This window comes from Antechinus flavipes, chromosome 3 (genome assembly GCF_016432865.1).
Source record: "Antechinus flavipes isolate AdamAnt ecotype Samford, QLD, Australia chromosome 3, AdamAnt_v2, whole genome shotgun sequence".
Classification (NCBI taxonomy): Eukaryota; Metazoa; Chordata; class Mammalia; order Dasyuromorphia; family Dasyuridae; genus Antechinus; species Antechinus flavipes.
In genome coordinates this window covers 127,047,360-127,191,538 of record NC_067400.1, presented here as the reverse complement: position 1 = coordinate 127,191,538, position 144,179 = coordinate 127,047,360, and positions in this window count along the sequence as shown.

Genomic DNA, 144,179 nt, shown 5'->3' with positions numbered 1-144,179 from the left:
ATTATTGTGGACAGTTTGAATTGGCTTAAATGTGGATCCTATTAAATATTTCTTGCAAAACAAATGGATACATCTCAAGTATGGCTTAATTATTTAGCTAATTTTATTCAAAACTGCATCCCCAGGGTATTTAAATGAAAAAGAAATGTTCACAGAGTTATAGAAAAAAAAGTTGATGAAAAAGTGGTTTAAAATTAAATGCAATTACTGGAAGGTGCTTTTACTTCTCCTCTGCCCATCCCATTATTTGAATCAATATAAGTGAGAAAGCATTCTTAGTGCTTTGCCTGATAATCTAGGTATATAACATACTTTAAGTACATGACCTTAAAATCACCACATCAAACTTTAAATTACTTAATATGAGGTAAGCCATAGTTATAAAAAGAATGAAAAACATCATTAGCTCAACACTTTAATTACAGATTTTTCACTTCCAAAGAGATATATTTGGTGCTGCACAGATATCAGAATTCCATTATGTCAGAATTGGAAGAGATCTCAGTATATCAATTCTAAATAGATTTCAAATAATAAATGTTTATTAGGGAATAGTCAATAATCATACAAAAAAATTAAGTGCTTACTATGTACCAATAATAGTGTTAAGTATTAGATTTATAAATACAAATGAAAAAGAAACTTTTCCTGTTCTTGGAGAGATTGCATTCTAATAAGGAAGAAAACCTTAAAAGGGAAATTAAAAAGGAGAGAAGGAAGGTAGGATTGAAAAATCCAGAGCAGCATGATGAGAAAAGAGATTTCTGTGGCATGATGAATAAATTGGAATAGTACAGGTTTAGAGTGTAGAATAAGCAGAGTTGGAATGTTGCTTTGCATAAACTAGCTACTTTGGGGGGAAAAAATGCTTTCTTTTGAGTGTGTCAATTCTTATACATCATTGAAAGCCCAATGTGAACATCACATCCTTCCTAAAGTCCACCTTCATTACCCAGTGAATAATGGCTTTTAAAATTTTCCTTAGATTTCTTATAGCACTTTGAATTATTAATATGCACAATCAAGTATTATAGTATTTGTATATTATAGTATTTGTATTTATGCTAAGGTTATATATTATGCTATTTATGCTCTTTTATATAATAAACTCCATGAAAGTAAGATTTAGCTAACTTTATATCTCTCTAAGAATCAAGCTTTTTCAATCAAAATTTGTGGAATAAAGCACAATAACTTTAACTGCTCATTTTTTGCCCCATGTGTTATTCTATGAATTGTCTAAATAAACTTGTGAATAACTATTACCTGAAGTTTTAAGGAGGTCAAAAGAAAACCCAAATCAAAAACAAACAAAACAAACAACAACCACCAATAAAGAAAAAATTGGCAAAATTAAATTAAGCCTATATTTAAAAAAAAAATTATTGGTTTTTATGTCATTGTTTGTTTTGTTTTCTTTTCTTTAAGACACTGATCCTTCAATTAACATAGTCAAATTGAAAGTTATTTATAACATAGACATTTGAAGATGGTGGAGAATAGAAGAGGTCTGTGACCTCCTCTGACCTCTCAATCAATAGCAGATTAAGCCTTTAAAAGGGTTTTGGAGTCAAAGAATGCACAAATATGTGGAGTACAGCATATTCCCAGAAGAAGATACATTGGAAAAACTTCATAACAGGTCTATTGAAATGAGTAGGGGGACAGTCTGCCATGTGGAGAGACCAGGGGAAGAAGCTGGGGACTGGAGTCAGAGTGTTGCAGCTTCCATGCCCCTGGGAATCTTCCATGAGCCTGTTAGGCTATTCTGTCCTGGTTGCTAGCAGGTGTTAGGAGATTTGCTATAGAAGGCAAATTGTAAACCCCTGAGCTCCTCTCCCCAAGATCACCAGATCTAGCTTCCATTATCCAGCACTGGAAATCAATTAGCAGAATTGTCCCAGGGCAAATTAAAGCAGTTGTTGCTCCTTGCATTGAACAGACTTTAAGCCTTAAAAAAATAAACAATAAAAAACCAAAAGGAATCCACACCATAGTCAACTTTTATGGAGAGAAAGAACAGACCTCAAATCCTGAGGTTTCTAAAGGCAAAGCAACTCCAGATGAAACTCCAAAGGGATGCATGAGTCTCCATTATACAAGGCTTACTTGGAAGATCGCATAAAGAATCTTAAAAGAGAATTAGAAGAAAAATGGGGAAATGAAATGAGATCATTGCAAGAAAGAATGGAAAAAGCATATAATGCCCCACAAGAGATATGAAAAAGACATCAATTATTTGAAAAACAAAATTTGTGAAATGTAAAAAGAATACAATCAACCAAAAAATTCTATTGGCCAATTAAAAAATAAGCTTCAAAAGGTAACTGAAAAAGAATAATACACTAGAATTGGCCAAAATGGAACTGAATGACTCAATAAAACTTCAAGAATCAACCACACACAAAAAAGAAAAAAATAGAAGAAAATATGAAATATCTCCTAGGAAAAGCAACTGACCTGGAAAATAGATCTAGGAGAGACAATCTAAAGGATTATTTGACTTCCTGAAAGCCAAACTAAGCAAAGGAATTTGGATTACAGCCAATAATAAGTTATACAGCTAAAATGAGCATTGTGTTTCAGGGAAGAAGATGCATATTCAATGATATAGGTGAATTTCATCTATTTCTAACAAAAAGACCAGAACTGAACAAAAAATTTGATATCCAAAAACAGAATTCAAGAGAAGCATAAAAAAGAGAAAAGGATATTTCTGTTGTGGGTATACTTAGAGAATGAGGATATGATTTGATTTTAATATAATAATATGAAAAAGAAACTAGAGGTGGAAAGGGGATCATACTGGAAAAAGCAGGTAAAATATGAGAAATTACATCTCATAAAGAGGCAAAAAAAAAACTATTATAATTGAGGGAAAGAACAGAGGGGGAATGAACTTAATGTGAATCTTACTTCATCAGATTTGGCTATAAGAAAGAATATCAGATAAATTTGGTTTCACAGAGAAATTTGTCCCATCTTATAGGGAAGTGAGAGGGAAAGGGGGAAAATAAAGGGAAAGACTAATAGAAGAGAAAACAGAAGTATTAGGGATAATGTGTTAAGAAAAAAAAAAAGAGAGAGAGGGCCTCTAAAGGGGGAGGACTGTTTGAGGGAGGTGGTCATCAAAAACAATATATTGGGGAGAAGGGAAGGGGGAAAGGATAGAGAAAAGCATAACTTGGGGTAAATAAAATGGCAGGTAATAAAGAATTAGTTATTTTAAATGTGAATATGAATAGGATGAACTCTCCCATAAAATGAAGTGATAGCAGGCTGGCTTAAAACCTATAATTTAGGTTATAATTATCCTATATATGTTGTTGACAAGAAGTACATTTAAGCATAGTGATACAGAGTGAAGGTAAAAGGCTGGAGCAGAATCTATTATGCTTCAGGTGAAATTAAAAAAAGCAGGAATAGCAATCCTGATCACAGATCAAGTAAAAACAAAGATAGAGCTAATTAAAAGAGATAAGGAAGGAAAGCATATTTTACTAAAAGGTACCATAAATAATGAAGCAATATCAATACTAAACATATATGCACCAAGTGGTATAGCATCCAAATATCTAGAGGAGAAGTTAAGAGAGATGCAAGAAGAAATAGACTGAGGGATCTCAACCTTGTTCTCTCAGAACTAGATAAATCAAACCACAAAATAAGAAAGAAGTTAAGGAGGTAAACAAAATGTTAGAAAAGTTAGGTATGATAGATCTTTGGAGAAAGTTAAATGGAGACAAAAAGGAGTTCACTTTTTCTCAGTGGTTCATGGAATTTATACAAAAATTGACCATGTGTTAGGGCATAAAAACCTCAAAATCAAATGCTGAAAGGAAAAAAAAAATCATGATGCAATAAAAAATCACACGCAATATGAGGCCAGGATAAAATAGACCAAAAGTTAATTGGAAATTAAATAATCTAATCCTAAAGAATACATGGATAAAATAGCAAATCATAGACACAATCAATAATTTCATCCAAGAAAATGACAGTAATGAGACAACATACCAAAATTTGTGGGATACAGCCAAAGCAGTTATAAGGGGAAATTTTATATCTCTAGATGCTTACTTGCATAAAATAGAAAAAGAGACGATCAATGAATTGGGCTTACAACTAAAAAAGCTAGAAAAAAAAAAAAACAATAAAAAGCCTCAATTAAATACCAAATTTGAAATTCTGAAAATAAAACGAGAGATTAATAAAATTGAAAACAAGAAAACTATTGAATTAATAAATAAAACTAAAAGTTGGTTTTATTAAAAAACCAACAAAGTAGATAAACATTTAGTTAATTTGATTAGAAAAAAGAAAATCAAATTGTTAGTCTCAAAAATGAAAAAGGAGAATTTCCCACCAATGTAAAGGGGATTAGAGCAATATTTAGGAGTTATTTTGCCCAACTAGATGCCAATAAATTTGATAATCTAAATGAAATGGAGGAATATCTACAAAAATATAGATTGCCCAGGTTAACAGAAGAGGAAATAAATTATTTAAATAGTCCCATTTTAGAAAAAGAAATAGAACAAGCTATTACTCAACTCCCAAAGGAAAAAAATCTGCAGGTTCAGATGGATTTACATGTGAATCCTACGAAATACTCAAAGGACAATTAATTTCAACACTATATAAACTATTTGAAAAAATAGATAAAGAAGGAGTCCTATCAATTTTCTTTTATGACACAGATATGGTGCTGATAGCTAAACCAGGTAGCGTGAAAACAGAGAAAGAAAATTATAGAGCAATTTTCCTAATGAATATCGATGCAAAAATCTTTTTAAAAAATTAGCAACAAGATTACAGAAATTCATCCCCAGGATAATCCACTATACCAAGTAGGATTTCTACCAGAAGTGCAGGGCTGGTTCAATATTAGGAAAACTATTAGCATAATTGACTATATCAATAAACAAACTAAACAAAAATCATGTGATTATCTCAATAGATGAAGAAAAAGCATTTGATAAAATCTAACACCCATTCCTATTAAAAAGAGTAAAGAGTACAGGAATAAATGGACATGTTCTTAAAGCAATTAGTAGCATCAATTTAAAACCATCAACAAGCATCATATGTAATGGGATCTAACTAGAACTATTCCCAATAAAATCAGGAGTGAAACAAGGCTGCCCACTATCACCATTACTATTCAATACTGTATTAGAAATGTTAGCTTTCACAATAAGAGAAGAAAAAGAGATTAAAGGAATTAGAGTAGATCATGAGGAAACCAAATTATCACTCTTTGCATATGATATGATGGCATACTTAGAGAACCCTAGAAAATCAACTAAAAAACTACTTGAAACAATTCACAACTTTAGCAAAGTTGCAGGATACAAAATAAATCCACATAAATCATCAGCATTTTTATATATTACCAATAAAGTCCAGCAGCAAGAGATACAAAAAAAAATTCCATGGCAATAACTATAATAATCTAGTGTTTGGCAATCTCAAAAAATCCAGCTTTTAGGATAAGAACTCAATATTGGATAGAAACTGCTGGGAAATTTGGAAACTACTATGGAAGAAATTAGGACTTGAACCATATCTACCACCTACATACAAATATAAGATCTAAATGGGCTCATGATTTAGACATAAAAAGCGATATCATAAGCAAATTAGAACATAGGATAGTTTATCTCTCAGATCAGGAGAAAGAAGGAATTTGTGTCCACCGAAGAACTGGAACTCATAATTGAACACCACATAGATAATTTGAGTTATATTAAGTTAAAAAATTTTTGTACAAACAAAACTAATGCAGACAAGATCAAAAGGGAAGCAATAAATTGGTAAATCATTTTTACACTTAAGAGTTCTGATAAAGGCATCATTTCTAAAATATATACAGGATTGACTCAAATTTATAAGCATCCAAGCTATTTTCCAATTAATAAATGGTCAAAAGATATGAACAATTTTCAGATGAAGAAATTAAAACTATTTCTAATCATATGAGAAGGAGCTCTAGATCACTATCAATCAAATAAATGCAAATTAAGACAACTCTCAGATACTACTACACAGCTGTCAGATTGGCTAAGATGACAGGAAGAGACAAGGATGAATGTTCAAGGGGATATGGGAAAACTGTGACACTGATACATTGTTGGTGGAGTTGTGAATGGATCCAGCCGTTCTAGAGAGCAATTTGGAACTATATTCAAAAAGCTATCAAACTGTGCATACCCTTTGACCCAGCAGTGTTTCTATTGGCCCTATATCCCAAAGAGATTTTAAAGGAGGGAAAGAAAGCCACATGTGCAAAAATGTTTGTGGCAGCTTTTTTCATAGAGGCAAGAAACTGGAAACTCAGTGGATTCCCATCAGCTGGAGAATGGCTGAATAAGTTATGGTGTATGAATGTTATGGAATATTATTGTTCTACAAGAAATGATCAGAAGTATAATTTTAGAGAAACTTGAGGAAACTTACATAAACTGATGCTAGATGAAATGAGCAGAACCAGGAGATCATTGTATACGACATCAATATTATAGACAATCAATTCTAATGAACATGACTTTTTCCAGCAATGAGATGATTGATTCCAGTTCCATTGATCATGTGATAAAGAGAGTCATCTGCACCCAGAGAGAGAGGACTACAGAAACTAAATGTGAATCACAACATAACTTTCTCACTCTTTTTGTTTTTGTTTAGTTGCATTTTGTTTTCTTACTCATTTACTTTCTTTTTTTGATCTGATTTTTTCTTGTGCAGCAAGAGAGTTGTATAAATATGTTGGATTTAATTTATATTTTAACATTTTTACATATATTGTATTGCTTGACATCTCGGGGAGGGGGTAGAGGCAAGAAGGAAATACAAGGCTATGGAAGGGTCAATGTTGTCAAATTATCCATGCATATGTTTTGAAAATAAAAAGCTTTATAAAAATGATAAAAATAAAATAAAATATAATATATAATATAGATATTTGTGTATATGGATCTTTTTTCTGACTGTTAGTTTTATTCAACATTTAATAGAAATGTATTGTGTTCCTACTATGTCCCATACATGTTGGTTGTTTTGATAATCTTCATATATTATACTCTATAAGTTAACCTCAAATTTATAAAAAAAAAAAAAAGAGAGATTTCATTAAAGAAGTTAATCTTTGCTGAAATCACATAGCTACTACAAATTTGTCTATTTTTTGCATTTGTAACAGTAAAGGTAAATATCTAAAATCATAATGCTCTTTTCCTCAGAGCATTTTTCCCTGAGCAGAATAGTACAATACTGCCTATAGTGACTGTTTTTTTTTTTTTCTAAAAAAACTAGGGGATAGGAACTGTAATGCTGATTTTTTTAATAAAAAAAATTAAGGTAACATATTAATCTTTCTTGGTTTCAGTCTCTCATCTATAAAATAAGGTTATATAACATTTACCAAATATGAAATTTTATGATTGAACTATGCTACTATATTTTTGTAGTATATTTTGAATTGTCAGAGAAGCATAATTTCAAATGTTTTTTAAAGTCAAGAACTGTAATATAATAGTAATAAAATGTACTTATTTTTCTATATAACATAAAACATCATACGAATTATGTTCAAATCTGAAAAAAAAATATATTATTGGGCTTGTAGTTACTGGGATGACATGAGAGTTGTGGTTTCTTGTGTAATAAATAAGAAATTAGGTAAGTTTCTCTGGAAGAGAGACTGTAGCCCTGTCTCCCTTAAATACAATTTACTTACAAATCAAGACATTATCCTCCTGATGACATTAGCCCTTGTTGAAAATGAAGGATGAACATCAACAAGTCTAAAATAGAGTTAAGTTAGAAAAGGCAATTTATATATGTGTGCGTGTGTGTGTGTGTGTGTGTGTGTGTATGTGTGTGTGAGACAGAATGAGATGGACCTCTTTAGAGTCTGATGAAGTCTCCGACATCCTTAGAATCCTAGTTTTAATTGCTTAAAATAAAATATATAGGATTACAAATGAAACCAATTGCATTGAAATATGGTTATTAAAGTATTAAAAAAACAAAAAAAGAAAGGAGTTTACATATCTAATTTAAGCAACACAACTACAATATGTGAATTATCATAAATTCCATATCCTGTTATTTACCTCCTGCACAAGTGAAATAAATTTCAGTACTACAAGTAGATGTCAGGAGATTGGAAAATGGACGCAGAGGGTAAGAAGATTCCCCATGGCTCTCATTTTTGTAAAGGTGACTTGAGATAGAAGGAATTGATTTCAATTCCACTAGATATATTTAGGGGCATAAAAAAAAAGGCCATTTCTTTTGTAATGTAAAAAAAAGTGCTGGCTACAATTACTATACGTCAATGAAATAATGAGTGATGTTACTAGCTAAATGGTAAGAAAGTGATAGATATAATAATAAATCAATTGAGCAACAATGACTCATTAAGCAACTATTATATGCCAGACTCACCAAAAACTTATCTTCTCAGAATCTGAGAACAAATATAAAATAACTCCTTGATTTTGTGAATGTATAATATATTGCCTAAATAACTGTAGTACTACACTTGCTTTAAATCTGTCCCTATATTATCACCCTTATTTGTATGGAGATATTTAGAAATCATAGGATCATGGACATTGTTTTGAAAAAGCCATAAAAGTACTTAAGTCCTACTCTACCCCCATAGCAAACTTTTTTTTTTTTTTTTTTTTTTTTTAGCAGAGGAGAGAAATGGAAATTGTAGAGAAGTAATTTTGTCCAAGGGTCACAGTAAGTGATAGAGTCTATATCTGAATGTCCATAACTCCAAGTCCAGCAGTTTTTTCCATTGCAACATGCTGCCTTGCATGTTTGTCTTAGTTGGTGCTTGTGGACTGATTGATAGCTGTTATTATACTGTTTCAGACTGTCAAGTTTGTAAGTTATGGCACTGCTGATCTTGCTTTTATTCTTTCATCCAGAGGAGAATTTCTATGTGGCTACCAGAAAAATTAACATTAATAAACCAGCCATTTTTTTAAAAATGTATTGTCTTTATCAATCATATTTCAAATATGTTTCTCATGAGAAAAAATCATATAAAGATAGATGCATTCTGCTTTTTAATTCATTCTCATTTTTTTTTTCTTTTTATGTGTGAGTTCATTTCATTAACATTTAAGGAAGAAGGAAAGAAGAAATGAGGTAAGAAAGGGAAGAAGGAAGAAAAAGGGAAGAAAAAAGAAAGAAGAAAAGGAAGGAAGGAAGGAAGGAAGGAAGGAAGGAAGGAAGGAAGGAAGGAAGGAAGGAAGAAAGAAGGAAAGAAGGAAGGAAGGAAAGAAAAGAAAGAAAGAGAGAGAGAGAGAGAAAGGGAGGGAGGAAGAAAGGAAGGAAGGAAAAAGGAAGAAAGAAAGAAAGAAAGAAAGAAAGAAAGAAAGAAAGAAAGAAAGAAAGAAAGAAAGGAAGGAAGGAAGAAGGAAGGAAGGAAGAAGGAAGGAAGGAAGGAAGGAAGGAAGGAAGGAAAAAGGAAGGAAGGAAAAAAGAAGGAAGGAAGAAAGGAAGGGAGAGAGGGAATAATTCAAATGCCTATTTTCCATTATGTACTTTGCTACATTCTTTATAAATAGCACCTCATTTGATCCAAAAACAAAAAACAAAAACAAAAACAAAAAGAAACGTTGGTGGTAAGTGTTTTATTATCCTCATTTAATTTGCCCAAAATCAAGTAGCCTATAATTGTCCAAGGCAGGATTTGAATTCAGACCTTCCTGAATGGGATCCAGCACTGTATCCCATGTACCTCATAGTTGCCTCTACATTTAGTAAACCAATTGATAAGTCAATCAATATTCAATGAACATTTATAAAGCCTCTATGATATGTCAAGTGACATAAATATGAAAAAAGGAAGGTTTTGCCTTCAAGTCAAAGAAGTCCTAAAAGAGTAGACCCAGATGAGAAATGAGATTTTATGAACTGAGGTCCCTCTTTAAATGGAGATTTTGGAGTTCATGACTCCAAGTATTTCTTCCATCCCATGCACTTTTATTTTTCTTTGTTTGTTTTTCTCTTTATTTCTCTGTGTGCTCAACACAAGTTACCTAGGTCTGATTCAAACTGATTTTCTTCCTAGGCTCCTCTTGTCTATCTTCTTCTCAGAGCTTGATTACAGGTATAGATATAGGTTCTTTCTTTCTTTTTCTTCCTTTTTTTTCTTCCTTCTTTTTTTCTTCCCTCCTTCCCTCCTTCTCTCCTTTCTTCCCTCCTTCCTTCTTTCTTTCCTTCCTTCCTTCCTTCCTTCCTTCCTTTCTTTCTCTCTCTCTTTCTTTCTTTCAAGTCCCAACTAACATTCTTTCTTTTATAGAAGCCTTCCCTATCTAGTCTTAAATCTAGGGCCTTTCTTCAGCTAATTATTTCCTATTTACACTACAAAAAGTTTGTTTTGTGTATAAGGTTGTTTGTTTGTTATCTTCCTCATTAAATGGTAAGCTCTTTGAGACCAGAGATGGCCTTTTTACTTCTTTTTGTACCCTCAGCATTTATCACAGGTACTTAATAAATGTTTATTTATTGATAATTTGATTAAATTTCTATCTCATTTCCCTCAACTGTAAAAAGAATGTAGCAAGAGCACCTACACTGCAAAATTGGTAGGATCAAATAACATAATATTTATAAAGTGCTTAGCATAATACTGAGCACATAGTAAGTAGTATATAAATTCTCATCTCACTCTTCTTTCCCTACCAGTCTTCCCTACTACTTGTTCCCCCTTAAGTCCTCACTATATTCATTCTTGTTTCATTAAATGAAATTTATTTCTGAATCCAATTGTATGTTCAGATTAAAAAGAAGTTCAAATATGTTCTACCAATTCCCTTCCTCCATTTTATTATGTATTCTTCTACTTCAGCACTTGGATCATAAGACAATATTTTCCAATATTCTTTTCTCTGTCTTATGATTATCAAAGGATAACAAATTTATTCTAGCCTTTTTGTCCTATTTATCTCCACTTATGATCCCTGTTAATATCTGAGTAGACATTTGTTTCATTTCTCCCTACTAGAATAAAAATATCTCATCTTTGTTTAATCCATTATGTTTGCTCTCTGATATTAACTTTTTATTTGTTTTTCTTTTGACTTTTGTGTTTGTATAAGTTTCTACAATGTTGGTCTTTTAATTAGACCATATATGTCTAAGCTCCTGATCTCTTTAAACATTCATATTTCTATCTGTATTGTTATGCTTGATCTTGCTAGTTAAAGTTTTCTAGTTTGTCATTGATAATATCATATTTCAAGCTTCCCAGCTCTTTATGATGGTGATTGCTAAGTCCTATTATTATTATTTAATAATAATATTTTGTTGGTTCTTGAATTCTTTTTTTCAAGATGCTTGTGTTTTTTTTCTTTGATCTTGGCTATAACTTTTTGGGAGATTTCTATTTTGTGATTTCCCTCAGGTTTCTTGCTATTTTATGTTGCTATCTGATTCAAAGATATATGATGTACTTTATAATTTATTTAGGCTCCTTTTTTAGTAATGACTTTAAGTAAGTCTAATGATTTTTAAATTATCTTTGCTCTTTTCTCCAGAATACTTGTATTTTCTATGAAAAGTCTTTCATTTTCTTCCTGTTATTTTATTTTACTATTTCTAACTGTATCATGGAGTCATTACTTTTTCTATGGTCCATTTTAATTTTTATAAAGTCCTTTATTAGGTACAGTTTTTATCTCTTGAGGCAAGTTATCAGTTCTCTTAAAAAAAATATTTCATCCATTGCTCTTCTTTTCATTTTTTTTCACTTATACTCATTTTTATTTACAAAATCATTCTAAACTATGTTACTTCAAATTGTTTTTTCATTTCTTCCAGGTTTTTTACTTTAATTTGCACTTAAACTATGCTTTACATTGAGAGTTTGCTTATAGACAATTTGAAATCATTCCTTTTTTCTTGTATACATTGAGGATAGCTGTCACCATTGTCTCAGTGGCATTCTTTTGTTATTGTTTACTCATTATTCCCACATTACTTTTTGACTTAGGGACTTTACAGTAGGTTCATGTGTTCTATATTTCTGGTTGAAATGCCTGGACCATGCTTGGTCATATGTATGTATGTGTGTGTGTTTGTGCACGCGTACACATACACACATACATAGAAGTCTACATGTATGTATGTGTACATGTACATGCACATACAACCTACATTATGCACATGTGTATATTCCTATATGTATATATACCGTGTATGTGTGCATTAGGAAGTGACATAGCCTTCTCTGGATATTAAATGTTGCATTATTCTAAAATCTTAAGTACAACTCAATCTGAGAACCTACAAATGGCAGTGTTTTCATAGTCTAAACTAGGATAAATTTAATTATGTGCCAAATTGTCTGACATGATCAAGCTCTAGAACTGGGTTCATATTTGTACAACAAAATCATGTTCTTGCTCCTCAAATTCTTGTCAACTATAGTTGGACTCAGTTATCATCAGCATTCTGATATTTCTTTAGTTTCAATGTATCAGAATGGAAAATTGTTGTTTCCTCTGAATTTCCTGGTATGGTTATTCTTTTGTTGTCATCACAAGGGACTTGCACCAGGATTTAGGATACTGCTTTGTCCCTAGATCAGAGCCACAAAGTAGCTACTTAATTCTTTTACTTTTCCTTGCTTGCTCAGTACTATCTCATTACCAACACTCTTTATTTTGGACCACCAACACTAAGGATAAATCACAGATCTATATTTCAACTTTGGTTAAAACAGATTTAGTGGTTGGCACTTATATTTGCTCCCTATGCAGAAACAAACTTTCTATGTTTGTTCCATGCTTCTTATTGTATTGCTCTTAAAGGTACTGGCTAATACTGTCTCCATTAAATAGTTCTTTGTTTACTGTATTCCACCTGGGATATAAAAATGCCTTAATGATTTTTTCCTCCTAATTTTCTTATCAGGGCTTGATTGATTTTTTTTTTTTAAATACATCTTTGTAGGCCAGCCAAGATACTGGCCAGGTAACAAGGCAATATTTCTTTCTCCTACCTCATCATCTTGTCTGGACCATCTCAGAAAGATAGTACAAATACAATTAAAAGTGAGAAAGAGTATTATATATAATATACTGGCAGAAGGCCAATTTGGCAGGATCACTGAGGATAGAAGAGGGAATAATTAAAAAATATAGTTTGGAACCAAATTGTGTAAAGATTTAAAAGCTAAACAGGATTTCTTATTTAATTTCTAGAGTAGAACGTCATTGAAATTTCAAGTTTTGGTCCTTTTATATTTTGTATAACATTAGTAGCAAGAAACATATAATAAATGAGGGGTTCTTCAACTCAGATATATGAATTTTTTTCATTACCTCTATTTCCATTTGATTGACTACTGTGATACTATACATTTTATTCTATGCATATTATTTTTGAAATTTATTTTATTTTTTTTATTTATGGAATAACACAATCATTTCTATAACAGAGTACTATAAGAAGATGATTTCACATGAAACAATAAATGTACTGAGCACAACTACTATTCCTTTCAAATATATAGCAAAATTATCATAAAAATTTCTTTTTTTTTTCTTTTTTCCCTGCTCCTGCTATAGAGATAGCTATTATATATCTGTGTTTATGCATATACATGTATGTGTATGTATATATATGTGTGTGTGTATGTATATACAAAAATGTACACATGTATTATATATTATAGAATTTGATTTATATATATATAAATTCTCTGGATGTAGATAAAATCTTTCTTAAAATATTATCCTAAATGGTAGCTTAGCAATGTCAAACCTAAAATTATATTATAAAGCAGCTAAGATTTGATACTGGCTAAGAAATAGAGTGGTGTTTCAGTGGAATAGATTAGATATACACAATACAATAATCAAGATCCATAGTAAGCTAATATTTGATAAACCCCAAACTCCAGCTTCTGGGCTAAGAACTCACTATTTAATAAAATTGAAAACTGGAAAATAACATGCCAGAAACTCAGCATAAATCTATATTTCACACTCTATACCAAAATAAGGTCAAAATGGGTACATAATTTGGGCAAAAAGGGTGATACCATAAACAAATTAGGAGGGGAAGGAATAATTTACCTATCAGATCTTTGAAGAAGGGAGAAATTTATGATGAAAGAAGAATTAGAGAACATTATAAAAGGCAAAATGACAACTTTAATTACATTAAGTCAAAAAAGTTTTGCACACACCCATTCCAATTAAAAACAATAGCAACATAAGGATAAAGGGAGCTTTCCTTGAAAAAATAAACAGTATCTATCTAAAACCTACAGCAAGCATTATTTGTAATGGAGAGAAACTGGATGCATTCTCAATAAGATCATTACTATTATTCAACATTGTACTAGAAATGTTGACTTTAGTAATAAGTAAAAGAAATTAAAGAAATAGAATAGTTTATGAGGAAGGATAATTATCACTCTTGCCAGATGATATGATGATTTACTTAGAAAATCCTAGAAAATCATCCAAAATGTTATGGGAAACAATTCACAGCATTAGAAAGTTACAGGATAAAAAATAAATTCACACTAATAATAAGCATTTCTACTGACAAAGTCCATCAGCAAGAGATTAAAAAAAAAAAAAAGAAATTCCCTTTAAAATTACTGGAGACAAGATAAAATACTTGGAGGTGTATTTGCCAAGACAAACCCAAGAACTATATGAACACAATTACAAAACATTTCTCAAATAAAGTCAAATCTAAACAATTGAAAAAATATCAATTGTTCGTGACTAGGCCAAGCTAATATAATAAAAATGACAATTCTGCCTAAATCAGTCTACTAGTTCAGTGCTATAGTAATCAAACTGCCAAAACATTATTTTATAGAATTAGAAAAAATAATGACAAAAAAGAAATTCAAAGATACGGTGGCTTAGCAATACCAATCCTAAAACTATATTATAAAGTATCAGTCATCAAAACCACTGTCTAATAAATAGAATGGTATATCAGTAGAATAGATTAGATATACATGTCAAGGCCTATAGCAATCTAGTATTTGATAAACCCCCAAACTATCTTCTGGAAAAAGAACTTACTATTTGAAAAAATTGCTGGGAAAACTGGAAAATAATAGAACAGAAACTCAGCATAGAATTATAGCTCACACCTCATAGCAAAATAAGGTTAAAATGGGTACATGATTTGGGCATAAAGAATGATATCATAAGCAAAGTAGAAGAGTAAGGGACAATTTACCTATAAGATTTTTGCAGAAGGGAGGAATTTATGACCAAAGAAGAGCCAGAGAACATTATGAAAGGCAAAACTGACAACTTTGATTACATTAAATTAAAAAAAAGTTTGCACAAACAAAAGCAACAGAAATAAGATTAAAAGGGAAATACAAACCTGGAAAAAATTCTTTACAAGCATTTCTGATAAAGGTTTCATTTCTAAAATGTATAAAGAATTGAGTCAAATTTATAAGAATATAAGTCATTGCTTTACTGATAAATGGTCAAAGGATATGAACAGATGATTTTCAGATGATAAATTAAAGCCATCTATAGTCATATGAAAAATTTTCTAAATCATATTGATTAGGTAAATGCAAATTAAAACAACTGTGAGGTGCCACCTCATACCTCTCAGATTGGCTAAGATGACAGGAAAATATGATAAATGTCAAAGGGATGTGGGACACTAATGCATTGTTGGTGAAGTTGTGAAATGATCCAACCATTCTGGAGAGCAATCTGGAATTATGCTCAAAGGGCTATAAAACTGTGCATGCCCTTTGACCCAACAGGATCAGTATTAGGTCTATATCCCAAGGAAATCCTAAAGGAAGAAAGAGGAGCCATACATGCAAAAATGTTTGCAGCAGCTATTTTTGTGGTATTAAAGAATTGGAAAAGGAATAGCCCCATCGATTGTGGAGGCTAAATAAGTTGTGCTTCATGAAAGTTATGGGATATTATTGTTTAATAAAAAATATTGGACAACCTGATTATAGAAAGGCCTGGAAAGATTTACATAAATTGATCCTGAAAGAAACAAGTATAACCATCAATATATGTACACAATAACAATAAGAATATGTGATGATCAACTATAAAAGGTTTGATTTTTTTCAGTAATTCAGTGATCCAAAGTAATCTCAATAGACTATGAACCAACAATGCCATCTGCATTCAGAAAGGGGACTTCCGGTTAAGATGGCTGAGAGGAGGCACACAGCTGCATAAGCTCCATGCTTTCTCTCACTATCCACTTCATTACAAGCCTCTGAATTAATGCTTGACTGAAAAAAAAAAAACCCACAAATAATTACCAAGAGAAGCCATCCTTGAGATTCGCCAAGAAAGGTCTGTCTTTACTGGAGGGCTGGGACGATTTTAGATCCGGCGCAGACGGCGGGCAGCGGCAGTGAGAGCACGGGAGCAGACTGGAGAGGGGGTGGGGAGTGATCACAGCCATCTCTGTGGGGATTTGGATACTTTGCTCCGGCAGCAAGTCAGCAGCCCAGCAGAGAAGCTAAAAACACCGGGGCTGAAGAATACAACCCCAAACAGCTGGAGTCTCTTGGGACCTGGCCGCCCCCCCCTCCCCCCCACAGTGACTCAGCACACTCTGGGATCTCAGAGCGCAGGCGCAACACAGTCCTGCTAGTGCCTCACTGCTGCCCCCCGCAGTCTGGAGAGGAAGCTCGATAACACACCCAGCCCCTCCCCCAAAGAAAGACTCCAGTTTTTTCTGTTTTTCTTTGGTAGTTTGTCTCTGATTATTAGACAGAATGAGCAAGAAACTGAAGAGGACTTTAACCCTTGACAGCTTCTATACAGATAGAGAGCAGACTCTAAATCCTGAGGAGACTAAAAACAGGCAGTCCCCAGGTGAATCCCCAAAGGAGGAGATCGTCTGTTCCTCAGCACAGATGAACCTCATAGAAGTGATTAAAAAGGCTCTCACAAGGGAGCTAGAAGAAAAATGGGGAAAGCAGAGTGAGGCTTGGGAAAAGGAGAGGGAAGCTTGGGAAAAGGAGAGGGAAGCTTGGGAAAAGGAGAGGGAGGCTTGGCAAAAGGAGAGGGAAGCTTGGGAAAAGGAGAGAGAGGCTTGGGAAAAGGAGAGGGAGGCTTGGCAAAAGAGCCTGGAGAAAGTTAAAGAGAGAGTGGATAAAGAAGTAAAATCCTTGAAAAATAGGATTGGTGAACTGGAAACAGAAAACAGCTCTCTAAAAAACAAAATTGGCGAAATGGAAAAAAATTCCACAGAACAAAAGAACTCAATTGGACAATTAGAAAAAGATTTTAAAAAAGTGAGTGAAGAAAATACTTCACTGAAAATCAGAATTAAACAAGTGGAATTGAATGACTTGAGGAGACAAGAAGAATCAGTCAAGCAAATCCAAAAAAATCAAACAATGGAGAAAAATGTGAAATACCTTCTGGGGAAGACAACAGACCTGGAAAACAGATCCAGGAGAGACAATCTGAGAATCATTGGACTTCCAGAAAAACATGATGAAAAAAAGAGCCTGGACACTATTTTCCAGGAAATTATCAAAGAGAACTGCCCAGAAGTCATAGGAACAGAGGCAAAAATAAACATCGAAAGGATTCATCGATCACCCACTGAAAGGGATCCTAAAATCAAAACACCAAGGAATATAGTGGCCAAATGCCAGAACCCTCAGATGAAGGAAAAAATATTGCAAACGGCCAGAAAAACCCAATTCAAGTATCAAGGAGCCACAATAAGGATCACCCAGGATCTGGCAGCATCCACATTAAAAGATCGAAGGGCCTGGAATATGATATTCCAAAAGGCTAAGGAACTTGGTATGCAACCAAAAATAACTTACCCAGCGAGAATGAGCATCTTTTTCCAGGGAAGAAGATGGACATTCAATGAAGTAAGCGAATTTCATCTATTTCTGATGAAAAAACCAGAACTTAACAAAAAGTTTGATCTACAAATATAGAACTCAAGAGAAATCTAAAAAGGTAAAGATTAATCTTGGGAACTATATTTTGACTATATAGATGTATAAAGAATACATGTATACCTTGTTCTAGAAATTGATGTGGAAAGGACATTGTATCAGAAAAAGTGTAAAGTGGGGGTAGTACATCTCATGAAGAGGCATAGGAAACCTATTATTATATCTGAGAGAAAGAATGGAGGGGGATGAATATAGTGGGTATCTTACTGCCTTCAGAATTGGCTTTAAGTGAAAAATCTTAAGACATATTCAATCTATGGTGAAACTTCTCCCACCTCATTGAAAAGTGAGAAGGGAAAAGTGAAAAGGGAAGGAATAAGCTATGCATTCAGAAAAAGAGCTGAGGAGACAGAATGTAAACCAACACATGCTTTGTTCACTTCTTTTTTCTATTTCTTAAAATCTCTTCCATGGTTTTCCCCCATTTTTTTCCTGATTTTTTTCTCACCATAATTCATAAAGCAATGTATGTTAAAAAAATAAATAAAAAATTAAAATAAAAAATATATGTTATCCTGAGAATAGAGGCTTTACTAGACTGCCAAAGGAGTTCAGAATATGAAAATATTTGAGAGTCTCTCTTATATGATTAATAAAAACTTATTTTAGATCATCAACTGGACTCTTTAAAAAAAAAAAAAAGGCTTTGAGAGGAAAGTATTGTTTGTTTCTGGAAAACAAATCTTAAAAAATACTTCTTCCTAGCTGTGGCACAGAAGCCGAGACAATGCTTTGTTCCTTGAAAACTGCATCTTCTTGCCCCATGATTCATATCCTCTATCTCCTGCCTCTCCTTCAGCTTCTGTTTGTGTGTTGTCATCCTTTTCCCCCCTTTTTTATATCCCAATAACTTAGCACAATGCCTGATATATAGCAATAATTTAATAATTGCTTATTGCATTATATTACATTGCATTGCATTGTTTTGCACTTCATTGCATTGTTTTGCATTGTATTATATTGCTTTCCATTGCCCCTAAGACTTGAAAAATATATGTATAATGAGATAGCAGGATACCTTAGTGATTGAATATAGCTGATGTACATCCTATAAAATATTAAGATTAGGGAATTTTTAAAAATCACTACATAAAGTATGCCCTCACAACATAAAAGAGAACTAAAGTCATCTTCAACATTGCTAAAGTCCTTGTGTTGAGATATCAGATATGCGTCATAGAGTCACCGTTGAGAGAATTCAGGCTCTGTCCCCAGAGCAAGAAAAGGCATTTTGATAAGAAAGCAAGACAAGGATTTGTATATAGTAAATGGTGGTAATTACATTACAATATATGTAAGTTTTAAGGTTATAGGAGGAGTTTGCTAACATGGGAAAGTCCTAAAGTTTTGGTGGCACTGCACATATGGTTACCCAGAATCCATAGAGAAAAGTCCATTTAGGGAGGTTATTAATGTAAGGTAATGATCATTTTTAACTAGCACCAGTTCACCTAAGGACAACAAAGAAGAAAAACTGCCCAAGTGCCATATAGGAGGAAAGATTTATTGAGGGTTTTGGTCCAATGCCCTGTTCTGCATCCTATTAATTCTACTTTCTTATTGGCTGATTTCTGTCTTATGGTAACTGTCACAAAGTAATGTTTCAGTGGTGATATAGTTACAGCCTATGCTGTCCTGCTCATTGTTGTAGGGAGACACATGATTAATGATTTCTGTGGGCTTGACCTGAGGGCAAGTTTGGGCTGGTGTGGTCTGGAGTCAACAATCAAAATTCCATCACTTGACATTTGAATTCTGACTATGGCCTTCTGGTTAGCTTTGCCGTCTTAAAGACAATGTTTTAAATGGAATGCCTGTGATCTCCATCACAAGAGGCACTTCTCTATTTTTACAATGATGACCAAAAAAGAAAAGAGGTTACAATAATTATTTCAACAAGTCATGAGCAAACTGAAATCTCTCATTCCTACCTTTTCCTGTGTTCTCTCCAGTCTTTCAGGGAAATTTCTATTTAACTTGGAAAATAAGCAAAAGGAGGAGAAACAAATATAGCTGCCTCATGCACAAATAGAGCTGATCTCTTTTATGGTAACTTTGATCAAATGAAATCTATGTATGAAGACCAAAAAAAAAGCTTTAATTTCTTCCTCAGGAGTTTCTGGTTGCATTAAAATGTAAGATCTATATGAGGCATAAGCTGTTCAAAAGCCCATTATCAAAACTGAAAAAAAGCATCAAAATCGGCACAGGGAAAGAAAAAAACTTTTCTCTCTCTGACTCACATCTGTATTAATTTCACACACAGACACATGCAGATACACACACACACACACACACACACACACACACATTCCTAAATACTTGTGTGCTCAAAATTTCCTGAAAAAAGAACTTTAATATAATCATTATTGCATTTTGTTTTTAGTAATATATTCCTTATTTACCTACCATAGCCTCTGAGCAAAAAAAACAAAAACAAAATAAAGCAAAATACTTTTACATTTATACCTATTTATAAGCAGAACATTAGGTTTCAGTAGATGAACTCATGCTTTGTTGTTTTTCATATGTTTTTATTATGTCTGATGATCCTTTATGACCTTGCATATGCAAGAAACTAATCTTGATTTTAAAGAACATTTTCCAAAATATGAAAAATTATTAAGTGGTATACATGTAATTTTATCTCAAAATCTATCTAAAGACTGAAGTGTCAGGATATTTTATCAGTTAACCAGATCATTAATTGACAAGTATATATTACCTACTTAAAAAATGCTGTGCATTGTACTAGGATCCCAGGATTATAAATTATCAGAAGAGAAAAGCACCATAGAATCCATCTAGGCCAAACCATACCTGAATGAAATTATTGTTTCTATATTATCTCCCAAAATCAGTAATTTAGTTTGTTTTCATTTTTTCACTGAGGGGAAATCTTCTACTTCCAGAGGGAACTAATTCTACTTTGACAATATATTCAAATATTAAATATTTATTTTGCAGACAATTAAAATTTCTCTTTTAATTGAAGTTTCCATCCATATTGTACCTAGACACGCCTGATTGTGCAAAATAACATATTTTCACTTTTCCCATGGCAAATTAATCATACTCAGAAACAACTCTGCCAAAATATGGTATCAAAAACTCAGCATAGTATTTCAATACATGTTGGGTTAATCCTTCTATATGATGCAGAGAATTAACTCAAATTTATAAGAATACAAGACATCTTCCAATCAATAATTGATCAAAGGATATGAACAATCACTTTTCAGATGAAGAAATTAAAATGATTTCTACTCAAATTAAAAAAAATACTCTTAATCACTATTGATCAGAGAAATTCAAATTGAGATATCTCTAAGGTACAAAAACACACCTCTCAGATTGGCTAAAATGACAAGAAAAGATAATGATAAATGTTGGCAAGGATGTGGGAAAACTTGGAAACTAATACATTGTTGGTGGAGTTGTGAACTGATCAACCATTCTGGAGAATAATTAGGAAATATGCTCATCCTTTGATTCAGCAGTATCTCTACTGGACCTCTACTGTGTCTGAAAAAGATCATAAAAAAGGGGGAAAGGATTTACATTTTTGTAGCAAAAATTGTAGCAGCCCCTTTTGTAGTAGCAAGAAACTGGAAACTGAGTGGATGTGCACCAGTTGGAGAATGGCTAAATATGTTATGGTATATGAATGTTATGGAATATTATTGTTCTATAAGAAATGACCAGCAGGATGATTTCAGAAAGGCCTGGAGAGAATTACATAAACTGATGCTAAATGAATTGAGTAGAATCAAGAGAGCATTGTACATGGCAAAAACAAGGTTAGGTGATGATTAGTTCTGATGAATGTGGCTCTTCAACAATGAGGTGATTCAGGACAATTTTCATAGATTTGCAATAGATAGTGCTTGATTTTTATTATCTTTCTCATTTTTTGCTTTATGACATGATTTTTCTTGTGCAACATGATAAATGTGGAAATATGTATAGAAGAATTGAATATTTAATATATATTGGATTACTTGCTGTCTAGTGTCAGGGTGGGGAAAAAAGGGAGAAAAATTTGGAACACAAGATTCTGCAAGGTTGAATGTTGGAAACTATTTTTGCATGTATATTGAAAATAAAAAGCTATTATTAAAAAAAAAATCCTTTTATATTAACAGCTTCATTGTTAGATTTCGTGGATCAATGGGGAAAATAGAGAAATTCCCAACTAAAATTCCACTTTCATGGAATCAGAAGGGACACACCTGGGAGCAATAAGTAGCAGCCATTAATATGTTCTTTGTTTGGTTGTGTTGGGGTTTTTTGTTTGTTTTCCCAGAAACAGCCATGTGAGACAACCAGGGAACAATAGTGAGCAGAGATTATATATCATATCTAAAATCTGCTAGAGGTTATAGATCTAGCTAAAAATTTATATCATTTTCAATGACAATTCCAACAGACTTTAGAGAGAAAATGCAATCCACATTCAGAGACAGAACTATAGATATTGAATGTGGGTTAAATTATATTATTTTCACCATTTTATTGTTATTCTTTGTTTTTTCTTTATCATTTTTTCCACTTTTGGTCTGATTTTTCTTAAACAAATTGATAAATATGGAAATGTGTTTAAAAGTGTTGTACATGTATAACATATATAAGACTATTTTCTGTATTGGGTAGAAAAGATATAAAGGAGGAAAGGGAAAAAATTGGAACACAAAATCTTACAAAAATTGATTGCAAACTATCATTATATGTATTTTTAAAAGATAATATACTATTGAGAAAAAAGATTTAATATCACTATAGACCATAAGAAAATAGGATCATTGCAATATCACCAAACCCCATTGCTATTGTGTTAGAAATGCTGTTTCTCATAATGTTGTCTGTATTCACATGAGATATTTTTAAAGTATGATTACAATTCTTAGGACATAATAGATACTTAATACATGTGTATTCCCTTCCCTTTGTTCTTTCCTCACCTGTTCCAAGTGCTACTCCAATCCAGATGCATCTTGTGACTTCAACTACTAGAAGAGTGTTAAATGCTATCTGACTGTCTCCTGATTTATCTCAGGTTGCTAAACATTTTCATTTTATTTTCACAGTAAACCTTGGGAGTATTCTTGGAAGAAAAAAGACGAAGAAAATAAGATTTGATTAATACAACCATTTGATCATTTTCCATTTTTTTCATGTACTTCAACTCAAATTTCTTCCTTCTTACTTTTGTGTTAATCATACAGTTGTTATTGTTTAATGTTTTTTCTTGTTGTCCTATATCAACATTTGCCAATCATGAATTTTAGTGCTTATGAGACTATTTTTGCAAAATCATTAGGTACTTTATGTTAATTCTCAATTTATTATCTTGCTTCCAGATTTTGTCCCTGTAAATCTGTGTTGGCAAATTAGTTTCCAGGCAACCACAACAGTGTCTTTGAGCAGATAATTTCATCCCGCTCTGAAACAATTTTATTTGTGAATCTGTGTATGTGTGTGTTTATGAGTGTGGATGCTGAAATGTTTCAGAATTTCATTCTTCAGAACTTCTTTCCCTCATTACCTGTCTTCCCCTGTAAAATACTATGACAAAGAATGATTCTCTGATAAGAAGATTTTATCTTAACTCATTGAAATATGCTTTTCTTATCATCTAAATACTTATAAAACTAGACATAGAACTTTTAGTTATCATACAGTCTCTAGTGGAATTTTCACTTGATACCAAGATGACTATTTTTCTTCTCCTGTAACTATTTCTACTCTTTTAAATTAGAATTAAATTCCTACATGACCAGCAGGATGAATACAGAGAGGCTTGGAGAGACCTACACGGACTGATGCTAAGTGAGATGAGCAGAACCAGGAGATCATTATACACTTCGACAACGATATTGTATGAGGATGTATTCTGATGGAAGTGGATTTCTCTGACAAAGAGACTTAACTGAGTTTCATTGGATAAATGATGGACAGAAACAGCTACACCCAAAGAAGGAACACTGGGAAATGAATGTGAACTATTTGATTTTTGATTTTCTTCCTGAGTTATTTTTACCTTCTGAATCCAATTCTCCCTGTGCAGTGGGAGAACTGTTCGGTTCTGCAAATATGTACTGTATCTAGGATATACTGCAACATATTTAACATATATAGGACTGCTTGCCATCTTGGGGGGGGGGAGGGAGGGGAAAAAACGAAACATAAGTGATTGCAAGGGATAATGCTGTGTAAAAATTATCCCGGCATGGATTCTGTCAATACAAAGTTATTATTAAATAAAATTAAATTTAAAAAAAAAAAGATTTTTAAAAAATCACTTTGCTAACTTACAGTGTTTCCCCACTGGTATAACCTATATTAAGGTGCCATTTATAAACAGTTGATTATTATTTATTAATGTATGAAGCGCTTTATTGCATACTGGATAACAACTTAAATTCATGTATTAAAGATGCACATACATGGTTTAATACGAAAAAAAAAAGAATTAAATTCCTACTATTTTTTAAATTTTCAATTAACACTGAGGTTACATTAACATAATTCAGTGAGAAAACACATGTAAAATACTTTGGAAACAAAGTGTTACATAAAGTTATATAAATATTAAACTGCAAAATCAATAACTTTGAAAGAAAAACTCTAGAAAATACTCATAGATAAAATCCCTCATTACTACAATAACATATTTTGATGCCGTTTGTAATTGATTTCCTTAATTCCTCATGTAATTACTTTTTTTAGTCCAAATTATCTATATTTCTACCATATAATTATTTATATGTAATATATATCTACCATATAATTATTTCTTTCTCTTTTCAAATTGGTCTTCATACAAGTATTGTTGCATGTTCCCACTATTTTAAAGATATACATACATGTGTGTATGTGTATGTATGTATACACACATATTCTATATATGTATATATGAACTGCGTGTAAATAGATATACATATGTATCTGTGTGTTTTGTTCCTAGTAAGAATCAGAGAAAACTACTGGTTCCAATTCACAAAGGACAATTGTCTTTTTGGGAAATATAGAATGGACTTTTAAAAAAATGTTAAAAAGAGAATAGTTTGGAAATATATTTATTAAGAAAATTTTCAAGCAAGAAAAATCCAAGAAGCAGTGTGGAAATGTGATAAAGTATGTGTGTGAGGAAAAAAAAGTATACACACAAATGTATACATATAAACACATGCAAGTGCTCATATATTTCATGTGACATGCATTCACATATGTATTCATGGCTTTGTGTTTTCATATTTCTGTCTACATACATATATAAAATCTTGGACTTTAAAGATGTGTATCTTCTTGAGTATTTGTTTATTTTTAATTGTATCTGCTTCACTCTTTGGTACTAGAGAAGCAGTATACTTAGGCAGTGAAATATTAAATTGTGAGTCATAATGACCTGGATTCAAATCTACAGTTCAATAATTATTGTTATATTAAAATGGACAAACAAATGACCTGAAAAATATATTCAGGAGAGATAATTCAAGAATCACCGGACCACCTGGAAATTATTAAAAATAACCTAGATATTATATTTCAAAATTATAAAGGGAAATTTTCCCAAAATCTTATATCTAAAAGATAAAAGAGACATTTAAAGAATCCAAGGATCATTTCCTGAAAGAAAAACCCCAAAATAAAAATATCCAGAAAAAATATAGCCAAATTCCACCTATGAAGTCAAAAACAAACAATTCAAATATCATTAAAGAAGCAGAGGTCTTCCAATGGTATTTCAGAAGGCAAAGCAGATGGGATTTGAATCAAGAATAATCTACTAAGCATAACTGAACAAAATTCTTCAGGGATAAACAAATGGATATTTAATGAAATGAAGGACTTCAAGCATTCTTGCTGAAAAAACCAGAGCACAAGAGAAAATCTGGCATCCTAACATAGAACTTAAGGGAAGCATAAAAGGGTAAACCTAAAAGAAAAATCATAAAGTGATTCACTAAAGTTAAACAATCTTCATTGCAAAATATGAATTGATCCAACCATTCTTAACAACAATTTGGAACTATGCCCAAATCCTCTGAGTATATATACTCTTTGACTGCGCATATCCTTTGACCCTGCATTGCCACTACTGGGTTTATATTCCAAGGAAATTATAAAGGAGGGGAAAGGACCCATATATGCAAAAAATGTTTGTAGCAGCTCTTTGGGGTATTCAAATAATTGGAAAATGAGCCAATGCTCATTTGGGGAATGGCTGAATAAGTTGAGATATATAAAGGTAATGGGATATTTTTGTTCTATAAAAAATGATGAACAATCTGATTTTAGAAAGGACTGGAAAGTTTTAGGTGAACTGATGCTGAGTGAAACAGGCAGAAGCAGGAATATATTGTGCACAATAACAAAAAATGTGCAACTTTGAATGATTTTTCTTAGTGGTTCAGGAATCTAAAGCAATTCCAATAGACTTTGAATAGAAATGTCATCTGCATCCAGAAAAAGAATCACGGAGACTGACTGTAAATCAATACATGCTATATTTATTTCCCTTTTCTTTTTTTCCCCCCTTCTCCAATGGTTTTTCTCTTTTGTCCTAATTTTTCTCTCCCAACATAATTCATAAAACAATATGTATTAAAATAAATATCTTGATTAATTAATTAAAAATGAATTGCCATCTGCATCAATGGAGCAAAAAAGAAATCCATCCATAAATGCCTCTTTTCTAACCATTATTCTAAGTCTTCATCAAGAAATCAAAATTTCGCATTACTTCACCAGTTTTGTAGTATATTTTCTCTGCCAAAAATATATATGATTTACCCATCTCCCTACAACACACACACACACACACACACACACACACACACACATACACACATATCCTAGGGTACAGCACAGCCCAATATTCTAAAATAACAAGGCAATTTAAAAAATGGTAGGGAAATGAGGCAAGAGCTATATATAGAAGTCATTGGTTAGAAATAGTGGAGGGTGAAACAAGAATTTGAAAGTAAGATTTTATTTTTCTATGGAATTGGATCTCTCTCCATTCAGGCATATTGGCAAATCATCTAATTTATAATCTTAGGGATTTCTCTGAAATAATAGAATTTAATTGATTTTTTTTCACAGTCACAATTAGTGTGTGTGTATGAACATGTGCATGTATGTTTTTATATGTAAACATACACACATTATGATTATATATGCATTTATTAAAGATATACAAATTAAATGTTTATATATATGTGTATTTATCTGTTCAAGCTAGATTGTCTTTCAGTATGACATGAAAGAATGTTATACTATATATTGCCATTCAGTCTTTTCAATCATGTCTGACTCCTTATAATCTCAATAGCAAAGAAATTGGAGTATTTTGCTATTTCTTTCTTCAGCTCATTTTACAGATAAGAAAACTGAGGCTAATAGTATTAAGTTATTTGTCATAGGCCCAAAAGCTCATAAATGCCTGTCAAATTTGAATTCTGGTATTTGTGACTTATTTTATTTTATTTACCACATCACCTAGTTGTCCACACTGTACTTTAGATTTCCTGAAATTATTTGGTGAAAGGAAGGGGAAACTGAACAAGGAGAAAATTCTTTGGTGCAAAATCTGATGAATACAGAAATTTCATATCATTTTCATAGAATTTTTTGATGTTTCTCTTCCCCTTTCTATCTTTGTACTACAAATTAAAAGAAATCTAATGATTTCTAGAAACTCAGTGAGGGGATAAGGTGTGAGTCTTGGGTAGATTTTGCTTTTCCAGATTTGTTCTTGTGGCTAGGTAATCTTGAAGTGATTTAATATTTGTGTTATAATCAGTATTTCCCTAAATCTAATTAGCTATAACAGTTATCTTCCTTTTACTCCATTGTTTTTCAGAATTACTTTTCCTTATTCTTCTAAACAAATTTATGCATTTCTTTGGTACTACTGAAAAATTCTATTTTTACCTTCCTGAATTTTTTCTCATGTGCATTTTCCTCTTCATTTTTATTTAAAGTCCTCAGACAACTTCATGTCCCCACTTTCAAAGTCTCTTGATAGTATGATTATTGGGCTAATTACTATATTCATGGAAATTTTTAAAAAGGGTATAAGAAATATAGAATCCTTTGCTTTGTGATTGCTACATATAATATATTGATTCCTACACACACACATACTTCTCTTATTCTCTTATATATTGGAATTCACGATCATTGAGGAAAACTTTTTTTTAAAAAGAGTATACCTTTGGGACATGGACTGGTAAACTCATCCTTGAAAACTTTTGGTTACAAAATATTTAAAGTATACTGACATTCTATGCACTGAGACAAATTTTCTTTTAAAAGCCTTGAGGTACTCAGACAGGAGAATGGAGTAAATCAGAAAAATGGCTAACTGATCTTCATAAGGAAAGACAAAATCCCCTGAAATTTCAATAAAGGAGCTGAAGTGTAGCACTTTTCTCTAGATCTGTTAAAAAAAAAAAAAGGCATAGGAACCATTTATATTACAAATATGTCCAGTACAAAAGGCTTTGTTACAGCTACTCCAGAAATCAAAGGAGTCAGGTTAGGTTTTTTATAGTCCCTGCATATTTGATCACAAATGAAGCACTCAACTTTATATTAATAAGTTCTGAAAGAATCCTCATCTAGTATATATTTCTTCCCTTTTGCTCTCACTGTAAACTCACCAAGATATTCTTTACCCTATCCAATGTTTTTTTTTGTAGTGTAATTAATTCATAATTTGTTATCCTACTATAATGTCAATTTCATTTTCATTTTTCAAAAAAATTCATATGCTTCATTGTTATCTGGTGTAATATCCTCTTTAAAATGTGATATTCTCTGGGAGCAAGTTTCTTGGGGGGGCTTCTGGAGGCAGACTTTGTTTAAGTTCAGAGTAATCACCACAAGTGCAGCTAGGAATTAAAGTCCAAATCCTTTATTGTCTCTTTCCAAATCTTGTCTCCTTTCCTGGGGCTCAGTTAGCTTTCTTAGAGATCTCTCTCCTTGATTCCGAGAGCTTAAGTTCCTGCTGCCAGTCCTTTGTCTTGTCTGCTTCTGCCAGCTTCTTGAGGTCCTCCTGAATGAGTCTTGGTTTCTAGGGGAGGCAGGAGGACCACAACCACTTCTCTGTCTTCCCTAGTTCTGATTCTGGCTGAATTTGTTCGAACTTATATACTCTCTTATCAAAAGTGTGAATCTTGTAGAACTGTAGTAAGTGCTAAGTACATGTACTGAGCTAGAAAATTGTTAAGCACCATGCTAAATTAGATAACTACCCTCTCTATCAATTCCATTGACTTAAGAAGTTAAATGACTTGCAATGGTAACATAGTTTAATAAGATTTTATGGTCATATTTAAATTCAAGACTCTTGATTCCAAAACTAGCTCTTTTTCTTCGGTCATGTGCTGTCACATTTGACTTCTAAAAAATGATAGAATAAATGGGTGCTATCTTTCCATATCTTATATTTGTATCCATAAAAAAGTATAGTATTAGCACTTCCCATGAGCATCTTAGTTGGTAGATACATAGATTGAACTTTACTATGTATTAAAGAATCTATTTAGGTTTTTTTTAAATTGGTTTAAAAATATAATTTAAAGAAATGCCTAATGTTACGGCTGATTGCACAGAAGCACATCACTAATCTAAACTAGTAGTACCCCCTTAATGGGAAACATGTAAACATAGGTAAAGAATAACAGCTAAGCATCTAAATGTACTATTTGTTTAAAGAGAAAACTCAAGCTATTTTTTCTAGAGAGATTTTAATTCCACAGTACCAATCCATCACATAGTATAACATTCAAACACTGCCAAAGAAAGTACATTTGTTTTGAGTTATTAGATATGCAAAACATTGTTTTTATTGCTGTAGTTAATAGGGCTGATAAGCTCTTGGAGAAATGGATATAGAACTGTGTGAATTCATCAGTATCAAGAAATCCCTACATGGAAAATGCCTTTACTAGTGAAGACAGGCAATTAATCTATAATTTATAATCATAGACAATTACTGGAAAATTGAATCACTGATTTTCTCCTAATCACAAGACCAATATGTGCAGAGGAAACCCTGACTGTGTACATTGCATTAATATACTTCTGAAATAATTTTACATATGCATATGATGTGTTAGATTGTGTGTGTGTGTGTGTGTGTGCAGAGATGAGAAAGAGTGAGACAGAGGGAAGGAAACAGATAGAAAAAGAGAGAGAGAAAGAGAAAGAGAGAAAGAAAGAGAAAGAGTTAGAGATGGATCACTGTGGCTTTATATACATATATGAAAAAATTAAGAAACAATTAGGTGTTCCTTATTCCCTTTTCAAATAATAATTCCCATGATCTCTATGAATAAGACAGAATGATACATAATTGTATCTTGTTAAAATTGACTTTTGAAGTAATTAACCTTTCTCTAACATTGATGGCTTTATGAATTTAATATTTTTATATTATCAAAATGATCTTTTCATTTTAGAAATGTTAAAGATGTATTACTACTTTTCTGCCTTAGAAAATTTCTTGGTAAGAACATATGATTGAACTGATGAAAATGCTAATACAAATGTTCATCAAGATACAGTATTAACCACAGGAACTAACTCTACTGGTGTAGCAGATGCTAAACCAACAGGGGTGGGCAGCCTGTGGTTTCAACTTTCAGGAACATAATGAAGCCCATTAAGTGAAGGACTTTACGTTTATCATCTGAATGCAAAAACAGAAATTTGAGAATTATAAAGGCAAAGTTCAGAAGAAAAAATTAACTGTTATGTTAAAGGCTCCCTAGATCATATCCAATAAGATGTATATATACTGGATCCTCAAATCAATTTAACTTTTCTTTACCTTTGTATCCTGAGCAAAGAGTTTAAAGTCTTCACTTTAGTTTGTTTTTGTTTTGTATTCTTTTCTATCCACAGGTAGGTCATTTAAAAAAAATATTAACAAATTAATAATTCTGTAAAGGCAGTACTATTATTGCATTTGGAAAGTTGTTTCCTATTATTAATGTTACATTTTGGTGAGTGTTATATGTTTATCATCAACTCTTTAAAATATTCCTAGCATTAGATTGCTTTATTCTCAAAAGGAATTTACATACAATAGATAGAGATATAAAAGTAGAGATAGATATCTATATATCTACATATCTACATATAGATATACACACATACATGTATATGGATACATATATATAGTATATATAGTATACATATACTATGTACACATATGTATGTATACATGTGCATACACATGCATATATAGAAATATATATAATATATGTACACATATATATATAGTTTTTCTCTGACCACATATATGATTGAATTAATGGACAAATTAAATGTAAACATTAATTTAGAGAAAACTGCTTAGTGGTTAGAGATCTGCAAAACAGAATAATACCTAATATAGTTCTTTTCATTTGAAAGTCATCAAATAAAGATTGAGGTACTAATATTTTGCAGAGATTTACATTCAGTTATGAGTGATCAACAATGTCTCTTCCAACTTTCACATTCTATGTTTTAAAATGTTACTAGAGATAGTCTTAGATTTATAAGGACTCAGTTCTATGTGTTCATCTACATCATTCATATTTCTGTAAAATGTTTCATAATAAAATTAGATGTTGCAATTGCATAGAAATGTTTGCTTCGATAGGTTAACTACTCAACTAGATGAAGGAAACAACTGTGCAATGCATGTGGTAGATGTGTGGTAGATGGTAGAGATGTGGTAGGCACTTAATAAATGTTTGCCGAATTGAATTTGTTGAAAACAAATTCCAGCATTTTAGAAATGGATCTTTAATAACTAGTTAGGAATTAGTTTTCACATTATTTCATGATAAATCAAGTCCCAGAGGTAATTAGTTTGCTTAACGTTTTAAAACTAAATAATAACAAATATGGCACCCCATATTTTGGAAAAAGCAGATAACCCTTAGAAAATAGATGTGAAAAAGAAACCAATTCATTGAAAAGCAGAATTTGTGATATGGAAAAAAAAAATGCAATGTCAAAACAACTCATTTAAAAATTCAATTGACCAAATACAAAAGGAGTTAAAAAAAGGTAACTGAAAAAAATAATTCACTACGAATTGGAATTGAACAAATGGAAATGAATGACTCAACGAGACATCAAAAATCAGTCAAACAAAAACAAAAAATAATGAAATAATAAAAGAAAATGTAAAATATCTCATTGGAAAAGAGCCTTATCCATCAGAATTGATCATCATATAATCTTGCTATTATCCTGTAAGACAATCTCCTGGCTCTGCTCACTTCACTTGGCATCAACTCATATAAGTCTCTCCAGGCCTCTCTGAAATCATCCTGTTTATCATTTCTTATAGAACAATAATATTTCATAACATTCATATACCACAATTTATTCAGCCACTGTTCAACTGATGGGCATCTGCCCAGTTTCCAGTTTCTTCCCTCTACAAAAAGGGTTGCCACAAAAATTTTTGCACATGTGGGTCCCTTTCCCTCCTTTGATCTCTTTGGGATATAAGTCCAGTAAAGACACTACTGGATCAAAGAGTATGCATAGTTTGATAGCCTTTTGCGCATAGTTCCAAATTGCTCTCCAGAATCACTTCACAATTTCACCAAAAATGTGTTAGAGTCTCAGTTTTCCCACATCCCCTCTAATATTCATCATTATCTTTTTGTGTCATTTTAGCCAATCTGAGAAGTGAAGAGTGGTACTTCAGAATTGTCTTAACTTACATTTCTCTAATCAATAGTGATTAAGAGCATCTTTTCATATGACTAGAAATGTTTTCAATTTCTTCATCTGAAAATTGTTCATATCCTTTGATCACTTATCAATTGGAGAATGGCTTGAATTTTTATAAATTTAAGGCCTTGAATGTAAATTTTTCTCCCATTTTATTACTTCTTTTTTAATCCTATCTGCATTGGTTTTGTTTGTACAAAACCTTTTTAACTTAATATAATAAAATTATCCATTTTATATTCAATAATGTACTCCAGTTCTTCTTTAGCTGCAAATTCCTTTCTTCTCCCCAGATCTGAGAGGTAAATTATCTTTTGTTTTGTCCTTCTAATTTGCTTATAATATCATTTTTATGTCTAAATCATGAACCAATTTTGACCTTCTCTTGGTATAAAATATTAGGTGGGTCAAAACCTAATTTCTGCCATACTAATTTCCAAATTTCCCAGCAATTTTTGTCAAATAGTGAATTCTTATTCCAAAAGCTATTGTTTGGGGGTTTGTCAAACACAAGATTACTATATTCATTGACTATTGTGTCTTGTGAAGCTAACCTATTCTATCATCAGTGGATATTTTTTGCATTTTGCCAATTGTTATTTTTAAAGCAATTGTCTTCCTTTTTCTAGATATGGCTTCTCTCTTGCATACCTCTCATTTCTTTTCTCATTTTTTCTTCTAACTCTCTTACGTGCCTTTCAAAGTCTTTTATGAGCACTTCTAAGAAGCCTTTTTGGCCTTGAGTCCAATTTATATCACTCTTTGAGATTTCCTCTGTGGACATTTTGTTTCTTCTGACTTGATTTTTGGTCTGCCCTGTCAACACAATAGCTTTCTATGGTCAAGGATCTTTTTTCTTTTAGTATTTTTTAGTATTTCTTTAGTATCTTTTTTTTTTTTTTTTTTTTTTTTGGTTAAGCTCTTCTCCTGGAGTAAAGTGGGAGCTGTGCTAAGCATCCTGTATAGCTCTGAACCTTGACTTTGAACACAACAGCCACTTATATTTTCAGGGGATAGCTTTTACTGCTCTTTTCAGAAACAGTCTGTTTTCCCAGAGTTTGCCATCTGAGCTGGGACTAGAGGCTACCCCACTGGTTTGCTCCTCTGCTGAGCCAGGATCAATAGTCTCAGTTGCTGATCTGCTGTGTGTAACAAATAACCTCTCATTGGCTTTATCTCAGATTCCTTTCACAGGGAAACTAACTTTTCTTGAAGTCCTTCCAATCAATCTTGAGTTGTTGAGTGGTTTCATTCCATCAGACTCTATTCAGAGGTTTGGTTCCATGTGGTTTATAAGGGAAACTGAAAGAGAACTTAGTAGCTTTCTGGCTTCATTATGACAATCATGGCCCACCCATGGAAGTCTTTTAATTCTAATTTTCAAATAATTATTTTCTTCTTTAATACTGCATCTTTTTTTTTCTAGTTAGCTAACTGTTTGTTTTCCATAATCTCTTGCTTTACTTTGATTTTTAAAAATTTCCCTCAGTCTTTCTCATCTATTTTTAAAGTCTTTTTTGAGTTCTTCTATAAATTCTCTCTGGGCAGGTGGGAGAAAGTGAAGCCTCTTGTTTCACTTCAGCTCTCCCCTCTGTCCTGAAATCCCAAGCCAAATGCTCCCCCTCCTGCAAGTGCCCATAGCCAGCAGTGTCCTTGCCCCACTGCTTCTGTACTCACAATGTGTGCAGGTTATCTTCTCACCCGGGACTGTATCTCTGCAGCACAGCCAGGTCCAGCATACCTAATGAATTCAGACCCTCAACTTCTGCTGTCCAAAAGGTGAAAGTCTTTGTGGTTCCTGCTGAGTCTCCAGATCAACCCAACTGATGTTAGGGTCCCACTTGGTGTTTTTGCAGAGGTTTTTGCACTTCACACGGGTCCAGTTACCAACCTGAGGTCTTTTTGAGGTCATCTGGGGTTGTTCCAGGAAGATCACTGTTTTGCCCCAAGTCTTCTTGATTTTTCACTTGTCTGTGTTCACCCAGAGGCACAAATTTATTGTGTTTGTGGAAGAAATCTAGAGAGCTTGAAATTTACTGACCTACTTTATCATTTTCCCAGAATCCTCCTTCTATAATATTAATATAAAGTAATTCTACTTTAATAAAGGAGAAGACCAATAACCAGAGGGTTTAAGAAACATAACACATATGAATATGTTGTTATTTGCTCTTTGTTTCTAAGAAGTCAAAGGACATCACTGAGTGATTTCTTGATTTGTGTGAATTGGATTTAAGTGACATGAAGATGCAAACCATTATCAGCTTTACACTATCTTCTGTAGTCAAAGAATTCCAGTGGCAAGATAAAAGTGAGGGGGACAGACTAGGGCCTGGAATGCAGTCTTTGCTGCCTGACAAAGATCTAAGTGTTCCACAAGGTCTGCTTCATCTGCTTTCATATCTATTAGAATATGTTCTTATCCACCAATTCTGCAGAGAGAAGTCTTCATACACTTGAGGAAGACATTTCTTCAACTCACTGCCTGATTTGAGGCCTATCAGTTAGTTTTATTCAACCTGGTATTCCCCATCTTTCAAAATGGTTTTCTAGATTGTAGCCATTACACAAGCTGTAGTATCTTTTTTTTTTAATTTTTAATTTTTATTTTAATCTGTAGTTTCTTGGACCCAAAGGTAATATTTGGGTTAAGCTAAACATCAAAGGTGGAGAAGTATAAAGGGCTGGAACTCTGGAGAAGTATACTTGAAAAAAGGTGTTAACTCAGTGGAATTGATGATATAATGGTCTCTAGCTCACATATATACTTAGTACTTAGTATGGTGATGCGATGATTCTCTAGTTCACACATAATCAGTATGCTGTAATGATGTAATTATTTATAATAAAGTATATAAGGACTAAGGACTAGCAGATAGACATTCTATCTTTGACCATCTTCATGGTGGCTCTCTTGCCTCCTGCACTAAGATCAAAACTGGGGACAAAGTCAGACTAAGGGGGAGACTGGTTGAAACTGGCAGACTGGCAGACTTCTGGAAGAGACTGGCTCAGATTGAGACTGAGTCAGACTATGACAGAAAGCTAGCCTGAACATTACAGAGAAGCATCCATGAAAAGGTCTCCCCAGGCCCTCATACCAGAGGTGTTAATTCTCCTTGAACATGCCTACAGAGATAGATATTCATTTAATTATGCCATTTGCTGCAAAAAATAAAATAATATCATAAAATAATAAAATTCTATTTAATAATATGATCATAGAACCCAGAAGGTCTTATGCACCCCCAACAGTGATAGTATCAAAAAAAATTGGAAAGATATCAATGTATACTGAATACTAGTGCATTGAATAAACTATACCCATACTGTGCCATAAGTTTAAAGAATACTGGTTTGTTCTTAAAGGAAACATTGATTCTCATTTTTAGATTAATATGCTGAATCTAAGTCTGAGAAAAACAAAGGGGGAAAAAAACTATTTTTAACTGTATAGCTCTATTGATAGGTTCGAACATATGCCACAAGATATGAGAATGATCTCTACTTTCCAAATTCTGATGGAGAAATAGTTAAAAGTTTGAATGATATAGAAATCTTGTTTTCTATTGGATATCACTATAATTGGAATAATGAGGAGAGACTGTTAAAGTGTTTGACTATATAGAAGAACATGTTCTAACACCGTTAATTAATAAGGTACAGTTTTGTAAAATTTCTGTTAAGTATCTAGGTAATATTTTATCTCAGTGATCTAAAAACATTTTTAAAGAGGTCATGTTCAGAAATTTTAGGGAATTTGAGATATTTATTGGGATTTATTGATTTTTATTGCAATTATATTGAGAAGTAAAATGTTACTGCTAAATCATTGAATTCCCTTACTCCTGTACAAAGTGAAAAAGGAAGAACCAGTAAGGCAAGAAATGCAAAAATTGCCTGAAAACCTACAAGACCTTTTGAAGACAATTCTCCACAGATGTTAAAAAGGTTTCATAGATTTAATCAATTGCCTTACCCTGGAAGTAAATTATGGAAATCCAAACAAATATTTTGTTCTTTATACAGATGCCACCCTGGAATTTTTCTGAGTTGACCAGAAAGAAGTGAGCTATCATCACGAGAGACCAATTTGGACCAATAGAGATCTGAATTATATTGAGACTTGTTACTCTCTCCTAACACTTGAGTTAATGGCTTTGAAGCATGCTATCACTGAAGTGTTCAAAGACAATTTATATGGAATAAAACTACTTAGAAATGCTGAAAGCATTCCATTGATATATTGTAAAAAATGTTAAGTTGAATGTTGGTTGCCAAATATATATAGCAGAAATAATGATTTGTAGATGCACTAAAGGCCTGTGGATACTAATGTGGTTGTAGATACTTAAGTCATTTGATTCTGGTACAGTAGTTATCTCAAATTTAATGTCACCAAACCCTCTAATGGATCTCTAGCAGGCAAAACTTGTTGCAAATTTTCTTAAAATTGTAGTTACATTGGCTAGTCTCTCTTATGAAGAAAAGCAGGCTCTACACAAGGGAGATTGGATTTTATTTTTAAATTATAGACTTTATTGATAGAACATATGCATGTGTAATTTTTACAACACTGTCCCTTGCACTGATTTCTGTTCCAACTTTTCCCTTCCCTCCCTCCACTTCCTCCCCAGATGGCAGGCAGTCTTATACATGTCAAACATGTTAAAGTATATCTTACATACAATATATGTGTGCGGACCCATACAGTTCTCTTGTTTCACAAGAAAAATTAGATTTTTAAGGTAAAAATGACCTGGGAAGAAAAACAAAAATGCAAGAAGTCTACATTCATTTCCCAGTGTTTCTTCACTGGGTGTAACTGATTCTATCCATCATTGATCATTTGAAACTGAATTAAATCTTCTCTTTATCAAAGAAATCCACTTCCATCAAAATACATCCTCATACAGTGTCAATGTTGAAGTGGATAATGATCTCCTGGCTCTGCTCATTTCACTTAGCTTCAGTTCATGTAAGTCTCTCCAAGTCTCTCTGTATTCTTCCTGCAGGCATTTCTTACAGAACAATAATATTCCATAACATTCATATGCCACAATATATTCAGCCATTCTCTAATTGATTGACATCCATTCATTTTCCAGTGTCTAGCCACTACAAAAAGGGCCACCACAAACATTCTTGCACATACAGGTCCCTTTCCGTTCTTTAATATCTCTTTGGGATATAAGCCCAGTAGTAACACTGCTGGAAGAGTATGCACAGTATGATAACTTTTTGAGCATAATTCCAAATTGAAATCCAGAATGGTTGGATTCATTCACAACTCCACCAACAATGCATCAGTGTCCCACATCCTCTCCAACATTCATCATTATCTTTTCTTGTCATCTTAGCCAATCTGACAGGTGTATAGTGGTATCTCAGAGTTGTCTTAATTTGCATTTCTCTGATGAATAGTGATGTGGAACATCCTTTCATATGAGTAGAAATAGTTTCAATTTCATCATCTGAGAATTATCTATTCATATCCTTTACCCATTTATCAATTGGAGAATGACTTGATTTCTTAAAAATTAGAGTTAACTCTCTATATGTTTTGGAAATGAGGTCTTTATCAGAACTTTTAACTGTAAAAATGTTTCCCAAGTTTATTGCTTCCCTTCTAATCTTGTTTGCATTAATTTTGTTTGTACAAAAGTTTTTCAATTTGATATAATCAAAATTATCTATTTTGTGATCAATAATGAGCTCTAGTTCTTTGGTCACAAATTCCTTCCTCCTCCATAAGTCTGAGAGGTAAACTATTCTATGTTCCTCTAATTTATTTATAATCTCATTCTTTATACTTAAATTATGAACCCATTTTGATCTTATCTTGGTGTACGGTGTTAAGTGTAGATCCATGCCTAGTTTCTGCCATACTAATTTCCAGTTTTCCAAGCAGTTTTTGTCAAATAGTTAAATCTTATCCCAAAATTTGGGATCTTTGCATTTGTCAAACACTAGATTGCTATAGTTATTGAATGTTTTGTCCTGTGAACCTAATCTCTTCCACTGATGAACTAGTGTATTTCTTAGCCAATACCAAATAGTTCTGGTGATCTCTGCTTAATAATATAGTTTTAGATCAGGTACAGCTAGGCTGCTTTCATTTGATATTTTTTTCATTAGTTCCCTTGAAACTCTTGACCTTTTGTCCTTCCATATGAATTTTGTTGTTATTTTTTCTAGCTAATTAAAATATTTTCTTTGGAGTCTGATTTGTACAGCACTAAATAAATAGATTAGTTTAGGGAGTATTGTCAACTTTATTATATTCACTAGGCCTATCCAAGTGCACTTAATATTTTTCCAACTGTTTAAATCTGACATTATTTGTGAGAAAAGTGTTTTGTAATTTTGCTCATATAATTCCTGACTTTCCTTTGAGATAGATTCCCAAATATTTTATGCTTTTGATAGTTATTTTGAATGTAATTTCTCTTTGTATCTCTTGCTGTTGGGTTTTGTTGATGATGTATAAAAAAGCTGAGGATTTTTGTGGATTTATTTCATATCCTGCAACTTTGCTAAAGTTGTGAATTATTTCTAATAGTTTTTTTTTTTTTTTTTTTAGTAGAATCTCTGGGGTTCTTTAAGTATACCATCATATCATCTACAAAGAGTGATAGTTTGGTTTCCTCATTACCTATTCTAATTCCTTTGATCACTTTCTCAACTTTAATACAATATTGAATGGTGATAGTGGGCAACCTTGTTTCACTCCTGATTTTACTGGGAATGATTCCAGTTTATCCCCAATACATATGATGCTTACTGATGGTTTTAAATAGATGCTCCCAACTATTTTAAGGAAAAGTCCATTTATTCCTATACTCTCAAATGTTTTTATTAGGAATGGATGTTGGATTTTATCAAATGCTTTTTCTGCATCTATTGAGATGATCATATGATTTTTGTTAATTTGGCTATTGATATAGTCAATTATGCTAACAGTTTTCCTAATATTGAACCAGCTATGCATTCCTGGTATAAATCCTACTTGGTTGTAGCACACTATAGTGGGGATAATTTTCTGTAATCTTTTTGCTAATATTTTATTTAAGATTTTAGCATCAATATTCATTAGGGAGATTGGTCTATAATTTTCTTTCTCTGTTTTCAGCCTACCTAATTTAGGTATCAGTACCATGTCTGTGTCAAGAAAGGAATTTGGTAGGACTCCTTTAATCCCTATTTTTTCAAATAGTTTATATAGCATTGGGGTTAATTGTTCTTTAAGTGTTTGGTAGAATTCACATGTAAATCCATCTTTTCCTGGGGATTTTTTTATGGGGAGTTGATTAATAGCTTGTTCTATATCTTTTTCTAAAATGAGACTGTTTAATCATTTTACTTCTTTCTCTGTTAATCTGGGCAAGCTAAATTTTTGAAGGTATTCTTCCATTTCATTTAAGTTATTGAATTTATTGGCATAAAGTTGGGCAAAGTAACTCCTACTTATTGCTCTAGTTCCTCTTCATTAGTGGAAAGTTCTCCCTTCTCATTTTTAAGACTTACAATTTGATTTTCCTCTTTCCTTTTTTTTAATCAGATTAATAAGGGTTTATCTATTTTGTTGGTTTTTTCATAAAACCAACTCAGTTTTATTAATTCAATAGTTTGTTTGTTTTTTTTTTTTTTTACTTTCAATTTTATTAATTGTTCCTTTTATATTTAGAATTTCAAATTTAGTGTTTGGGGGTTTTTAATTTGTTCTTTTTCCAGCTTTTTTAGTTGCAAGCCCAATTCATTGACCTTCCTTTCTCTGTTTTATGCAAGTAGGCCTCTAGCAATATAAAATTTGCCCTTATTACCACTTTGGCTGCGTCCCACACATTTTTGTTTCACCCAATCATTCTTTAGGATGAGATTATTTAGTTTCCAATTATTTTTTGTTTATTTTCCCCTGGCTTTTTATTGAATGTAATTTTCATTGCATCATGATCTGAAAAGGATGCATTTGCTATTTCTGTCTTTCTGCATTTTAAGTTGAGGTTTTTATGTCCTAATATATGGTCAATTTGTATATAGGTTCCATCAGCTGCTGAGAAGAAAGTGTAATCCTTTCTGCATCCATTTAGTTTTGTCCAGAGCTTTATCATATCTAACTTTTCTAGTATTCGATTTACCTCTTTGACTTCTTTCTTATTTATTTTGTGGTTTTTTTATCTAATTCTGAGATCTCCCACTATTGTAGTTTTGCTGTCCATTTCTTCTTGCAGCTCTCTTAATTTCTCTTTTAAGAATTTAGATGCTACACCACTTGGTGCATATATGTTTAATATTGAAATTGCTTTATTATCCATGCTACCCTTTAGCAAGATATAGTGCCCTTCCTTATCTCTTTTAATTAGATCAATTTTTGCTTTTGCTTAAATTGAGATCAGGATGGCTATCCCTGCTTTTTTTGACTTCACCTGAAGCATAGTAGATTCTGCTCCAGCCTTTTACCTTTACTCTTTATGTATCACCCTGCTTCAAGTGTATTTCCTTTAAACAACATATTGTAAGAATCTGGCTTTTAATCCACTCTGCTATTCACTTCTGCTTTATGGGGGAGTTTATCCATTCACATTTATGGTTAAAATGAATAATTCTGTATTTCTTGCCATGTTGTTAACCCCTGCTTATGCTTTTCTCCTTTCCTTCCCTCTTTTTTCCCCTTCTTTAGTATTAAATTTGTTAGCACCACTTGCCTCTCACAGCCCTCCCTTTTTAGGATGCTTCCCCCCACCTTAAAGTTCCTCCCCTTTTCTTACCCCTTTTCCTCACAATTTCTGTATTCCTTTCCACTTAGCTTACTCCCCTTTTCACTTTTCCCCTCCTGCTTTTCAATGAAGTGGGAGAAGTTTCTCTGTAGATGGAATATGTCTAATATTTTTCTCTTTAAGCCAATTCTGATGAGAGTAAGATATATAGAAATATAGTTCCCAAGATTTATTTTTACCTTTTTAGGTTTCTCTTGAGTCCTATATTTGGAGATCAAATTTTTTGTTTAGTACTGGTTTTTTTTCATCAGAAATAGATGAAATTCACCTATTTCATTGAATGTCCATCTTTCTCCCTGGGGAAAAAAATGCTCAGTTTGGCTGGGTAAGTTATTTTTGGCTACATACCAAGTTCCTTAGGCTTTTGGAATATCAGATTCCGGGCCCTTTGATACTTTAATGTCGAAGTTGCTAGATCTGAGTAATCCTTATTGTGACTTATCTACATTTTAATTGTTTTTTGTTTGTTTGTTTGTTTGTTTGTTTCCTAGCTGCTTGTAGTATTTTTTCCTTGGTCTGATAGTTCTGGAATTTAGCCACAATATTTCTTGGAATTTTGATTTTAGTATCTCTTTCAGTAGGTGATCAATGAATTCTTTCAATGTTTATTTTACCCTCTGTTTCTATAACATCTGGGCAGTTCTCTTTGATAATTTCCTAGAAAATAGTGTCCAGGCTCTTTTTTTCATCATATTTTTCAGAAAGTCCAATAATTCTCAGAATATCTCTCCTAGATCTATTTTCCAGGTCTGTTGTTTTCCCAAGAAGGTATTTGACATATTTTTTTTTTGCATTGTTTCATTTTTTTGGTTTTGCTTGACTAATTCTTGGTGTTTCCTAGAGTCATTCATTTCCATTTGTTCAATTCTGATTTTTAATGAAATATTTTCTTTATTTACTTTTTTTGTTTCTTTTTGTAATTGTCCAATTGAGCTTTTAGGTGAGTTGTTTTGTTCTCTGGATTTTTTTTTCCCATTTCACCAATTTTATTTTTTAGAGAGCTATTTTCTTTTTCCAATTCATTAATTCTGTTTTCCTTGAAATTCTTTACTTTTTTTCAATTCAATAATTCTGTTTTTCAGGGATTTGATTTCTTTGTTTACTCTATCTTTAAATGAGTGGAATAATTTATTTAGACCCTCTTGCCAAGTTTCCCTGTCCTTTCCCCATTTTTCTTCAACTCTCTTGTTAGAGCCTTTTAAATTTCTTTTATGAGAGTCTTGTGTGTAGGAAACCAGATCATATCCCCCTTTGGGGATTCATCTGGACACAATCTGTTTTTAGTTTCCTCAGGGTTTGAAGTCTGCTCTCTATTCATATAGAAGCTATCTATTGTTAGAGTTCATTTTAATATTTTATTCATTTTGTCAAAGAAGAATCAAAGAAAACAAACCAATAAACAAAACAAAACAAAACAAAAATCAAATGCATTCTGCTTTTTGGGGGGTGGGAGGTGGGGCTGGATTACCAAGTTTCCTCTACAAACTGCAGGGGTCAGCAGAACCTTTACTTGGAGTACAGCTGAGCAGAAAAGAAAGGAAGGAAGGAAGGAAAGAAAGAAGGAAGGAAGGAAGGAAGGAAGGAAGGATAAATAAAATGTTATATATTTATAATCAAATGTTATTTTTCCATGATAAATGACAAAAGAGAAAGTTTGAGATGTAAGTGGTAAGCTTTAAATGAATTAATGAAGAGTAAAATAAGCAGAATTAAGAGGAGCATTCATTCATTTTTAACATGCATTTTTTAAAATTTTTACTTCCAGATTCTCTTTCTCCTGCCTGCCTTTTTATGAGCACTTCGAAAAGACAAGCAATATGTCAAGTATACATATTAAGAGAAACAAAATATAATCCCATAATAGCCATGTTGAAAAAAAAAAAAAGAAAGAAAGAAAAAGAAAGTTAAATATTCTTTGATCTGCATTTAGTTCATTACTTTTTTTCTGTGGAGTTGGAAAACATTTGTTATAAGTCCTTTAGAGTTTTCTTGGATCATTGTATTAATCAGAGCAACTAAATCCTTCACATTTGGTCATTGCTGCAATATTGCTGTTACTATGTACAATGTTCTAGAAGAAAGCATTTTTAAAATTAAAACAGCATTATGGAAAAAAAAATAAGTTTGAATCTTGGAATTCTAATCAATGCAGTGATAAAATGTGAAGCCAGAAGAATGAAAAAGGGATATGAAACTTACCTCCTATTAGAGAGTTGATGGATTTCACCTGCAGAATCAAACATAAATTTTGGACATGGAGATTGAAGACAACTATTTTCTTGGACTATGCATACTTGTTAAAAAAGTTTTGGTTTTGAGTCACAAATTTTTCCGTGGGGGGCAGTGAGAAATAATTAATGCTTATAAAATAGATGAATAAATTTAAAAATAAAATAGCTAAAAAAAGAAACTTCTTTTTACTTTTCATATAGATGATTTATATTTCAACTACACAATAATGAGTGATCTCATTATTATTACATTATTACAATATCATTATATTACATTTAATGTAATATAATGATTTTCCTTGTGGGTGAGTAACCTCAGTTATATGTAATATTTCCACTGTTAACTCCAATTGGATAGTATTAGGAACTTTTCCTAAGAATGCTACATGATTAAAATGTTCATATTAATAGAATTAATGCAGAGAAAGCAATTAAAATCATAATATATTAATCATAGAAAATAAAAATCTCAAACATTTCAAAGAAACATGAAATTACTTTGTTAGCAATATAGAGGGATATAATTACAAAAGAATGTTCATGGGGTGTTTAGGAATAATATTTTGAAGAACACAGCTTTAAGAGCCAGATGTGTTTGTTTTCCAACAGACAAAATTGAACAAGTTGACAACTTCATGAATAAAAAGGACTTCTATGTAACTATGTTCCATTTACTCAACCATAATAATCTAATGTATGGAATTTAGAATCTCGATGAAGTAGAATATATTTGAGTTCTAATTATACATTTTTAAATGGTGCTCAGCTGTACTCCAAGTAAAAGTTTTCATTTGGAACCCTTCATCAGGATTACTATAAGCCTATTGAAAAGAAAATGTGTCAAAACCAGAGATGTTTATAAAATTTCTGTGAAGTGCTGACTTATGAAACATTAGAAATGAGGTTTGCAGCAGCAATCAGTATGTTACAACTTTTAAGTAAAATGCTTTTGACTGGAACCACTTCTGGAGAGTTATACGTTTGGGACCAAATACCATTTTTAGTCTCACATTATCTATTGTCTAATCACATTTTCATTTTACTCAAATGAAGAACTTATTTGGATTCCATGAAGTCTTTTTCTCAGGTTTCAAAAAAATAGAATTTGCTTCCATGAGTCACATATTTGATGAATTTCTTTTATAAAATCACAGGGGAATTTGAGTGGAGAAGTAGATAGAGTTATTGCAATTCTTACCCAACTGTTCCTTTTTCTTCCAAGGACTGAAACAAAATGAACACATTTTAAACTTACAAAAAAAGCCAAAAATATCAGAATTGGGCATAAACAACTAATCACATTTAATTAACTGAATGAATTTATGCTCTTTGCCCTAGGTTTCCTCATTTTCTCAAGAGGGATTTATGCACAATAAAATATGGGAGTGGGGGTGGGAGGACAAATACTTCAGCAATACTGTTGATAAAAAACATGATTCTTTTCTTTTTTACATTAATTTAAATACATCTGTATGAGAAATAAAATACCCTCACATTTGGGAGTATAATTTCATGCATAAAAATTAAGTCATACGAGATAAAGCCAAGATGGCAGAAGAGTAGGATGCAGTATAATGATCTCTTCCACTTATTCTAAATAAACTCTTTCAAATAGATCTAGAATCTATTCAAATTGAATTTTTAATGGAAAAATTCAGAAAAATTACAATGAATAATATTTTCTGGGTCAGGTTAGCATAAAAACTGCATTTAAAGGATCAGGCTTGGAGCATGCTGTATTTAAAGTACTCCATTGCCCAGTGAGAAACAGATCTTAGAAAACTAATGCATCCAAGAAGTGGCTATGAACTAATACAAGGAAAGATTTTATAATATCCACATCCATACCAGGGCATCATCAGACCCATAATGGATTTTCTTGAAGTGAAAAGTTACAGTTTTGTTATATATATTCTGTAGTCCCTTTCATATATTAAGATATATTAATATATATCTTATATCATATATTTAAGACATTATATATATATATATATATATATATATATATATATTATATATATATATATATATATATGATATATTAAGAAGGGGATCTATACTCTAAGGTAGATTTCACAGATGGGGAAGTCCTGGGCAGTGTACTGAGAAAAGAGAAAGTTCAGGAACAGACAGCAGCAACTACAAGCAGCAATGAAATTCAGACCCAGAAGGGAAGTGGGTTTCAATTTCAGCATCTAACCTAGTGGAATAACAAGGGAAGGAAACTCTGACCACATAGGAACCTATAATTCTGGCACTAACAAAGTGAGCTCTTCAGTTGACTATTAGGGGATAAGTTCCACCAAATTCTATTGTTACTTGGATGCAAATCTAGGTCTGAAACTTGCAGAGTGGGGGCCCTGCCTTACATCAAAGAAACTTGTCTTATATCAGATATCTTTGGAAGCACTGAAAACTTATAGGTCCTTAACACATTCCTAAGATCAGAGAACAATACTATACTCAAAAATCATAAGATAGTACCAATAAGACCTACTGATACCTTTGCTCCAGACCTGGAGATATCAAATCAGAAGTTAGGAAGGAGACCTTTAAAATGCCCAAACAAACAGAGTACCAACATAAAAAGCAATTATAATAGTAGGGAAGCTTAAAATACCAATACAGAAGATTATAACTCCAAATATCTAAAAGCAAAACCAGAGAAAAAACACAAGTTGACCACAAACTCAACTATAATTTCTGAAAGAAATGAAGCAAGATTTTTAAAAAATGAACTTTGGGGTTCCATGATCAACTAGATGCTGGACTAGACATTTTCTCTGACTTACAGGATCTCTCAAACCTCACTAAAGCATAAATTATGCATCAAAGATTAAGCAACTTCAACTGTCTCTGGAGTTTAGGACAGGTCTTCTTAAACTTTTTCCAATTTCAACCTCTTTTTGTTTGAGAAATTTTTATATAACTAAGTATGTAGATATATAAATTAGGTATACAAAACAAACATTACTAATAATAAGTCATAAAGAAATTTATTTTTTAAAAATTTATTTAAAAACAAGTCTTTGGAATACATATAATTTTACCTTTTATTAAAGAGAAAAGAAAACTTGCATATTTTTGAAATGGATATGTTTGCCTATTTTTTCATAAAGAATTAAACCATGGTGGATCATTCCATAGCTTTTATCATTGCCAAATATTTTCCAATCCCCATATTCAGTTATGTGACCTCATATCAGGTAGCAACCTGCAACTTAACAAGCTTTGGTCTAGGACACCCAGAATTTAAAAAAAAAGGTATAAAACAAAACTCAGGAACTGACCCTTATTGACCCTAAACTCAGCATTCTTCTCCATCTCCCAAGCTACCAGTAGCCTCACCTATAGATGCAAAAACATAAATGCATAGTAAAATCTACCTCCATTCTCAGGTCCCTCCTTTTTTGCCAGTGCCTTGGAGATCTCACATCTAGGCCAAGAAATTTACTTTTGCTGTGATAGACTGGAAAAATGATAACAGCCACTTTAGGAGCAAAAGGTTGTTGGGATCAAAACCCCATTTATTTAAAAACTGGAGCTGCTGGTGTTGGGGCATACAACTCTGTAGTAGCACTAGTGCAAAACTGAGTTTCTGGTGCTGTGCCAAAGACCAAGACCTAAGGGGAGAATGAGGGTAAAGTTGCTATATGAAACCAAACCTGAGGGAAAGAGCCCAGTATTTGTGTAGGGCTGGTTCTGAACACCCAACTTGGGAAGAGACTGATTTGTTCTTCGATCACCAAGTATTTATGATTTAATTTTAAATTCTCAATTTAGTTGTCTCTTTTGTTTTCATTCCTCAGAGATATATATGTTTATTGATGATATTTGGGAGTTCAAGAGTATAAACATATTTATCATTTTTGTCCATAATTTCACTGGTATAAAATTGTTTTGTTTTGTTTTAATGAATTATGTTTTTCTTTTGGGATACAAAGTTAAATCTCTGTCAACTCTCAAAAGCAAAATGTGATGTGGAAATTAAGGCTGTTCATAGGATTCAGATTTAGAGATTTAGAGATGTAAATTTAAAGATCAATTCTCAATTTATAAAGGAAGGAGTAGTTCATTTCCCATGGTCACAAAATGAGTAATTTAGAGAGCCAGGATTCAGACACAGTTCCTCTAACTTTTAAAAAATTTATTTTTCCCATTCATCACTCCAAAAGTAAGTTACACAGAACCTGAGAATCAATATGATTTTGTGAAAGTATTGCCATATTAATGTGTGCTTTGACCTAAAAGGAGCTAGTTATTGCAATGCTACTTTTGAACTTCTTCTAGAAACAATTTTAATTTCATTCATTACTCATCAATTTTATATAGAGATCTTATGCAGTAATCTTTTGGAGATTGGCATAAAAAATTAGATGGGAATTTGTTAGATATTTTGTAGAAGATGCAGACAACACAGTAAGGGCAGAAGATGACACAGAAAATATGAACAAATACTTAACCCAAATTTTAAAATGATGTATTATAGGTGCTTCACTAAAGATAAAGAAAAAAAAAAATCATACTTCTTCATTAGTACAAAGAGAGGGCCAAAAAAAAAAAATGTGTATTTTCCAGATCTGAGGGCTGTGATACTCCTCATTCCCATAATGTGGAAGGGAAAACTGTAATGCTTTCTATGGAGGTTTTTTCCCATAAAATGGATATGGATATAGATGCAGATATAGATAAGGACAGACATACTTATTTTGGCTGGATCCTAGAGAATATCCTAAAATAATCACATTTTCCACTATGTTTAAAACACGTTTTTAATGAGACCAGCTCAAAGGCCTCAACAAGGAGAAATTATGATGTGGGATATGTAGATACTTAGGAAAGTGAAGCCCATTTATTGATATGAGGCCCAAACAGCTCATCATTCTATTAACAGAACATAAGTGTAGTTATTTTTTCACATCTCCAATATGTGTCATTTTCCTTTTCTGCCATGTTAATTAATCTCATATGTATATGGTATCTCTGAGTTGTTTTAATTTTTATTTCTCTAATTATTTGTGATTTTGAGCATTTTTAATATGACAATAGCTTTGTTATCCTCTGAAACCTGAGTGCTCCTGTCTTTTGATCATTTCTCAATTGGAGAATGACTCTTATTTTTTATAAACATGGAACAGTTCCTTATATATTTGAAAAATGAGACCTTTATCAAACATTTATTATAAAAATCTTCCCCCTCCTTTTCCAGTTTCCATTCTAATATTGGCTGAATTAGTTTTGTTGGTGGAAAACCGTTTACATTTTATATAATCAAAATTATCCAATTTATCTTTCTTGATCTATCCATCTTTAGTTTATTTTAAATTCTACAGATCTTACAGGTAGATTTTTTTCAGTTCCTCTTAATTTGTTTATATCACCCTTTGTATCTAAAACATGTTATCTATTTTGACATTATTGTGCTACAAAACCTGAGTTGTTTATTTATGCCTAGTTCCTCTCAAACTGCCTTCCCAGTTTTTATCAAATAGTGAGTATTCCATAAACAAGGGCAGGTCAGGACTATCTCTAAAACTTAAAATTTTGAAGAATTTCCTAGAACACAAGAAATCAATGACTTGCCAGGGTCATATCACGACTATAAATCAGAGACAAGAATTAATATTAGGTCTTGTTTTCTGTGAGGCTACATCATGCCATGTAAACTTTAACCTAAAAAGTATGCAAAGTAATTGAAAAAATTATTAATTTGGGAAGCTAACTAATATGCAATAACTGCATTTTCTTTTAAAATTGCAATATTTCATTTATTTGAACAAGAGGATTGTACTATTCAAATGTGTTAATGAGCTAATTTAAGAGTTTTCCAACTTTTTTATTTTTATGTCCTATGAAATTAAAGCCAAAATTATTGGATATTTTAAAAGAACAACACCTGTATAAATATACCCAATTTTTTTTCAAAGAAAACTAAACTGAAATCAAAGTCAAATTATGCAAGATTCCATGGAAAATTCCTTTAAATTGACAGTACATGGAGCCCAATGAGTATTTAATGTGCTTAAATTTGAGTTAATAGATGTAAATTCACTTAACTGGCATATTCTCTCACTTTACTAAAAATTGGTATTTAAGTATATGACAGATGTGAGTATCCTTGAACTACAGGATAATACAATATTAAGTATTTTGATCAATTTAGTGGATAACAACAATTTTCAAATGTTGTAAGTAATTAGTTAAATATAATTATTTATTTTAAATAATTTTATCAAACAATAAATGTATACCTTTTGTGCTTTATTGTTGGTTTATGATTTATTTTTATTGTGTAATTGTAACTAATTCTTATTTAACATTAATTAAATATAAGCTAAGAAAATTAGATTAGATTAAATAAATTATAAGCTAAAATATTGAATAAAAAATAGGAATATGACATTATTTCTTTATAAAAATTGGGGATTTTATTACTTAAATTTGAACAATACTGAATCAATTAAATAATGTTTATTTTAGAAGTTTCCTGATGTGAGTGAAGTTTTTGAACTGAAAAGATAGTTGTTGCTTTATACAAAAAGAAAAAGACATCAGAAGTGGAAGGAAAGAGTCAGGTAAAAATAACACATACATTATTTATTTATTTGTTTGTTTATTTTACCAAGTAGTGTCATAGTAAACAAAACTTCTAATGTAATGCCAGAGAAACTGAGTCAGGAGAGAGATTGGAGAATTTTTAATATTTTATTAACTGGAGAGCATAATTGACCTGACAGGACTCTCATCTCAAAGTATCCAGCAATGAATGGGAGAATCCCAAATGCTTAAATATCTTTTACAAACAAAGAAGGGGACAGAAGCGGGAAACTTCTTCATAGACCCATTTAGTTCTGCCAGGATGGGGGGAGGCCATAAATTCGTACTAAAAGCCAGAGTCAGGATGTCTGAATAAAAAGAAGTAAAGATGTCAATGAGGTATCCGGGATAGTCTTATCTTTTGGAATATTTTAGAGGGATAGTGTCACAAATTTCTGAGAGCAGAAGAAGCCAGGAAGTCTGATCTCCCCCCTTATCTTGAGTCTTACATTGACAATTTATAACCTTAGAGCAAATGTGCCTCAGCTTTAATGGACCAAAGCGGGGTTTTACAACTAAGGGAATGAGGCAGAACAGTTAAGGAAATTGAGATAGAACAATTCAGGGAAATTCAATCAGGACTAATGCAGGGAAACTAGTATAGGGAAACTGAGTCAGTTCTCTTTAACTGTGGCACAACACTAAGATTGTAGAAGAAACTTTTAAAATCATTGCATTCATCCCCTTCCTTGGATTGATGAAGGAATTTAGTCTGGAGAAATTGAGCAGAGAACCCAAAATGATAAATTAGCAGAGACTAATTTCAAACCCTGGGACTTGCAGTCTAAAATTTGCTCCTATTCCCCCATCTAGCATTTGAGTTACTATGATTACTGAAATTAAATTTACCTTATTGCTTTAATTTTTGTTTGCTTCTGGCTGTATTGCAATGTGAATATTATCATTATGAAAGCCAGGGAGACATTCATACTCAGAATTCCACAGGCAAGTTATAGTGGAGTTGAATTAGCTTCCACAAAGGAGAGCATAGAAAGAGATTAAAGCAAAACAGAAGCTGTAGCAGCCATCTGATGAAGAAGGGGTCAGATACTTTACTAAGCAATTTAAGTTCACTTAAGCTTAAAAACTTGATCTTCTGACCAACTGCCTTGTGGCTTGATCTTCTAGGAATCAGCATGAACTCATGGGATATCATCTCCTACTTAGAAAAACATCAAAATTGCAAGAAGTACTTCCCGCTACAAGTATCAGCTCCAAGAATTGATTTGCTACCAATAGGTCCAGACCAAGCCTCATTTGTTCATTGTTTGGATCCTGATTAACTCAGATGGAATATAAATCGCTATCATTTGTGCTTTGTCCAGAAATTCTGAGGGTCTTCCCCTCTCAAATTGATGTATATTTATTTATTTATTTGTTTGTTTTTGGGGGGACTAGGTAAAAGAGGAGCTTCTTTGCCTCAATTGCTCCCTAGCCTTAATCACAGAATGGGTGCAGCCTCAGCCAAACTGAGACCCACTGAAAACTTTAGATTAAAAAGTCCTTAAAAAGGGCAAGGTCCCCCATTTCATCCAGGGCCATCTCCAATCATCTTGATATATCTCTGCCTACAGGATCCAGGTGGCTCACCTTGCACAGCGCTCCCTCACTTAAATCCAACTCACTTACATGTCACATCACCTCCCTGATGTCAGCATCCTCTTCAAGAACAAAGGAAAAACAACAATTCCTCATTTCTCAAATTCATGAAATAACCACTTAATACCAACAACATTTATCTCTCAGAATTACTGCCCAGTTTCTGCAGAGGAAAAGGAATACCAAAGACTATAAATCAGCTTTTATCTTCTTATTGTCTCTTGTATGATTACTACAGCTACTGTTAAAAAGGAATGCCCCCAAAATCCAAAGGAGTTTTGGAATTGGAAATACCACCAAAAATGGTACCTCAGACTAAGCCACAAACTAATTCATGGCCCAAAGAATTGTTGGCTTACCTATGCCTTGTCATCAATGATATTTGATACAGTCTCTGTCATCTGAGCCAAGCAACAACCAGAATCTCTGGTCATGCACATCCTTTAGCAAGAGATATTAACCTTCCTATGGATCTAAAGCATCCCTAGACAAAGACATAATTCTCCAATTCATTCTCCTCTAAATATAGATACTATAGTACTAAGAAAAAGCATGCTACATTATGACTATAAATGCAATGTTATATTCAAAATTAATGAAATCATGAAATGAAGCACATGGCATTTTATTCTAGTGGGAATGTTAAATCAGCCATTGCTTGAATAGATGGAAAAAGACTTTTGTCTCACTTTAAATCCATTTCCCATAAGAGTTTAATATATTGTCATAAAGCATCATTTTACTCCTCTGACTCAATTTATTATGCTTAAGTAAAGTTGGAATTAAGTAAGGGAATCTGAGATTCAAAAAGGATCAATGGAAAATAATAAATCTTGGGTAACAATTAGATCCCTAATAATGACATATCAAAACAAACAAACCTATCCATTAAATGAAAGTGATACTTAAATTATAGCACCTATAAACCAAACAGAAAGTTGTATAATTCATAAAATAACAGTATTAGACATTTATAAATGCTTTTCAACTATTTTTTCATTATTGCTCTTCATACCTCTACAGGAATCACTTTTGTTAAGGAAACTGGGGAAAAAAGTAGAATTTTCCTAAGGCTACTTAGCAATTCAATAGTAGGTTCAGGATTAAAGTTCTGATTTGGTGCTTAATTAATTCAGTGAGTCATACTGCCTTCTAAAGCTACATAATTAGTTTACTGGAGGCCAAAGGAACATTGACATTTAATTCTTCTGTCAATTACACTAAAGCAGGATGCTTTTTCATTCAAATATGTATAGGATTATGTAAGACAAAGACTCCTAATTCTATTTAATAAGTCCAGGTGTAGTTACTCCCTGGGAGTAGATAAGGCAAAGGGAAAACCCAGGTGAACCTAGAGTATGATTTCAATGATGAGTGAAAATTATAATCTATTTCCTTCATTCTTTCTTTTCTTCCTTCCTTCCCCCTTTGCAGAGGTCCACAAATAGTGGAAAATTCTGAGTGAGTATAAGACCCTTCCACCCAGAGGGAATTTGCTAACAATTCCTGGTTCAGCTCTCATCTTCCCTAAGGGCTCTCAGCCTTTATGAGAAGTCTGGAGCAGGTGACAATCTGTGTTGTAATTGAAGCAGAGTGATATCAGGTGGCAAAGAATCATCTACATACAACAGCAAGTTTTTTATGTGGTCTTGCAGGCACAGTATATAGTCAGCAAATGTGCATTCTTTAGATATATAAGAGTATTAGGATATATAGGGCTGAGAGAATTTGGAATAAATGGACTCCATGCTTGACCATTCACATGAGTCTGTCCTCTTCACTTCTCTTATAAGACCAAAGACTGGGGCTGATACTGAGATCCTCCAGAGAGCTAGTCCCAACACAACACCCTCTTTCCTTCCTTTTTCCTCCCTTTCTTCCTTTTTCCTCCCTTCCTTCCTTTCTTCCTTCTCTCTTTCCTACCTTCCCTCCCACTCTCCTTCCTTCCCTCCTTCTTTCCTTCCTTCTTTCTTTCCCTCTTTCCATCCTTCTTTCCTTTCTTCCTTCCCTTTTTCTCCTTCCTTCTTTCCTATCTTTCTTCTTCCTTCTTTTCTTCCTTCCTTCATTCCCTCCTTCCTTCCTTCTCTCCTTCTCTCCCTCCCTCTTTCCTTCTCACTTTTCTTCCTTTCTTTTCTCCTTCACTCTTTCCTTCTTTTCTTCCTTCCTTCTTCCTTCCCACCTTCCTTCCTTCCTTTCTTCCTGCCTTCCATGCTTCCCTATTTCCTTCTTTTCCTTTTTTACTTCTCTCCTTGCTTCCTTCCCTTTCCCTCCTTCCATCTTTTCTCTCTTCCCTCCTTCCTATCCCCTTTTCCTTTTTTTCCCTTTCCTTCAGTTCCTTTTTCCTTTCTTTTCTCTTTCCTTTCTTCTTCCTTTCTATCCTTCCTCCTTCCAATGTTCCTCCTGATATAATATAGCTTTTAGGGCAGACAGCAATGATTTTAAGATCCCCTGACCTTAGAGAGTTTCTGTTCTAACAATCTGTCAGTGATTCTAAATCTTTTGACTTTGGAATATGATCCTGAGGCCCTCTGATCTAAGAAAGCTATTGTTCTGTCAATGATTGTAAAAGGTTTCTGGCCTAGGAATATAGTAATATTTCTTCCTTTAGATTTCAGGGAAGATATTTTAATGATCCTGAGATTTCAATCCTTCTGGCCTTTGAATAATCCTATAAACATTATTGACAGATGATCAATGATAACCAAATTCTTGAGACTACTCCTTGGTTCTACCTCTAGTTCTACAAAACTGGCATATCAATAACATGATGAACTGGATAAATTTGTCTCCTTGCTTCTGCTTCTTTCCTAAATCTTCTGGACTTTAGCCCACTTCAATTGGCATTACAATTCCAATAAATTTTCCCCTTGACTTAGATATGATTCAAGCCTGCTAATTCTTTTGAGACACCTCAAGACAACAGTCTGTGACCACAACCTTTTGGGATCCTTTCCCAACCTCAACACTCCTTCCATTCTGACTTTCCTCTCTGGCTTCCAACCTTCTGTTCTGCACTCCCCTAACTTCAACAATAGCACCTATCTCTCAGTTTTGATGGGAGGATTAAATGACATATTTGTAAAAGAATCAAGTTTAAATTGTTAAATGCTAATCATTTATAGCATTCCATTTTCTCTTCCTTTCTTCTTTAGTGTCATCCTGAAACACAAAACACTTGAATCTCTACTTTAGAAATTATATTAGGTTGGAGTTTTTGATTGTATTATTCTGCCCTGTCCTTAGACCCTCTTTCTTTGCAATACTTTAGGTAGGCATCAAAGGAAATGCCATTCTCATAAAATCAAGTAGTGACCTACACAAATAAAGTCAGTGAGAAAGAAGCCTTTTTTTAATTCCACAGATCAGAGTTCCAGATGCAGCACTCCATGTGCTGTTACACCTTCTGAAAGATAAAAAACCAAAGCTATTCACATCTTATTTAGATAAACATGCAAAGCACTCCAATCTATTTCTCCAGAGAATTATCCTTGCCTTCCAACTAATGATCCTTAATTTTTACTCTAACATTATTTATAAATCCTACCTGCCTATTTCATTAGGAAACTGTGAACTTTTTTCCATAGTTTGTTTTTAAAAGATATATGTGTATGAACTTTGAGTCTATATCTTGTGGAAGTATGTAGATATATGTACTTATACATAAATATGTACACATAAAGTTTTGTTGAAAAGTTCAAAAATTTTAAATATATATTTTAAAAGTATAATTTGACAAACTTGTTAAAAGTAAATTCTTTAACACCCTCTTTCCTTCCTTTTTCCTCCCTTCCTTCCTTTTTCCTCCCTTCCTTCTTTTCTTCCTTCTCTCCTTTCTACCTTCCCTCCCACTCTCCTTCCTTATAAAGCTAGAAAAATAATAACAAAATTTATTTGGAAGAACAAAGGATCAAGAATATCAAGGAAATTAATTTATTAAAGTTATTAAATGCTTAATAATTGATTGGCATTTTAAATTTCTGAGAAATATATCAAATTTTCCCTATGTCTCCTTTTATACTTTTCCTTTTCTTTTGTGAATTTTAAAAAGTGATTTTTAAAATTTATTTAGATAAACGTGGAAATTTTAAAAAGTGATTTTTATGTTAGCTTTGAATTCAATTGCCTGGTTATACCATTTCTTTGAGATCTTCTAATTGAGAAGGAATTGACAAATAATTAGCTAGAGGTAGATATAAAAATAAAAAAGAACATCAACACAACATGATCGGCATCAAATGTTGGGATTTGATACCAAATGATGAAGTTCAATTATGAGGCACAAGGCTCAAGGCAGATATGAAGAATTCACAATGACTTTTTTTTTTGCCAAAAGGTTGCTTTATTTATGAGAAGAGGCTATGAGCAAAATGAAGAGGTAAAATAGATATTAAATATATTTGGAAATGCATATAGGTGAGTAAAGAAAGGATTATTATTATTATTATTATTATAGCTTTTCATTTATAAAACATATGCACGGGTAATTTTTCAACATTAACCTTTGCAAAATCTTCTGTTCCAAATTTTCCCCTCTTTCCCCCCACCCCCTTCCCTAGATGGCAGGTAGTCCAATACATGTTAAATCTAATATATGTACACATATTTATACAGTTATCTTGCTGCACAAGAAAAATCAGACCTAGAAAGAAAGAAAAAAACCTGAGAAGGAAAACAAAAATGCAAGTACACAATAACAGAAAGAATGAAAATGCTATATTGTGGTCCACAGTCATTTCCCATAGTTCTCTCTCTGGGTGTAGATGACTCTCTTCATTACTGGACAATTGGAAATGGTTTGAATTATCTCATTGTTGAAGAGAGCCACGTCCATCAGAATTGATCTTTGTATAGTCTTGTTGCCATGTACAATGATCTCCTGGTTCTGCTCACTTCACTTAGCATTAGTTCATATTAGTCTCTCCAAGCTGCTCTGAAATCATGAACAATAATATTCCATAACATTCATATATGACAATGTATTCAGCCATTGTCCAATTGATGGGCATCCATTCAGTTTCCATTTTCTAGCCACTACAAAAAGGGCTATCACAAACATTTTTGCACATGTGGGTCCCTTTCTCTTCATAGAAAGGATTTTTAACAATTAATATTCGAATTAATAACAACAATTAACAATAATAATCACAAGTTCTCCAATAGAAATCACAAATATAACCAGGAGAAAGAGAATACTCCATAATGTAGATGTACATCTTGACTGTAAGGATAAACCCACAGAGGACTTTAGCACCCTAAAAGAGTTAGCTATAACAAGGAGAAAGAATGGGGGAAAGGTGAAAAGAAAGACATCATGAGGCATGGGGGAGGAGTGAGAAGATATTAATAGGCAGTAAACAGTAGCAGGCTAACCCAAAATGGACATAGTAAAAATGGCATAGGCTATGGGGAAGATTTATAGGGGAAATTTAACCTCAGGGATTTCTGATTGGATACAGTAAGGTGGAATTTCCCAAGACCTTCACAGAGGTGGGACTATTAGGCTGAGCTGATTCCAATCAATTCCTTTCCCTGCTTGCCCTCATGAAATATATAATCTCATCAGTATTTCAGGCTTTCTCTTCCAACCCCACCTAGCTATCTAAGACCTCATCAAACATATTTGTCATGGAAATAAAAATAAGAAATTTTTTTAAAATAACATTCATATTTCTGATATAGAAAAGTTTTTCAGGTTTCTGTCTTTTCTGTCTCGTTTTCTGTCTTCTGAAAGAAGGCAATCAAGAGAATATTATTTTAAGATGAACATTCTTTAGAAAGGTTAGAAGCTTTTTTCAGTATTCAAATACATCATGGAAGTAAAATATACACACACACATACACACACACACACACACTCTCTCAAATATCCTGATTTTTTTTTTTTATAATCATTGATTTTAAAAGAATAGTAGGAGAATTTGAATCAAAATATTTTATAACATGTTATGCCAATCTAATTTATAACCAACTATTTTAAAAAAAGTAAAAATGTATAAATAAAAGCTATGGCCTTGGACTGAACTGAATGAATGAATGCAAGAATCATGTATCACAGGGATTTGGAAGATTTTCATGTTAAGTCTTAGTCTTTGCTATTTCTTAGTATTGTTCTGAATAATGATTGAAATAAGTGAAAGTCATTCATTCCCTAGACCCTCATCCGCCTTGCTCCCCCGCCCCCAATTCTCCTCTTTCACACAATGCTTTGTATAAGATAGGCTCTGCCTAACTGAATTAAATTGATTAAAAAACAACAATACAACTTTGAATTCTTTAAATCTCTTTACAAATATAAGGTGATAGCCATAGCAGATGAACTGCTAAGGATGGAACTTGAACTGCCAGGTGACTTGCAAACTTCTATGCTAACTTGAAGACAGCTCAAATCAATATTTAGGCCTTAAAAGCTCGGTTGAATAGTTTTTAAGGTGATTTCTACAGGGAATTGTCAAAATTCCCTCAACAGTGGGAAGTGGATGGTAAATGCTCTTAATAGCTGCCTAAGGGAACTCATTCAGCATCTTATTAGTTTAAAACATACTTTTTTTCTTTTCTTTTTTCTTTTTTTTTTTTTTTTTGCTTTGAGCTTTAAACTAATAAGGTTCTTAATGTTCCCTTTAGTTTTGCTAATAGGGGAATGTAGGACACATTTTGCTACAGATGAGGGATTTCTGACAATTCCCACAGTCAGTTACCTTTAAAGGTTACCTAGAAGTCCCATTATAGACTCAAGGTTTTGAAGGGTTTTGCCATTAGCCATTATTTATCTTATCAAAAGGGTCATTAGTTTAAAGAAAGGGAATCACAAAATAATTTGGACTTCTAGATTAGGATATTTTGAAACTTTTTTTTTTTAAAGAACAGCTGGGACATTGTACTGTAGGAAAACTTGCACCCTCCAGATTTCTTTAAACATATTTTCAGGATTGTCAGGACATTACAATATCATTAGCAGATTCCTAAATTAAGATTTTGTAAGACTTTTGATAATAAATCTCCATTAAATTCTAGCTATTTCCAATAACCACTAGCAGCAATTAACCACAATATGTCACTAAGATTAAAATTTGTTTGGGAAAATGCTACAAACCCTTCACTTCAGTAGGAGCTCAAGTGTGTCAAAAATGAGGCTTTTGTGAACATAAACAAAAATAATAAATCAAGAAGCATTATTATATCTCCAAAACCAATATACATGTTAAAGACACTATAATAGTTGGGGGAAGGGGAAAACAAAGCAAAAGATAAAAACAGAAATGGAGACAGAAAAAATAGATTAAAAAACAAAACAGACTGACAGAGGCAAAGGTAAATGGACATAGATAAGAGAGATGAAAACAGAGAGAGTAAGAGAATAATAGAGTTTAGTAGACATGGATAGAGGCTGAGATGAAGAAAGAGATAGAAAAAGAGCATGAGACAGAAAGACAGAGACACAGACACAGACACACATGACACAAATTTTTTTCTGGGAAGAGACTGGGGAAGAAGACAAAGACTTGGAGGTGAATCAGGCAGTGTTGATAGGTGAAGAAGAGCATAGAGAGTCCTTGCCAGTATGCCCAGGGTCAAAGGATGGAAAAGAAGGATAACATGGCATGGGAGATACAATGTTGTGTCAAAACATAAGTATGAAGATAAATGCAGAATTCTGTCCTTATCTCACCTTCAAGTCAAACTTCTACTTGTCCAGATTAGAGATGATGCAGAAGGGAAATAAAATCTAATAATGCAAATTAGGCAAAGACAACTCTTGAGCTTTAACAAGGAACCTTTGATCTGCCGAGGGATAGGGACCTTTAAAGTGGCATAGGGACAATATAATCAATTCAATCAAATGAAAACATTTTCCAATCCACTCCCCTAGAGATTCAGTCATATGCCCTACAATTTTTCAAAGTCTTTTTCTCTGGACACTATTACACTTTATTATACTTTATCTGTTGTTTGCCTAATTAGAATAGAATGTAAGGTCTTTGAGATCATGACACAATGCCCCACTCAGAGCAAAGTAAGCACTTACTATTGTTTCCCCTTTGATTCATGCACATATCCTTTCATTTATGTTATAGATAGAATATTACCAAATCAGAGCACATCCAGAAGAAGATGATTAGAATCATAATAGTCTAAAAACTATTTAATTTTAGAAAAAGAAAAATGAGTTGAAGATGTTTAAACTGGGAAGGAGAAGAAAAGGGTTGAATCTGATGTAGAAGCAAATAGGACCTATTCACTCTATTCAAATATTAATGGCTCTTAAGTTTAAGAGCAATTATATTACAACAAAAGACTAAATGGAGACTGTAATATTATGTCTGACCAAAGTTTCCATTTCTAGAATGAATTCATATGGGTTTTACATGCTCAAAATGAATTAATTTTCTAGCAACCATTACATCTGTCAAAAAAAAATGGAATATGTTACCTTGGAAAATTATGAAATTATCTTACTGTATATATTTTAGTGGTGATATCAAAAATCTTATAGAAAAAATCTTCATTGATAAGATGGAAGTATAAAACACTTTGATAATAGAAAAATTCTTATTAATTTATTAAAATAGAATTTAAAAAAAAAATCCTGCTACTACCTTTCCTTTAAGCTGCTGAGGATAAAAAGGGCATGATAAACTAATAAACCTTAAATATGAAAGAAAAAAGTTTTTTTTTTCAGTTTTGTTGTTGTTTTATGATTCATCATGACCTCATTTGGAGTTTTCCTGGTTAAATTTTTAGAGTGTTTTACCATTTCCTTCTTTAACTCATCTTATAGATGAGGAAACTGAGAGATAGAGTTAAGTGACTTGCTCAGGATCACACAACTCTTAATAAAAATCTGAATCTGGATTTGAACTCAACTCTTCTTAACCCTAGATCTGGTACTCTATACAACCTAGCCATTATTCAAGAAAAATTATTCAATTCTGCTTAGTCCCACATTTTTGGGCATGTACTTGAGTCTGGGTTCTCAGAGTTCATGCCAGCAGAAAGTTTTTATAAACTGACAATTACCATTAAACTGGAGAAGAATTTCTAAACTTGGCCCCATAAAAGATTTTCTTCTTTCTCCGGAGATGTGAGGGACCATGCATGACAAGAAAGAAGAGAGGCATATTTTCTTAAGAAAGAAAATCTTTTAGGGGCCAAGTTTAGAAATTGTTATTCCATAGCATTCATGTTTTGTTTTGCTATTTTGCCTGCTTATGGCATTATAGTCATTGTACATGTCATTTTAAAATTCTTATTTCACTGCTTTTTCTAGTGTATATTTTAATTTACATAATTTTCTTTTGATTTCTTGAGACCTTCATTTTTTTCCTCTATGGAATACAATACTATTCCACTATTTGTGTTCTATCCCATTATATTGGCCACTTGTTGAGCTAGATTCTTCTCCAGTTTAGTTTGATTTTTTATTATTATTATTTATTGTTTATTTATTTTTAAGTTTAAAGTTCTGTATATTTATCTAGTAATTTTTGTTATATATATGTTATATATAGCTACATTCCATTTATAGCTATATAGCATATATTTTTAAAATCATATTTTATATGATATACAATATATTATGTGATATATCGTAAACATGACATGTGATAAATATGATTTGTAATATAGATAAGTATCTAAAATTAATGTGAATTTTTAAAGACTGATAAAACAAAACAAGGTAAAAATAAATGCGAAAATTAACAACTTACTATTGTGCCAATTATTTAACTTACTAATTATGAATGCACTAAACATTCTTACTTTTCTCAATTTTACGGTATTCTCGATCTTGTAGTAAAATAAAGAATTAATTTTAAAAAGGAAACAAAAAGAAAAATTCCATTGCTTAGAATTTGGGTTTCCTGCTATAATTATGCTTACAACTTGAATAAAAGAGGCTCAGGTTATTTATGACATTTAAGGTTTCTTTACTGGCCTTATGAGTGGTTGATAAAAATGTTTCAGTCATAAAATCTTACAAATAGAGAACAAGGAATACATTTTCACATCTAAAAGTTTTTTTAGAAATTTTATTTAGATTTTTGAGGCCAGATACTTGTCTAGGTTGTGCTGTTTGTGCACAGAGAGAATCTTTTGAGAATACATCAAAAATCTCTCTATCAATCCTGATACCCTATCAAATTCTCATAACTGTTGTTTAAAGTTTAAACCTAAAAACCATAGATACACTAATGTTTTTCTACTGATAGAGAGCCAAGAATACTATGATTTTTATTCAAGGATTTATCAGGTTTTTTTTTTTTTTAATCTAATTACCATCATCATAGTTCCTCCCCCCCCCCCCCAAGTTGTGATTTGGCCTTCATTTTCTTTTTTTAATGGCATTTTAAAATTTAAAACTAAATGCATATAATTTATATATACACATATATAATATGTATATACCCACCTACACATACCGTATAAATGTAGTGTTATATATGTATGTATTTATGCATACATAGACATGCATCTAAAACAATATTCATATGACACACATAACAATGAATACTAGCCCCACTTTTTTTTTCCTAATAAATTCAACACCTAATTTTTGTTGTTATTTTAGTTCTACTCCTTAACTTGCCTTGCTATATTTTTTTTCCTGAAGCAATTGGGATTAAGTGACTTGCCCAGGGTCAGACAGCTAGGAATTGTTAAATGTCTGAGGCCAGATTTGAGCTCAAATTCTCCCGGTTTCAGGAGTGGGATTCCAGGTCCCACTGCACCACCTAGTGCCCTTTGCCGTGCTATTCTTAACCTCCTCTGACCAATGGATCCCTCCCTTATGTTTCCTCCCTTGCTTTCCCTTTCTCTTTATTTCATTCCCATTCATTTACATACCTTATCCCACTTCCATTAATTTAAACACCTTTCTGTACAATTCTTCATGTCTTTATACATCTTTAGGTACTATAGCCTTTATAGTGCACATTTATGTATCATTCCTTATTTAACCTATTCCCAACGTGAGTAGATTTTCAGAATTACCATCCCTCCTCTCCCATCTATTGCCTCTGTGTCAGTTCTTTTTCTGCACTTCATTTATATAGCATAATTACTCTTTTTACTTTTTCCTAGACAGTTTTCTAAACAATTTTCCTAGACAGTCAGATCATACTCAGCTCTGCTTCAATCTTTCTTTTAAAGTACCCCAAAACAGACATCAGTCTTAAACCAGTGGTTTACATTTCAATGTAACAACAACAACAACAACAACAACAACAAAACAGACAATTTGTCCTTGTAATGTCCCTTGAAATTAATCTTTGATGTTAGCACTTATATCCACTGAATCAGGATTGTTTGAGACCAAGTCCCAAAAATCTGTGAGTTTATTGGATGTCCACTTTTTCCCCAGTAATATTTTTGAATGTTTTGCTGGACATGATATTTTTAGCAGCAGCTCTAATTCTTTTGATTATTGATATGTATTATTCCCAGAATTGAAGGGTTTTTTTTTTAATCATAGCTGGTGATAGTGATAAATCTTGTACAATTCTAATTGTACTTCTAGCATATTTGAATTATTTTTTCTTGTTTCTTGCAAAATTTTCTCTCTGAACTGGGAGTTTCAAAATTTAGCAATAATATCCCTTTGTGTTTTCCACAAATGATCTCTTTGAAGTGGTGATAGGTGGATTTTTTTCCCCTTATTTCTACTTTCCCCTCAAGTTCTATCACTTCAGGAAAAATTTTTTGGATTATTTCTTGCATTATTATGTCAAAGTTCTTTTTCTGATCACATCTTTCAGGTAGTCCAATTTTTCTTATATTTTGTATTCTTGATCTAGTCTCCAAGTCTGTTTATATAAGGTATTTCACATTCTGTTCTATTTTTTCATTATTTATATTTTGTTTTGTTATTTCTTGGTCTTTTATACTCTCACTGGCTTCCCCTTGGCCAAACCTTATTTTCAAAAAAACTACTTTCTCCTTTTCCAGCTGGTTAACTTTCCCTCCCATAATCTTACCTTTTCTTGGGTGATTTTTATTTTTTATTTATTTGTTTTATTTTTCCTCGATTTCTCTCATTTGATCTTTAAAATCTTTTTTGAATTCTATGAATTCTTTTTGGGAAGGTAGCCATTTAACAGTTCTCTTTGGGATAGAAGAGACTTTTCTTACTTCACTATCATCTGAAAATGAACCCATTTTTCCTACTCCCTTACTTGTTAATTATTTTTTTAGTTAATGAGAATTATTACTACAAGCATCTCTAAATCTGTGCTTATATATATAGGGAATGGTACTTCTAGCTTCACTTCAGCTCCACTGACCTGGAATCCCAAACTAAAAGCTCCACCAGTGTTTCTGTCTCACTGCTTCTGCACTTCCAGTGTGCAGGTTCCCTCTCACCCAGGGCAGTGTCTCAGCAGCATACACTGGGCCTGGCATTCCTAATCTGCAGAAGTTCCCTCAGTGTTTCAAAATTCAGGCTCCCAATTTCCTACAGTCTGCCTACCTCTGACAAGAGCTCTTTGAACCTAACCCTAAGGTTAAGTGGCTAGTTTTGTGGAAATAGCCTGGGAGTGTTTAAAATTCATAACTGGTTAAACCAGGGTCTAAGGTCTTTTTTCAGGTGTTCTTGAGTTGTCTCAGAAGCACTTCAGTTCTGCCCCGAGTATTTGTTTTACATCTGTCTATGTTTGCCCTGAGGCACAAATTTGTTTTGTTTATGGGAGAAATCTGGACGGCTTGAAATTTTCTCACTTTCTTCCAATCTTCCCAGAATCCTCCTCTTCTCTTTCTTTTTCAAAGCTGTTGATGTTGCACATGAACTGGATTTAACCGAAGCAGAATTGCACAAACTCATCAGCCTCAATATCTTTTCCAGAGGGTCTTCTATTTCTAACCAGTCTCTCAGCACTTCATGGTAACTGTTACAGCCTTCATGGCTGTTATAATAAATTCTTTTCATCTGCCCATTCTACCAGAGGAAGTCGTCACCTACTTGGGGTAGACATCCCCCTAATATGTCTGAGGTCTGTTGAGTACCATCAACCTGATTTAGCCCATCTGCTGAGATAGATTTTCCAAGATGTAACTTATGTGCATGTTATAGTTTCTTGCAGCTAGGTGAATCAGGGGGACAAAAAAGGTAGATATGAGCATCATGACAAAGACTTGGCAAGAAGTGATAGTCTTCCTGAGAGTTAGAGATAACAAGATTAAGAAATATGGTGAAGTTATACCTGTAAAACGTTGGAAGATGCATGTCAATGATATGAGTGTGTTTGTGTGTGTGTGTGGTTGTGTGTGTGTGTGCATGTATGAAAGGTGAAGTTTGAATTATTTGCTTTATGTTATTTTTATTTATTTTATTTTAAAACAAAATATTTTTTTGTTGTTGGCCATAACATGGCCTTGGCAACTGTCAATATTATTTTAAATGGTAATATTGAGTAGTAGTTGCATGGATCATTTTCTGTGATGTGATAGACAGTTAGCATGGTGGAAATGAGTAGATTATAAGCTAGCAGATCATTTATTTAGTTCTGTCTATCTTTTCCATGATCCTATTAGTAAACTTTGTGTTTACATAGCCATACTATGACTCTAATTCTCAAAATAAATAATTATCAAAAGAAGTTTTTAGAATTCAATTTCATTTCTTTATATTTTCATTTTGTATATGTATAATACACACACACACACACATATATACACACACATACACACAAATATATGTCAAATAGGAACAATGTCTTGTGTTACTACATCGAATTTTTCTAAATGGAACATAACATACAGCTAGAGATTTAAAGCTAAAAATATCTTTAGTGACTACCATATCTAATCTCTTCTTTAAAAAAAAAATACTGAGTTTTAAAGAAGCTGAGTGACTTTATGTTAATCATGTAGCTAGTAAATGTGAGAGACTGAGAAGAAATAAGAGGAATACTTCTTATTTCTTATTCCAGGGCCAGAAATTTATCTATTATATACTGTATTGCATTTTACTTAGAATCTGGCTGAGATATTTTTTAAACTTCAACCAAAAGTGTCCTTTAATATTCCTAAGAGCAAGACTACAGGAGACAGTTAATAATTTATTGATTATAGACATAACTTTCATATAGTAACATGAAATATTACTTCATTTTTATCCAATGAAATTACCCAGGAAGGATTGAACAAAAATCATGGAATCAGGTGTAGGACCCATTATCCTAACTCTCAGTCCTCTTCTATAAATTCAATAATTATAAGAAACTATTTAATCTGCTATGAAAATAAATGGAATAAAGTTATTTATGGCTGATAGCTTTTTTCTTTTCATTTCAATATGTGTCCTTAACTAGTAAAAATGCTTATTATTCGTTTTATAAAATTTCAGAATTAAGCATCTAGATAAGTGTATCTTATTTTTAAATGTTATAAAACCCTAAGTCCTAGTGCTTCTATGTCCTTTCCCAGACAGCTGTTGTAATTCATACTGTGTGTATATGTGTTGTAAAGATTGCTGTGGTAATTACCCTGTTTAGTGATCAGCATAATGTTAAATCCTATGTAAAGAGACAGAAGGCAAATTAAACTCCTTTCACCTTTCCAACTGAAGTTCAAGCTATGCAACAATAGTCTTTAAAATGACTCTACAAATTGCATTCCACAAACAAGCATAGTTGTTCTCCTTTGATTTTCTTTAAATCTTATTTGGATATTGTGGGTTTATTTGGTAAAGGTCAAAGTTAATCATAAAACAGACCCAACTAGAATATATTTAAAAAAAAAAACATTGTTCAATTTTTACAATGTATATTAGAACAAGGCAAAAATGAGAAAAATGGAAAAATTAATTTCTTTTAGAAGATAGATAGAAATTTAATTAATTCTGATCCCTAATCAGCTGATCTAAAAAGAATTCTGAAACCACTGTGCATTTCATTTTTCATGCTGCTCTGCTTGAAAAGAAATGCTTAAATATAATAAAAGACACATGTAGCCAGCATGGAAGGATGTGGATTGAAAAAGAATTATAAAAGACAGATTTTTCCCCCAATGCTTTTTAATACTAAATCTTGATGAAGCATGTAATCAAAATCTTCATTCCTTACCCATCTTAGTATTAACTCTCTATTTAATGATACTACTCAAGTGAATAATAGAATGTCAGACTCATAGAATTACAGATTTGAAAGGTATCTGAAAGTTCTTGTAGTCTAACTCCTATGCAAAGCATGAATACAAATTACAATATCTGATCAAATCAAGACAACAAGCATTTATTAAGTGCTTATTATATGCTAGACACTATGTTAAATGCAATGATACAAGTAAAAGCAAATTAAAGTCAGCCACTGGTATCAGTGTGTTTACATTCTAATAAGGGAAGACAAGAGAGAAAAGGAAACTGAAAAGGGAAATGGATTGGTACCTGGGCAGCACCTGGAGGCAGTTAGATAAATTTCAAACTGCTTTAATGTCCAGAATGCAAAGAGTACTCATTAGTGGCTTGAAGAGAATGAGAATGGAAGTTATCTATCTGCTAAAGTTGCTCTGGACTTATTTCCTGACTCAATGATATTTAATATTTAAATAATTACTTGGATGATGGCAAAAAATGTTGATTTTCCTAATAATAGCTTTTTATTTTCAAAATACATGCAAAGATAGTTTTCAGCCTTCACCCTTCCAATGAATTGTGTTCCAAATTTTTCTCCCTGCCTTCTCTTCATTCCCTTTCTGAGACAGCAAGTACTCTAATACATGTTAAATATGTGCAATTCTTCTAAACATATTTACATATTCATCATGCTGCAAAGAAAAGATAAATCCAAAAGAAAAAAAATGAAAAAGTAAAAAAAAGCAAGCAAACAACAAAATATATTAAAATAGTATGTTGTGATCCATTTCAATACCCACTTTCTTTGCATCCCAAGACTATTGGAATTGGCTTGAATCACCTCACTTTTGAAAAGAGTCAAATTCATCACAGTTTATCATCATATACTCTTGTTCTTGCTGTGTTCAATGTTCTCTTGGTTCTACTCATTTCAATTAGCATCACTTCATGTAAGTCTCTTTGGGTCTTTCTGAAATCATTCTGCTGATCATTGGCATAGAAATAGAAATCCAAATATTGGATACCTTATTTTCCTTGTTACAATTTATGCAGAAATATAAATATAAAATTTGTAAATGACAGAAAGCTTAAAGGAATAACTAATGTATTGAATGGAAAATTGTGGATTCATACATCTTTATATGTTGAATATAGATAAATAATGCAATATTAAAAAAAGATGAAATTAACAATGACAAATACAGTAACTTACCTGAATTCAACATAGCAAGTCTTTAACTATAAAAGTAGAATCATAACCACATCATTTTAATGAAAAACAAGAACTAGGAGTTTTTATTGGGCTATCAATTCAATATAATTTGATAATAAATGGTAAAAATTCTACTGTATTCTTAGGGAGTATTAAAAAATATTATCATTAATAACAGAGATTGTAATATCTCTGTACTTGTACTTATTCATTTTAGATCTGGAGTACCATACATGCCACATTTTAGCTTGGATAAACTAGATGCTGGACCTAACCAGTAGGGTGAAATGAATAACCAGTGAAGATACAATGACTGTCTTCAAACTTGTAGAAGAGTGTTAAGAATTGTTTTTTCCTCTTTGGACTCAGCAAGCAGAACTAGGAATAATAACTAGAAGTTGAAAACTTTTGAAAAATAAAATAGATTGGGAAGTAGGGGGTTCCTTTTCCCAAGAGGTCTTCAAATTTAAATTGAGTGATTACTTACTTGTAGAGAACACTGTCAACAGATTTTTGTTCAATTCAAATATCTCTTTCCTTAGGTAGAATATAAAGTCTCTCATTCTGAGTTGTCATGATTCTGGGATTTGTTGAGCATTAAAAACAAATGCAGTATCCAAAAATGTCTTTTTTAAAAATGAAATTAGAAAAAAATACTGAGAATTTTTTTCAGAAGATCTGATATAAAGTGAGAATAAAAGGATATTGTGGGGGCAGCTAGGTATGGCAGTGTATAGAACACCAGCTCTGAAGTCAGGAGGACCTGAGTTCAAATCTGCCTCAGACACTTAACACTTCCTGGCTATGTGATCCTGGGCTCCTGGACAAGTCACTTAACTCCAATTGCCGAGAGAGAGAGAGAGAGAGAGAGAGAGAGAGAGAGAGAGAGAGAGAGAGAGAGAGAAAGAGAGAGACAGACAGACAGACAGACGAGAAAAGGATATTGTAATTCCCCATCACGGTCACTCTATGCCTCAATTTCAACTTAAGTGTGAGCAGTAACTTCTTCCAAATTACACAATTATTTTCTGAATTAATTGCCTTCTTGCAGAAATAAAATCATTAGCACCACATGGGGAAAGGTGAAATGATAGACTGTGATAATATTGGATACCTTATTTTCCTTGTTACAATTTATACAGAAATATAAATATAAAATCAAAGGTATGCTTGAAAAAATCCCTATGGGATCTACTAGTAGCTGGAATAGATTGAAAGAAGAACTCAAAGATTACTTTGATTAAAATTTTCATTTCTTATTTACATAGTACTTTAAAGTTTATGAAGTATTTTGCCTATATTATTTAATTAAACAGAAACCCACACAACTACAATGAAAAACCTTGATGAAGGTGCTATTTTTCTTATTTTGCAGATGAGAAAACTGAGAATCAGCATCAATAAGCAATTTGCTTTGGATTCACAGAGCTAACAAGTTTTTGATGAAGAATGATATTAATATCAGAAGATAATGAAATTTGAGGGAAGGAGAAATAGTTGTGAACACATATCTATGAGGTACATGGCTGACCATGATTCCAGAGGCCTCTTTAAGATCAGTTTAATGTTTCAGTAATTAGCTTAGTGACTGGCCTGTGAGTTATAAAAGAAGAAATGTGAAATAAAAATCATGTTTGTTTTTATATACAGCTAGATGGCACAGTGGATAGAGTGCCAGCCTTAGAGTCAGGAGGACCTCAGACACTTAACAAATACTTACTAGCTGTGTGAAGATGGACAAGTTCACTTATCCCCATTTTCTACATACATACAAACATACAACAATAACAAATGCCCACTCAAAAGTGCTTTGGCTTGATTCAGAAATTTTGAAAGTAAAGGAATATCATGAGTATTTGACTCAGTATGCATACTGAATTTGTAGGGCTGGTAAAGTCCAATTATATATTCAGAAATGTGTAGCTGGTATAGCAAAATGTAACTCATGTTGGCAGTGGAAAAGGCAGTAATTTTGTATGGCTTTGTAGTCTTTCATCTATTACACTCCCACACCAGCAAGAGAACAGAAATATAAAAACTATCAAATTGAACTTTAAAATGAAATGTGGAGAGGAGAAGGAAGGGAAATGAAATAAGGTCAGAATTTCTGCTTATTTCTCCCAACATACTCACTCTTTAAAAACTTCTTAAAAGAGCAAAATAATGAGTAAAAAAGCCATCTAAAAGTCATTCTGAGTCTTTTTCTTGCCCCCAGTTCAGAACAAGTTAGTAAAACCCTTTTGGTTTTCCAAAAGGTATCCAGATATCCCTTTTGATATCTGCATTTACTGGTCAATCTTCATAGGAACAGTCAGAGCATCCAGGGATAGAGACTGAAAGCTTGGTCTCAAAGAGCTTCCAGGGGACCACTTTACTAACACTGAGCTCAGGATCACTGACTATTTCAAAATTTTTATCACCTATGACCCAATATCAAGTTACATTTCCCTTGTGGAGAAGAATGATAACTATCATGAGAGAGCACTTGTGTGATGACTAGAGCATAGTCCAGGAGAGCAGTAAACAGATCCCTCCCCAAATGACACCACAGTATAGCATTGAAAAATTTCAATCCTTCACTGAGCTTTCATCATCATCCTGATCATCATTATCATCATCAAGATGCAAAAAGATGGAAGCTCAGTTCAGATATCACCACCACTACTCACAGAGGTAAACAGAGCCCAAATGTGTTATGAATTCCAGTCAAGGCAAAGACCAGAAAAATGAGCAAATAACAGCAATAACAACAAAGCATTATTGTAAAGGCTCCTGTGTTGACAGGGAAACTAAAGAGAAAAACACAAAAGAAAATAATGATTTAAAATTATCTACAAAAATCCTCAAATAAAAACGAAAATTTGATGCAATCTAACAAGAATTCCTAGGAAGCAAAAGAAAGAGATTTTTAATAGAACAAAAAGATTTTTAAATGACAAAGGAAAATTGGGGAAAGAAATGAAAGTTATGCACGAAAATTATAAAGAGAGAATCAACAGCATGGTAAAAGATGCACTAAAATACTGAAGAAAGTAACTACTTAAAAATTAGAATTGGCCAAGGGGAAGCTAATGGCTCCAGAGATATAAGAAATAGAAAAAGAAACTCAAAAGATTTAACAAAGAAAAAAATATGATTGAAGAGAGATGATCCAAGAATTATTAAGCTTATTGAAATCTATGATAAAAAGAGACATCATAATTCAAAGAATTAAAAAGCAAAATTTCCCAAATATTCTTAGAATTAGAGAGCAAAATAAAAACTGAAAGAATCCATCAATTACATCCTAAAAGAGATTCAAGAATGGAAACTCCCGCAAATATTATAGCCAATTAATTATCAGAGCTATTTAGTAAAAGAGAAAATGCCAAAAGGAGATAGAAACAAATCAATTAGACACAGTTAAGCTGAGAAAAGATTCTAGTTACCAATATAAAAGAGCAGAAAGATTTCTATATAATATTCTAGCAAAGGATCTAGAATTATAATCAGTAATAATCTATCCACCAAAATAGAGTATGCTTCTACTGGAGGAAAAATGTCCAGTGAATCAACTTAAAAAATAAATTTAAAGGAAGAGGACTTATCAGTGTCAGATGTGAAAACATACTACAAAGCTGTTATAATAAAAATAATTTGATACTGGATAAGAAATAGAGTGGTTGGTCAATGGACTAGCTTTGATATACAGTATGCAGCAAGGTAATCTAACTTTGATAAATCCAAAGATCCCAAGCACTAGCACAAGAAATCAGCATTTTAGAAATAATCTTTGGAAATTTGGAAAGCAATCTGAGAGAAACTTAAGTATAGATCAACATGTCATACCTTATACTTAGAGAAACTCAAAATGGGTATGTGATTCATGCATAATGGGTGATATAAATATATTAAAGAAGCATGAAGGAAATCTATCACTAAAGGAAGAGTCTATGACCAGAAAAATATTTTTTAAAATGTATGGGAGATACAACAAATAATTTTATTTACATAATTTTTAAGTCTTTATACAAATAAAGATAATGTACCAATTATTAGTAGAAAAGCAGGAACTGAAGAGAAAAAATTATAACAATTTTCTCTGATAAAGTTCTCATTTCTCAGACATAGAAAACTAAGTCCAATTTATTTAAGAAAAAAAAGAAAGAAAGAAAGCCATTCCCTAATATTTAAATGATCAAAAGATGTGACTAGGCAGTTTTCAGAGGAAGAAATCAAAGCTATCAATAATCACATAAAAAGGTTCTCTTATTCCCTGGTAATTAGAGAAATGTAGAAGAGAATTCTGAAGTACCACTGCACACCATTCAGATGGGCTAAAAAGATAGAAAAGTAACAAATGCTGGAAGGAGTATACCTATTTTTCTACATTACCTTCAACAGAGTTTTTAGAGCTTTGAACAAGGCTAAAAATGCTGGAGAATAATTGAAAACTATACCCAAGAGACTAGAAAACTGTGAATAACTTTTTTAAAAACACTGTATCCTAAGATAAGATCAAAATGGGTTCATGATCTAGGCATAAAGGATGATATTATAAATAAATTAGAAGAACATAGGATAGTTTACCTCTCAGACTTGTGGAGGAGGAAGAAACTTGTGACCAAAGAAGAACTAAAGATCATTATTGATCACAAAATAGATAATTTTGATTATATTAAGTTAAAAAGTTTTTGTACAAACAAAACTAATGTAAACAAGATTAGAAGGGAAGAAATAAATTGGGAAAACATTTTTACATTCAAAGGTTCTGATAAAAGCCTCATTTCTAAAATATATAGAGAATTGACCCAAATTTATAAGAAATCAAGCCATTCTCCAGTTGATAAATGGTCAAAGGATATGAACAGATAATCTTCAGATGAAGAAATTGAAACTATTTCTAGTCACATGAAGAGGTGCTCCAAATCACTATTGATCAGAGAAAAGCAAATTAAGACAACTCTGAGATACCACTATACATCTCTCAGATTGGCTAAGATGACAGGAAAAATAAATGATAAATGTTGGAAAGGGATGCGGGAAAACTGGGACATTGATGCATCATTGGTAGAACTGTGAACAGATGCAATCATTCTGCAGCGCAATTTGGAACCTTGCTCAAAAAGTTATCAAACCACACATACCCTTTGACCCAGTAGTGTTACTACTGGGCTTATATTTCCAAAGAGACCTTATAGGAAGGAAAGGGATGAAAATGTTTGCCCTTTTTATAGTGGCCAGAAACTGGAAATTGAATGGATGCCCATCAATTGGAGAATGGCTGAATAAATTATGGTATATGAATGCTATGGAATATTATTGTTCTGTAAAAAATGACCAACAGGATGCTTTTAGAGAGGTCTGGAGAGACTTATATGAATTGATGCTGAGTGAAATGAGCAGAACCAGGAGATCATTATACATGGCAACAACAAAACTCTACGATGATCGATTCTGATGGATGTGGTTCTCTTCAACAAGGACTTGATTTAAACTAGTTCCAATTGTTCAGTAATGAAGAGAGCCATCTACACCCAGAGAGAGGACTATGGAAACTGAGTATGGACCACAACATAGCATTTTTACTCTTTCTGTTGTTGTTTGCTTTCAGTTTTGTTTTACTTCTCAGGTGTTTTTTTTTCTTTCTAGATCAGATTTTTCTTGTGCAGCAAAATAATTGTATATGTATACATATATTAGATTTAACATATATTTTAACATATTTAACATGTATTGGATTACCTGCTATCTAGGGGAGGTAATGAGGGAAAGGAGGGGAAAATTTGGAACAGATTTTGCAAGGGTCAATGTTGAAAGATTTATCCATGCATATGTCTTGTAAATAAAAGGCTATAATAAAAAAAGAAAAGCATAAAAAATTTTAAAAAATAAAAAAGATTCATGACAAATTTTGCATCACTTTGTATATGAATAACTCTTTTCTGTGTTTTCTTGAGTTCATGTGTTTGTGTTAATGTGTGCCAGTAGAAGAGAGTTTTATAATTAAGATTCTTGGATTATTTACTTATTTTTCATAAGGATACAATTCATAAATTAAAAAAGCTCATATGTCTACCACAAATAGCTGTTGTGTTAACCATTTCTAATTTGTAAATTGGTTAATTTGTTAAGGATATGTGAAATTTATCTTCTATTACATAAAATGTCCAAAGTGAAAGCGGTGAGATAAATTTCTGAATAACTTATGAAAAACACAAATTTTAACTAGTTGGGGACGCTTTTCAGAACTATTTAAAAGTCTAAATTTTAGATTATTTGAAAGAAAATGTTTTAATGCTGTCAAGTATGTACAAATTATATCTAATACAAATAATCTCACTAAGCTAAAATGATTTTTGTGTTTTAGTGAATAAAAGTCATTTGTTCATAACATGTGATATAGTTGAAACCATTATCCCAAAGCAAATCATTTGCACTTATTAATAGATTGTATTTAGGTAAATTCCTTAAATATGTTCCAAGTATTTTGCTCTGGAATCTAGAAACATTATATGTGTGAATCTAAATAATTTAAGTATTGCTAAGATGCTTACAATTCAAAATCATGCTTTTCTTTTTTGTTTCATAAAAATGTATTTATTTCCTCTCCTCAGTGTCACACTTAATTGAAAATAAAAAAAAAAAATAAAATCAGAAGGTTTATAAAAATTGTACAATGGTAAAGCAAAATAAGTTTCCACATTGTACTTGTAAAAATGTTTCTCTGTATTTGGAGTTCATCTTCTCTCTGTGAGGATGTATATGGGTAACATATATTTTCATCAGTCTTCTGCAATAATCACCTTGTTCTAAATTGTTAAGTATTTCAAAGTTTCTTGTCATTATAATGTTATTTTTCTATGTGCTTTTATTCCATTCACTTCATTCTGTATCTATTCATATAGAAGTTTCCAGGGTTTTCTTTTTAATATCACTTTAGTTATTTCTCTTAAAAAAATTATCCATTATATTAATATAATAATGTTCAGTCATTCTCCATTAGGGTTTTCAATATTCCACCATGACTAAAAGAACTATAATTATTTATATATATATGAGTGTTTTATCCTCTTTGATTTCTTTACTGATGATTCTTAAATCTACCTGTCTTGTCCCAATATCTCCACTGGTATACAATATCCAATATCTACAAACGCCTTTCAGATACTTTGAACTGAATGTCTAACAAAGCTCTTAAATTCATTGTCCAAAAAAGAATTCACAATGGCATCACTTTGATGCTAGCCTTCATTATCTAATACTTGAATTACTACAATAATCTGTTGGTGAGTCTCTCTGCCTTAAGCATCTCTCCATTCCTATCTATTTCCATTTTGCCACTACAAAGTGATTTTCCTAAAGTACATGTCAGTCCCCCCTCAATAAATTTTAATAGCTTCCCATTGCCTCAAGGAACACATATAAAATACTATAATTTCTATCCAAAGCTTTTTTTTTTCATCTAGACCCCTACTTTTGTTTTCTTTTAGATTTCTTTTCCCTGAAGAGACCAGTACATTTCTTCTGTTTTCACTTTACCCTGTAATTCTAAGAGATATGAACAGTTTTCTTTTATAATTCTTAGAAACAATATGTTTCTATTATTTTATTTATCAAAGTTTATAAGTAGTCCAATGGTTTAAAATTATCTTTCCATGATGTTTTCTAGGTCAGATAATTTTTGAGATTTTATATACATATATATATATATATACACATAAACATATATGTATATGTATATATATTACACACACTATATATACTATAATACACACATACATATATACATGTATATGTGTGTTTTTAAAATATTTTCACTTTCCTAATATTGCTTGTTTCTTGAAGTTATTAAATTTTATTTGACCCATTTTAATTTTTAAGGAATCTGTTACTTATATACAGTTTGGAACCAATTATATACTGCTACAATTTTCATTTCAATTCTTTATCCCATAGGCTTTCTTTCTTTTTTATTTTTAATCTATAACTCTAATTACTTTCCTAAGTGTTAATCAAGCACTCCAATTTCCATTATAAAATAATTTTTAAATTAACTGTTTTTTAAGCTCTCCCTTTGTATCTTCCTGCAATTATTGTTTAATTTTTGCACAAATTTGGACTTTTTTTAGATTTTTCTTGTAGATATATTTACAGATACTTATTTTATGTTTTCTTGAACATTTTGATCACCTTAACAGTTTTGGGGGGTATTTTTATTTGTTCATTGATTATTATTGTAGTCTTCCTGACTTTCAGACTTTATTTTAGGTTACGTTCTATATAATTCTGGAGGAAATAATGGGATTAAACTGCTTCCTTTGATCCTGATTCTGCTTTCTATAATTATACAGGATCTTGGGAAAAGCTCAGGATAGGTATGTGTAAACTGTGTGTTTAAATAGATATGATCTACATAAAAGAGGGAAATGGAGCTACATGTGCAAAAATGCTTTGTGTAATGGTAAGGAACTGGAAACTGAGTGGATGCCTATCAGTTGGGGAATGGCTGGATAAATTATGGTATAAGAATGTTATGGAATATTATTCTGTAAGAAATGATTAGCAGGATGATTTCAGAAAGGCCTAGAGAGACTTATATGACCTGATGCTAAATGAAGTGAGTAGAACTAAGAAAACTTTGGACACAGCAACAACAAGATTATGTAATAATCAGTTCTGAATGATTTCAACAACGAATAATTCAGGCTAATTCCAATACACTTGTGGTGGAGAGAGCCATCAACATCCAGAAAGAGGACTGTGAAAACTGAATGTGGCTCACAACGTAGCATTTTCACCTTTTTTGTTGTTTACTTGCTTTTTTGTTTTTTCTCATTTTTTTCCTTTTTCATCTGTTTTTTTTTTTTTTTTTGTGTGTGTGTGTGTGTGTGTAGCATGATAAATGTGGAAATAAACATAGAAGAATTGTACATATTTGACATGTATTGTATTACTTGCTGTCTACGGATATGAATGGGTAGAAGGGAGGGAGAAAAATTTGGAGAGTAAATGTTGAAAACTATTTTGCATATATTTTGAAAATAATTTTTTTAAAAAAAAAGATCTGATCTAAGAGAAAAAAGTGATTACTACTCTTATGATGTAAGCTCTGAAAATTCTTGATCTATGTTTGGATATGAAAAATAATAATATAATAAGCTATCCCTTGTTTGGAGTTCCAGTAAGCTAGTGTTTCAATCAACCGCTATCAGTTAGTTACAAAATTGTATAGGGCCACAGATTTATAGACTCCTTTTTGTCATGGGCTTCTTATTGTGGTTATTCCAATGAAGTTTTCAGGCTTAGCTAGCTGTTGGATTTGTGATTTACTCTTTATTTGTTCCTAGTTAAGAAAACAATTCAGATCCTGCAACCTTTGTTTGTCCTGTATCACTGTCCACTGGAAAACAAAACATCAACAAAAACATACCTAGGTCCAGGTCCCTTCTTCAGTCTTTTCTTTTTCAGACAATTGGCTTTGTAGAATTCCCAGATAGCTCTTGTTTCTACTCACTCCACAAGATAAGAATACTCTAGATAAGATCTGGGACTCTTTTTGCCCTTGTGCAAAGAATTGAAAAGTCCTATTTTTTCAAGATAAAAGTTTCTGTGTATCACATTCTTTGTTAGACTCTATTCTAATTACCCACAGATCTGCCTCTATTTTTTCATGACCTAACAGAAATGTTAGCGCTTAAACTGATTTATTTTCTAGATCCTTTTGGAATAGTTATAGGGGATAGTTCGGCTTTACTACTTCCTTCTACTCTATCATCTGGTCTGGTCTTCAGGTTAGATGTTTCTTATACAATCTTGTTTATATAAATTTGTTCAATAAAATCTATTCTATGACAACATTCACATAAAAAGGAGTAATAAAATAAAGTCAAAGTCAAGGCAGAAATCTTTTTTTTGAAAATGGTATTTCTTTCAATTTTATGCTTATCTGGAATGAATGTAACAAGTGTGAATAAAGAATATTAAGGATAATCCAAAAAATTGCTAGAATTAATGGAAAACAAATTTGTTTGCCAGTGACGTACCATGTCATTTCTGCAAAGTCCAAATAGTTGATGGCTTCTCTGTCAATAGTTTTTAAAATGCTGATTTTTGTTGATGACATTAAAAAAGGAAGGATAATATTAAAAAGGTAAGCCATGTACACTAAAGCAAAAAAAATGGAATATGCAAATTACCCCAAATTTCATATACTCAATTTTCTGGGTAACTCATTCAGTCCCTCAATATCATTATCTCAAATAAATGTGATTAATGAAATTGAACCAAGATCAGAGTTGAATAAGAGGAAAATAATTGATTTCACATTCAAAAAACCTCCCCAATATTTTTAATGATCCTAAATTATTTTCTTAAGAGAATGTGATCTATTTACCACCCATAACCCTGTGGTAATACTTTGAACCTTCATATCATGAAACACCCTGAAAGGCATAGGGAAAATGTAAATACATTGTCATTCATTGTGAATTGTCACTTAAGGACAGGACTTAAGGAAGGACTAAAAAGAGGTTATATAGATGAGTAGTGATATTGAGCATGAAGAAACAGATAAAATAGATCAAAAAATTTTCTTAAGGAACCTAAAGGACATTCAATAGTTTTTCTATGAAGGATCTTTGGAGAAATACAGATAATGGTCAAAAAAAGGAGGATTAGAAATTGTATTATGAACTGCAACATTGGAGGGACTATCTGCATATACTAAATCATTAATCTAATGAAATATTGAAATGCAGGAGCATTGTCTCATTTATCATTGTATCTGCCAACATAGTGTTTTACATATAGCAACATTTATTTTTCTAGAATATCTTCTTTAATGGTTTACTGAAAGAAATCTATTTTCTACATTTGAAATATGCATTCTACTTCACAGATTATATTCATTCATTTATAAGTATGCCATTGCTCATTTTGCTTAGAACCCCTAGAAAATTTTCATTGTTCTTGTTTAATGGAAAATCTATTGTCTTTAACAACAAACTCACGATTCCTTCTCTCCTTGTATTCTTCACTGATTAAGCCTTTTCAATTGATTTCTGTTTTCTTTAAACTTCTATTGAATATACAGGCAGTTCCAAAATTTTATGTAAATGCAATTTTTCCCCTAATTTTTTCATGCATATTCATTTCATTTCCCTAAATAGTTGGTAAGTTCTTTAGATTCATGAGACATCCCATATTTCACTTCATCCTCCATTAGTATCTTTTTAAAAATTATTATAGATTCTTACTTACAAAAAATACGCATGGGTAATTTTTCAACATTGAACCTTGCAAAACCTTCTGTTCCAACTTTTCCCTTCCTTCCCCCCAACCCCTTCCCCTAGAAGGCAGGTAATCTAATACATGTTAAATATGTTAAAGTATATGTTAAATCCTACACACACACACACACACACACACACACACACATTCAGTTATTTTGCTGCGTAAGAAAAAATCAGATCTAAAAAGGAAAAAAAAACTGAGAAGGAAAACAAAACAAAAATGCAAGCAAACAATAAAAGAAAGCGTGGAAATGCTATGTTGTGATCCACACTCAGTTCCCATAATTCTTTCTCTGAGTGTACCTGATTCTCCTGTTTACTACCCAATTTCTTTTTGTATTATTTGCTGTTGGATTTTGTTAATGATGTATAAAAATGCTGATGATTTATGTGTATTTATTTTGTATCCTGCAACTTTGCTAACATCTACAAAGAGTGATAATTTGGTTTCCTCATTAGCTACTCTAATTCCTTTCATCTCTTTTTCATCTCTTATAGCCAAAACTAGCATTTCTAATACAATATTGAATAGTAATGGCAATAGTGGGCAATCTTATTCACTCCTGATCTTATTGGGGATGGTTCTAGTTTATCCACATTACATATGAGGTTTACTGATGATTTTAAATAGATGCTACTGACTATTTTAAAGAAAAATCTGATTATTCTTATCCTCTCTAATGTTTTTAATAGGAATGGGTGTTGTATTTTATCAAATGCTTTTTATGCATGTATTGAGATGATCATATGGTTTTTGTTAATTTGGTTATTGATATACTCATTTATGCTAATAATTTTCCTAATATTGAACCAGCCCTGCATTTCTGGTATAAATCTTATTTGGTCATGGTAGACTATCCTGGGGATGATTTTTTGTGATTTCTTTGATAATATTTTATTTACTATTTTTGCATCAACAACCATTAAGGAGGTTGGTCTATAATTTTCTTTGTTTTTGTCCTACCTGGTTTAGATATCAGTACTATGTCAATGTCATAAAAAGAATTTGGCAGGACTCCTTAATTCCCTATTTTTTCAAATAATTTATATAGTGTTGGGGTTAATTGTTCTCTAAATGTTTGTTAGAATTCACATATTAAATCCATCTGGCCCTGGGGACTTTTTCTTATGGAATTGTTTATTAGCTTGTTCTATTTCTTTTTCTTAAATAGGACAATTTTTTTTTTTAGTAGTGTATCAGAAAACTCCAGGCAACTCCTGAAACATTCTTTTTTTTTTTAATTTTATTTTATTTAATAATAACTTTATTTTGACAGAATCCATGCCAGGGTAATTTTTAAATAGGACAATTTAAGCAATTTATTTCTTCTAATGTTAATCTGGGCAACCTATATTTTTATAGGTATTCATCCATTTCACTTAGGTTATTGAACTTATTGGCATAAAATTGAGCAAAGTAACTCCTAATTATTGCTCTAATTTCCTTTTTGTTTATGGAAAGTTCTCCCTTCTCATTTTTAAGACTACAATTTGATTTTCCTCTTTCCTTTTTCTAATAAAATTTACCAAAGATCTGCCTATTTTGTGCTTTTTTCATAGAACCAATTCTTAGTTTTATTTATTAATTCAATAGTTTTTTACTTTCAATTTTATTAATCTCTCCTTTTATTTTGTTTTTGGGGGGTTACTTTGCTCTTTTTTCTAGCTTTTTTAGTTGCAAACACAGTTCATTGATGTTCTCTTTCTCTAGTTTATGTAACTAAGCCTGTAGAGATATAAAATTTCCCCTTATTACCACTTTGGCTGCATCCCACAAATTTTGGTATGATATCTCATTATTGCCCATCTCTTGGATGAAATTATTGTGTCTATGATTTACTGTCTCACCCATTCGTTCTTTAAGATGAGATTGTTTAGTTTCCAATTACTTTTTGGTCTATTTTCCCCTGGCTTTTTATTGAATGTAGTTTTTATTGCATCGTGATCTAAAAAGAATGCATTTACTATTTCTACCTTTCTGCATTTGATTTTGAGGTCCTTCTGGCCTAATAATTATAAGTTTTTCATAAGTTCCATGAACTGCTGAGAAGAAAGTGTCCTCTTTTCTGTCTCCATTCAGTTTTCCCTGAAGATCTATCATACTTAACTTTTCTACTATTCTATTTACCTCTTTAGCTTCTTTCTTATTTATTTTATGGCTTGATTTATCTAATTCTGAGAGTGCAAGGTTGAGATCTCCCACTATTATAGTTTTGCAGTCTATTTCTTCTTGCAGCTCTCTTAAGTTTTCCTTTAAATGCTATATTACTTGGCATACATTTAGTATTGTTATTACTTCATTGTTTATGGTACCCTTTAGCAAGACAGTTTCCTTCTTTATCTCTTTTAATTAGATAAAAATACAGTTCTCAAGAGTTCCTTTTACTTTTTATGCTTTTCTTGAGTCCTATATTTGGAGATCAAATTTTTTTGTTTAGCTCTGATTTTTTTTCCTCAAAAATAAATGGAATTCACTTGTTTCATTGAATGTCCATCTTCTTCCCTGGAAGAAAACGCTTATGTTAGCTAGGTAGTTTATTCTTGGCTTCATTCCAAGTTCTTTCACCTTTCTGAATATCATATTCCAGGCCCTTGGTTCCTTTAATGTGCTAGATCCTGAGTAATACTTATTGTGGCTCCTCGGTATTTGAATTGTTTTTTTTTTGTTGTTGTTGTTTCTTTTTTGGCTACTTGTAATATTTTTCCTTGATCTGATAGTTCTGAAATTTAGCCACAATATTCCTTGGAGTTTTAATTTTGGGGTCTCTTTCAGGAGATGTTCGATGAATTCTTTCAATGACTATTTTACCTTCTGATTCTATGACATCAGGGCAGTTGTCTTTGATGATTTCCTGAAAAAATAGTGTCTAGGCACTTTTTTCATTATGGTTTTTAGGGAGTCCAATAATCCTTAGGTTATCTCTCCTAGATCTATTTTTGGTGATCTGTTGTTTTCTCAAGTAAGTATTTAACATTTTTTTCTATTTTTTTTTCATTTTTTTTTTTGTTTTACTGATTGTTGATGTCTCATTGAGTCATTCGTTTCCATTTGTTCAGTTCTGATTTTTAATGAATTATTTTCTTCATTTACTTTTTTAAACTTCTTTTTGTATTTGTCCAATTGAGTTTTTAAATAAGTTATTTTGTTCTATGCATGTTTTTTTTCATTTCACAATTTTTTTTAAAGGAGTTATTTTCTTAGTTTTTTGTACAAACAAAACTAATGCAGACAAGATTAGAAAAGAATCAATAAACTAAGAAAACATTTTTACAGTCAAAGGTTCTGATAAAGGCCTCATTTCTAAAATATATAGAGAAATTGACTGTAATTTATAAGAAATCAAGCCACTCTCAATTGATAAATGGTCAAAGGATATGAACAGACAATTCTCAGACAAAGAAATTGAAACTATTTCTAGCCATATGAAAAGATGCTCCAAATCATTATTAATCAGAGAAATGCAAATTAAGACAGTTCTGAGATACCACTACATACCTGTCAGATTGGCTAGAATGATAGGGAAAGATAATGCACAATGTTGGAGAGGATGTGGGAAAATGGGAACAGTGATAAATTGTTGGTGGAATTGTGAATACATCCAGCCATTCTAGAGAGCAATTTGGAACTATGCTCAAAAAGTTATCAAACTGTGCATACCCTTTGATCCAGCAGTATTACTACTGGGCTTATATCCCAATGAGATTTTAAAGAAGGGAAGGGGACCTGTATGTGCAAGAATGTTTGTAGCAGGTCTCTTTGCAGTAGCCAGAAACTGGAAACTGAGTGGATGCCTATCAGTTGGAGAATGGCTGAATAAATTGTGGTATATGAATATTATGGAATATTATTGTTTTGTAAGAAATGACCAACAGGATCAATACAGAGAGGCCTGGAGAGACTTACATGAACTGATGCTGAGTGAAATGAGTAGGACAAGGAGATCATTATATACTTCATCAACAATACTATATGATGATCAATTCTGATGGACATGGCCATCTTCAGCAGTGAAATGAACCAAATCAGTTCCAATGGAGTAGTAATGAACTGAAGAAGCTACACCCAGTGAAAGAACTCTGAGAGATGACTATGAACCACTACATAGAATTCTCAATCCCTCTATTTTTGTCCAACTGCATTTTTGATTTCCTTCACAGGCTAATTGTACACTATTTCAAAGTCCAATTCTTTTTGTACAGCAAAATAACTGTATGGACATATATACATATATGGTATTTAACTTATACTTTAACATATTTAACATGTATTGGTCAACCTGCCATCTGGGGGAGGGATCGGGGGAATGAGGGGAAAAATGGGAACAAAGGATTTGGCAATTGTCAGTGCTGTAAAATTACCCATGCATATAACTTGTAAATAAAAAGCTATATTAAAAAAAGGAGTTACTTTCTTTTTCCAATTCACAAATTCTGTTTTCCTGGGAGTTCTTTACCTTTTCCAATTCACAAATTTTGTTTTCTTAGGAGTTCTTTTTTTCCTTTTTCATTTAACATTTCAGGGAATTGTTTTCTTTTGCCACTTTGTGAAATCTTTCTTTTAATGAGTTATGTGCCTTTTCCAGACCCTCTTTCCAAACTCTTTTCTTACCCATTTTTCTTCTAGCTCTCTTTTAAAATCCTTCTTAATTTCTTCTAGCAAAGTCTTATGTGGTGGGTACCAGGTTATATCACCCTTTGGGGCTTCATCTGGAGACAATTTGCTTTTAGTCTCTTCAGGGTTTGAAATCTGTTCTGTTTTACTATAGAAGCTGTCTATAGTTAGAGCTCGCTTTGATTTTATACTCATTTTTTTTAATTAAAAAAAATGTTGGGATCTGTTTTTAGGGCAAGGGATGTGCCAAGCTTCCTCTATAGACCAGGAAGCAACAGTGGCTGCTCTTGGATTGTGCTGAGTCACTCCTAGTGCTGAGTTGGTGTGGCCAGTTCCCATGAGATTCAGGCTTTTTGTGTATACTCTACCTTTTGTATTTGTGTTGGATGTTTTATAACTTCTCTGCTGATCTAATGGCTTCCAACCAGGGCAGAGTAGCCAACACTGTGATAGAGTCCTCCCTACCGGTAGATTCTCTGCCCTGGGGAGACTGCACCCTACCCTCAGTCTGCTCAGAGTGTGCTGGCCTCTGTGCTCTGCCTCCACCTGTGCCTGGCCTCCACCTATGCTCATATCCAATCAAAACAGACCTTTTTTGGCAATCTTGAAAATTATCTTCTGCTGGTAATTTGCTGCACTCCTAATATTCATGGATTCTATCAGTCACGCACTGTTTCAGAAGTTGAATTTCATAATTAATGTAGAGTAGTAGGAGAGCTCAGAAAGAAGTGTATGTCCTCTGCCATCTTAGTTCTGTGCCCTCCCCCCCCCATTAGTATCTTTTGTGCTATTGAACTGAAAGCAGGTATTCAATAAAGAACAATGAGTTGATTGGTAAATTTATTACAAGGAAAAATATTTTAATGTGGATAAAGTATTTAGAGATTTCACAATATTTCAAATGAAAAAATAAAGATAAGTTCTGAAAACTGAATTGGGACCATATGAAAAAATCCCCAGCTATTGCATTTTAGGAAATCATTTTATCTACATTCTCTCCTATTATAAAAGTTGTTTGCCAATAACTCTAAATTTCTTTATTTTTTTTTTCCAATTAACATTGATGTGTATAATGACAGGGAAAAGTAATGTGGATTTTTGGAGGGGATGTGGGAAAACTGGGACAATGATACATTGTTGGTGGAATTGTGAATACATCAAGCCATTCTAGAGAGCAATTTGGAACTATGCTCAAAAAGTTATCAAACTGTGCATACCCTTTGATCCAGCAGTGTTACTACTGGACTTATATCCCAAAGAGAACTTAAAGAAGGGAAAGGGATCTGTATGTGCAAGAATGTTTGTAACAGGTCTCTTTGTTGTAGCCAGAAACTGGAAACTGAGTGGAAGCCCATCAATTGGAGAATGGTTGAGTAAATTGTGGTATATGAATATTATGGAATATTATTCTTTTGTAAGAAATGACCAGCAGGATGATTTTGAAAGGCCTGGAGGGACTTAAATGGACTGATGCTGAGTGAAATGAGCAGGACCAGGAGATCATTATATACTTCACCAACAATACTATATGATGATCAATTCTGATGGCTGTGGCCATCTTCACAATGAGATGAATCAAATCAGTTCCAATAAAGCAGTAATGAATTGAACCAGCTACACCCAGTGAAAGAACTCTGAGAGATGACTATGAACCACTACATAGAATTCCCAATCCCTCTATTTTTGTCCATCTGCATTTTCGATTTCTTTCATAGGCTAATTATACACTATTTCAAAATCAAATTCTTTTTGTACAGCAAAATAACTGTATAGACATGTATACATATATGGTATTTAACTTATACTTTAACATATTTAACATGTATTGGTCAACCTGCCATCTGGGGGAAGGGGTGAGGGGAAGGAGGAGAAAAGTTGGAAAAAAGGTTTTGAAACTGTCAATGCTGAAAAATTACCCATGCATAAATCTTGTAAATAAAAAATCTATTTAAAAAAAAGAAACCAATGATGTGTCATGCCCAACATACTGGAAAATAAAAAGAAAGGGGGAAGGAAGCAAAACCCTAGCAAAAATTTGCAAAGTCAGGCATATATACATATACATATACATATACATACATATATATATGTGTGTGTGTGTGTGTGTGTGTGTGTGTGTATCTGTGGGTATGTGATTTTTCTTTCATGTTTTGAGATGGTTTATTATTATACTTTGTTCTTGTTTTTCAAAGTTTCATTTCTAAATAATGTTTGTATAATATAAATCACCCTAATGATTGCGCATTAACTCACTTTGCATGAGTTCCTATCACTTTCCTCAGATTCTTGTGAACCACACTCTTTGTTATTTCTTCCAATTAGTCCTATTCCTTTAAACATATATATTATTAGTAATACAGTTATGCTTCAATTGGCATGTCTTTAATTTCTATTACTTTGCCACTACAAAATGAAATTTTGTTTTGTCATTTCTCTAATTATTAATGATTTTTAAGGTAAAATGGAATACTTTAGTCAGTAAAAAGATTTCCCTTTTATCTAAGGCTCATATTATCTGTATTATGACACAAGTAAAGAATATATTATTTTTGTCTAAAAGAACTTTCTTGTGGCTGATTTTATTTTTAAAGGGAAGAGTCTAATATGGGAATATGTTTAAAATGATTATACACATATTACCTATATTGCATTGCACTGTCTTGAGGATTGGGGAGTTAGAGGAGAAAGGGAGAAAAGAAAATTTGAAATTCAAAAACTTACAAAAATGTAATTGGAAAAATGGAATTTAAAAAGAGAAGAGTCTTTTGGAACAAAGTTCAAATCAAAAATATAATTTGACAAAAGATGTGAAATAATTAACAGGTATTATTGATATGCAAATAAACATTTGCAATAAAAAATATCACCGATTAAAGTATCTGCTTACAATAAAGGTATACATATTTCCTTGTTGATCCATAAATTATTTCTGCCTGTGGATAAATAATGTGTGACTATCAGTACATAATTTGTATATTTTAATGATTTTTTTAAAACAACTGCACAGATTGTTCAGTATAGATAGCTACTTACGCACTTCAAAAGATACCTGAGATTCTGAAAGATTAACAACCTTCTTAGGGTCAAGAAGTCAATATGTATAAGAAGGAAGATTTGAGCCCAGTTCTTTCCATCTCCCTATATTATATTGCCTCACATTCATGGGAGATAGATTGAATGAATACCTTTCACTCATACAATTCTTACTTTAGAATTACTATGGATTGTACCAGAATTCTCAGACTTCAAAATTGTATTTATATTAGCATTTTAAAATATTTCAATCTGCATTAGTAGAAGTATTACTATTTCAGATGGAAAAGTCTAGAAGTTAACCTTCCTGACATGTGAGTCTACCAGTTAACTCCTTCCCCTAATTTTCACTTAGATTGTAATGATTGGATTTTGCCTGTTTTCCAGGAAATATGGACTATCATTGCCTTGTGATGGAAAGTGAGCATCCCATTGCTGAAGAACTATTTTATGAATACTATTCTTCTTCCACTGGGTTCAGTGAAGCAGAGATGTGCCAGTGTCTGTATATCAAAGTTACAGGGTTGGCCATTTATATTATTTATGCTACTCACAAAGTGCATTCCCAAAAAACGGATACACGAGTTAAGATGAATATTACTTGCAGTAAATTCACAAAGGCTGTTGCTGCTCAAATTGAATTCATGGACTACATTTCAAGCCCTCCATCTGTTTCTATATTATTCATTCCATTGCACAGGAGATTACAGTTTAAGCAAGGTTTCATGTTGTGGCAAAAAAAAAAAAAAAGGATAAGATGTTCAAAATTCTTCATGTTTAGAAGATACTCATTCGGTAGCTACAATATGGCCTATAACATGATGACATTTGCTGATCATATTTCCAAGAAGTACCTATGATCTTTTCTGTAAAATTAGATTGAAATTAGGAAGGATACAGTGCTTTTCTACTTTGAAATACTGTAATAATAAATGTTGACATGTATCATTTAAAGAAAGTGACACTTGCAAGCTTGTTTTCTCTAACTTTTCTTCCAAAGGCTTTACTAAAAATAGAATAAAAAAAGAGGACAAAAAATTCTTTTAAAATTAACCACAAAGTTTCATTGATTTTTTTTATGGATATTGATTTTAATTTATGTCCTACATTTCTCCTTACAAATTACTCAGGAAAAATGCTGGCAGAGTAGATACCTGTCAGTACATGCAATATGGAATTAGTGAGTAGAATGACTTGGCGACCAAAAATAATAATGCAGTCTTTGGTTTCATTGATAGCAAGATAAAGTTGTGGAGCAGGCTGCTTTGGTCAAAACAAGTCAACAATCTTAAGCATGTATAAAGGAGATTAATATAGTAAGATAACCCCAACCACGTCATACAATAATTAGTTGAAGAAATTAGAAGTTTTAAAAATATTGAATTTGGGAATATGGTAGAATGTGAAGTCATCCTATCTGTAAATTATTCAAACTGATCTTCTTGACTTGAGAAGAGATCAAAGACACATCAAACCTATAAGTCAGAAATATTGGTGAATTTGTCATTCATTTAACAATAACTGTCAAAGTAATTAACTAACAATAACTAATAAACAAAACTAAGAGTTGGTTTTGTAGATTATTGCTTTGTAAAAGAGAAATTGACAAAATTTTATTTTTATAATTTAAAAAACAAATGACTTTACAATTAAAACCAGAATTATGCAAATTAGTTTCATGCCAATGATAACAGGCTCATTTGGAATTTTTAAATAATATTATATAATTTTTATAAGAAAAATATAGGCAAGTTAACTCCTTATAAAAGCATCATTAGAAAAATATGATCTATGGAGAGAATTAGGAAAATCAGCAGGGATTCTGGTGTTAAAATTCAGATGAATAAACATTCCTATAAGAATAAAAAGAAAAACAAACCACTATTTAGAGGCCTCTGTTTTCCCTTTGAAAGTAAAATAGTCAAAGTGAAGGAGAAAATAAAAATTTTAAAAATTGACATTGGTCACTAAATAAATTTGGATATGGGGGAAGAAGCAGCTAAAATTTAATATGATCTCTTTTTTTCCCCTTCTCTCAAGTACCATGTTCTGCAATGAGAAAGAGAGTAGCATTATTTATTTTTCTATGACCAGAAGAGGAAAAATTTTGCCATTTCAAAGTCAATCGTGAAAGAATGAGAGAAAGAAAACAAAGACTCTCACTAATAAGCAGGAATACCATTACTCAAGTAGATAGCTAGCTGAACATCTAAATTGCACAAGAGAAAGGTCAATTTCCTGTTTGTCACTATTTGCTTTCTGATTGCAGCAATTTTAGTCATGTATCATGAAAATAAAAGCACTATTACATATACAACATATTAACAGGCTTTCCAAAAAGGTGACCCCCAGTACAGTTTTGTGGGAAGGAGCAAATGAACCCTTTTTGGTGATTTAAAAAAAGAGAGATACGAATATTTCATTTTAAAATATTTATTTCTTCAAATGTTCTCAAACATAAAAGTTTGTCAGAGTTTGAAAAATATTTTATCTTCCTGTTTTTCCTCTATGTGAAGGGGACAATGACTAATATAGAGCATTCTCCCAATGAAAATAAAAGGAAATAAAATGAATGAGAAATATTAAGATATTTCCATAATGAATAGCCTTGCTTGAAGAATAGGCATTTCTGGGCAAGTTGTCTGAAGAAAAAAAGAACTGAATCCATATTGGGACATAGATTTTGCCATGACATTAACATTTTAGCATCATCAAAAACACATGAAAAATAAATAAAATAATACTCCTTTAGTGAATGATAGGAAAGGTTGATAATAGGTACATATCATTATATTTTTACTATATCATTGATAGCCATTCTTAGGAAGCCTATGCAATGGCTAAAATTTAACATTTTGATTAAAAGGCTATTCAAGGTCATAAGCCTTGATAGCAATAATATGATTTCGTTATGTAAAATTGAGAGGTTTGTGATAACAATTCAGGAGAATGACATTGACAGCAGAAATTACAAAAGGCTTATTTTAGGGATCTAGGACCCAATGTAACAAATATTTATAAAATGTCTACACTGAGTAGACGCTTAATAAATGGAAAAAATTCCTACTTCCACTGTGTGAATATATATATATGCATAATATGCATATATATAATACACACATCAGTATAATGTTAAAAATAAACATATATATGCATATATTTATAAAGTAGTTAAAGGTACTATGAAATGAATGACATGTAGTTGAAGGGAAGAAAGAATATCTTCATGGAGAAAATGATATTTGAGCTGTATGTTAAAAAAATAAAGAAATTTTAATAGTTCATATGAGAAAACATACAATTCTAATAAAGAGAAAGTATTATGCATGAGGAACAGAGAAAAAGTTCAGTTTGACTTGATAATACAGTGTTGATAGCAAGATAGTCTCCACTGAGGGGACAGATTATATAAAGCTTTTAAAACTCAACAAAAGTGTTTGCATTTTAATAGAGGCAATAGGGAACCATTAGAATTAGTTGAATATGGTACTCACTTCCTTGCATCTCAGGAAAATTACTCTGGCAGCACTGAAGTGATGAGAATCTTGAAGAAGGGAAACCAATTAAAAAGTAGCTGCAATAATCTAGGTAAGAGCTCCTAGAAATCTGAAATATTGTAGCAACTATATGAATGGAGATAAGGAGTAGTATGCGATAGGCATTGTAAAACTATAAATGTCAAGACTTGAAAACTGAATATATTAAATGAGAGTAGAGTGACAAGATAATTATGAATTTGTGATGATAATGCTTTAAGTAAAAATAGGAATATTTGGAAAAGGGAAGGCTTAAGGAGAAAAGACAAGAGTTAAATTTTTGACATGTTAAAGTTTATATGTCTTTGGTATAATATGTTTGAAAAATATAATAGTCAATTAGTGATGTGGGAATGAAGCTCAGAAAAAAACACTAAAACTGTATATGTAGATCTGGGCCTCCTCTGCATAGTGGTAATAATTAAACTTATGAATGTTGATGAAGCTACCAAAAATGTATAGAGGCATAAGAAAAGAAGGCATAGGACAAAACCTTCATAAATAACCATTTTTAGTAGACACAATGTGTATAATGATTCAGAAATGAAGACTGGCAAGGTGCACAAGTACAAAGATCATGAAGAGAAGGCATATAACAATAAATTGAAGAATAAAAAAAAACAAGAATTGAATTTCTTTGATATAATAAATTTAAGTAATTATAAATCACAAAAAATATTTTGCTTATTAGAAAATATATTCAGTAAGTATTCTAAAGCATTTAGATTGGATTCACTTTTCCTCATCACTATAGGAATCATATTTCTTCACCAGTGTCACATGACTCTAGAATATCTGCAAAATCTCACGGATCATAAATCCTTGACAATTGGACTTCTTTATGCTCTTAGGTAAATAGAAAAACATTTCTGTAAAGCTTGAAGGATAAGAAGTAAATCAGTATTGAGCCTTGATCTTTGAACCAATTATCTTTTGGCAATAGTAAAGCCACTTAAAGGATGTTGTAAACTAATTTACATAAAATAAGGAGTAGCTGGGAAAGGAAACTCAGTAGGTAGCTATTTGGGGCCTCTATATATAAAAAAAAATTCTAGGTTCTAAAACCTTATTCTTTAACAGTTGTACATTAGGCAATAGCAACAATAAGAACAACAATTTATATTTATATAGCATTTACTATGTGCAAGTTATTGTGCTTTAAGATTACGACCTAATTTGATTCTCCCAACAACCTCGGGAGCCAGTTGTTACTATTATTTGCATTTTGTGAAGAAGGAAACTGAAGCAAATAGAGGTTAAGAATACACCATTAGTATCTGAAGCCAGATTTGAACTCAAGTTTTCCTGATTCCAGGCCCAGTGATATAGCTATTATTTCACTTAGCTACCTGAATATCATGCAGATCTTCACATTAAATCAATGAACTATGGTCTCTTTGTCATAGAAATCCACTTCCATCAGAATACATCCTCATACAATATCGTTGTGGAAGTGTATAATGATGTCTTGGTTCTGCTCATCTCACTTAGCATCAGTCCATGTAAGTCTCTCCAACCCTCTCTGTATTCATCCTGCTGGTCATTCCTTACAGAGCAATAATATTCCATAACATTCATATACCACAATTTACCCAGCCATTCTCCAATTGATGGGCATCCATTCATTTTCCAGTTTCTAGCCACTACAAACAGGGCTGCTACAAACATTTTGGCACATACATGTCCCTTTCCCTTTTTTAGTATCTCTTTGGGGTATAAGCCCAATAGAAACACTACTGGATCAAAGGGTATGCACAGTTTGATAACTTTTTGGGCATAATTCCAGATTGCTCTCCAGAATGGTTGGATTCGTTCACAACTCCACCAACAATGCATCAGTATCCCCGTTTTTCCGCATCCCCTCCAACATTCATCATTATTTTTTCCTGTCATCTTAGCCAATCTGACAGGTGTGTAGTGATATCTCAGAGTTGTCTTAATTTGCATTTCTCTGATCAATAGTGACTTGGAACACTCTTTCATGTGAAACTGAGTTTCAATGGATAAATGATGGACAGAAACAGCTACACCCAAAGAAGGAACACTGGGAAACGAATGTGAACTATTTGCATTTTTTATTTTCTTCCCGAATTATTTTTACCTTCTGAATCCAATTCTCCCTGTGCAACAGGAGAACTGTTCGGTTCTGCAAATATGTATCGTATCTAGGATATACTGCAACATATTTAACATATATAGGATTGCTTGCCATCTTGGGTGGGGGAAGGGGGTGGAGGGAGGGAGGGGAAAAAACAAAACATAAGCGAGTGCAAGGGATAATGTTGTAAAAAATTACCCTGGCATGGATTCTGTCAATACAAAGTTATTATTAAATAAAATAAAATTTAAAAAAAAAGAACTATGGTAACATTAAATGTGTTTCTGATGTCAATTTCTATGTAACATAGATTATCCAGGCACCTACTGCTGAAGAGCTAAGTATGTTTCATTTTTCCTCCAGGCTTCTCTGATATCCCAAAGAGAAATGGAAATATCTAGGTACTCAGTAAATGGCTCCAACTCCCCACTAATGGCATTCCCTCAAATTTGGGTGATTCTTTATATCTCAATTCTATTTAAATACCACAATCAGATTAAATTTTACTGAGAAATATTTCTTTGAAAAGATATAATCTCAAATATATAACTTGCTCTTCTAACATGTTGGGGGGGCATGCATTATTCTCACAGGGAAGGGGAAAAGAATAAGTTCATAGTTTATCTCAATTACCATAGAGTATAGGGTGAGTTCAAAGTCCAAATCCACCTTAGGGTAGATACTCCATTTCCTTGGCTTCTCAGGATTTCTATGGTTGTCCCCAACGTCCCCCTGTTTAGAACTCCCATTCCCATGAGAATCACCTTCAACAACTAAAATTGAGAACTAACAAAACAGAGCAGAAACAAATACCTCACAGGTTCATTTCTCATAGTCCTGGTAAAAGTAAGAAAGCAGGAGAAATAAATTCTTACCCTTTCCCTGGATTAATTAATAGGAAGGGAAGAGAATGCTGTGGGTTAATGTGCAACAGAAACAGTTTACAGTAAAAAAGAGGCTGACATGAAAAATGTATGGAAAATTTTTATCATTCATCAGCTTTGAGGATTCAGAAAATCAATCAAAGATATTCTAAAGATACTTCAAAGATCATGTTATGCTCAGGCAAATCCACATTGCATCTCATTTAACTTTTAATTGATTCTCTGATTTCTGTATCATGCTATGATTAGATTGTATGTTAACATTTTCTCTTCATATTTTGTTCAGTATTTCATGCATGTATTAGCAAGTCTTACATTTGTCAGCATTTACTAGATGAATTATCTGTCAATAAATGACATGTATATTTATGCTTGCAATTTCTAGAAAGCTATGTGCTTGTTTACATTGAATAATGTAATCAGTTGAAAAAATGTAAAGAAAAACACTAGCAAATGCATCTATGCATTAATCATGGAAGAGGATTATTTCAATCACAATTCAATTTAGAACAAAAAATTTTAAACAGGGTTATTTCATGGTAAAGATAGTTTAGTTGACTTCATGGAAAAGTGGGTAGAAAATAAATCACAGAGGGGCTTAAATCCACATAGGAATAACTTGGCTGAAAATATCTGAAATACCACAGTTATATTAACTTTCTGCATACTACATTAACATAACATCTAGATAAAGGAAAGGATAAGAGCCTTGGAAACTAAAAATGCTGACATATTGATGTTATGTCTAAATTCTAAATGAAAATAAGCATAAATAGTGCTCCAGAGTTTATGATAGGAAGCTATGTGAATGGCAAAATGGATGTTTGAACCCAACTTTCCCCTTATCCCTAAGTATTATCTCCATTCTGGAGTGATGCAATCATAATATGTGGGCAGATGACAGAACTGCTTTCTTCTGGTGTTTGTGTGTAGTTCATTAAGATAGTCATTTTATATAAATTAATTTAAATAAATCATACCCAATATGCTGACTACAGTTCTGTTTTCTTTTACTTAAAATATGTGCATGATACTTTATAAGGCTGAGAAAATTTGTATTACCTGACATCATGAGAATGAACTTGTCTTCTCCCTTAAAATTTCTAGAATGGAAAGACTAACACTATAAAAGTTTCTAAAGCAACTAAAAGTGTACAGAGACAAAAATAGCTGTAGTAAGTAGAGGAACCAAAAGGGCTAATTTTTTTCTAAGATATTTTATAGGTTCCCTTGGTATCCACAATTATTTTCTGGCATGCAATTATTCTTGGGAATAATTGTGCCTATAATGGGCTAATTGTAGATGTAATTAGCCATTTTGTTCCTTCAAATTAGGTTAAAAATGGCTGATTGTCCTAGTCATTAACAGGTGTTCCATTTAATGTATATTGTTAAATCATTGTAGTTGCCAAAACCTGATGTAAAAATTTAGAGAGAGTTTTAAAAACACTCCCTCAATCTACTGCATTTTAATCTTTTGGTGGCAAATAGTACTAGAATATTTTAAATTTATATACTAGTCTAGTTATTAAGCATATCAGTAATTCTCCATTGTATTTTTTAACAGCAGGATATTACATATGATTGAGTTTTTTTTCTTTCCCCTTATTTAAAGATTATACATGATTATAAATTCTTGAAAATACCTTGTTTCTAAAATAAATGTAACAACTTCAGTATATTTTAAAAACATCACTTGTGAGCTTCTTATATCTTCTTAAATGTATGCATTTAATTTTAGTTCTGTGTAGTATTGTTAATAATTGAAAATGAATGAACCTTATCTAAAAAAAAAAAAGACTTTAAGATAATTTCTGTTCAGCATCAGTTCTTTCATGTCCTCAGGCTTGAAATAAAGAGAACTAGGAAACACTGAAATGTTTATGCTTCTGGTTAACATTTCCTCTGAGATTTTTTAAAATTGTCACTGAACAAACAGTGAATTTTTGCCTAAAGCCTGATGAGAGGGAGTAGGTAGGAATGACATCTTATTAGTCAGTCTTTCATATGATTTGTAGGACACTAGGATTCCAATACCTGAAAGGGAATTTACTCACTTGATTTATTTTTACTAATGAAATAAAGTCTGAAAATCATAACCAATAAGTCATGCAGAAGAGCTCAAGAATCAGACTGATAGAGTGAGTATAGCACTTGATTTGAGAATAGAAGAGTTGGGCTTGAATTGTGCCTTAGACACATGCTATCTGATCTTCTGCCTGATCACTAGATTGCCCATTCTTCTTCCAGGATGGTCAGTAAGTGAAACAACCTGCTAGTATTAGAGGATACTCTACTTCCTTGCTTGCCTTTATCTTCCCCTCGAACTATAAGCTATTTATGTCCCCTTCAAGCCAATTGACAACTCATACTGCTTTAATGATATGAGAGTCAACTGCTCTATTTCTTCTGGTAAGATGGAGGAGCACTAGGTCTTCATAACGTCAATGACACTCTATACTAAGATTCTCCTACCTCTATACCCTTTACACACTGTCATAAGATCCAATACAGGTTAAAGACCCTTAGCTGCTGCTTCTTTTTGGCTATTAAAGGTGAAATAATAAAGGTGGGCACCTAAGTCCTAGAGAGTCTCACTAGTTCCTCTAGGTAGAAATACATATAAATATATAATGATCTGTCTCATGTGATTTGAAAGCTGACCAGAAGCCATCTCCAAACAATAATTCCATTCATTTCTTTTTTACCCAAAGTACCTAGTGCCATACATTTTAACTATCTCATTTTATTTTTTAACCAATTAAAACAAAATTTTGATGTAAGTCTATACATAAAACTTCACATTCTTTTCTTCAAATAAAAAGACAGGAGTAGATGAAAACATTTTATAACTTGGTATGACATTTAAAAGTACAAGAGATGTAATAGTTTCTAGATCATTTTGTTAATAATATTAAAATCTTACTAATAAAAGAGCTCAGTGGCATATTCAAATGCCAAAGATTTATAATGGTGGCCTTATAGTTTAAATGCCATTGGAAGAGTGGGTATTCCTAAAGGTAGCAGTCAACTCTGGTTGGTTAACAATTAATGAGAGAAAGAATGTTTCAGTGAGACCTAAGATGACTCCTTTGAGAAACTGAGGGGGTTAAGATGGCGGAGAGGAGGCTCACAGTTGCATAAGCTCCGCGCTTTCTCTCACTATCCACTTCATTACAAGCCTCTGAATCAATGCTTGACTGAAAAAAACCCACAAATAGTTACCAAGAGAAGCCATCCTTGAGATCCGCCAAGAAAGGTCTGTCTTTACTGGAGGGCTGGGGCGGTTTTAGATCCGGCGCAGGCTGAGGGCAGCGGCAGTGAGAGCACGGGAGCAGACTGGAGAGGGGGTGGGGAGTGATCGCAGCTGTCTCTGCGGGGAGAGCTTCGCTACAGGTTTGGAACCTGCAGCAAGTCAACAGCCCAGCAGAGAAGCTAAAAACACCGGGGCTGAAGAATACAACTCCAAACAGCTGGAGTCTCTCAGGACCTGGCCGCCCCCCCCTTACCCCCCTCAGTGACTCAGCACGCTTTGGGATCTCAGAGCGCAGGCGCAGCACAGTCCTGCTAGTGCCTCACTGCTGCCACCTGCAGTCTGTAGAGGAAGCTCGATAACACACCCAGCCCCCCCCCAAAGAAAGACTCCAGTTTTTTCTGTTTTTCTTTGGTAGTTTGTCTCTGATTAATAGACAGAATGAGCAAGAAGCTGAAGAGGACTTTAACCCTAGACAGCATCTACACAGATAGAGAGCAGACTCTAAATCCTGAGGAGACTAAAAACAGGCAGTCCCCAGGTGATTCCCCAAAGGAGGAGATCGTCTGTTCCTCAGCACAGATGAACCTCATAGAAGTGATTAAAAAGGCTCTCACAAGGGAGCTAGAAGAAAAATGAGGAAAGCAGAGTGAGGCTTGGCAAAAGGAGAAGGAAGCTTGGGAAAAGGAGAGGGAGGCTTGGCAAAAGAGCCTGGAGAAGTCAGTTAAAGAGAGAGTGGATAAAGAAGTAAAATCCTTGAAAAATAGGATTAGTGAACTGGAAAACAAAATTGGCGAAATGGAAAAAAATTCCACAGAACAAAAGAACTCAATTGGACAATTAGAGAAAGATTTTAAAAAAGTGAGTGAAGAGAATACTTCACTGAAAATCAGAATTGAACAAGTGGAATTGAATGACTCGAGGAGACAAGAAGAATCAGTCAAGCAAATCCAAAAAAATCAAACAATGGAGAAAAATGTGAAATACCTTCTGGGAAAGACAACAGACCTGGAAAACAGATCCAGGAGAGACAATCTGAGAATCATTGGACTCCCAGAAAAACATGATGAAAAAAAGAGCCTGGACACTGTCTTCCAGGAAATTATCAAAGAGAACTGCCCAGAAGTCATAGGAACAGAGGAAAAAATAAACATTGAAAGGATTCATCGATCACCCACTGAAAGGGATCCTAAAATCAAAACACCAAGGAATATAGTGGCCAAATGCCAGAACCCACAGATGAAAGAAAAAATATTGCAAGCGGCTAGAAAAACCCAATTCAAGTATCAAGGAGCCACAATAAGGATCACCCAGGATCTGGCAGCATCCACATTAAAAGATCGAAGGGCCTGGAATATGATATTCCGAAAGGCTAAGGAACTTGGTATGCAACCAAAAATAACTTACCCAGCGAGAATGAGCATCTTTTTCCAGGGAAGAAGATGGACATTCAACGAAGTAAGCGAATTTCATCTATTTCTGATGAAAAAACCAGAACTTAACAAAAAGTTTGATCTACATATATAGAACTCAAGAGAAATCTAAAAAGGTAAAGATTAATCTTGGGAACTATATTTTGACTATATAGATGCATAAAGAATACATGTATACCTTGTTCTAGAAATTGATGTGGAAAGGACATTGTACCAGAAAAAGGGTAAAGTGGGGGTAGTACATCTCATGAAGAGGCATAGGAAACCTATTATATCTGAGAGAAAGAATGGAGGGGATGAATATAGTGGGTATCTTACTGCCTTCAGAATTGGCTTTAAGTGAAAAATCTTAAGACATATTCAATCTATGGTGAAACTTCTCCCATCTCATTGAAAAGTGAGAAGGGAAAAGTGGAAAGGGAAGGAATAAGCTAAGCAGAAGGAATACGGGAACTGGGAGGGCAAGGGGTAAGATAGGGGGAGGAACTCTAAGGCGGGGGGAGGGACACTAAAAAGGGAGGGCTGTGAGAAACAAGGGGTGCTCACAAGCTTAATACTTGGAAGGGGGGGAAAGGGGAAAGAAGGGAGGAAAGCATAAACCGGGGTTAACAAGATGGCAAGTAATACAGAATTGGTCATTCTAACCATAAATGTGAACGGGGTAAACTCCCCCATAAAGAGGAAGCGGTTAGCAGAATGGATTAAAAGCCAGAATCCTACAATATGTTGTTTACAGGAAACACACCTGAAGCGGGGAGATACATGCAGGTTAAAGGTAAAAGGTTGGAGCAAAATCTACTATGCTTCAGGTGAAGTCAAAAAAGCAGGGGTAGCCATCCTGATCTCAGATCAAGCTAAAGCAAAAATTGACCTAATTAAAAGAGATAAGGAAGGACACTATATCTTGCTAAAGGGTAGCATGGATAATGAAGCACTATCTATATTAAACATATATGCACCAAGTGGGGTAGCATCTAAATTCTTAAAAGAGAAACTAAGAGAGCTGCAAGAAGAAATAGACAGTAAAACTATAATAGTGGGAGATCTTAACCTTGCACTCTCAGAATTAGATAAATCAAACCAGAAAATAAATAAGAAAGAAGTCAAAGAGGTAAACAGAATACTAGAAAAGCTAGATATGATAGATCTCTGGAGAAAATGTAATGGAGACAGAAAGGAATACACTTTCTTTTCAGCAGTTCATGGAACCTATACAAAAATTGACCATATATTAGGACATAAAAACCTCAAACTCAAATGTAGTAAGGCAGAAATAGTAAATGCATCCTTTTCAGACCACGATGCAATGAAAATTACATTCAACAAAAAAGCAGGGGGAAGTAGACCAAAAAATAATTGGAAACTAAATAATCTCATACTAAAGAATGATTGGGTAAAACAGCAAATCATAGACATAATTAATAACTTCACCCAAGAAAACGATAATAATGAGACATCATACCAAAATGTATGGGATGCAGCCAAAGCGGTAATAAGGGGAAATTTCATATCTCTAGAGGCCTATTTGTATAAAATAGAGAAAGAGAAGGTCAATGAATTGGGTTTGCAATTAAAAATGCTAGAAAAGGAACAAATTAAAAACCCCCAGTCAAACACTAAACTTGAAATTCTAAAAGTAAAAGGTGAGATCAATAAAATTGAAAGTAAAAAAACTATTGAATTGATTAATAAAACTAAGAGTTGGTTCTATGAAAAAACCAACAAAATAGACAAACCCTTAGTAAATCTGATTAAAAAAAGGAAAGAGGAAAATCAAATTGTTAGTCTTAAAAATGAAAAGGGAGAACTCACCACTAACGAAGAGGAAATTAGAGCAATAATTAGGAGTTACTTTGCCCAACTTTATGCCAATAATTCGACAACTTAAATGAAATAGAAAAATACCTCCAAAAATACAGCTTGCCCAAACTAACAGAGGAAGAAGTAAATATCCTAAACAGTCCCATCTCAGAAAAAGAAATAGAACAAACTATCAATCAACTCCCTAAGAAAAAATCCCCAGGACCAGATGGATTTACATGTGAATTCTACCAAACATTTAAAGAACAATTAACTCCAATGTTATATAAACTATTTGAAAAAATAGGGATTGAAGGAGTCCTACCAAACTCCTTTTATGACACAGATATGGTACTGATACCTAAACCAGGTAGGCTGAAAACAGAGAAAGAAAATTATAGACCAATCTCCCTAATGAATATTGATGCTAAAATCTTAAATAAAATATTAGCAAAAAGATTACAGAAAATTGTCACCAGGATAATACACTATGACCAAGTAGGATTTATACCAGGAATGCAGGGCTGGTTCAATATTAGGAAAACTATTAGCATAATTGACTATATCAATAACCAAACAAACAAAAACCACATGATCATCTCAATAGATGCAGAAAAAGCATTTGATAAAATCCAACATCCATTCCTAATAAAAACACTTGAGAGCATAGGAATAAATGGACTTTTCCTTAAAATAGTCAGGAGCATATATTTAAAACCATCAGTAAGCATCATATGCAATGGGGAAAAACTGGAACCTTTCCCAGTAAGATCTGGAGTGAAGCAAGGTTGCCCACTATCACCATTATTATTTAATATCGTATTAGAAACACTAGCCTCGGCAATAAGAGTCGAGAAAGATATAAAAGGAATTAGAGTAGGCAATGAGGAAACCAAACTATCACTCTTTGCAGATGATATGATGGTATACCTAGAGAACCCCAGAGATTCTACCAAAAAGCTATTGGAAATAATTCATAATTTTAGCAAAGTAGCTGGCTACAAAATAAATCCCCATAAATCCTCAGCATTTTTATACATCACCAACAAAACCCAACAGCAAGAGATACAAAGAGAAATTCCATTCAGAATAACTGTTGATACCATAAAATATTTGGGAATCTATCTACCAAAGGAAAGTCAGGAATTATATGAGCAAAATTATAAAAAAGTCTCCACACAAATAAAGTCAGACTTAAATAATTGGAAAAATATTAAGTGCTCTTGGATTGGCCGAGCGAACATAATAAAGATGACAATACTCCCTAAACTAATCTATTTATTCAGTGCTATACCAATCAGACTTCCAAGAAAATATTTTATTGATCTAGAAAAAATAACAACAAAATTCATATGGAACAATAAAAAGTCGAGAATCTCAAGGGAACTAATGAAAAAAAAATCAAATGAAGGTGGCCTAGCTGTACCTGATCTAAAATTATATTATAAAGCAGCAGTCACCAAAACCATTTGGTATTGGCTAAGAAATAGATTAGTGGATCAGTGGAAAAGGCTAGGCTCACAAGACAGAATAGTCAATTATAGCAATCTAGTGTTTGACAAGCCCAAAGCCCCTAACTTCTGGGAAAAGAATTCAATATTTGATAAAAACTGCTGGGATAATTGGAAATTAGTATGGCAGAAATTAGGCATGGACCCACACTTAACACCATATACCAAGATAAGATCAAAATGGGTCTATGACCTAGGCATAAAGAACGAGACTATAAATAAATTAGAGGAACATAGAATAGTTTATCTCTCAGACTTGTGGAGGAGAAAGAAATTTGTGACCAAAGATGAACTAGAGACCATTACTGATCACAGAATAGAAAATTTCGATTACATCAAATTAAAAAGCCTTTGTACAAATAAAACTAATGCAAACAAGATTAGAAGGGAAGCAACAAACTGGGAAAACATTTTCACAGTTAAAGGTTCTGATAAAGGCCTCATTTCCAAAATATATAGAGAACTGACTCAAATTTATAAGAAATCAAGCCATTCTCCAATTGATAAATGGTCAAAGGATATGAACAGACAATTTTCAGAGGATGAGATTGAAACTATTACCACTCATATGAAAGAGTGTTCCAAATCATGATTGATCAGAGAAATGCAAATTAAGACAACTCTGAGATACCACTACACACCTGTCAGATTGGCTAAGATGACAGGAAAAAATAATGATGAATGTTGGAGGGGATGCGGGAAAACTGGGACACTAATGCATTGTTGGTGGAGTTGTGAACGAATCCAACCATTCTGGAGAGCAATCTGGAATTATGCCCAAAAAATTATCAAAATGTGCATATCCTTTGATCCAGCAGTGTTTCTATTGGGCTTATATCCCAAAGAAATACTAAAGAAGGGAAAGGGACCTGTATGTGCCAAAATGTTTGTAGCAGCCCTGTTTGTAGTGGCTAGAAACTGGAAAATGAATGGATGCCCATCAATTGGAGAATGGCTGGGTAAATTGTGGTATATGAATGTTATGGAATATTATTGTTCTGTAAGAAATGACCAGCAGGATGAATACAGAGAGGCTTGGAGAGACCTTCATGAACTGATGCTAAGTGAAATGAGCAGAACCAGGAGATCATTATACACTTCGACAACGATATTGTATGAGGACATATTTTGATGGAAGTGGATTTCTTTGACAAAGAGATCTGAGTTTCAATTGATAAATGACGGACAAAAGCAGCTACACCCAAAGAAAGAACACTGGGAAACGAATGTGAACTATCTGCATTTTTGTTTTTCTTCCCGGATTATTTTTACCTTCTGAATCCAATTCTCCCTGTGCAACAAGAGAACTGTTCGGTTCTGCAAACATATATTGTATCTAGGATATACTGCAACATATCCAACATATAAAGGACTGCTTGCCATCTAGGGGAGGGGGTGGAGGGAGGGAGGGGAAAAAAATCGGAACAGAAATGAGTGTCAATATAATGTAATTATTAAATTAAAAAAAAAAAAGACTTTAAGATAATTTCTGTTCAGCATCAGTTCTTTCATGTCCTCAGGCTTGAAATAAAGAGAACTAGGAAACACTGAAATGTTTATGCTTCTGGTTAACATTTCCTCTGAGATTTTTTAAAATTGTCACTGAACAAACAGTGAATTTTTGCCTAAAGCCTGATGAGAGGGAGTAGGTAGGAATGACATCTTATTAGTCAGTCTTTCATATGATTTGTAGGACACTAGGATTCCAATACCTGAAAGGGAATTTACTCACTTGATTTATTTTTACTAATGAAATAAAGTCTGAAAATCATAACCAATAAGTCATGCAGAAGAGCTCAAGAATCAGACTGATAGAGTGAGTATAGCACTTGATTTGAGAATAGAAGAGTTGGGCTTGAATTGTGCCTTAGACACATGCTATCTGATCTTCTGCCTGATCACTAGATTGCCCATTCTTCTTCCAGGATGGTCAGTAAGTGAAACAACCTGCTAGTATTAGAGGATACTCTACTTCCTTGCTTGCCTTTATCTTCCCCTCGAACTATAAGCTATTTATGTCCCCTTCAAGCCAATTGACAACTCATACTGCTTTAATGATATGAGAGTCAACTGCTCTATTTCTTCTGGTAAGATGGAGGAGCACTAGGTCTTCATAACGTCAATGACACTCTATACTAAGATTCTCCTACCTCTATACCCTTTACACACTGTCATAAGATCCAATACAGGTTAAAGACCCTTAGCTGCTGCTTCTTTTTGGCTATTAAAGGTGAAATAATAAAGGTGGGCACCTAAGTCCTAGAGAGTCTCACTAGTTCCTCTAGGTAGAAATACATATAAATATATAATGATCTGTCTCATGTGATTTGAAAGCTGACCAGAAGTCATCTCCAAACAATAATTCCATTCATTTCTTTTTTACCCAAAGTACCTAGTGCCATACATTTTAACTATCTCATTTTATTTTTTAACCAATTAAAACAAAATTTTGATGTAAGTCTATACATAAAACTTCACATTCTTTTCTTCAAATAAAAAGACAGGAGTAGATGAAAACATTTTATAACTTGGTATGACATTTAAAAGTACAAGAGATGTAATAGTTTCTAGATCATTTTGTTAATAATATTAAAATCTTACTAATAAAAGAGCTCAGTGGCATATTCAAATGCCAAAGATTTATAATGGTGGCCTTATAGTTTAAATGCCATTGGAAGAGTGGGTATTCCTAAAGGTAGCAGTCAACTCTGGTTGGTTAACAATTAATGAGAGAAAGAATGTTTCAGTGAGACCTAAGATGACTCCTTTGAGAAACTGAGGGAGTGACATCAGATCATTCTTGGACCAAGAGACGGATCTCTATACCCAGACCACCCACTTGAGCAATCTAGACAAAGGCCCTACCTCCAGCCAAATTTGCTTGAGTGAAACACAGTAGGCAGGAATTCACCTTAGATGAGATTCCTTTTAGGGTTGGGTGGTGACTGACCACAGTTGATGAGAAAGTTCATTCAACCTTCAGAGACACAGCTTTTGAAATTAATTTTTTTAAAAAAGGAAGAATTCTGAATCTCTTTAAATCATCAATTATCAATAAAAATTTCTCTCATTGGAAAAGAACTCAGCAATCCCAACTCAGTTGGAATGACTTTGTGTGTAGGAGTATAACAGGACAAATTAGACCTGTGTTAAACCTGATTGCTTATTGTATCTGGTCCTCACCTAGAGTCTTGAATTGGATGGTGAAGGATTTAAGTTGGTTAAGGAAATAAGAACATTTCATTACTTTAGAAAATTCTGTATTTATATCACATCTTTCATATACTCACAAATTCCCTTTCACATTTTTTATAAATCAGTTTAAACTTTAACATGGAAAGAGTAGTAAAACTATTCTACTTACTCATATATCCCAAGAAATACATATGTACAGATCAAGCAAATTTTTACAAAATTATTTTGTATTGGCATATTTATTTGAAAACATTTTAAACTCTCTGTAATTCATGCACAATTATTCTAACACTATAGGAAATATCAGGATGGAAAGTGTTTTTAACCAATAACAGCAGATACAAGGCAATATAATGATGATAGTGCAGGATAGATATTCAGAAAGAGTTTGAGAGTTCAGAGAATAAAGATAGAACTTTTCACTATAATGATGAAGTATCTATAATTGAAATGACATTTGAACCTTAAAGGCTAGATAAATTTTGCTAGGCATATATGGATAAAAATACATTTAGAGAGAGGGAATAGCATAAATTAGAGACACAGGGAAGTAAATACTGGGGCCCATAAGAATACAAGGAGTAAAGAACAAATTTGACATCAACTTCTCTGATCATTTTTCTCCACTGGCTCCCTATTATCTCTGGAAATGAATACAAACTCTTCTATTTGGAATTTAAGCCCTATCACCATCTGTCTCCAATTTGTCTTTCCAATTTTATTATATATCATAATTCTTTTCATGCATTTTATAATCAAACCAAACCTATTTTCTTGTTTTCTTTCGAACACACATTCCATTTTCCATTTTCATGCCTTTGTATGAATGTCCTCTCTGCCTGAAATGCACACATTAAAGTATGCATTTGTGTCAATCAAATATGAAAGAGTTCAGATCAAGTGCTATTTTCTACATGAGGCTTTCCTAATCCATCCAGATTCTAACTCTTTTGTCCCAATTTATTTGTTTCTTATTTATATATTAGATATTTATGTTTATGTTGTCTTTCCCTATGATATAAATTTCTTGATGATAAGGACTTTTATTTTTGTCTTTTTATTGTCAGCATCTAACAGATGTACATAGTAGCACTTAATGTTTCTTGATTAATAGAATTATTAATATTAGCATTTTAATGGACTACCTAAATGATTAGTGGAAAATATGGCTGTTGAAGTAAATTTTGGTTGACATATGATAGTAATTTAATCTCATGGGATGGAATAGGGAGGTTGAAAGTTTTTCTTGTAAGTAGTAATATGACCAAGGCTGTTCTGTTTAAAAAAAAAAAAAAAAGTTTTATTTGGAAGCAGTGTAATATAGACTTTAGAGGAGAAGATCAAGAGAGAAACTAGATACAAGTAAGACAGTTAGAAGACCATTGTAAAAGTCTAGCCAAGAGGTAAAAGAAACCTGAAATAGGGTGGTATTAGCTTTAAGAGAAACAATTGATGGCTTTCAGGATTGATGAGAAAGTAAATCAACTGATTAACTATGGGAAAAAGAAGGACTCAAAGAAAATTTGTATGTTAAGAAAACTTGTATGTTTTCATTTGAGTGCCTGGTAGGTTAGTAATCCCCATTGTAAAGATAAATTTTCTTGCTAAGTATTCTTCTGGAAATATAACTGCTCCAAAACCTGAGAAGTAAGTTTCCATATGTAAGCGTGAGAGTTAGCAGGAGAATCTGAAGTTCTCCAAATTCCTTTTCTATGTATTATGCAGAAGATATTAGTCATGCAGTCAGTTTTAAAAATGAACATGAACATTATTCCAGAAACTCTAAGAGAAAAAAAAAGATTTTGACTTTGACATATCAGATGTATTTATTCAAATCTAAATTCATGTAATATTACCAATATCTGGCTCAGTGAGTCTTAAAACATTAGACTACAAGACAAAGCAACAGAACTAGAATTTGAGAAAAGAAAATCCTTAAGGTAGAAATATAATATTTAGGAAGAAAATGTTTTCAGTATTTTTGGGGAAAACTTACTCCAGCAAAAATAATATATAAAATGCAAAAGTCATTGTCCTATGATCATTAGAGAAGATAAGCAAACTCATTTTAATAGACACTGATCATATTTTTGTAAATAGCATGAAATAATATGGAACAAATATTTAATTCCTTTAAATCCTATTGATTCATTTGGAGGATGTGCAGCTTTTATTTAGATATATTGGCTATAAGGGGCAGCTAGGTGGCACAGTGGATAGAGCCCCAGCCCTGAAGTCAGGAGGACCTGAGTTCAAATCTGGTCTCAGACACTTAACACTTACTAGCTGTGTGACCCTAGGCAAGTCACTTGACCCCAAATGCCTGAGCAAAATATATATATATATATATATATATATATATATATATATATATATATATATATACTGGCTGTAAAAAAAGTGAACCATGAACATAGCCGCAAAGTTTGTGTCCAAAAAGTAATCCTTGATGTGTGATTTCCACGCCCCTGAAAGCAATAAATGAATGATCTTATTATTTGGTCAGTGTAGGGGACTCTTACTATGGTAATTCTTTCCACTGATACAGATCTCAAACCATTTTTGGTCATTGTTAGGCAGTTGTTTGAAGTTCAGTGGTGTTTAACTGATTTGCTTCAGAGAGCTCTGCAAATAAGGATCAGAAAAATTTGAAAGAATAAAGGATTTTCAAGCCATTCTCCAATTGATAAATGGTCAAAGGATATGAACAATTTTCAGATGATGAAATTGAAACTATTACCACTCATATGAAAGAGTGTTCCAAATCATTATTGATCAGAGAAATGCAAATTAAGACAACTCTGAGATACCACTACACACCTGTCAGATTGGCTAAGATGACAGGAAAAAATAAGGATGAATGTTGGAGGGGATGCGGGAAAACTGGGACACTAATGCATTGTTGGTGGAGTTGTGAACGAATCCAACCATTCTGGAGAGCAATCTGGAATTATGCCCAAAAAATTATCAAATTGTGCATACCCTTTGATCCAGCAGTGTTTCTATTGGGCTTATATCCCAAAGAAATACTAAAGAAGGGAAAGGGACCTGTATGTGCCAAAATGTTTGTAGCAGCCCTGTTTGTAGTGGCTAGACACTGGAAAATGAATGGATGCCCATCAATTGGAGAATGGCTGGGTAAATTGTGGTGTATGAATGTTATGGAATATTATTGTTCTGTAAGAAATGACCAGCAGGATGAATACAGAGAGGACTGGCGAGACTTACATGAACTGATGCTAAGTGAAATGAGCAGAACCAGGAGATCATTATACACTTCGACAACGATATTGTATGAGGACATATTTTGATGGAAGTGGATTTCTTTGACAAAGAGACCTGAGTTTCAATTGATAAATGACGGACAAAAGCAGCTACACCCAAAGAAAGAACACTGGGAAACAAATGTGAACTATCTGCATTTTTGTTTTTCTTCCCGGGTTATTTATACCTTCTGAATCCAATTCTCCCTATGCAACAAGAGAACTGTTCGGTTCTGCAAACATATACTGTATCTAGGATATACTGCAACATATCTAACATGTACAGGACTGCTTGCCATCTAAGGGAGGGGGTGGAGGGAGGGAGGGAGGGGAAAAATCGGAACAGAAGCTAGTGCAAGGGATAATGTTGTAAAAAAAAATTACCCTGGCATGGATTCTGTCAATATAAAGTTATTATTAAATAAAATAAAATATAGAGTATGTCTCTCAAAAAAAAAAAGAATAAAGGATTTTAAAGTGCAGCATTATTTTCCCCATTCCGTGCTTCCATAAAATGTGCTTTTTAAAGACCACAAATATCAACTCATTTTGCTATATGAGCATGAGATACCTATTAGAGTCAGAAAGAACTGGGTTCAAATTCTGCTTCTGATATTTATTAGCTATGTGACCATGAGCAAATCACTTTATATTTCTAATTTCATACCACCCTTCCTATAAAAAGTGACAGGATGTGGTGAATCATGGGGATAAAATGGAAAGATATTTAGGGTTAGAGGAACTGTGTTCAAATATTAATTCTAGCATTTGCTACCTGCAGGAGTCCTGGGAAAGTACATTAACTTCTCTGAAAGTTAAGTTTTCTTATCTGTAAAAAGAATAAGTTAGAAAAGATGATCTTTAATGTCTTTTTCAGTTCTAAATCTATAATTCTATGATCTTATTTTTTTAATCCTTAAAAAATTAAGCAATTTAAATAGCTGATGTCTTTGAATCATTTTAAAGGAATCTGCTATCTTATTCTAATTTAGCATTTTCTCTTCCCCTACTCTAAGTAACAAAATCCATAATAAAATTTTAACTAAATTAGAAAAAAATATCAACATGACTCAACTGTATTCATCTTAAAAATGAGATCGGTAACATTTGTTGTATTTTTCTTAACTGTTGTTATAGCCTAGATTATATAGGGCAAGTCCCTTTAGGTAAATAAGGAATAAAAATCATTATAATGCTATTGTTTTATCTTTAAAATTAAAGCAATAATTTTTGCTGCATTTTCTTTAACTGTCGTTGAGTTGCTGACAAATCCCTTTGTGACAAATTCCACTAAGCATCCCATTTTTGCCATGTCAGATGTATTAAAATAATTTATAATAAAGTAGTGATAAAATATAATATTATCAGATTTATAAAGATTTTTTTCTCATAAACACCCATAATATTACTGTTAGGAGAGAATATAAGCATCATTATTTCTTTTCACAGATGGGGAAATAAAGGTTTTTAGAACTTAAGTAATGTACTCAATCATACAGCTAATAAGCTTCAAAAAGTAATCAAATTCAAATTCTAATAAGAAAGTATATTTTCTATTGTAACAGTATAAGTATAAGGACTATTTGTCATGTCCTTTTTGCCTTTTTCCTATTTGCTATGTCCCAGTTCTTCTCCTAGAGGGAAGAATTTTTAAAAAATGTTTTTTTTTTTTTGAGGAGAGGTAGAGAGTAAAAGAGACAAATATTCATAAATTTACAAATTTAAAGCTATAAAACACCTTAGAGGCAATCTAGGTCAGTGTTCTAACGATATGGGTGACCAAACCATGTTTAAAGTGGATAAATTATTTATCCAAGGTTACATAGCATGTAGTAGAGTTAGAATTTGAACTCAAGTCATCTGATCCCAAATTTGTGCTCTTTCTAGCACCTCCCTATTTTTTCATATAGGGATAGAGGTAGAGAAAGAGGAGAGCTTGATGAGATGAACTGGTTATGCTTCAAGAATGCAAGGCACAGAGATCAGGTTCTGCCACTGACTCTTAACTAGCTTTATGTCAGTTAATTGCTTAAACACCTGTTTCCAGGCAGCTCTCCATGAGTATAAATTATAAATGAGCTGCCAATTTGCTTAGTGGAGGAATTTCCATAGTTTTTCAAATGAAATCACAATTCAGGACCAGTACTAGTCAATGAAAACATGAATAGGAAAATTTCAAGGACAAGATTTATCAATTTTTTTTTCACACTGCTTCACTTAACCATTGTATTTACAAGTGTCTTTTGAGACCTTGAGAAAGTAAGTTTTGATCTCTTCACTCCCTCCACATCATAACCTGAAGGTAGTTAAAGCAGGCACTGTGGAGAGTATAGAGCTTGTTCCAACATGGAAGACATCTAAAACATTCACAGCACTTCAGTTTGCTATCACTTGCTGCTGGACTTTAAAGACTAGGGAAAAGAGAGGGAGATTGTTGGCTTTATGCAATTCTGCTTCATTTAAAACCAATTCACAAGCAAGTCAAAATATTACCTGTAATATCATTGGTCCTTTTTGAAAATAGAAGACAAACAATAACAAGGTCTCTCAAGAGCGCAATGTGATCTGTTTTCTACCTTGCAACAATTCAATTTTTCTCTAAAAATCAGCCCTATCAACATTACCTCATCCTATTCCCAAATAATAATCCTGAAATGCCTAATTGATAAAAGTTTATTGTTAGGGCATTTTTGTGATACTTAATGAGTCATCCTTTTTATCACTCCAAATATAAATATTGATGGTTTGGCTCTGTCACTTCCTACTTCAAAAGTCTCAAAATGTTCCTTAGGGAAAAATCTATCAATTCCCTAAGTCATTTTCTAAAGGCAAACAATTTAACATAAAAATAATTATAGTTTAGTTGTTGAGGTTAAGAGGTACAGCTAGATTCTTCCCCTACCAGGATCACCAAAATGATGGCGTTACCCACCAAATGATGGGGCACAGGGTGATGCCCCAAAAGTATATTGAGGTTATGGACCAGTGTCACATATTTTCTCAAAAGAATCTGTAGGTTTAGGACCTCCTCCAAATCAAGGGACAAAGATGTTATTATGCTGCTCAGAATGAAAAGGGTTTTAGAAATTAGCAAAAGGAAGAAAAGATCCCTTGTAGTAATCAGGAAGAAGACACTATTAAGGAGAAAACACCATTAAGTGGTGAGCTAACACAAAAAGGGATTTAGCATCTAAAAGGAGTTAACTTAGCAAGAACAAAGACACCATGACATAGGAGTACACTATAGTGGGCTAACCTTGAAAAGGAATTATAATTTAGTGAGTTACAGTAATAACTGTTGGGGAAATATAGTCTGGGGGAGGGGAGGTAAAGTGAGACATCATAACTTAGCTTTCTGATTGGATATAGTTATAAAGGTTATAAAGATATCTACTAGAGACCTTCACCTATAATTGAAAATCCACTTGAACAAAAGGCCCACTTAAGAACAAAAGGCCCACTTAAGGCTCCATCAGTGCTCCTACCTATTTACTTTTTGGAGTAGCTAGGCTTCCAGATTGTATACAGTAATTCGGGCTCTCTTTCAAAGTTCATTTCATTACCCAGGAATTTATTAAATTCTTATTAATAGATTGCATCTACTATTGTATAGGTTCATATAACTTCCTGATATTCAAAGATACAAATCATACCTGCCAGAGAAATTATTTTTTAACTGAAAAAAGGCAAAATTAAACAATCCATAAGAAAATTATTAAGGAAGAAAATTTTTATACATTTCCTTAAAGAACTGTCTAAGCTGGATTATAGACAAAGGGAAACATATTATAGAAAACAGTAGAGAAAGAAAGCTGGAAAAAAATAGCAATGCCAACATGAAAATTTTTAACATGTAATGCCTATTTCATGCTCCAGAAGTTTTGGAGAAAAGAGGAATTAGAATAAAGAAATAATTATTAGGGAACTCATAAGGAGAATGTTTGTCATATAGACTGGGGATGTCTTCCATGTGCAAATGTAGAGTTAGACTTTTCACATATCCATCATACCCACCTATAATTACAGCAATAGAATGAATTATTTTCACAGTTCACTTCATGAGTCTCAAAAATTTAATCTACAAGTGAGCAATTATGTCCTTTAATGGTATACAAGTATATTTAATTTAAAATGCATGCAATCACAAATACAATAATAGCCTGCAATGTTGTTCTGAATATATTTGACCTAGACTTAGCACAGTGCCTGGTATATGGCAGGTATTTAATAAATACTTGTTGCATATTGCCTGGTTGACTGATGATCTTTGCTTAAAATTGATCAAGTTCTTTATTTTATTTATGGCTTATATTTAGAAGCAGCATATACAAAGGTGAAAGCGAATAGGAATTTAAAAGACTCTTGATGAGGGTAAAAGAGGAGAATGTAAAAGTTAGCTTCAAGTTAAACATAAAATAAACAAACAAACAAATCCTAAGTGATGATGTCCAACAGATTATAAAAGTACTAGTGAGGAAGGTGGAAAATCCATCTAGAATTAATTTACAAGCTCAGACCATTTCCAGGTCAAGAGGCAAAGCTTTATTGTAATGACATAAGCCTAACAAAGTTCCCAATGAACTGACAATTAACAAAGGGCAGAGTGAGTTCTTTTATTGGGAAAGGATATAGATCAAGATATGCTAACTGTTAATTGTATGTGTCAGTAAATCATCTGGTGATCATCATCCTATTAGTTATACAAGATATCCTTGGGAGCTGATTTCGACAGCTTAACCTCCAAATTGTATAAAGTAACAGTGGGAATCAGTAAAGAATAGCTCTATCCCTACATGACAATGTCAGTACAAGATAATTGTACATGACCAGTTTGCTCCTACCCAGGGCCCACTTAGATACTGGATTACAAGCAGGGATATAGGATTTAGCTGGGGGTCATTCAACCCATCACTAAAATCATGAGTTCCATTATTTACTAGAATATAAAAAAAGAAATGGAAGTAATGTTAGAATTTATGTTCTTCAAATCAAAAATCAGTAAAGATGGCAACTACAGCAATGGAATTAAAAATAAATAACAAACACTTGCTCATTGGAGTGAAAGCCATTACAAATATGGAGAACCTACTAAAAAGCAGAGACATCACCTTGCTGACAAAGGTCTACATAGACAAAACTGGGTTTGGGAGAATGAAATATTTAGGGAATTGCTTCCTGAGGCAAGCAGGCAGGGCACTGATGGGATTCAGTTTAACCTTATAGCCCAATTTTGCGGTACAGCCACAAAATCCAAGTTATGTCAAACCCTTGAAGTTAAATCTCCCCTATAAATCTATCCATGGTTCCTGCCATGTTTACTGAATCTCTCTGGGTGTTATAGCCTGCCATGGTATTCTGTCTCATGATATCTTTCCCTATCCCTACATGTCTTATGGTATCTTTCCTTTCAACCCTTCCTCATGTGTCTTTCTGCTTTTTATAGCTGATTCTTTTTGGGTGCTAAACTCTTTTGCTACCTAGATTGCCACCTAAGATGTTCTAATCTCAAGGAGTATTCCCTTTTTGCTGATTAATTGTGAGTTCCACTGAGGAATTTGTCCTTTCCATCATTAATTATTAAAATCCCTTATTGCTGACTGTATGCACTCCCAAAATTTACTTCTTATTTATCTCTTCTTCTATTGGATCTTTTCATTTTGTCTGCAACCTCTTCTAAATAAACCTACTTTTTTCCCAGAGACTAAAGGGAAAGCTGGTACCAATGAACTGACACTTTCAAATTGTGGTTTTAGAGAAGACTTTTGGGATCACTTGAATAGCAGGGAGACCAAGTCAGTTGATACTTAAACAAATTAATTTAGACTATTCACTGGAAGGAAAATTACTTGGGAAATACTGACACCATAAGGAAAAGGGGATGGCAAAAAGTGAAATGAAAAGAAAGTATCATAGAAAAATGAACATGAATTTATACAGAGTTCAAGAGATTATGGAAGATGGAAGGGCCTGATTCCTAGAGTCCATAGGATTATGAAATGCTGACAGGACTCAGTGACTAAAGGCAAAGATTTAAGAGTTATGAGTTTCATACTTTAGTTCTGTTATCACACACACACACATACACACACACACATACTTCATGATTCTAGTAAAAATCATTTAACTATTCTTTTATGATCAAATGAGGAAATTCTATTACTTGATTCCCTTCCAAATCTATTATTTATTCCATAATCCTAATTTGTGTGTGTGGGATACAGTAATTATTTTTGGATAATTGAATGTAACTGTGATTTCATCATTAAGGGTACCCCTCCAAAGGTCATCATTTCTCCATAGCTTTCTATCTTCAAACACTTCCTGTTTGTGTCCTTGTGTAAATCTACCTTGGGGACACTTGCAACCTTCCACCTTACAGATGTTCTGCTTTGGTTTGGTTTGTTTGTTTGTTTGTTTTTTGGAACTTTTAATTATTGTCTTTGTCATTTTGTTGTTGTTGCTGCTTCTCCTCCTACTCTTACTACTACTACTATTTTCTCTAGAGTAACATTGTAGCCCTTAGAATATCTAATAATTCATTTTCAATATATGTTTCCCTCCCATTATTTTTTAATCACACATTAATTTATGAGATCTTTTTTCTCTAGTTTTCACATGCACATCATCAAAAGTAATATATTTTAACTTTTTTCCCTCTTGGCTTTCAGATCATCTACTATTTCAGTCCTCTTAGATCAAGTTATTCAGTGATTGTAAGCCTGGAGAATAGTGCTGTCAAAGAGAGACTTTGCAGAAGTATTCAATTTAGGACCATTGGAAACTGCACTATTTCCCAAATGTAATCCAACTAGTGACCTATAAACCTACTTTCTAATCTCTCTAAGGTCTTTCTTTCAATGATTTATGTATGCATCAAGTTCATCAGTGAAGAAAAAATGAGAAGGGACCAGTTTTTTCAAAGACAATTTTCTATTAGTAGAATTCATCTTCAAAGTCACAAAATTGACTGATGTGTATAGAAAGCATAAAATTCTCCTGAGTTTTGTTGTTTATTGATTTTGAAATAAAAGGAACACAATGCAACCTTCAAAGTCTCAAACAAGTTGTCTTGTTTGCATATATATTTTAAATAATACAAAGTACTGTGATCACTATAATTACATAGATATATACATTCTGAGTATTACTGTTAAGGGAAACCTAAAACTTGAATAGTTGGGCTCATCAAAGGCAATGTTTAGTAAAGAAAATCCTATTAGTTTAATTACTATGTTCCATACTATGTTTGGATTCTAAATAATGCATATGAATATATGCATATGTATGTTTATATCTATGTATTTTTCCCTATAATTTAAGCCAAGTTGCCTTATGTTTATATCCTTGAGGTGTTCAAAAGAACTAGTATGTCTGGTGTGAAGGCTTGTTGAGATCCTATTCAGGGCAGCTCTTCCACCTTGGTATTTACCTTTTACCTAAACTTTCACCAAGAACTCCAAAACTGTAGCATTTGCAGCTAGTCACCCCCTGGTAAAATCTGGCAAATGAGTTAAACCAGGTAGAGGGGACTGACAAGTCTCAAATCTGCTAGTGAGGTATGTGTGTGGGGTGGGGAGGAAAACATTTACGCCAAACAAAGTGAAGACATTCTCTGGTGAGGTATGAGAGAAATGATTATTAATAATAAACCATTATTAATACTCACATTGGTTTAATCCTCAAGGAATTTTCTCCTCAATCTTGGACCTGATCCCAGCTAATTAAGAGAGTTTACTCCAGATTAAGTGTAAATAAAATCTAATCTACATAAATTCTAGATTTAAAGCATTGGTTTTATACTATAAAACCTCCCCTCCTCATACTGGTCATTTTAAATTATTTGGAGGGAGATGGATTATTTTGTCTAGATAACTGTAGACAGCTGAGTCTCAACAAGCTTGAGGAGATGAAGGCCATCAACCCACCTCTTCATCTATACCCTTAATGATTGTTCATCAATCAAGTTAATCCAGCCTCTCTCGGGCACCTAATTTTCTAAATGTATCTTTAAGCATTCCATGATTTCCATGGTTCCTGAGAAAAACTACTGACCATCACTTTACTGATTATTTATTAAACTAATTAATAAGTTGATTTTTGATTACCCAGAAACTTTGTCTTTCAGACTCTTCAATCACCTCAATTATTAGAATGGGAGGATGAGACCAATTAGACCAGCAGCCATGAATGCAATTAAAGTGGGCAAAGAGCACTTAAAGCTTTATCAAATTTTTCTCACCTCTGGATACATGGATGTGGTCTCTAATATTTTAGCCTCTTTTCTTCTTGCTTTTAGACTCCAAGGATTAGACTCCAAGAACTAAGGCCCTTCACTCTTCTTTGCTGTATCTTCATCCACAGCAAGTGCACAAATCCTGGGAATCCCCCAAAGCTCTTTCTTGGAACCTCATCTCTTTTTCTTCTTTAATATCTCATATGATACTGTAACATATACTTTAACATATTTAACATGTATTGTTCTACCTGCCATATGGAGAAGGGGGTGAGGGAGGGGAAAAAGTGGAACAAAAGGTTTTGCAATTGTCAATGATGGAAAATTACCCATGCATATATCTTGTAAATTAAAAGGTATAATAAAAAATAATAATAATAATTAAAATTAAAAATATATAATATCTCATGTGATCATCTGATACCTTCCCATTAATTCAATTATCTTGTTTATGAAAATGACTTAGATATGTTTAACTAGCCTTAACTTCTCTCCAGACTCTCAGGTTCATATTTTCAACTAATTTTTTTTCTATATCTCAAATTGAACATCCCAAAGATACTTAAATTCAGTATGTCCCAAACTAGATTCATAATTTATGTCCTATAAACCTGCCATTTTCTCAACTTCCCTCAAAGTGTTGAAAATACAACTTTTGTTATTATTTTTGTTTGTTTTTCCTCAGGACTTATCATAATGTCTTCTATAAGCTAAATGCTTAATAAATGCTTATTTCCTTGACTATCCCTTACAGAATGGAGAGGACTGTTACAAATTTTATTTTGAGATAAAGAAACTTGAAAGACTCTCTTTATTAATTCCATCTCTTTTTTATTAATTCTATGATCTCCTAAATAATTATAAGAAGGCTTTTGATTAGCTGTCAAATCAGTAACTATTAAATTCAAGAAACATTTATTAAAGTTCTGGTGCTATGCTGAGGTATGGGGAGTAATGAGAAAAAGAAGATAATTAGAGACATTAAGGAAGTAATGATCTAATGGTGGAAGACAGTACACAAAAGAAAAGTGGAAAGTGAGGTGGGGAGGCCCCAAGGAGCATCTAGTGCAGGGACATTGGTACATCTACTTGCCTGAGGCCTTGATTCATAAAAAATAACAGTGTGTGTGTGTGTGTGTATGTATGTGTGTGTATACACATAAACATATTTTAAGAGCAAGAAGGATCCTTAAAGATCATCTAATAGTTTTAAGTCTCCTTTCATATTTTGTTTCTCTCTTTTAAAGGCAGCCATATGTCACAATGGATAGTATGCTGGGCCTGAAAGACCTAAAACTAAATCCATCCTCAGATACTTATTTTCTGTGAAATCTTGAGTAAATAAAGTAATTTCTAACTCAGTTTCCTTGACTGTAAAATGGAATAAAATAATATAACTCATAAGGTCATTGTGAAGATTAAATGAAATGATATTTGTGAAGCACATGGCATATAACAGGTACTTCATTAATGGTTATTTTATTATTCATCCTTGCTCATCTTCCTAATCTTATAAATATTTGGGTTTTTTCCCTATTAATCCATTGTTCAAATACCCTATATTTTTCTCAGTAATATTTACTTATTCACATATCCTAGGACAATATGTTTTCAGACTTCAAATTAAGTACTCCTAAAGTAGGGGAACAGCCTCATTTTACAAATGAAGAAAATTAATTCTATAGAATAAGTTTGACTCCATATTTAGTACTCTTTTCACCGTACCATTAAATTCCTTTAAAGCAAATATTAGAAGTCACTTGATTACTAGTTTTTTGATTAATTTATCTCAGTTTTTCTATTTTATGTCTTCCCTATAAAGTAAGCTAAATTGTGCGCAAGATAAATGATTAAAGGGCAGACAAATATCTATTGAAGGATCAAGACTGACCATAAAAGAGAAAGAATGATAGGGACACTCTATTAGGTCTCAGCCAGATTGAACTCTCAAATGTTTTAATGTTTGGTTGATTTTAGTCCTTTTAAATGCCGAGCAGAATCTTGTTTAATAATTCTAGTTCATAGGCCTCCGTGACTATATGGCAAAACAACATGTAAAACAATTACATATAGTAAAAAGAAGACATGCATTATATATTACCCTCAGGAGCCAAAGTATGTCAGGACAAAAGGTAAATTTAATTTGCTGTGTTGTAATTTTGCTTTTCCTAACTAACAAATTCTTATGTCATCCTATTGTGTTTCCAATGGTATTCCCCTTATCTCCAACAGTAATATCTTAAGAGCAAAACACAATTTAGAAAGATTTACATTGGATTTTTTTGACATCAAGTACAAATCATTTGAAGATAACCAAAAAATAATAATAATTATTTGTTTGTTTTGCCTAGGGGCATTTTCTATTTCTTTATCTAACTTTAAACATTGCATACCACATCTGAGCAATTTTAGATCATGAACAACAGAAAATTCATTATTAAAAGGATCTCAAAAATTTTTATTGCCATTTTGATGTGGATTTTGAAATGAGTTTTCAAGTTGAGAAATTTTTAGAAAAATGTATAGACTTTTCTGAACATAGGCATTTTATTTCATTGCTCCCAGCTCTTGGCAGAAGTTAAAAACTAAGTACCTAACACCTGGTTACCAGCTATCAACAGTATTGCAATTCTTGCTTCTCTGGAAACAGAGTTAGATCTGTAAAATAAAGAGTTTTAAAGCTTTGGCCTTCCTTTCTTTGATAAAATGGTTGTTTCCAGGGAAACAGAAAAAACACTATAAACAGATGAAAGCATCACTGGAGGATAAAAAACAATTTGAGTGTTTAAATTTAAAGAAAAAGATTACTCAAACTTCTAAGAGAAATAATCTTATTATACAGGAAAATGCTTTTTGTCCAATGTTTATTTAATGGATAGAGTTCTTCCAATAAGATTAATTAGAATCCTTTCTTATGCACATCATAAGTTGTCAAGATTTAATAAGTTTTCTTATTAAATGTCCTGCAGCAGGAACATGATCAATATCTCATTTTATACTATTTTTATAGGAAAAAAAAAAAAAAACTAGATTTGGTAAGTGGGCTAACTAAAGCTTTAGAAAGCCACTATAAAAGATGAAAAAGGTTCTTGAATAATGAATAAATAGTAAAAATAGAAGATATAGCATAAATTTCACAAAGTATTCACATTATATACTGTCTCCATTTTACATATGAAAACATTGACTCTCAGAATCTATTCTTTAGTCAGCAAGTGGCAGATTTAGGATTTGAATTAGGTCTTCTGATCATACAATCAATGTTCTTTTTTGTTTTACCAAACTCAGACTCTCTAAAAAATTTTTTAATATTCATGAAATGCTTTTTTCCCAACATGTCTATGATATAAAAGTGCTCATAAATGTATTATTATGCTCATTTTGCAGATGAGGAAATGGAAGCTTATGAAAGCTAAATAATTTATTTGGGATTATATAATGGATAATTTTTTTAGTAACATCTCTCTCTCTCAATGCAGAACTCTTTCCTATAATTTTTGGATGAACATTTTCATTGAATGGAGACTTCACAAACATACAAAATAGTGAATTCGAATTTTGAATATGTAACAGGAAACAAAGCTGTTTTCTCTATATTTAAAAGAAATTATTAAAATTGCATGATAGTTTTAAATTATTTTGCCTCCTTTGCCTCTCATATAACTTCAAATTTGTCAAATTTCTTCTAAAACTGTGACATCTAGCCATAGATGTACTATACTAAATGTGACATCACTGTGAAATAAAAGGATAGACTATGGATAAGAAGGGTAGTTAAAAGGAGGGATGAGGAGAGGAAAGAAGAGAAGAAAGAAGAAGAAAAAAAGGAGAAGAAGGAAGAAGGAAAAGGTAGTAGCATCTGCCACACAATGTTGTTCTGAGGATCAAATGAGATAATACACATAAAGTGTTTATCATAATATATCATAGTAGGCATCATATTAAGACATTTTTTTCCTGAAAAATATGGTAGGAATCTAAATAGTGGAAGTGAATAATAAATAAAGCCTTTTAGCAAGTTCCATCAAAACTATTATTGCCAAACAAGGCTTCTAGAGATAGTTGTGTGTCACTGAGGCAAAATGAATGGCATAGCTATTATAGACCTCTTTGACATTGGGGGAAAAAAGGTTCAACTTCTAATTAAATGGTAGCATTCCTATAGTTCTATCTCCTTTGGGGGATTTGGGAGGGAAGGATAATTCCAGTGAGCCTCTAAAAAGGGATGTTGCCTTAGACTCTAATAACATCATTGTTTAAAAAATGTCAATAACAAAATCAATGGTAGATTTCTAGAATACACTCCAAGAGATCTACCTCAACTTGATGTAATTATAAAGCTTACTAACTAGCAAGGTGTGGTCGAGTAAGCAGGTATAAATTCAGCTTTGTGTATTATTGCCCAGCCACTTTTTTTTTTTTTCTCTTATACATTACAAGAATTTTTTCAAGAGATTCAGCATGTCTTTTCTAAAATAAAGATAGTTTATGGTTTTGTATTTTTTGAATCATTAGTCTGGTTGTCTTAACAAAAAAAAAAAAAAAGAAGAAGAAGAAGAAGAAGCCTTATTTGTTCCTAATGATTACAATATAAGTCTTGTTCTTAGTTATCACTCCTTTTTTCTTTGCTAAATTCTGTTAAATAGATTGATAAGTCAATCTTAAACTTCTCATGAGAATAATTAATAGAAGGAATGATGGATCTTTTCATTTTATATGACAAGAATTTTTGATTTAAGGGGGCAATACCTTTGAAATACCTTTTAAAAATGACTAGAATGACTTTAAATATTTTTTTTATTTGTTGCCTCAAAAATGAATTGACATATATTAGCTGTTGTGAGAAAATACAAAATATAAAACATAAAACCTATTCTCAGAAAAGGTCTAAGTAGGAAAGCATATCATGAGAGTATTGGAGCATAAGGGTGTTGAAGCCCAAAAATATTGGTGTTCCAGACCAATGTCAAGAGATGAATCAAAAGAATTTGAAGATTTAGACCATCTCCAAATCAAAAGGCAAATATTTTGTCATTATTATAATGACATTGATGGTGACTGAGTTAAGTTCCAAAAGAGTTATTGGAAAAAATAGAGCAAAGACAGACTTTTTTTAAATAGAGGAGTTGGGTTGGTTAGATTATGCATGTCAATATTGTTTCACATTAGTTCCAGGATGGCACTGATATGCTAATTTTATGGCTTAAAATTTAGTTGGGATAAAGGATTAGGCATCTTCACTTTATTATTGTTAAACTAGAACAAAATAATCTAAAGGCAAAGATAGTCTTACTAAAAACAAGACAACATGATGCATACAATATGTCATCCCCAAGGATTGCCTTTCTAAGATCATTATTTCCTAGGTGAGATAGCCTGGTGGTTATAATCACATCAAAATAATACTTCACAAAGTAATTGCAATCCAGATACTTGCAAAAAAAAAAAACATTCTGCCCTGACTTAACAAAACCAAATTGCCTTGCTTTCTAAACATGTCTATCTTTGCTGTTTTGATTCCTTCTGAATAATAAGAAGAAAAATTTTGAATTCATCAAAGTGACTGGACAAAATTCAGTAAAGAGACAGAGAGAGAGAGAGAGAGAGAGAGAGAGAGAGAGAGAGAGAGAGACAGAGGCAGAGACAGTGAGACATTAAAAGAGGAAAACATTTCTCTCTGTCTCTCTTTCTCTCTCTCTCTCTCTTCCTCTGACACACACACACACACACACACACACACACACACACACACACACAATTTCTTTTCCTGACCCAAAGCAATTCTTTTTTTTTAATTCTCTCTTTTGATCTCTTGTCTTTAGTATTCTTTCTTTTACTCCATCCCCATCTTTGCATGTCATTTGCAAGATCATCTGAAAATTGAAAGTCATTTCTTTTGAGACATACCTCTAAAAAAATATCCTGGCTACATTTACACACCAACTCTCTTTATATTCCCATTACAACTAAATACTTTAGCTCTTTGCTATGATAATTGTGGTCTTGTTTTCCATTTAAATAATCAATACAAAAGATAACTATCAAACAATGAAATGGATCAATCTTCTATATAAAGATATATACAACTAATTACATACATTATATACCTGTATAATTTATATATATAATTATATATGTGTTTTTATAATCACTAGCCACACATGTCCATCTCTATAAATATTAATGGAAATTAGAAGAATTTCCAGAATGGGTTTCCTCAAGCTGAAAAAAATTAAGTAGGATTAAGAAGAATCTTGGTGTGATTATAAAGTAATAAGATGAATGAGTCATTTGTCACAAAGATGATTCTTTTATCCAAAAATAACCTATAAAACTTTTAAAGGTCATCCTCATGCTCTAACTTCATTCAAGGTATTAATTGTTTTTTAATTGTAAACATAAGTGAAATATGAGAAGTGGTGAAGATGAACTTTACAAATTTATTATAACTACCATAAGTTCAAATTCCCAAGTTGTCAGCTCTAAAAATTCCAACATCTAAGTCTACTATCCTCCTTTAACAGAATAACACTTTTTGGGATTTGGAAGTCATTACAAAGATAGTGCAATCATTTTTATTCATTAATCTTCAAAGTCATATTAAATAAGTCGATATTATTATTCTCATTTTAAGTATGTCAAGAAGGCACAGATACATTAAATTACTTGACCACTTTAAGTCACAAATCATGTTAGCAGTAGAATAAGGTTTAAAATTCAAAAGGTTATATTTCTCTCCTAATTCCCAAGATACAGCAACTCCTTCAAAGCATTTTACAACATGACCTTTATAAACAAAGTACAGTGGAAAAGAACTAGACACCTGGTTTCTAGTGGCATTTTTAACACTTACAAACCATATCTGCTTGGATAAGTCCTTTCATTTTCCTGGGACTCGGCTTCCCCTTCCATGAAATTAGATTATTGGAAAAGGTAATCTCTAAACAGCACTTTTTTAAGATAGAGAAAAACTGGAAATAGATTTGGTATCTTTTCAAGTGAAGTATGGCTGAATGATGTTTTATTTTCCTTATCTTTATTGTAAATCATATATTCTTTGTATTCTCTTTGACTCAAAGATATCACTTAGATGGCTTTTAAAGTCCAATTACATTCTTATATTTTGTTTTTATTTTCATTACTAAATTTGATTTTGGTCATATGCTTGTTAGCTCAGAACAGATTGTCATTTTTTTTAAATCTCATAATGTGGCCAGGAGTAGGATTGTTTAGCTCTGCCCTTTTCTTGTTTATTCATCTCCAATTATTATATCATTTTTTAAAAAAATATACAGATTCTTTGAAATAATCTTTTAAAATCATTTGACCATTTTAGTGGAATAGTTTAAATCTATATCTTATCACTTCTAAACCTATTTTTCTTGGCATATATAAATCCCAAAGTATTCATTATTTGTATTCATTATTTGTCCTCCAATACTAACACTGGTCATTGTATTTAACTTGAATTCATCTTTTTTTTCTTTTTCTTTTGCAATTTTTTCCATTTATATTATTCTGGTTATGATACATATACTCTTCTTTTGTTTCTATTTTCTTTGTTGTGCACAAGTCTATAAAATCATTCTTGTGTTTCTCTGAATTCCTCATAGTCATCATTTCTTACAGAAAAGTAATACTCATATACTAGTATTAGCTAGGCAGTTCAGTAAATAAGAGTTATGTTGAATGTAGTTAATCTTGACTTCAAATCTTCTCACAGACAGTGATTAACTTTTCAACATGGATAAGTTACACAACCTTTTTCAAGCTCAGTTTCCTTATTTGTAAAATAAGGATAATCAAAATAATAATTTCATAGAATTATTTTAATTCTCCAACAAGATAATATATATAAAGTGATTTTAAATTTTATTTGCTATATTGATCCTTTGGGGAAAGAATAAGACCAGAAATGCAAAGTGTTGAATATGGTGGCAGATGTTTCCTCTGAGTTGGCTGGCTTTGCTTGAGAGTTTTTCATGTTATATGGGAGGGCTCTAAATTGAATAAAGATATCGAAGAAACTATTGCAGTGTAAAAAAAAAAAAAAAAAAAAAAAACCTAAGTCACCAATGAGGTTTAAAAATAAGATGAAAATCTGTGGTTTTGTAAAACAGTCAATGAAATTTAGGAATTACTGTGCCTCTCTGCAAATTGATCTTTTCATCAGGGACTGGCATACACCACTAAGTAGAACCAGATTCAAAAATGGCTTTTGCACAAAGAACATGAAATAGAATATAGAAACAATTATCTAGATATCTCAGAAGAAAATAAAATAAACATCCTACTACCACAGCTTCTCCTTCCCCAGAATACTGAATACAAATTTTGTGTTACATTGTTAGGTTATATTGAATAAATATAATTTCTTGTGTCTTTTTCCCTAGAGAAGTAACAATTAAACCCATTTGAAATTTAAAATTGATTTTCCTCCTGTAACCTACTAATTTTTTTTCTCAGTAATACTACATGGAATGCTCCCTTAAAAGCTTATAAATCTTTATTTCCCCTCTGCATTATGTCTTTTTTGATAGAACTACCATGTTTTTCTAATCTTTTCATGAAAAAACCAAGGTATTATTGTAGTGTACTAATCAAGAAAATGGATTGCATCTTCCTTAACCTGCCAATCACTTGATAAGAAAAACAAAGAGAGAAAATTAAATTACAGAATGCTCAAATGTTTTATACTTGCAATGAATACATTTTAGCTTTCCTGAGGATCCATTATGTATTGTTTTGGCTTTGATTAGCAGGGAGCATTTCATGAGTAAAAATTAAAAATTCAGCTTTTGAAAAAAAGCAGAAATACACATATACATACACACACATCTGGATCTATGGTTTTTCATCAGCATGGGGAACCCCTAGAGAGGAAACTCATCCTATCAGTTATGATCAGCATCTTTTGTACAGATTATAAAACTGAAATCATCCTGATTCTGGGACTGACATTCTATCCAGTAGGCCAGAAAGTACTTCTTGGTACATTTTACTGACTCACCTTTTTGCAAAGATTTATAATACTGTGTCAAATATGAATGTGTTTAGCAAATAAATATGTTTATATTACTGTAAAAGAGGACTATTTGGAAAAGGCAGTGTCTTTAGCAAACCCAAAATTAAGGAGCATGATTATAGAAAAGAGAAAAACATGGAGTTAAAATGCCTGGATTCCAGGTTAGGTGTGTGATTTTGTACAAAGCACTTAACCTCAATGATTCTGAGTTTCCTCATCTGTAAATAAGATTAGACCATACAGTAACTCTACGGAGCTCTTCTAGTACTCAATTTACTATCCTAAATTCATGTCTGCATTTAACCTAGAAGTAATCCAGAACTGAACCTTGATTATAGTCCTCCCTAGGGAAATCAGAAATAACCACCTGGTTTTTTGGATACTTATATGACACACTGTACTTAACTTTCAAAAGAATTTCAATCATTTGATTACTTTAATCAATTTACTTTGAGCTGCACTCTATTTAATTAATTTCCATTAAGGAACTGACATAACAGGTAAAGCAATGAAGTAAGTCTTTGTGATTTCATAACAGCACTGATATTTCTCAATACATAAAAAAAGACATATCAGAAAATATTTAACTCAGAAAAACAGAAGTTCTAAGATTTCAGATGTGATAGTGAATAATGTAAACTATACCAGGCAGGCTGCTTTTTCCTAATAGATATATTGCTGGTTGGGGGAAAAACCAGCTGTTGTTTTGTTTTGTTTCCATAAGAGCTAAAAGCACTGGATCTTAAAGGCATAAATCAGTTTTATTTAAGAGTAATTACTGAAATGTTACTAAATTCCAGTTATTTTCTATAATTATGCTCCTTAGTGTTCTGTTTGCTGAAGACACTGCCTTTTCAAGGTTGTTCTCTTTTACAGTAAGATAAATATATTTATTTGCCAAACACATTCATAGTTGTCAGAGCATTATTGGTTTTCTTTGCATATGGGTGAGAAAGTTGGTAAAATATATCAAGACATACTTTCTGGCCTACTGGATAGAGAGCTATTCTAAAACTTTAACCTATTGTATTAAAATACATATATACACATCCACAAATTTTATAGATAAAATTCGAATGCAAGAATTGTTTTCATAGATAATAGGTTTTAAATAAATACTTGTGCTTTTAGAGTCATACTCTTTAAAATTTGGCTTTGGCTAAACTGCATGGTACTTAAGATAAACATTCTTGCCAGCTTGCACACACTGCCATTGTTTTAGTAAAAACAGGTTAAAGTTCCGCAAAATACCCAATGAATTCTGTAGGAGGATGCAGCATTTTTTCCCACACTTCTATTGGTCTTAGAGCTCACAGAACAACAATCTATAGAAGTGAAGTCCAAAATTTACATTATTAGTGATCATCTTTGCAACATGATCAGACATATATGTATTTGTTTAGTCAATTAGTCATGTTCTACTCTTTATGATCTCATTTGGGGGATTATAACAAAGATACTAGAGAGTTTATCATTCCTTCTCTAGCTCATTTTACAGATGATGAGGAAGTGAGGCAAAGAGGATTTAGTGGTTTGTCTAGAGTCACACTGTAAATGCCCGAGGTTGGATTTGAACTCTGCTCTTCCTAACTCTGGATCCTGCACTCATTTCAAATGAGTCACCCATCTTCCTAATTATGGCAACATTTTAGAATCATAAATTGGAGACTAAAAGAAAAAGAATTTAAAGTTGAAAATTTCAAAGTGGCAAATTAAATAGAAGCTAATGCCTTTAAGTAGTCAACATATATGAAGTTACGTAAATGGCTTTAGCCAGATTTGAAGCAATCAAGGATATTTAACAATTTTAATCTAGTGGTGAAAAAAGACGAACTGTGGCAAAACAAAGTCTTTGTCAGATTCTAGTGTTTAGTGATTTTTCAGGGTTGTATGAATCCTGAGCAAAAGGGCTAGAAAAATAGGGTACTGTTTGCTACGCAGGACTGCCATCTAATGGTTAAATTTTACTAGTCAGCTATATTTTCAAAGATGGCAAATTCCCTTTCATTCTGTAAGCACAGATATTTAACTCTCTTCCTCACCAAATCATTGTTAGTATGTATATCTTTTTTATTTGAAAACACATACACACACACACACACACACACACACAGAGAGAGAGAGGGAGAGAGAGAGAGAGAGGGAGAGAGAGAGAGAGAAGCTTAAAATAGGATACACTGTCACAAATACCTGCAACATCTTATTCAGAAGCACTTTTCTATAAACAAAGGTTTTGTTTTTTGTTAAATGCTTCAAATTCCTAAAATGTAGTTAACATTTTATAGATATGCCTAATGATTGCAATAATGTCTTACTTAAAATGTAAAGCAAATATTCATTCTTTCATTCATTAATTATTCAATTAATCTTTACTGAGTATCTATTACATGCATAATATTGCATCCTTTGACTATGAAAGATATTACAAACATGTAAGAAAATTTACATCTCAGAAACTTGAAATGAAGATAGAATAGAAAAGCACCAAATGATTAAATTTCCATATGAATTATATAATTAAATGCTTCAAGAATTCAGAGAAGAGAGAAGTTTGTGGGGGTGACTGTATAGTCTAAGGTAATACATTATGTTTAAGATACTAAAGGACATATAGATGCAGGGTAGTGGGAAGGAGAGAATGTGAAGGGAAAGGAGCTCTGATAAGAAGGAGAAAGAAACAGACTAGGTAGAGAAAATAACATAAAGAAAATGGTGGAATTTGCATGTGTATAATTAGTTTATTTGTGTTTGGCACACCAGGAGAAAATGATTCTTCAATTCAGATGCATATTCTTTATTATTGTTCCAAATACCAATAAAGTTTGATGACTTCAGTGATATTGAGTTCAATATTTATTCTAGTCACACAATAAAGGAGTATTTTAGCTGGATAAAAGTATTTGTTAAAAAGAATGAATTATGGATGTAAATCTTCTTTCTTCTACATTTCAGTACATGAAGAATCTGTAATTTTATCATGGTGTTTCATTTAGTGTTGGAAATGTAACCGAGGCTTTCACTGGGCCTCTGAATGTAGGATGACCCAGAGAAATGAGAGGCAGGATCCAGCTCCAAAGTATCAATCAAAGGACAGGTGGGGCATGATAGCAGCTGAGGTTACACCCAGAGAGACTTTAGAAATTCAGGATTCTGATGTCATCAACCAACAGAAAAGCAATCAGGATTACAGTTGGGAAGAATACAGGCCTTTTAAGATAACAAGGCAGTATCCAGTGCAAACAGCTCCAATGTAATTGCCAGATGATGAGGAGAAATCCCAAATTTGGTAAATAGAAGGGAATTAGATAAGTTAACTGCTTGGGGAAGAGGATCTGCTTATATTTCCACAGATGAAGAAAGAATCAGATGGTTGACAATGAGACTGTTAAAAGAACTTTTTAAAATCCCAGGAATCATTGGATTTCCTAGGACAAGATGAGACTGTTTCAGTTCTTGAAAAACTAGCAAGAATCATTGGATTCCTTAAGATGAAAAATTGTTGATGAGACTTTTTGCAGTACTTCAGAGCTTACAGGAATTATTAGATTCCTGGCACATGAACTAATGGACAATGGATTGCTTATGGACTATTTCTAGGACTTATGGACATGTGTAAATTTTCAGGTTGATTCATGTTGTTACATTACTACTAGCCTGTGTTATATTGCTATGTGCTTATGTAAATTATGTATAATGCCTCCCATATTGATGGATTTATGTATACCATGTATATCATATTGATGGATTTGTGTGTACCCCTTCAGAAACCCACTAATCTGATTAGATTTCCTATTTCCTTTGGTGTTTTCATCTAACAAAAGAAAGGGGGAGATGTTGGAATCCTTACTAACTGCTAACTAATTAGAGTTGATCTAATCTTACAAGAAGATGTTTTGGGCAGAACCTGAAACAAGGTACTAAGTAGAATTAATTAATACAAGGCTTGTGTTCACACCTTTACTCATTGGAGTTCAATGAGTTCACACCTCCCTTGAAGCTCTTTGGGAGCTAAATAGAGCTTCAATGGGCCAGTCAAGGAAGTTCTTCAGAGGAAGAAGCTACAAGTCGAGATTTCACCGGAATGACATGAAGAGCAGTGCTGGCTCTGGAGGCTGAAGAAAGCAGAGGCAGAAGCAAAGGACAAAGCGGCAAGAGCTCTTGGAACCAAGCAGAGAGATAGGCCTCTAAGCTAACCGGGCTATATTGGATATAATAAAAGATCTGAACTTTTATCACCTGACTGCTTTTTGAGAAGAAAAAGATCACCAACATTTTGGCGCCCAAACAGGGACCGATTCAGATCCATATGAACCAGATCACAACAATTTAGGTAGAACAAAATTCCTCTGTGATTTTATTCATGGCATTCCAAAATTGCCACAATTGAAAATGTATTCACCTTTTGGCCAACATGATGATAAACTTCTCCAAATATACCTATGCTGCTCCTCCCTTCATAAGGCAAAAAGAAATGTATCACCAGGGTCACATTTGAAGACCTTCTGGTTTGGTAGAATTTTCTTAAAGTTAATTTGCACACTTGTGGGAAATAGAGAGATAAGGTAAAGAACTTAAAGGAATGTATGAATTCTTTTTCTGTATTTTATTTTTATTATTTCTATGTCTCTATAATCTGCATAAGTATGGTGTGTGCAAGCCAATATTTACTTAAAACTAGATATATTTACTTAACCAGAAAGGATGACATTTATCCTTGTTCAATGTTATCAATATTTAGATTATTAAATGCATCAGCTCAGTAATCTGAAGTTTGAAGGTCTGACTGATGATTCCTCTCGGAATCAGAGAAACAAAGCATTCCGTTCTGATCTGTCTTTGGTACCAATGTTTAACATTCAATTAGGGGAGAAGGCCCCTATTTCTCAATGTTCCCCAACCTATGATGTAATCCTTTGTAACCAAACCTAAAAAAACTGTATATCTTTCCTAAATCTTTAGCCCTTCTACTGTAAGATTTCTCTCTTTCCCTCCTTGCAAGGGAATTGCTCATTCTCATGAGAATTTATTAATAAATAACTTTTCTGCTTTCTACTGAGTGATCTCTTAGTAGTCATTTTGGGTAAGGTTCTTCTACATCCCTCACACAGTCTTCCAGTGACCAAATCTTAGGGATACTCAACTAATACAGATTTTCAGAATTTAGAGTTGAGTAGCTCCTTCTGGGACAGTTGTCACATATAAAGAAAATGCCATAGAGAGAGAGACTTAAGCATGCATGGGTATCCTGTAACTATTTCTTGTCTGCTAATCTCTTGTTAAAGAAGCCTTTTTGGTTGTATAACTAGGACTGGTATAATGATAATAATCCTAACAATCTGATACTCTCTAAATGATGTAAATAGAATTTTCTTTAACATACAAACATAGACATACCACATTTTCTTTTTTTTTTTTTTAATAACTTTTTATTGATAGAACCCATGCCAGGGTAAATTTTTTTTTTTACAGCATTATCCCTTGCATTCACTTCTGTTCTGATTTTTTCCCTCCCTTCCTCCACCCCCTCCCCTAGATGGCAAGCAGTCCTTTACATGTTGAATAGGTTACAGTATATCCTAGATATAATATATGTGTGCAGAACTGAACAGTTTTCTTGTTGCACAGGGAGAATTGAATTCAGAAGGTAGAAATAACCTGGGAAGAAAAACAAAAATGCAAGCAGTTTATATTCATTTCCCAGTGTTCTTTCTTTGGGTGTAGCTGCTTCTGTCCATCTTTGATCTGAATTAACTCTCTTTATCAAAGAGATCCACTTCCATCAGAATATATCCTCAAACAGTATCGTTGTTGAGGTATATAATGCTCTCCTGGTTCTGCTCGTTTCACTTCGCATCAGTTCATGTAAGTCTCCCCAGTCCTCTCTGGACATACCACATTTTCTTGTCATTTCAGCAAAGGTAGGAGCTAAGAATTTATGGACTTCACATTTAATGATCGGAAAATGAAAATAACCTGTTTTTCCCCTAAGGATACAGTATTTTTTGTTGTTGTTGTTTTTGTTTTTTTCAGGCACAAAGCCAGGACTTTTTAAGCACCATAACCACTGACTCCTAGATCATTCTCCTTGCTAATGGATTAAATTGGAACAACTTAATTTATTACATGATCCTTTAGAAACTAAAGAAAAGAAAAAAATGGTTGCATATACATTTTTCTATATATCTAGAATGAATTAGTTAGATCTCTCTGTTCTTGTAAAAAATTTTGTGAGTGTATGTGTGTGTGTGTGTGTGTGTGTGTGTGTGTGTGTGTATGTATAATTTGTTTTTGTAATTATACCAAAACCTTTTCTAAGTATTGGTAAAACTGCCTTCAATTCATCTTAACCCCACAATATAACAATATACAATATAACCCAGTATTGATATTTTGTAGATGAAATCAAGTCTTTTTTGAATATAAAAGTCACAAATAATGACACAATAAAAACTTAGTATAACAAAAGAAAAAACAAAAAAGAGGTACCATACTGGTGAATAGTCAAATAATTGACTTATCTTGTCAAAACCAATCAAAGATGGTTAGCTATTCAATGGTTAGAAATAGAGATTAGAAATACAGTGTGATATAGATCCATTGACACCATAAACAGAAAATAACGTCATCAATGAATGAAAGTTTGTCTCCTACAAAATCTTGAGGCAACTTAAGTTGTCTTTAAAAATATTTATTTTTGAACTACTTACATTTTTGTTTTTCTTTCCACGTTATTTTTACCTTCTGAATCCAATTCTTCTTGTGCAACAAAAGAACTGTATGGATTTGCATACATATATTGTATCTAGGATAAACTATAACATATTTAACATGCCTTCAATCTAGGGGAGGGAGTGGAGAGAGGGAAGGGAAAGGTTAGAACAGAAGTGAGTGCAAGGGATAATGTTGTAAAAAAAATTACCCACGCATATGTTCTATCAATAAAAAAGCTATAATTAAAAATATTTATTTTTAATATACATTGTTTTGGAATCATGCTGGGAGAGAAAAATAAGAACAAAAGGGAAAAACCATGGGAGAAAAAAAAAACAGACAAAGAAGTCAAGATAGAATGTTCTGATTTACATTCAATCTCCATAATTCTTTTTTCTGGATGCCAATAGCATTTTCTATCCAAAGTCTAGTGAGATTGCTTTCAGTCATGGAACCACTGAGAAGAACTAAGTCTTTCACAGCTGACCATCACCATTCTTGCTATTGTTTGTATACAATATATTCCTAGTTCTGTTTGTTTCTCTCAATCTTTCTCCCCAGGCCTTTCTGAAATCAGTTTGTTCATCACTTTTTTATAAAACAATAATATTCCATTACCTTCATATAACACAACTTGTTCAAACATTCCCCAATTGATGGACATCTATTCATTTTCCAATTTTTGCTGCCACAAAAAGAGTTGCTACAAACATTTTTGCATATGTAGGTCGTTTTCCCTCCTTTATGATTCCTTAGGATAGAGACACAGTAATGGTTCTGCTGGGTCAAAACTTATGCATACTTCTAATTTCTTTTTTCATTTTTTTCTTCTACTTTTTATTTGTCTTTTAAAGCTTTTATGAGCACTTCCAAAAAGCCCCTTTGGACTTAAGACCAATTCACACCACTCTTTGAGATTTCCTCTGGGGATATTTTGTTTTCTTCTGAGTTGATGTTTTGGTCTGCCTTATCTATGGTCAAGGTTCTTTTCTGTTTCTTGCTCATTTTTCTTTTGATATTTCTTTTTTTTTCACTTTGATGTTTGAGCTCTGCTCCTGGGGTAAAGGGGCACCAAACCAAAGTTTCTTGTGTAGCTCTGAGTCTTGGCTTTGAGCACAGGGACCCCTTGTGTTTTTTTTTGGGGGGAGGGTTGTTTAAACGTGCGGGTGTGCGCGGGTGTGCGCGGGTGGTTTAAGTTTAGACGTGCGGGTGTGCACGGGTGTGCTCGGGAGGTTAAAGATTAGGTGAGCGGGTGTGCGCGGGTGGTTTAAGTTTAGACGTGCGGGTGTGCGCGGGTGTGCGCGGGTGGTTTAAGTTTAGGCGAGCGGGTGTGCGCGGGTTGTTTAAGTTTAGAGGTGCGGATGTGAGCGGGTGTGCACGGGTGGTTTAAGTTTAGACGTGCGGGTGTGCACGGGTGTGTGCGGGTGGTTAAAGTTTAGGTGAGCGGGTGTGCGCGGGTGGTTTAAGTTTAGAGGTGCGGATGTGCGCGGGTGTGCACGGGTGGTTTAAGTTTAGACGTGCGGGTGTGCACGGGTGTGCGCGGGAGGTTAAAGTTTAGGTGAGCGGGTGTGCGCGGGTGGTTTAAGTTTAGACGTGCGGGTGTGGGCGGGTGTGCACGGGTGGTTTAAGTTTAGACGTGCGGGTGTTCATGGGTGAGCGCGGCAGATTAAAGTTTAGGTGAGCGGCTGTGCGCGGGTGGTTTAAGTTTAGAGGTGCGGGTGTGCGCGGGTGTGCACGGGTGGTTAAAGTTTAGGTGAGCGGGTGTGCGCGGTGTGCGTGGGTGGTTTAAGTTTAGATGAGCGGGTGTGCGCGGGTGTGCTCGTGAGGTTAAAGTTTAGGTGAGCGGGTGTGCGCGGGTGGTTTAAGTTTAGACGTGCGGGTGTGCACGGGTTGTTTAAGTTTAGACGTGCGGGTGCGCACGGGTGTGCGCGGGTGATTAAAGTTTAGGTGAGCGGGTGTGCGCGGGTGGTTTAAGTTTAGACGTGCGGGTGTGCGCGGGTGGTTTAAGTTTAGGTGAGCGGGTGTGCGCGGGTGGTTTAAGTTTAGACGTGCGGGTGTGCACGGGTGTGCTCAGGAGGTTAAAGTTTAGGTGAGCGGGTGTGCGCGGGTGGTTTAAGTTTAGACGTGCGGGTGTGCGCGGGTGTGCGCGGGTGGTTTAAGTTTAGGCGAGCGGGTGTGCGCGGGTTGTTTAAGTTTAGAGGTGCGGATGTGAGCGGGTGTGCACGGGTGGTTTAAGTTTAGACGTGCGGGTGTGCACGGGTGTGTGCGGGTGGTTAAAGTTTAGGTGAGCGGGTTTGCGCGGGTGGTTTAAGTTTAGAGGTGCGGATGTGCGCGGGTGTGCACGGGTGGTTTAAGTTTAGACGTGCGGGTGTGCGCGGGTGTGCGCGGGTGGTTTAAGTTTAGGTGAGCGGTGTGCGCGGTGTGCACGGGTGTGCGCGGGTGATTAAAGTTTAGGTGAGCGGGCGTGCGCGGCTGGTTTAAGTTTAGACGTGCGGGGGTGCGCGGGTGTGCACGGGTGGTTAAAGTTTAGGCGAGCGGGTGTGCGCGGGTGGTTTAAGTTTAGACGTGCAGGGGTTCACGGGTGAGCGCGGCTGATTAAAGTTTAGGTGAGCGGCTGTGCGCGGGTGGTTTAAGTTTAGAGGTGCGGATGTGCGCGGGTGTGCACGGGTTGTTAAAGTTTAGGTGAGCGGTTGTGCGCGGGTGTGCGCGGGTGGTTTAAGTTTAGGTGAGCGGGCGTGCGCGGCTGGTTTAAGTTTAGACGTGCGGGGGTGCGCGGGTGTGCGCGGGTGTGCACGGGTGGTTAAAGTTTAGGCGAGCGGGTGTGCGCGGGTGGTTTAAGTTTAGACGTGCGGGTGTTCACGGGTGAGCGCGGCTGATTAAAGTTTAGGTGAGCGGCTGTGCGCGGGTGGTTTAAGTTTAGAGGTGCGGATGTGCGCGGGTGTGCACGGGTTGTTAAAGTTTAGGTGAGCGGTTGTGCGCGGGTGTGCGCGGGTGGTTTAAGTTTAGGTGAGCGGGTGTGCGCGGCTGGTTTAAGTTTAGACGTGCGGGGGTGCGCGGGTGTGCACGGGTGGTTAAAGTTTAGGCGAGCGGGTGTGCGCGGGTGGTTTAAGTTTAGACGTGCAGGGGTTCACGGGTGAGCGCGGCTGATTAAAGTTTAGGTGAGCGGCTGTGCGCGGGTGGTTTAAGTTTAGAGGTGCGGATGTGCACGGGTGTGCACGGGTTGTTAAAGTTTAGGTGAGCGGTTGTGCGCGGGTGTGCGCGGGTGGTTTAAGTTTAGGTGAGCGGGTGTGCGCGGGTGGTTTAAGATTAGGTGAGCGGGTGTGCGCGGGTGGTTTAAATTTAGGTGAGCGGGTGTGCGCGGGTGTGTGCGCGGGTGCGCGGGTGGTTTAAATTTAGGTGAGCGGGTGTGCGCGGGTGGTTTAAGTTTAGACGTGCGGGTGTTCATGGGTGAGCGCGGCTGATTAAAGTTTAGGTGAGCGGCTGTGCGCGGATGGTTTAAGTTTAGAGGTGCGGGTGTGCGCGGGTGTGCACGGGTGGTTAAAGTTTAGGTGAGCGGGTGTGCGCGGGTGTGCGCGGGTGGTTTAAGTTTAGGTGAGCGGGTGTGCGCGGGTGGTTTAAGTTTAGGTGAGCGGGTGTGCGCGGGTGTGCGCGGGTGGTTTAAGTTTAGGTGAGCGGGTGTGCGCGGGTGGTTTAAGTTTAGGTGAGCGGGTGTGCGCGGTTGTGCGCGGGTGGTTTAAATTTAGGTGAACGGGTGTGCGCGGGTGGTTTAAGTTTAGACGTGCGGGTGTGCGCGGGTGTGCGCGGGTGGTTAAAGTTTAGGTGAGCGGGTGTGCGCGGGTGGTTTAAGTTTAGACGTGCAAATGTGCGCGGGTGTGCACGGGTGGTTTAAGTTTAGACGTGCGGGTGTGCACGGGTGTGCGCGGGTGGTTAAAGTTTAGGTGAGCGGGTGTGCGCGGGTGGTTTAAGTTTAGAAGTGCGGGTGTGCGCGGGTGTGCGCGGGTGGTTTAAGTTTAGGCGAGCGGGTGTGCGCGGGTGGTTTAAGTTTGGGTACGCGGGTGTGCACGGGTGTGCGCGGGTTATTAAAATTTAGGCGAGCGGGTGTGCACGGGTGTGCGCGGGTGTGCGCGGGTGGTTTAAGGTTAGACGTGCGGGTGTGCGCGGGTGGTTTAAGTTTAGACGTGCGGGTGTTCACGGGTGAGCGCGGCTGATTAAAGTTTAGGTGAGCGGCTGTGCGCGGGTGGTTTAAGTTTAGAGGTGCGGATGTGCGCGGGTGTGCACGGGTTGTTAAAGTTTAGGTGAGCGGGTGTGCGCGGGTGTGCGCGGGTGGTTTAAGTTTAGGTGAGCGGTGTGTGCGCGGTGTTAAAGTTTAGGTGAGCGGGTGTGCACGGTGTGCGCGGGTGGTTTAAGTTTAGGTGAGCGGGTGTGCGCGGGTGGTTTAAGTTTAGACGTGCGGGTGTGCATGGGTGAGCGCGGCTGATTAAAGTTTAGGTGAGCGGCTGTGCGCGGGTGGTTTAAGTTTAGAGGTGCGGATGTGCGCGGGTGTGCACGGGTGGTTAAAGTTTAGGTGAGCGGGTGTGCGCGGGTGGTTTAAGTTTAGACGTGCGGATGTGCGCGGGTGTGCACGGGTGGTTTAAGTTTAGACGTGCGGGTGTGCACGGGTGTGCGCGGGTGGTTAAAGTTTAGGTGAGCGGGTGTGCGCGGGTGGTTTAAGTTTAGATGTGCGGGTGTGCGCGGGTGTGCGCGGGTGGTTTAAGTTTAGAGGTGCGGGAGTGCACGGGTGTGCGCGGGAGGTTAAAGTTTAGGTGAGCGGGTGTGCGCGTGTGGTTTAAGTTTAGACGTGCGGGTGTGCGCGGGTCTGCGCGGGTGATTAAAGTTTAGGCGAGCGGGTGTGCGCGGGTGGTTTAAGTTTAGACGTGCGGGTGTGCACGGGTGTGCGCGGGTGGTTAAAGTTTAGGTGAGCGGGTTTGCGCGGGTGGTTTAAGTTTAGAGGTGCGGATGTGCGCGGGTGTGCACGGGTGGTTTAAGTTTAGACGTGCGGATGTGCGCGGGTGTGCACGGGTGGTTTAAGTTTAGACGTGCGGGGGTGCACGGGTGTGTGCGGGTGGTTAAAGTTTAGGTGAGCGGGTGTGCGCGGGTGGTTTAAGTTTAGACGTGCGGGTGTTCACTGGTGAGCGCGGCTGATTAAAGTTTAGGTGAGCGGGTTTGCGCGGGTGGTTTAAGTTTAGAGGTGCGGATGTGCGCGGGTGTGCACGGGTGGTTTAAGTTTAGACGTGCGGGTGTGCACGGGTGTGCACGGGTAGTTAAAGTTTAGGCGAGCGGGTGTGCGCGGGTTGTTTAAGTTTAGAGGTGCGGATGTGCGCGGGTGTGCACGGGTGGTTTAAGTTTAGACGTGCGGGTGTGCACGGGTGTGTGCGGGTGGTTAAAGTTTAGGTGAGCGGGTGTGCGCGGGTGGTTTAAGTTTAGACGTGCGGGTGTTCACGGGTGAGCGCGGCTGATTAAAGTTTAGGTGAGCGGCTGTGCGCGGGTGGTTTAAGTTTAGAGGTGCGGATGTGCGCGGGTGTGCACGGGTGGTTTAAGTTTAGACGTGCGGGTGTGCACGGGTGTGCACGGGTAGTTAAAGTTTAGGCGAGCGGGTGTGCGCGGGTTGTTTAAGTTTAGAGTGCGGATGTGAGCGGGTGTGCACGGGTGGTTTAAGTTTGGACGTGCGGGTGTGCACGGTGTGTGCGGGTGGTTAAAGTTTAGGTGAGCGGGTTTGCGCGGGTGTGCGCGGGTGGTTTAAATTTAGGTGAGCGGGTGTGCGCGGGTGGTTTAAGTTTAGACGTGCGGGTGTTCATGGGTGAGCGCGGTGATTAAAGTTTAGGTGAGCGGCTGTGCGCGGGTGGTTTAAGTTTAGAGGTGCGGGTGTGCGCGGGTGTGCACGGGTGGTTAAAGTTTAGGTGAGCGGGTGTGCGCGGGTGTGCGCGGGTGGTTTAAGTTTAGGTGAGCGGGTGTGCGCGGGTGGTTTAAGTTTAGGTGAGCGGGTGTGCGCGGGTGTGCGCGGGTGGTTTAAGTTTAGGTGAGCGGGTGTGCGCGGGTGGTTTAAGTTTAGGTGAGCGGGTGTGCGCGGTTGTGCGCGGGTGGTTAAAGTTTAGGTGAGCGGGTGTGCGCGGGTGGTTTAAGTTTAGACGTGCGGGTGTGCGCGGGTGTGCGCGGGTGGTTAAAGTTTAGGTGAGCGGGTGTGCGCGGGTGGTTTAAGTTTAGAGGTGCGGATGTGCGCGGGTGTGCGCGGGTGGTTTAAGTTTAGACGTGCGGGTGTGCACGGGTGTGCGCGGGTGGTTAAAGTTTAGGTGAGCGGGTGTGCGCGGGTGGTTTAAGTTTAGAAGTGCGGGTGTGCGCGGGTGTGCGCGGGTGGTTTAAGTTTAGGCGAGCGGGTGTGCGCGGGTGGTTTAAGTTTGGGTACGCGGGTGTGCACGGGTGTGCGCGGGTGATTAAAATTTAGGCGAGCGGGTGTGCGCGGGTGTGCGCGGGTGTGCGCGGGTGGTTTAAGGTTAGACGTGCGGGTGTGCGCGGGTGGTTTAAGTTTAGACGTGCGGGTGTTCACGGGAGAGCGCGGCTGATTAAAGTTTAGGTGAGGCGGTGTGCGCGGGTGGTTTAAGTTTAGAGGTGCGGGTGTGCGCGGTGTGCACGGGTTGTTAAAGTTTAGGTGAGCGGGTGTGCGCGGGTGTGCGCGGGTGGTTTAAGTTTAGGTGAGCGGGTGTGCGCGGGTGGTTTAAGTTTAGGTGAGCGGGTGTGCGCGGGTGTGCGCGGGTGGTTTAAATTTAGGTGAGCGGGTGTGCGCGGGTGGTTTAAGTTTAGACGTGCGGGTGTTCATGGGTGAGCGCGGCTGATTAAAGTTTAGGTGAGCGGCTGTGCGCGGGTGGTTTAAGTTTAGAGGTGCGGATGTGCGCGGGTGTGCGCGGGTGGTTTAAGTTTAGGTGAGCGGGTGTGCGCGGGTGGTTTAAGTTTAGACGTGCGGATGTGCGCGGGTGTGCACGGGTGGTTTAAGTTTAGACGTGCGGGTGTGCACGGGTGTGCGCGGGTGGTTAAAGTTCAAGTGAGCGGGTGTGCGCGGGTGGTTTAAGTTTAGATGTGCGGGTGTGCGCGGGTATGCGCGGGTGGTTTAAGTTTAGGCGAGCGGGTGTGCGCGGGTGGTTTAAGTTTAGGCGAGCGGGTGTGCGCGGGTTGTTTAAGTTTAGAGGTGCGGATGTGAGCGGGTGTGCACGGGTGGTTTAAGTTTAGACGTGCGGGTGTGCACGGGTGTGTGCGGGTGGTTAAAGTTTAGGTGAGCGGGTGTGCGCGGGTGGTTTAAGTTTAGAGGTGCAGATGTGCGCGGGTGTGCACGGGTGGTATAAGTTTAGACGTGCGGGAGGGCACGGGTGTGCGCGGGAGGTTAAAGTTTAGGTGAGCGGGTGTGCGCGGGTGGCTTAAGTTTAGACGTGCGGGTGTGCGCGGGTCTGCGCGGGTGGTTAAAGTTTAGGTGAGCGGGTGTGCGCGGGTGGTTTAAGTTTAGACGTGCGGGTTTGCACGGGTGTGCGCGGGTGATTAAAGTTTAGGTGAGCGGGTGTGCGCGGGTGGTTTAAGTTTAGAGGTGCGGATGTGCGCGGGTGTGCACGGGTGGTTTAAGTTTAGACATGCGGGTGTGCACGGGTGGTTTAAGTTTAGACATGCGGGGGTTCACGGGTGAGCGCGGCTGATTAAAGTTTAGGTGAGCGGCTGTGCGCGGGTGGTTTAAGTTTAGAGGTGCGGATGTGCGCGGGTGTGCACGGGTTGTTAAAGTTTAGGTGAGCGGGTGTACGCGGGTGTGCGCGGGTGGTTTAAGATTAGGTGAGCGGGTGTGCGCGGGTGGTTTAAGTTTAGGTGAGCGGGTGTGCGCGGGTGTGCGCGGGTGGTTTAAATTTAGGTGAGCGGGTGTGCGCGGGTGGTTTAAGTTTAGACGTGCGGGTGTTCATGGGTGAGCGCGGCTGATTAAAGTTTAGGTGAGCGGCTGTGCGCGGGTGGTTTAAGTTTAGAGGTGCGGATGTGCGCGGGTGTGCACGGGTGGTTAAAGTTTAGGTGAGCGGGTGTGCGCGGGTGTGCGCGGGTGGTTTAAGTTTAGGTGAGCGGGTGTGCGCGGGTGGTTTAAGTTTAGGTGAGCGGGTGTGCGCGGGTGTGCGCGGGTGGTTTAAGTTTAGGTGAGCGGGTGTGCGCGGGTGGTTTAAGTTTAGACGTGCGGGTGTGCACGGGTGTGCTCAGGAGGTTAAAGTTTAGGTGAGCGGGTGTGCGCGGGTGGTTTAAGTTTAGATGTGCGGGTGTGCGCGGGTGTGCGCGGGTGGTTTAAGTTTAGGCGAGCGGGTGTGCGCGGGTTGTTTAAGTTTAGAGGTGCGGATGTGAGCGGGTGTGCACGGGTGGTTTAAGTTTAGACGTGCGGGTGTGCACGGGTGTGTGCGGGTGGTTAAAGTTTAGGTGAGCGGGTGTGCGCGGGTGGTTTAAGTTTAGAGGTGCGGATGTGCGCGGGTGTGCACGGGTGGTTTAAATTTAGACGTGCGGGTGTGCGCGGGTGGTTTAAGTTTAGACGTGCGGGTGTGCACGGGTGTGCGCGGGTGATTAAAGTTTAGGTGAGCGGGCGTGCGCGGGTGGTTTAAGTTTAGACGTGCGGGTGTGCGCGGGTGTGCACGGGTGGTTAAAGTTTAGGCGAGCGGGTGTGCGCGGGTGGTTTAAGTTTAGACGTGCGGGTGTTCACGGGTGAGCGCGGCTGATTAAAGTTTAGGTGAGCGGCTGTGCGCGGGTGGTTTAAGTTTAGACGTGCGGGTGTTCACGGGTGAGCGCGGCTGATTAAAGTTTAGGTGAGCGGCTGTGCGCGGGTGGTTTAAGTTTAGAGGTGCGGATGTGCGCGGGTGTGCACGGGTGGTTTAAGTTTAGACGTGCGGGTGTGCACGGGTGTGCACGGGTAGTTAAAGTTTAGGCGAGCGGTGTGCGCGGGTTGTTTAAGTTTAGAGGTGCGGATGTGAGCGGGTGTGCACGGGTGGTTTAAGTTTGGACGTGCGGGTGTGCACGGGTGTGTGCGGGTGGTTAAAGTTTAGGTGAGCGGGTTTGCGCGGGTGGTTTAAGTTTAGAGGTGCGGATGTGCGCGGGTGTGCACGGGTGGTTTTAGTTTAGAGGTGCGGGTGTGCACCGGTGTGCGCGGGTGGTTTAAGGTTAGACGTGCGGGTGTGCGCGGGTGGTTTAAGTTTAGACGTGCGGGTGTGCGCGGGTGTGCGCGGGTGGTTTAAGTTTAGGTGAGCGGGTGTGCGCGGGTGGTTTAAGTTTAGACGTGCGGATGTGCGCGGGTGTGCACGGGTGGTTTAAGTTTAGACGTGCGGGTGTGCACGGGTGTGCGCGGGTGGTTAAAGTTTAGGTGAGCGGGTTTGCACGGGTGGTTTAAGTTTAGAGGTGCGGGTGTGCACCGGTGTGCGCGGGTGGTTTAAGGTTAGACGTGCGGGTGTGCGCGGGTGGTTTAAGTTTAGACGTGCGGGTGTGCGCGGGTGTGCGCGGGTGGTTTAAGTTTAGGTGAGCGGGTGTGCGCGGGTGGTTTAAGTTTAGACGTGCGGATGTGCGCGGGTGTGCACGGGTGGTTTAAGTTTAGACGTGCGGGTGTGCACGGGTGTGCGCGGGTGGTTAAAGTTTAGGTGAGCGGGTGTGCACGGGTGGTTTAAGTTTAGAGGTGCGGATGTGCGCGGGTGTGCACGGGTGGTTTAAGTTTAGAGGTGCGGGTGTGCACCGGTGTGCGCGGGTGGTTTAAGGTTAGACGTGCGGGTGTGCGCGGGTGGTTTAAGTTTAGACGTGCGGGTGTTCACGGGTGAGCGCGGCTGATTAAAGTTTAGGTGAGCGGCTGTGCGCGGGTGGTTTAAGTTTAGACGTGCGGTGTTCACGGGTGAGCGCGGCTGATTAAAGTTTAGGTGAGCGGCTGTGCGCGGGTGGTTTAAGTTTAGAGGTGCGGATGTGCGCGGGTGTGCACGGGTTGTTAAAGTTTAGGTGAGCGGGTGTGCGCGGGTGTGCGCGGGTGGTTTAAGTTTAGGTGAGCGGGTGTGCGCGGGTGGTTTAAGTTTAGGTGAGCGGGTGTGCGCGGGTGTGCGCGGGTGGTTTAAATTTAGGTGAGCGGGTGTGCGCGGGTGGTTTAAGTTTAGACGTGCGGGTGTTCATGGGTGAGCGCGGCTGATTAAAGTTTAGGTGAGCGGCTGTGCGCGGGTGGTTTAAGTTTAGAGGTGCGGATGTGCGCGGGTGTGCACGGGTGGTTAAAGTTTAGGTGAGCGGGTGTGCGCGGGTGTGCGCGGGTGGTTTAAGTTTAGGTGAGCGGGTGTGCGCGGGTGGTTTAAGTTTAGGTGAGCGGTGTGCGCGGGTGTGCGCGGGTGTTTAAGTTTAGGTGAGCGGTGTGCGCGGGTGGTTTAAGTTTAGACGTGCGGGTGTGCACGGGTGTGCGCGGGAGGTTAAAGTTTAGGTGAGCGGGTGTGCGCGGGTGGTTTAAGTTTAGATGTGCGGGTGTGCGCGGGTGTGCGCGGGTGGTTTAAGTTTAGGCGAGCGGGTGTGCGCGGGTTGTTTAAGTTTAGAGGTGCGGATGTGAGCGGTGTGCACGGGTGGTTTAAGTTTAGACGTGCGGGTGTGCACGGGTGTGTGCGGGTGATTAAAGTTTAGGTGAGCGGTGTGCGCGGGTGGTTTAAGTTTAGAGGTGCGGATGTGCGCGGGTGTGCACGGGTGGTTTAAGTTTAGACGTGCGGGTGTGCGCGGGTGGTTTAAGTTTAGACGTGCGGGTGTGCACGGGTGTGCGCGGGTGATTAAAGTTTAGGTGAGCGGGCGTGCGCGGCTGGTTTAAGTTTAGACGTGCGGGGGTGCGCGGGTGTGCACGGGTGGTTAAAGTTTAGGCGAGCGGGTGTGCGCGGGTGGTTTAAGTTTAGACGTGCGGGTGTTCACGGGTGAGCGCGGCTGATTAAAGTTTAGGTGAGCGGCTGTGCGCGGGTGGTTTAAGTTTAGACGTGCGGGTGTTCACGGGTGAGCGCGGCTGATTAAAGTTTAGGTGAGCGGCTGTGCGCGGGTGGTTTAAGTTTAGAGGTGCGGATGTGCGCGGGTGTGCACGGGTGGTTTAAGTTTAGACGTGCGGGTGTGCACGGGTGTGCACGGGTAGTTAAAGTTTAGGCGAGCGGGTGTGCGCGGGTTGTTTAAGTTTAGAGGTGCGGATGTGAGCGGGTGTGCACGGGTGGTTTAAGTTTAGACGTGCGGGTGTGCACGGGTGTGTGCGGGTGGTTAAAGTTTAGGTGAGCGGGTTTGCGCGGGTGGTTTAAGTTTAGAGGTGCGGATGTGCGCGGGTGTGCACGGGTGGTTTAAGTTTAGAGGTGCGGGTGTGCACCGGTGTGCGCGGGTGGTTTAAGGTTAGACGTGCGGGTGTGCGCGGGTGGTTTAAGTTTAGACGTGCGGGTGTGCGCGGGTGTGCGCGGGTGGTTTAAGTTTAGGTGAGCGGGTGTGCGCGGGTGGTTTAAGTTTAGACGTGCGGATGTGCGCGGGTGTGCACGGGTGGTTTAAGTTTAGACGTGCGGGTGTGCACGGGTGTGCGCGGGTGGTTAAAGTTTAGGTGAGCGGGTGTGCACGGGTGGTTTAAGTTTAGAGGTGCGGGTGTGCACCGGTGTGCGCGGGTGGTTTAAGGTTAGACGTGCGGGTGTGCGCGGGTGGTTTAAGTTTAGACGTGCGGGTGTGCGCGGGTGTGCGCGGGTGGTTTAAGTTTAGGTGAGCGGGTGTGCGCGGGTGGTTTAAGTTTAGACGTGCGGATGTGCGCGGGTGTGCACGGGTGGTTTAAGTTTAGACGTGCGGGTGTGCACGGGTGTGCGCGGGTGGTTAAAGTTTAGGTGAGCGGGTTTGCACGGGTGGTTTAAGTTTAGAGGTGCGGATGTGCGCGGGTGTGCACGGGTGGTTTAAGTTTAGAGGTGCGGGTGTGCACCGGTGTGCGCGGGTGGTTTAAGGTTAGACGTGCGGGTGTGCGCGGGTGGTTTAAGTTTAGACGTGCGGGTGTTCACGGGTGAGCGCGGCTGATTAAAGTTTAGGTGAGCGGCTGTGCGCGGGTGGTTTAAGTTTAG